The sequence below is a fragment of the Glandiceps talaboti genome, chromosome 17, assembly GCF_964340395.1.
Source record: "Glandiceps talaboti chromosome 17, keGlaTala1.1, whole genome shotgun sequence".
Classification (NCBI taxonomy): domain Eukaryota; kingdom Metazoa; phylum Hemichordata; class Enteropneusta; family Spengelidae; genus Glandiceps; species Glandiceps talaboti.
The window spans coordinates 20,219,173-20,344,708 of record NC_135565.1 but is presented as its reverse complement, the minus strand read 5'-3'; the positions used below and the strand labels follow the sequence as shown (position 1 = coordinate 20,344,708).

The 125,536-nt window shown below is 35.4% G+C and overlaps 5 protein-coding genes across 6 annotated transcripts; 3 read left to right on the top strand and 2 right to left on the bottom strand.

Annotated features, from left to right (window-relative positions):
• Positions 1–7,970: 7,970 nt before the first annotated feature.
• LOC144448369 (CD9 antigen-like) lies at positions 7,971–72,512 on the bottom strand. 2 transcript variants are annotated; one of them, XM_078138588.1, is made up of 6 exons: positions 72,184–72,512; positions 15,108–15,308; positions 14,464–14,643; positions 11,399–11,569; positions 10,709–10,792; positions 7,971–10,323 (listed from the first exon to the last, which is right to left on the bottom strand). In XM_078138588.1, the coding sequence occupies exons 1-6, from the start codon at positions 72,265–72,267 to the stop codon at positions 10,246–10,248; spliced, it is 798 nt and encodes a 265-aa protein (XP_077994714.1). In that variant the 5' UTR covers positions 72,268–72,512; the 3' UTR covers positions 7,971–10,245. The 2 variants fall into 2 exon arrangements, with proteins under 2 accessions (XP_077994714.1, XP_077994716.1); XM_078138590.1 differs by lacking the exon at positions 72,184–72,512 and adding an exon at positions 46,984–47,251.
• Positions 72,513–88,189: 15,677 nt separating this feature from the next.
• On the bottom strand, positions 88,190–103,874 carry LOC144448182 (VWFA and cache domain-containing protein 1-like). Its single transcript, XM_078138337.1, has 26 exons — positions 103,734–103,874; positions 103,247–103,309; positions 102,639–102,797; positions 101,918–102,129; positions 101,401–101,560; positions 100,679–100,823; positions 99,900–99,983; positions 99,336–99,485; positions 99,021–99,100; positions 97,477–97,612; positions 96,970–97,131; positions 96,483–96,609; positions 96,034–96,151; positions 95,504–95,585; positions 95,273–95,353; positions 94,828–94,970; positions 93,925–94,100; positions 93,117–93,218; positions 92,548–92,670; positions 92,111–92,306; positions 91,546–91,704; positions 91,009–91,109; positions 90,659–90,793; positions 90,331–90,437; positions 89,773–89,811; positions 88,190–88,860 (listed from the first exon to the last, which is right to left on the bottom strand). The coding sequence occupies exons 1-26, from the start codon at positions 103,872–103,874 to the stop codon at positions 88,190–88,192; spliced, it is 3,852 nt and encodes a 1,283-aa protein (XP_077994463.1).
• A 6,697-nt stretch (positions 103,875–110,571) lies between these two features.
• On the top strand, positions 110,572–112,439 carry LOC144448181 (thyroxine 5-deiodinase-like). Its single transcript, XM_078138334.1, has 4 exons — positions 110,572–110,835; positions 111,027–111,164; positions 111,715–111,821; positions 112,181–112,439. Exons 1-4 carry the CDS (start codon positions 110,572–110,574, stop codon positions 112,437–112,439), a joined length of 768 nt encoding a protein of 255 aa, XP_077994460.1.
• Positions 112,440–115,874: 3,435 nt separating this feature from the next.
• LOC144448180 (type I iodothyronine deiodinase-like) lies at positions 115,875–117,558 on the top strand. Its single transcript, XM_078138333.1, has 4 exons — positions 115,875–116,138; positions 116,325–116,462; positions 116,757–116,929; positions 117,300–117,558. The coding sequence occupies exons 1-4, from the start codon at positions 115,875–115,877 to the stop codon at positions 117,556–117,558; spliced, it is 834 nt and encodes a 277-aa protein (XP_077994459.1).
• A 1,357-nt stretch (positions 117,559–118,915) lies between these two features.
• LOC144448179 (type I iodothyronine deiodinase-like) lies at positions 118,916–122,556 on the top strand. Its single transcript, XM_078138332.1, has 5 exons — positions 118,916–118,962; positions 119,363–119,626; positions 120,751–120,909; positions 121,854–122,026; positions 122,379–122,556. The coding sequence occupies exons 2-5, from the start codon at positions 119,363–119,365 to the stop codon at positions 122,554–122,556; spliced, it is 774 nt and encodes a 257-aa protein (XP_077994458.1). The 5' UTR covers positions 118,916–118,962.
• The last annotated feature ends 2,980 nt before the right edge of the window (positions 122,557–125,536 follow it).

The following is a 125,536-nucleotide window of genomic DNA, read 5'->3' as shown; positions in this document are numbered from 1 at the left end:
CCTTGACGATAAAGCCACTCTACACTTTAATTGCTAGTAAATACTTGATCTCAGACGCTGTAATCCCTGACAACTGTAAGTAGTACTGGTACCGTGATTGAACTAAATCGGTCACTTGGCAAAATTCCAACTCATTGTTAAAACTGGTCTTTCATTAAATTAACTTTATTTTAGATATAACGTTTTGTTTAATTATCGAATTTATGGATGACATAATTATGATATAGATAATTCCGTACATTCAAAGTGTGTAAACATTCGTTAACGCTGCACTGACTGCAACTGGAACTTTTAAAAAATGTAGTTTGGTTACAATAATTTATACTACTGATATCGTACACCACGATATGTAGTTTGGTTACAATAATTTATACTACTGATATCGTACACCACGATATGTAGTTGGGTACAATAATTTATACTACTGATATCGTACACCACGATATGTAGTTTGGTACAATAATTTATACTACTGATATCGTACACCACGATATGTAGTTTGGTACAATAATTTATACTACTGATATCGTACACCACGATATGTATTTATATGTGTCCACACCTGTATCCATTTACTAAACAATAGATTAATTACATTTCCTTTGAAGCTTACCTACATCACATTTACTATGTTGTCTTTGGTTCTCATCAGTTCACTGTTTATATCTGGCTACTTATAAATTCCTTCAAATAATAGAATTACATTCCTCAAGTTCAATGTTTTCGTTTTCATTAGCTGAAGTTTGACCATGATTATACAAAGACCTAACCACTACTCTATGACAGGGACAATAATTTATACTCGTAATATCATATAGACCGTTAAAAATATTCTATCACCTGTGGGTTAACGTCACGGTATGTTTTGTAGGCCCGAGCCCAAAATCACTGCCCTCAACGGCGATAACAATTTCAACCTGTTTCTGTACTGCTTATGTATAATATCGATCACAGGTTAACATATTCAATCACTAATTGTTAGTATTTTAAATTTCAGTGAACAAATTAAAGCTGTTTGAACCAAAAAATGATACTCCAGTTACAACAGTACAATTTTAACATGGTCATTCAAACTTAATCGAACTTTTGCTCATGATCCCGAATATTAATTTTTCAATAATTGTGTTAATTAATAAGAGACGTCCTTTTTCATCATGTTCCACCACTTAAATTTTTCTAGACTTTTGATATGTTATTCAGCATAAAATTCTTAGCAAGATGCACCAAAAATATTTCCGTTGCAATTATGTCGAGGTTCGGCCTAAATTTCCTATAGACTGACCGGACTAATTCGCCAGCCTATTTCACAGCAAGAGATCCAGGTGTTATCTCGAACCAATGCCCATCTTAGTCAGTTTTTCACGATCTAGTTAGTCACTTTAAAGTTTGTTACCGTGAAGTCATGATGTCTTCGATGTGATTTAATCAAACACAGACTATTCATTATCATGATTATCTATGCAGCAAAAGTAAAAAGATGACGTCATCATTCTATGATATGTTTAATAATATAGTGACCTAAAAAGTGAACGTCGGATGAATTCTAATCTAATATTATGTGATACATGGGTTCAAATGCACAAATGATTAGTCATCATTTATCGTGCACACGATGACAATATTCCGTCATTGATAGCTACCGCGATGGGATTTTCTTTTCACTTATATATTCACTTGTTTCATAATCTTAAATAAAATAAAATACATGAAATGATGATGAAGCTCGTCTTCTATTTCGTAAGTGTTACGAATTTAACAAAGTTTAACTTCATTCCTTCCCCTATTGTTAGTCTACTTCCCAGCTAGGGTCGATACGATGAGCGTTCCATGAAAAAATGTCCGATGATTTTGAAAGTACATGCCATGTTTGGTGTGAAGTGATTAATTAAACGTTATATTACGTCTGTAATATATATTCCGTTTGGTAAATAAATATATACATTGTGAGTCTGTTTGGACTGATAGATAATTTATTCTATATTGGGGTGTAATCATTTTGAAGTATATAACTCCATCAGTAATTTAGTAACATATAGCAAATTTACTACTGTTAAAAATTACATTATATACATTATATTATAATATCTCATCTTCTAAAAACCCCAAGGACGTTTTGACGGCCTCTGAAAGTTCGAAGTTATACTGCTCAGAAACCAATTTAAAATTCACATTTCAATAATCATTTTCATAAAACTTTAAAGACTGTACTACATAGTACTGTACTTGTACTGTACAAATCACGATTGCAACAAGCGCCTGATACGCTAACTGAAAGTGTTATAGCGCCCTCTTGTGACTACATCAGACGTCAGCTCATTTGCAAAATGGAATCTGTTGAGTAATGAACGCACTCAGTGTTTCCTAGTTTTATCATCAAATAACAGCCGTCGGGTGACATCCAAATGAAACCAACTTTACACAACATAATCAACCAACATCAAAGAATGTACAGGTAGAATTGTATAATTATTCTGCACACACAAGTAGTTTTACGGCCAATATGAAATTCTCAGATGGAAATAGCACATGTTGAAGTCCGGACGTCATGACCGGTTTACATGTGTTACTTCAAAAATACTCAAATTATGTCACAAAATATTCTTGGATTTATCCAAAAATGTTTTAGTGTACATCAGTAAATGTAGCGACACCTGTGTAGTGTCATTTCGGGTCATATTTTTTATAAGAAAGTGTGACTTGATCAGTGTAATGCATAATGGTAATGGCTGTCATATCATAACGACGCGGTAAATACAAATTGTGACGTCACAACTTTCAACATATGAAAATCCAATATTCCTCAATTTCTGCACCAAAGCATTCTCCAAAATGTTTACAAATATTAATTGTATGACATTACAATAGTCTGGTATTGTTAGTACTCATGCATATTGGGCATTTCCTTTACATTTTTTTTAGTTATAATAAACATTGCATCACCAAATTGTTACTAGTACTGTACCAGGTTGAGTTCAGTCAATTGCAAGTGGTGGTTTAGACTATTGTGTCAGTCTGCCTTCACTGGCCTGCTCTGTGAAAAGGGTTGACTGATGTGTGAGGGCTCCCCATCATGGTGTACCTTACAAGTTAAAGGTCAGCTGTGTCTGTACAGTACTTTTGAGTGTATTTTTATCATTTTAGATATGCAGCAACGATAATTGCCAACATACATTAAAACTCCATTTATGGTCCTTTATGGAAGGTCGTTTTGTGCTAATCAATGAAATTGTGTACCAACCCTGTCATCCCGCAGTCAAACACATTCTGTACTCTCTCAATCTCACTGTGAGGGCGCCATACCACAGTAAAGCAAATGTCTCCTTTTATAGCACTCTGGTCTGGAAACTTAGATCCATGGCTATTGTGACAAATGTTATGCTACACTCACTGCACAGTCAGAACTCTGCATATAAGAATGGTCCAGGTAAACACATTGTCTAGCTTGGTTGGATGTTGCCCATCACTTTTTTCATTAAACTTTTACACCTTTTCCCGTCTTACACCCTCTTACTTTGTTTGAAAACGATTGGTTTTCAAAAGCTGACTACATTTTGAAGAATGTAGTATGATATCACTATGGCAACATTGCAAAAAGCATATTAACTTAAAACAGTGTGCACTGCGTGACCGTATGGGCAGTTGTGTTTTTTTATACCTATCTCTCAACCTTAACACCATATCATAAATTCACACATCAACACGACATGACAACTTGTTTTGATTTCATTCTTTATTAAGTATCAAAATAGTTTTATATAACCACAATCTAAAAGGGAATAAAAATACTACACTGATTCATAATTATAGTAAAATGTCTTACCATAAAAAATGTTGTATTTTTACTAATTAATGTCAGTTTAACAACAAATTGTGAAATGTCACCTACATCTGACGTGTATCCATGTCTACACTCCTAGGAAATCATGTGACCTATCTGAACCAATCAGGAACTTGCAAAGATATTGGTATATTGATTCCAAGGCTTCTTTTAAGAACTAGTTGTTTATTGGTTGTCTGTCATTTATATTGTGTTCAATTTTTTTGTGAAAGGGAACATTTTTATCACAAATTTTGATACTGAAATTTCCTCAAAAGGTATATCGCTTTGTTGGAATTATTCAAATCATTTAATAACTAAGTTATGGCTAGACTAACAATTAACAATTACATGTTGACAAGAGTTATCCCAGTCACTGTCACTGTCATGAGCCAGTGTACACTATCAACTCCAATTTGAACTTGTTATTAACATTTATTAGTCAAGCCAAATCTAGTCTGAGTGGATACAGTAAAACAGGCTATGTCATCAACCATATATTGACTATAAGATATGTTGCGTTACTGCGCCCTCAACGACCTACTCCTAAAAAGGAGAGAGAACAATGTGTGAGGGCGCCCTGTCATATCAGAACAATGCAAGATTTTGTTTCATACAACAATTCTCCTATCTTAGCTTTTTAGCTGTCTACTTCCTGTCCATAAAAATAACATCCTGCACAAAACACAATTACTGAGACATAGCACAGTCATCTACAACTACTTTTAACACACAACAGCTTTGTAAAATTCTTTTATAAAGTTTCAAGTCAAAATTTCCAAGCAAACAATAAACTAAAATCCACAAGTACTCACACTAGTAGTATAGAATATAAGGATCTGAAGTATAAATACAAGTCAGATAAAAACTAAGTTTTTAAAATTAAACATTACTTGTACTTTTGTTTGACGACGTTAACAAGTTACTTACATCCGACTTGTGTTTACGTTCTACTACCTCATATCCCGTACTACTAATATTAAACGTAATTACATTGGCTTGATTCTGTGTGCTGAGCACTGGTCACTTACTGAGCAATTGACAATTATTAGGTCTACTTCATTCTAAAACATCAAACTTCTAAAGGAATATCAACTGAACTTCAAACAGAAATGGCAACAAATACATATACTAAGCACTACATAACACATGCAACCTTTCTATGAAAGTGCCCCAATGGTTTAATTTACATGAACAGTGCCCTCTATCAGTGGTATTAACCACTTACAAAACTATCACATGACTACAAAGATGCTTTCTACCTTGTATACATTAGACATGAACAGCGCCCTCTACCATGTAAAGGAAATATCTATATAGTGGAGACACTGTCTATCTTGAAAACATTTGTATATGTCATATTAAACAATATTATCATTATGTTTATCATTTTGGTGAACTCATGTATCTAAAGTACATAAATATCTACTCATTGCAATGATTCTAGCCACCTATTAAAAATTACTTGGTAGAGGGCGCTCTTCCTTTGAAAAGGTCTGCTCAGCTTTACAACGTAATAAATTATACATGATATGAGTTCTGATATGGAAAATTGTGTCAATTCCACAATAGCACAAGGTGGAGTTTTCTCTAACTTTAACTTTGACTTCATTTGGCAGCATTAATGAAAGCACAGAAGATTTGAAATTACAAACTTGCATGATTCTGCCTTTTACTTTCTACATTAACATTACATCTACCAGCAGGCAAAAGTGATAGTCTGAAAGATACAGTCACAGCTCCACTCTAGTCTACCAACATCTGGATGGCATCTAAAACCAGTCCATTTTGTTGGCGTATATTACCAGGGGTGAACAAATCCACTGGTCCTGGGTCTGGGAGACCGGGACTAGTGATTTTTTTGGGCGGACCACACAAATTTTACCTTATCTGGTCCATCAGACCAGTACCTTACTGTTAATAAGTATGTTAAAAAGTCATCTGAAGATACAGATTCATAGGTAAGATTTAATGTTTCACATTAGTGGGACCTTGGACCACTAATTCTTTCAGCAGGACCACTGGATTTTTTAAGGCACTGGTCTGGGGACCACCAGTTCACAAAATGATTTGTTCACCCCTGATTACATACACATAAGTGGAAACAAAAACTGGATCATTCAGACTATCAAAAATAACTGCTTACCAAAATATGCAACAAAACATCAAATAAACTAATGTGATACTTCACAACTAAAAAATTGACAATTCAAACAATATAACTACCTTATAAAAAAAACAAAAGAATCTTCTATCAATATATTATAATAACAATATTATAACATTTCAAACTATTTAAATAATAGTTATAATAAAATAGACATTGTAGATCAGTATATATAATATTATCACTATGTGTAAACTGTCAATTTACTAGGTTTTACAGTAAAATTGAAATGAGGTGAGTTCGCAAACCTTAATTTTAAATTTGTACATTATTTGAAAATTTCCATAATTCAAGTTATGATATAATTATGATATATTTTACATGAATTTAAATCTAAGCTGTCGTTGAAATCAAACATGATCATAAAACATGATTAATAAAATTTTGAAGCTGCACTAGCTGTAACTGGAATAGTATTATTTTGATAACCAATTATTTACTGAAAAGTATTAATACCAATAATTAGACAGTGTATATGTTAGTTAGGGGTTGGTTGTATCCAGAAGTAGATTGAAATCATGATTGCATTGGGGGCGCTGATTTTTGGGTGCGAACACACTAACTTTGAGTAGGTTTATTGTACAATATTATCTGTACAGCTGTATTTACTGACACTCAGACAGGGTTCAAGATTAACAGTACTCCCATGCCCCCAGACTACCAATTCTTGTCATGGGGCTACCATAATTTGCAGCTGGTAGTCCCATGTCCACAGACTACCAATTCTTGTCATGGGGCTACCATAGTCCCATGCCCACAGACTACCAATTCTTGTCATGGGGCTACCATAGTTTGCAGCTGGTATACTGATACTACCACTGATTATGTGATTAGGATGGAAGATTTATGGACATGGAAGTATTTTAATAACACATATTTCCACTAGAGGAAATCTGTTCTCAGTTCAGGAATATGGGACCACAGGTCACAATACTTGGGCTACCAATTTCTCAAACTGCTAGCCCACTAGGACTTCCAAAGACAAAAGTTAATTTTAAGCCCTGGCCTGACAGGTGATGCAGTACTATAGACAAGAGTATATCATTATATCTCACAAAAACACTTTCAATAGTTTCAGTTACAGCTGGTGCAGCTTTTAGAATCAAAGATAAGATGTAATTAAAATTTGATACATATGATTTATTTCTTGATAATTTCTCATATTTCTTGATTAGTTTTGAGTGATATTATGATGTTATATTCAGATTTAGTATCATCTAAACAAGCTAACATTGCAGAACAATCTGATCCGCATATCAAATGAAATTATAGTAAGAACTCATTCATTACCAAATAATCTATAACTTGACTACATAATTTAAACTTGAACAAGGAACGTTGACTTTTTTAGTCTATCACCTGTGTTCAAGTTCTTCGTCAGTTATTACAATATACTTCATAATTTAATACTTTTAGAGTCAACTTTCTCAAAAGATATGTTGGCCAGCAAAAGTACTCCTGAGAGAAAGCCAAGGATTGATTAGCAATCATTTTTGTAACGTTTGGTAACCGAAGAAATAAAAAGAAACATAGAGTACTTGTTGTTTGTAAACAGACAAATTTTTCTTTAAATTTTCTTCCCTACCCTGCACCCCAATCACACTCCATGTACTAATAAACGATGTGAACTTGTAGAAATGTACATTTACACTGGACCAGTTTCGTGGCCGCTGAAAACTAAAAAACCATAACCCACTAACTAATTGTGTATTCTTTACAAGAAACTGATATGCAAATTACCTCATTTGCTATACATATATGTAAGAACTTGAGATGCAAATGACATGATTTGTAGGTATATGTATACATGAAACTGATATGCAAATTATTTATTTTGCATGTACATATATGTATGAAAGAAACTGATATAGTTTCATACATATATGTACATGCAAAATAAATAATTTGCATATCAGTTTCATGTATACATATACCTACAATCATATACCTACAAATCAGACAATTATTTGCATATACATTTATGTATGTCACTGATATGCAAATTACTTACTTTGCAAGTACATGTATGTATGAAACTAATAAGCAAATTGTTGAATTAGCATATGCAATACTAAACAAAATACAACCAACGAGAATAACAGATGTACTAATACTGATTTAAATAAAGAAATCGTTTCTTAAACAGGTCAGTAACAATGTTTGTCATGGATTCTTTTGTCTTTTTAATGAAAATCTTATGACATGAATACATTTTCCAGAAGGTGTTGTTGTAATTTGAAATATCTCATACATTGATATAATTTCTGATATCCACATGATTACTGGATATGTTATCAATTGTCATAATAAAAGTAATTGCCATGGTTACAAACATTTCCCACTGTGCAAAATAGCAAAATCCTATGTTTCAAGGGTTGTAAGCAGGTGACATTTATATGAAATCCCCAGTAACTTCACGATGGTTCAAAATTATGATTTACTGGAATTATACCAGTTTGACAAAATTGTCCACTTTCTCGTACCAAGGTTCCCAACCTTAGCAAAATCATAGAAATTTTTTTTTGTGTGAGAAATTCCCTCAAAAAATACTTAATTTTTTTTGGACAAATACTTTATCTTTGATGACTGAAAGTAAACGTTTTCCATTTCTTGCAAAAACACCAAATTCAGATTATATCAAGTGTAGAAAATCCCTATAAACAGTCTTACATACTATCTATTTGCCATGGAGATTAATGATGTCATAGCATGTTTAATCACATGATTCTTATGATACTTGTGATTGGATGTAAGTATCACATGACACTTGATATGTAAATTGCAAACAACAGGTTTTCTTTGAAATACTAGTATTGCTAATTTCTAGCAAGAAATGACATCTTAAAAATCTTAAATAAATTCTCAAAAATGTCATATTCAGACAGTGCTGACACAACAACCTAGCATTCTGAAATTTCAATCTTAAATCAGCATCATTTATTGGCTAGGAAATTGATCCTAGTGAATGTTCAGGTATGATTAACCAATGACAGTATCTGTCTCACAGTTTACTTTTCATTATACTGATTGGATATGTTCTAAATTCAATGGACTGTTTGTTTGTATAATGCTTTTCTCCATTGTTCACTAAACAACACAAGTCTCTTCAAAGTTCTGATAAAATGATTTTTAAAGTTACCAAAAACATTGACACAAATATTTAAAGACTTTGACTTCTAAGATGTTTGTTTACCTTTAACTTTGTTCATTTGTTTACTTGTTTGAAGGCATGTACATGCTTGTATATAGTACTAGTAATATAAAAAATATGATTGGCTGACTAATTCTACCAGATATCCTCATTGGCTGATTTGAATTTACTAGTTGTTATATGATTGGTTAAAATCTGATGACTCACCACATTTTAGCCAATCAAATCATGTGTCATGAAAGGGTCCAAGGTACATGTATACAGTTGGAATTGATATTGTAGCAAAACTTTCTGAATCTGTAGATAAGGTTTTGAAAAATGCAGTCAACGATTTTTCAGAAAGGTACCTTTTAGTAAACAAAGGCAAAAGTCTGCAAATATAGTTTTACATGATATATTGAAGCCGACTTTACTGTAAACAAATATAACTCAAAAGTGTAAGTTGTCTGAATCTATCAAAAAGAAGAAATTTCATAGCTGGTTGATTCTTGCTACCTGACACAGCATTTGTACTTAGTGTCACTGCTAGGGGGTCATATGACTTTGTTTACTATGATGAAACTTTTTGGAATTTTGGATTTTGCATGATTTAAATGTTTCTTGTAGTGCTGTATGGTTGGTATCCATCACCAAAGTTTTAGCACTCACCTTTCCTACTTTGAGGCGTCCGTAGGAGAAACTTCTTTTGAAAATGGCTACACGAATTAACAAGACAACACACTGCCAGACTCCCCCACCCTTAAAAGTTTATAAAAGTTGACTTCTTATTTACAAAGAAACTGCAACTTACATTGGTTCATCTCAGTTATCATTATTTTTTTTATAAATTGCAACGCAGGACAAACCCAAAATCTGTGTACTGAGTCATACATATCTGTCTTGCCTTATCAACCCTTCTGTCAGTATACATTGGTTTGTTCCTATTGGACTTGAACAGGTTGGGTTGTACCATAGTAGTGAAAAGGGGGTGATAGGCTGACAAGAAACGTTCATCTTCATATCTTGGAAAAGTCCTGGGGGGTTTTATTATCAATATTGCATCAGGTCATTTATTCAGTGTTGATATTCTTCAGATTGCATCATAGTTTAGTTGTTCTCGTTGCTGACAAGTTAGTAGACATATTCCTTACTGTTGCTACCTCGTCTAAGACTACAGCACATACACAGTGAGAACATCATACCCAGCAACTGAAAAATTAAAAAACAGAAAAAGAAAGAAAACAGTTTAGACACATTTCTTGATGAGATTTTTTTAATGACGTCATCACTATCTGGAATTCAGTCATTAATACTTGAAAGTACATATTGAGGTTTTCTAAACAGAAATGAACAAGCCATAATCCCTAACACTAGAGGGCAGTAGATCATAGCCATGAACCTGACACCAGAGGGTGCTATACTGGATTGTAGATGTCAACTTTTGTTACAATTACTTCTGGAAGTTCATATTATTTTATTCATATATTAGATTGACCTTTGACCTTATCAACACTGGAAAAAATGTTACTGACCAAAAAATTGATAAAATCTACTGGACAAACTTCTAAAATAATATAGTAAATTTATGCAGTACCTGTATGACACCAACACCGATGCCAATACCAGCCATCAGAACATAATTCCTCTCAACTGCCATAGCTATTGCAGAAGCACAACCCTGTACAGATAAAATATGTAAATTGTTGTGGTCAAAAAATACTGAGACAAATGACTCCATCACATTAGCTATATCACATATAGTGATATCATCAGATTGTGTGGGCAAGGTGAAGTGACATCATCAGTTTATGTGGTCAAATTGCTTACATCATCAGTTTTTGTGGTCAAAATATCACCAGATTGTAGTTTGTGTTGCTACAGCGTATCCACTTGGATTGAGGAAAATAGAGATCCTTTTCACTCAGCATATAGATGTTTTATAATATAACGATTTCATTCAAATTGTTTTTTTTTTAAAATTGTGTTGGGAATGCTCCCAGCAATTTCCTTTTTATGCAGACATATACACACATAAATATAATCACACATTGTTAAGAAATCCATTCAGGTTTGGGACTATGTGATAGGGCTATGTTGCACGCTCCATATTACGTTGCTGTGTAATTGTCAAGGCTTTCCTAGTCAGTCCACAGCTTATCCAGGAGTCACCCAGGCTCGGCAAACATAGCACCTGTTGGCTCCGTGTGAGTAATCGTCACCAACCTTTTGAGTGATTACTCCAGGAATCCCCCAAAATTGACCCTCGTCTTCAAATTGTACTTACATCTTTATAAATGCCTACATCAAAGGGTATGATACTTCCAATAATCTTGCCTTGCCCACAGTCTATTGACATGTCTTCACAACAACTGTCAGGTACTGCAAATATTTTGACCACTGTAGAAAATGATGAATTCATCCAGTCACCTGGCCCTGATACTCCACAACATTCAAACTGAAATCAAAATAATGAAAATAGTAATTTTTAATGTAGCATGTACCTCAGATATTACAAGTCCATTGAGGTGTAAAATTAGTTGATGATTCAAGTTATGTTTATACACAGAATTATACTTTTCCTGTTACTTTGTTTAAGAAAACTCAACCAATTCTCAGTCAAAGCTCAGTAGCAGCAACTGGAATATTTAAAAAATGTTTTCGTAAGGTACAATAACTGTAATATTGTACACTGTGAAAAGTATCACATCACTTGTGGATAAACATACTTTTGTAGCTGTATACGCAAAAAATCAAATCAAATTGAGTCTACTTCCATAAATTAGTGCCCTAAACTGTGATTATGATTTCACCATGGTAACAGACAAATTCAAAACCAAGCTTTAGCCCAAGATTTAAACTTGCCACTACACTACCTACAGATAATATTGACCACTAATTAACAAATAAAATGTCTTTTTATCAATAATTGATCAATTTTGTACTGAATATATTTTTGGTTATTTTATGAAAAATTATCCCAGTTGAACTTGCAGCGAGTGTAAGTTTAAAACAAAGAAGAAGATTTGAATCATGATCAGTATATTTAGAAAAAGCTCATCCACATACATAGTTTTATTATATTTTATAGGATGTAACTGTAATAAAATATTACCTCAGCTAAAAATGATTTTAAAAAATAGTACAAGTTTTTTTCACAGACATTGATGACAACATTACTGTATCCTAAATCTACCAATTGCATAAATTCAGTTTACATGTTTCTTGACAGAAAGAACTATAAATCAACTTTATTTATGAATAGCGCCACCAAGTGGCATGACTTTGACAGGATTTCGGGCCTTTTCAAAACTGATAAGCAAGGAAACAACATGCAACTATAATAGGATTTTACCAACTAATATTTTTTTAACAGCAAATGAGATCAAATATGGGACACAAATTTTAACAATAACAATTGTGAGTCACCACATAGTAAGAGATAGGGGAACAACAAATTTTGGTGTGTCACTAGAAATTGTGTGCATCAGTGGTGTGTCAAATTGGCTTAGAGGGCACACTGGTAGGGGTGCGAGATAGGGCGAGTCGAGCAAAACCCTTTAATCATTGTGACTGAAGTTTGTGTTTTGTGTTATTGGTTATGATATATGATGAGATATTAAGATATATTTTGAAAATGTATATCACATTGCAAATTGATTCAACATCAGGATGGAATTAGAAATATCCATACATACATGCCTCAGGTCACATAGTTACTCAAAATATATCAGTAGAATATTTATAAATATACATTTACATCACTCATCACATCATACAAATAAACAGTGAAGTGAATTAATAGTAAGGTTATGACTTGTGTTCTATGTTTAACGTTTTTATGTAACACAGACTATTAATATGATATATGACATGTACAATCACATTCTATTACTGCAGATTGGCAAGTAAACACAGCTCTGTATTTTGGCTTGTCAAACAACCATTGCAGAACTTATCTATTGTTTGTTTCATCAAAACAACAGATTACAACCATTGGAGAACTTATCTATTGTTTGTTTCATCAAAACAACAGATTACAACCATTGCAGAACTTATCTATTGTTTGTTTCATCAAAACAACAGATTACAACCATTGCAGAACTTATCTATTGTTTGTTTCATCAAAACAACAGATTACAACCATTGCAGAACTTATCTATTGTTTGTTTCATCAAAACAACAGATTACAACCATTGCAGAACTTATCTATTGTTTGTTTCATCAAAACAACAGATTACAACCATTGCAGAACTTATCTAGTGTTTGCTTTTATTACAACAGATTACAACCATTGTAGAACTTATCTAGTGTTTGCTTTTATTACAACAGATTACAACCATTGTAGAACTTATCTAGTGTTTGCTTTTATTACAACAGATTACAACCATTGTAGAACTTATCTAGTGTTTGCTAGTGCTTTTTATCAACACAACATATTACAACCATTGCAGAACTTATCTAGTGTTTGCATAACTTGACTTACAGCTGTACATGTATCTTGCATTTGCTTATACATGTAAGTTATATCTAAACATTGCAACCATTGCAGAATTATCTAGTGTTCACTTTCTTTTGAACAACAGTTTACAATGACTATTATATCAATGTTGGCTTCTATTTGGACAATATTTTACAACCATGACAGAACTTATCTAGTATTTGTTGCACTTATATCTAGCTTCAGCCTTGTTAGGGTAAGGAGTCATTGCAAAGTTCCTAACTTAGTTTATTTCTTGTAATGCCTCGCACCAGGGTGTGCAGCAGGTTTTTTCTTAGTAAGCTAGATTTATCAATTATCAATATATCATAGCACTATTTTCAAAAAGATACACAATGTATGGTTGGTAGAAATGACTTTTCTAAGCATAAGAACTACAGATAACATGAAATCAGCCTCACGCATATTATTACCTTTTAAACAGTCAGATTTACATGATAAAGATCATACATCATGATCTGTGCCACTTCTATCACATTCTACCATTGGCTGTTGTTAAAGGTCATAGGTCAAATGTCAGTTGTGATAAAGGTTACACATCTGTGCTGTACCAATAGGGAACTTACAAACCCGCCATGTTGAATGTTGCATCATGGGAAATGTGATAATAAATACTAATCAAATAGTATTATAAACGATAATGTAACATTGTTTTTAACCACAAATGATCAATTCATAGTCACCCTGACCACTGTGGGAGGTTTATTTTATCGGTAACTCCTGATTAGGTATTACGAAAACCACAGATAATCCCATAGTCCTTTGCGTCTGAGTATGCTCAGTTTGGATTGCAAGTTCCCTATTGTTGTTAAAGGTCATAAGTCAAAGGTCAATTGTAATAAAGGCCATACCTCTTGTTGAATAGAATCAATTGCTTCTGTAACTTTTTCATTGCCGTCCGTTCCATACAAAGTGGTTACTGCATGTGTTAGTCCATCATTTATAAGTTTGGCTACCTCTTGCTTGTTGAAATAGATCCAGACACCACCACCAACTTCCACAACAAACAAACATACCAGACATAGGAAATACTGTAAACAACAAAACAAACAAACTTGTCCTTTAGAATTGAACTCAGGGTCATGTACATTTTGTATGTCTTCAATACCTAGACTGAAAGTGGCCACAGGGATGAGGATTGAGTATTTATTTTGTATTTTTAATTTACAAAACAATTTTATCATGGCTTCCTCCTTGAACAATCAAAGTGAAACCTGGCAACACTGACCATGTCTGTGTTTGCGTAACTCAAGAGTCAATACATTGCAAAAAGCTAAAAAATAAATAAATAAATAAATAAAAAATTTAAAAAAAATTAAAAAATGGGTAAAAAGTTTGTTATTGTATGTACAATATAACAAACATTTTACACTTTTATTTATCTTTTGCAATTTATTGAGTTACAAACATAGACTTGGTCCTAAGCAAAATGAAGTTGTTTATTGAGCTTGTGTGACATATGCGATAGTCTCTAATGAAAGTAGGGTTAACTTACAAAACAAAGTAGGCACTGATTCTCACAGCAAGCTCCACAACATCCAATGAATCCAACTAGAATCATAAGCGCTCCACATCCAATCATAACATATGTACCAAGGTAGTACTGTTGTAAGTCTGCTGTACTGTCTACATATCTCTGTGAGTTGGGGTCCAATCTAAGCCATAGTCCTGCACCGATCAATCCACAGCCAAGTAACTGTTGACGAAGAGAGAGAGACAAAGAGAGTGTTAAGATTATCAATAATGATATAATTCTGATCAATCAATCAATCAATCAATCAATCAATCAATCAATCAATAACAACATCTTACTAACATAGCCATGGGAACAATGACTATTTTGGAATCAAAAACCTATCTGTAATCAAGACTGTAAATAACGAATGAGGTTGTGCTATCAATCCTGAGGAGGAGGAGGGAATGCAGACTGGGGGGGGGGGGGGGGGGGGAAGACGACTTATCAGAGATGTCAACCAAATGTGAGCGTACTGGTAATTACACAAATGTGATGTCCAACTAGAATCTTAAGAGCTCCACATCAAATCATAACATACTTGTATGTACCAAGGTAGTACTGCTATAAGAGTGATGTGGTGTCTAAGTACATGTATTTCTGTGAGCTGATTCATGTACATGTACATGTGTAACATGAAGTTTACATGTATATCAACATAAATGAATTATGCCTATCTTGGTTTGCTTGACTTAAAAAGTCAGTCAGTGCCATACATGGATACATTGTATGCTACAGACATGATCTAATCACCAAATCACAACATCAGTCACTTCCCAATATACAGTCCTGTCATTACAGCTACATATACACACTTTACACTTGCTACTACATTTGTCTTTACTGCATGACAGGGTTTTCCATTGCATTTAGCAAATTGCCTCTCTTTTCACCAATGAACCACATCAAATGCAGTCAACTAGAAACAGGTAACATGATACTTTGATAAGTTCATTCAAAATGTACAAGTGGCTGATATCACTGACTTAAACATTCCAACATACCAGAGTAATTTATCTACTTTCTGGGAAAAGGAATTTGTCCATTTATCAAGAGGCTGTGTGCAGGTTGAATCAAGCATCAGTCTATTATTTTTTTTTGGTACACATGCATGATGTATGTATATATATACATGTACCTTTGTAAAAATGGGAACATGAGTTTACCATGAATGAGAAGCTAAGCACAGGTTTACAAGGGTACAACAATATATTGTGACACTGTCTAAACTAATCGTTGCCAAATATTAAACTTACAAAAGATTTTAATAGCACCAAAAAAACCTAAACCCCCAAAAACTAAAGAAAGCAAATGTTTTTTAACATTGATATGTATATATATACACACACAATAATTGTGTAAACCTGTGCTCAGGCTTCTCAACTATGATATATACACAATGTATATAGACTTAATCCAAAAATAAGGATGTTACTAATATTGCATTGAGAATTGTTCTCTACAATGAGACACTTGTATGAATAGGAGTTTTTATGCAAGTATGTATGTATGTATGTATGTACATGTATGTATGTATGTATGTATGTATGTATGTACGTACATACGTACGTACGTACGTACGTACGTATGTATGTATGTATGTACATGTATGTATGTATGTATGTATGTATGTACATGTATGTATGTTTGTATGTATGTATGTATGTATGTATGTATGTATGTATGTATGTACATTGTATGTGTGTATGTACGTATGTATGTACGTACTTACGTATGTACGTACGTACGTACGTACGTACATACGTACAATGTATGTATGTATGTATGTATGTATGTATATATGTATGTATGTATGTAATTTATCATACACACACACTTTTTTGTAAATATTGGTGTATATACATACATGTATGGATAATGTCTGTTGAGTTAAAACATACAATACAATCTGAATTTTCCCTAAAATACAACAGATTTTTGCCTCTATGAATAAGGACCATGAAATTTCATTAACAGCACTGTTGATTTCCATCTATATACCAATCACAGTTTATACCCACTGAATATTGAATAGAATGAGATAAGACAAACATATTGAATTTGTACAATACATAACACAATATCACAGGATGTATTGCACGGCTATCACTCACAAACTGCCACCTCAAATTCAATTAACTCTGGGTACAAACTACATGTATGTAAGCCAATCCCTCATTGGTTCTTAAACCCTTAGCTTTCATTCCCAAGCCAATCATGTTCACCTTTATCAAACCACTAAAGGTCATGACCTTTTTTCTCATTCATATTTAATAATAGACAGATGGTTAATACATACTTTGGATCAAATAAATTGATTTTTACCAACAGGTGTTCAGTCTTTATATTTACGGATGTTGATTTGAAATTTGTCATTTCAGTTTTATATTAATTTTCATTGAACTTTATAAAATATTCAATATTTCCTTTACTGTAAATAGACATCACATGTTTCATTAGATAAAAGTTAATCAATTGTCTGAATAAAGCTAGGTTTTCAGGTTGTTTCGCCTGTTTTCTTTCCTTCTGTCTTAGTAACCAACTGTGTCTGCATAGAACGGGAACTGTGTGACCAAAACCCCAATACTACATGTATCTGTGTGTGTACAAGAAACACTTGTGATGATAAAAAAAGGTTATCAGTCTAATAAAGATAAAAGCAACTGTCATTTCAGGAATAACTCTTCCATGCGCTGAATCCCCAGCACTATTGAAAGTGTTGAAAAATATTATGAATTGTATGTACAATAATAGACCCTACCCTTTCGTGTAGGGTCTATGGTACAGTGTATATGCATGTCGGATGATGGTGCCAGTGAAGTCTGGCAAATGTACATGTACATGTACATTCCTTTTGATTGATCGATCGATCGATTTATGTGCTGGTAGGGCAATGCTACATGTACAAATGCATATCTTTGTCTATCATAAGATAGAGCACTAATCACTTTGCCTTTTTCATCTAATAATCACATATTATTTACATTTTACAACTTTACACCCGGATGTCTTTACACCTTAGCTGTACTTGGATGACTTGAAATTCACCATAGTTTTGTACCCGTGCCTTTAGCGCCCTCTAGAGATAATTGAATATGAAATTGTACAACTGTACATGTCAACAATTTAGGAAATCATACTGAGAAAACTTCTAATGTAATAATATTTGTGTTCTTTGTAAAAAATAACATTATATCTCTGGCATATACATGTATCACGGCATCAGAGCATATACCAATGAATGTACATAGTATTAAACATGCATAATGTACAGATGGCAATGTGCATGTGGGTGGGTAGGTTGGTTAGTGGGTGGGTGGGTGATAAAGATACAGGGCCAGGGCATTGAAGCAGAAAACTACAAATTCACATTACTAAAGCACTTTTTATGACATTTCAAAAGATATGTACATGTACCTGTGTGTTTGTATACTCTAAAGTCTCTAGAATGTTTATTCAGGAATTATTCTTAGATTAGAAACAAGAGAAATATATCTGTAGCAGGTCAATAAATCTGTAATATTATCTACATGAAAGACCAATGTCCATATATAGTTGATGAGTTTAACTGAGTGTCACAAGAGTTCTATGATAGGTGTATACATGTTGTACAATAATTACTATTTTAATGTATTAACTAAGGTACAATGTATGTACACCTTTTATAGATAATAATTATTGACACATTCACATTGTAAATCTTCAAATTCATATTTAATGTTTGAAAATATCACTGTAGACACACAATCAGAATTCACATCCCACTCTTGCTACTGAGTCCATTAACGGATAATGCATGATGTACATGTGTACATGTATCTTAATAAAATAAAAGTATTTTTAGATAGTATATATTCTACTCTACAGTTGTAGTCTGTTGCATACTAATGTATCAGTAGTTGAAGTTTGAAATCAAATGTCTCCTTCTCAAAGAACAAATTTATGCGAGTCTTTTTGTTCTCAACTTCTGGTATATGAATTATGACATAATTAATGTGCATGTATGTACAAGTGATTACTTGTATCAGGTCTAGTAGTATTGGTATTTTCACTGCATTGCAATACTGAAAATATAAATTGCATATTAATGAATGAATATGCAAATGAGCACCAGTGTTCCGTGATGTACATGTTCATGTACACAAAATGACATGACCATATCAGTAAATTTTCTTTGCAGTGCAATACTGAAAATATGAATTGCATATTAATGAACCAATATGCAAATGAGCACTAGTGTTCCGTGATGTACATGTACATAAAATGACATGACCATAGCAGTACATTTTTTTTGCAGTGCAATACTGAAAATATAAATTGCATATTAATGAACCAATATGCAAATGAGCACCAGTGTTCCATGGTGTACATGTACACAAAATGACATGAACATATCAGTACATTTTTCTTTGGCGAAATATGTTTTTGTACAATGTAGATGTAACCATTATTATGATTAACGAATCTGATAACACACACGTCATAGCAGGTATCTAGGGTATTTGCACTCCTACTTGTAGTGTTTTCTGCTACACTTTCACTCATTGAGTCATCTATGTAAATACCTCGAGTACATGTATGCCACACTGGTACTCTGTTGTCATTTGGTTCAGTTATCTATATTTAAATGTACATATACATGTCTATTAATTTTGTATTCTATAATTTCTGTTATATTTGTTCTAAAAGCATTTTATAGTCAAGCCTACCTACATGTATATTCTACATTGTAAACACTGTCTGTCTGTATACACTAATCAAATATCTCTGGAAGTAAATCAAATTGTTGTCTAAAAATAACAGACCATTCTGCTCCAGCAGACAGTAAATTGTATGTAACTTATATCCAAGCTACATAGTAACAAACAGGGTAATGTGTTGTACATCCCCAGAGATGAAGAGCTATCCATCCAGTAGACTACAGTAATGGACATCTAAATAGCCTGTCTTTACAGAGCTAAGAATAGACTACAGGTTCTTTTAAAGTGCCAGTATATTTTGTAGCTGGAAGTGGTTGCTGTTTTCATTTTACGTTCAGCCTGTTACAAAATATGCCAAGCCTTTTCAGTTTTACAACAGTCTGAGATGGTTCATTCATTGAGTGGCTGAATTATCTTCTGTTGGTCATTGGTAGTACTGTGTACATCAGCTTGATGTCCATGTGTAAACAATTGTGAAAGATGTACATTGTACTCTTCTATTAAAGGACAATTTATTCCATTTGTCAACAAGTTGCAAATTTGTGACGGATGTTGGTAGGGGTTGATCACTTGGCAATCATACATAGAACTAATAATTGGTACAGTACAATACGTCTGAATTCATGTACATGTATGTACAATATATATACCAATCATTAGTTCTCTAAGCGGTCACACAGCTACCATATAGCTATAGAAGTAATCATTCAAATCCAACACCTGTCTTTGCTTCTAAATGTCACAGAGCTACATGTAGCATTGGACTGGCATTCTTCACTGATTCAATTCCTACACCCCTCTAACTTCTAAAGGTCACAGTGCTAGAAATAGATTGTGAGCTTTTATGATCTAAATACCGGTCTATATACCAGTATATGTATCTAATGGTCACAGTGATCCATGAGCGACTAATCAGTAATTCAATTCTTTCACCTGTCTTAACTACTCAAGGTCATGGTTCCAGTCATAGCACAATGCTAACACCTCATTAGTACAATTTCAAGAGCTGCCTGCAAGCTACCAGCCAGTAGCCGGATGCTGAACACCATGATAGCACTAACACAGAACTATCAACATTGTGTTAGCAACTGGGAAGGTTCATGCCTATACCCATCCTACATTTGTATACATGTACTAGTAACATAAGGCTAGCTCAGTGCTAATACTGGGCTGACACCAGTAAATCGTAAGGGCTTTTTGTGAAATGTACATTGTATGGTGCATTCTTCATGCATGTTTTATATACATGTTTTTGGTATTAACATGTGTACATGTACATATAGGCTTACATTCTCTGACTATCATCTAAACCTGCATATACAGTTCCAATAATTGTGGGTTTGTGGTAAACACTAGAACATGGCAGGCACATTCAATCTGATTACAATATAATTCTCAAGTTGCTTTTCTCAGCATATGTACGTCAGCTGTTCTTGTCATTTGCTATCTGTCTTGTGACCACCAAGAAGGTTATCACCAAAGAGAAATGCAAAGGACTGCAAAGTGTAAAGCACAGAGTAGATGTGAAATATTGGTAAAGTGAGCAAATTAAGTCTTTTTTTGTGATCAGATTTAATCAGATTGCATACAAGTAGTATGTGAGTGAAGAGAGTAGACCCAGGGGATAAGATTAACGCTATCAAGGCTACAATACAACACTATAGGTGTCTTTAAGGCTGGATTTTATGTCTGTCTTGTATAAAAAGTTCACTGCATGCTGAAGGCGGCACTCTGATGATACAAAACAATGCACAAATCACACAAGAGGTTAGATTTTGCAGAGATGAAAGGTTTGATTACACAGAGATGAAAGTGTATAGTTTCTTTGTGCTCTGGAACATGCTGAGACTGATAATGATACACTGTATGTATGGTATGACTATCAATTGTACATACATGTATGGATATACATTTTTGTAGTGAGGCATACATGTACATGTACTTATTGTTTTGATCATTCACTAGTTTTCACCCAACTGTAACCTCACAGTCAGTTCCTACATGTGTATTGTCTATGTGTACATGTACAATGTATACATATGCCTGTCCTTTATGTCACCTATGCTGTACTCATGTGGTGATCTCCCTTCTCTTACATATACAGTTTGACATCCCTATGACAATAGAATTAGATGACACAATAATCACCTGGTCTCACTTCTCTTACATACATGATGTATACAGTTTGACAATAACCCTGGCATGACAATAGAATTTAGATGACAAAAGACTCACCTGATGATCGCCCTTCTCTTACAGTTTGACATTAACCCAAAGATAATAGAACTTGATTGACACAAGACTCACCTGGAGATCACCCTTATCTTGCATGTACAGATTGAGCGCATACCCAGTGACAATAGCACTTGGTGACATAAGACTCACCTAGGGATTGCCTTTCTCTTGCATATAGTACACTTAACAATAATTATCCAATGAATACAATACAATTTGCATAACACAAATGGTAGACGTGAAAGGCTTAGGTAATATAAAGCACATTGATCCCGTCTTTCTTACCAGACTTAATGTATACAGAACCCCACAATATACAACACATACAGAACACCACAATATACAACACATACAGAACACCACAATATACAACACATACAGAACACCACAATATACAACACATACAGAACACCACAATATACAACACATACAACACATACAGAACACCACAATATACAACACATACAGAACACCACAATATACAACACATACAGAACACCACAATATACAACACATACACAACCCCACAATATACAACACATACAGAACACCACAATATACAACACATACAGAACACCACAATATACAACACATACAGAACCCTACAATATACAACACATACAGAACACCACAATATACAACACATACAGAACACCACAATATACAACACATACACAACCCCACAATATACAACACATACAGAACACCACAATATACAACACATACAGAACCCCACAATATACAACACATACAGAACACCACAATATACAACACATACAGAACACCACAATATACAACACATACAGAACACCACAATATACAACACATACAGAACACCACAATATACAACACATACAGAACACCACAATATACAACACATACAGAACACCACAATATACAACACATACAGAACACCACAATATACATAACGCATACAGAACCCCACAATATACAACACATACAGAACACCACAATATACAACACATACAGAACACCACAATATACAACACATACAGAACACCACAATATACAACACATACAACACATACAGAACACCACAATATACAACACATACAGAACACCACAATATACAACACATACAGAACACCACAATATACAACACATACACAACCCCACAATATACAACACATACAGAACACCACAATATACAACACATACAGAACACCACAATATACAACACATACAGAACACAACAATATACAACACATACAGAACACCACAATATACAACACATGCAGAACACCACAATATACAACACATACAGAACACCACAATATACAACACATACAGAACACCACAATATACAACACATACAGAACACCACAATATACAACACATACAGAACACAACAATATACAACACATACAGAACACCACAATATACAACACATACAGAACACAACAATATACAACACATACAGAACACCACAATATACAACACATACAGAACACAACAATATACAACGCATACAGAACACCACAATATACAACACATACAGAACACCACAATATACAACACATACAGAACCCCACAATATACAACACATACAGAACACCACAATATACAATATTTGAAAAGAAGCAGTGTAAAATATCATTTGACCAATTTCTTGTTTTTTTTGTAACACATTATGGATTGTCTAATTTGCATTTGAATCATTTCAATAAACAAATGTCAAAATTTTATTTATAAATCAATTATATCATGACAGTTATGCCATGATTCTTTTTTTTATATTCCATTTTAAAATGTATAATAGGTTATTTTAGTTCTCGTTACATGGTACATGTACAATTCAGAATTAATATCGCTTGAATGACACAGGTAATTCTACAAGTTTATGCCTGAAACCATTTCTAACTTCATTTGTCACTGGCATTAAATGGTTTTTAGATTTATCAAAATAAATCTGTACATGTACCATCTTGTTGTGGTTTATTGTCGGAATGAAGAGTAGAGTAATTGGACTCGGTTGTCTGCCAGTAGCTAATAGCATTTCACTTTAGAGATTACCACTTAGTTATAACAGCAGGTTGGCAAATATCCAGATTCTAAGATTAGTGAATCTCTAGGATTGTACACTGTAATGGGGGTGTGTGTGATGTCTGTACACTGTAATGGGGGTGTGTGTGATGTCTTTTGCCTGGGTGCATACTTATTGATGTTACAATTTAAACTAAATTGGTTTTGAAATAATGAGAAAGAAACAATGGATATTTTGTTGCTAACCTTGTTAAATTCCAAAATGAGCAAATAACATTCTCAAATTGAGCAAAAACGGTTGGGTATGAGAATGCGTAACATAAAGTGCTTACATTTTAAACTTAATTGGTTTTGAAATAATGAGATAGAAACAATCGAGATTCTGTGTTTAATATCCGTCATCAAATCCCAATAATGAGTAAATCACATTGTAAAAGTGACCACAACTATGAAATTGTTGACAATAGAACCTTTATAACAAATTTATGAAATTGTTCAACTCTATTTACATGTATTTTGTCTGACTATGTGTGACATGTAATTTTCATTTTGTTATGACGACTGTTCTCTTAACACAAATTTATCTTTGATTCAATTATATGTACTATACTATCCAAGCTGATAAACACCAACTGATAATTCTGAGGACCAGACTAACATCATTACGAAGAATCATAAATATTTATATCTACATGTAGTCTAGTCCGTTTTGTATCCCACAGACTTCTAGCTATGTACATGTATATAGAGTCAGACAATACAACATGTATGTCTCACTTTGACAATCCTGCCATACATGTACATGTATGTTACATCTGTCTGAATTTAGTATTTAAAATAAGTAATCATCTTCTAAGAATTCTCATCAACAATGATGACATACATGTATGTGTATTCACATGACTGAAAACTCAACTACATTATACGATTTACCAAAATTAAGTTGTTAATGGTAATGCAATGTATGTGTACCCAATCTACAAACAAAATCAACACTTACATATCTTAATACAATCAAAGTATGTACATGTACATGTAGTGTACACCACCTTGAAGATTAAGTTGTGTGTATTACTAATGTGTATACAAAATGTACACAGCCAGCAATCTACACCAAAACCAACAACAAACCAATTGTATGTAAACTATACCATGATTAATTTGTATATGTGTACATGTATAAACTATACTTGTATAAAATTGTGTACACAGTCAGCAATCTACAGTAAAACCAACAATAACCAATTGTATGTAAACTATACCAAGAATAATTTATCTAAATATGTGTACACAGTCCTACAGTCTACAACTATTGAAATCTTTAATATATGTATACAGCAAGATTTATATATCAGTAGTTATTAAGTGTTATTTTATTGTTCTTACGTTGTATCTGTACATTTTTTTGTATATCATTGACCATAAATTATGTTCTTGTATGACGTAATTTCGTGTCATATAAAATATACTCTTCTCGTCTCTACTCTACTCTATTAGTATACAAACTATGTGTACACACACTGACACTGTTGTACATTGTACCATAAACAGTTGAGAAGTGTTCTCCACCGTCTATGATTGTACAAATGTGCATGATTGTATATCATGTATGTTTAAAACTAGTAACTGTACATGTACATGTTCACATGATGTACAGCAAGATCACATTAGCTCAGTTTGAGGTACTTCCCTTGGGTCTCAGCCATAAAACACTATCCTGAACATGTCTGCTCAACTCAATTCTATACCCTCTGCCATCAGAATACTTAACCAGAGAATGTAAGAAGTAAAGGAAATGTGAGTCTGTTTTTATGTACTCTTCCACTAGCACTCAGTCTTCAACATCTTCATATCTTTGTTTAACATTGTTTTTTTTTTCAGGTTGTTTTTTTCAGTTTACTACATGTACATATATCACGTATGTTTTTCTGTGTTGTTGCAAGACAAACTTCCTCCCTGATAGATAATAACATAATATTATTATGATAACAATAAATATTTGTACAAAATCCAACAATCTATAGTTGTTTTGAATTCATCACATTTGCAGAACCTATGTACATTTACATGTATGTTATGTGTACTATGCAAAATTACTTTGTGTAATATGTGTATACACAGACTGACTAATGTACAAGTAAAATCAATATTGATATGACTTGACCTTTAACCTTAACACACTGTGATGACATCACTCATTGCACTATCCATTCATAACTGTGTATGGTTTGTTAATATGTGTTTACATGTACATGTATGTGTGGAAATATTTACATTTACATTTTGTATTTACAGATTGTTCAACTTGAGCTGCATTTGTAAATGTGTTTATTTGAAAATATCTTCATATTTGAACATTATACATGTATCCAGACACATACCCCCAGATGGACACATGGAGGTGGGTGTAGGTGGGGGTGGTTGGTGTTGGGGGGGGGGACACATCAGTGTGCCCTCTAATGATAGCCAAATGTTGTTGTTGCGAGTCAAAATGAGAAAAACTGGGATTTCTTGTGAGTCACAACATAGTAAGAGATGGGGGAACACCAAATTTTGGTGCGTCACTAGAAATAGTGTGCGTCAGTGGTGCGTCATATTGGCTTAGAGGGCACACTGGAACACATAAACACTGGATTGGTATTGACAACTCACCAGTATACTAAATTGAAATGCAGACATTTCTGTATCTTAGCAAATGGTAGGATTAAAATGTGACTGTACTACCAGCCAAAAGTTGACACCAAGCTAAGCCCAGTTTTAACATTACACTGACACAGGGTTAGCATACTGGTGAGGGATCCTTGAGTTGAACTGTAGAGTGATATGAGATTGGAATGCCATGGGTATGACTTTTTATATTGTAATAGGAAGAGATAACTAACATTCCATGTGACCGATAGTCATGGCATGTACATACCAGTACAACCAGATATCAACAGTACACAGGATTTATTATTATAGTGGTATACACATACAGATCAGATAGCAGACATGGGAACAATATGGTCAAATATGACTGTGCTTTCCTACAAATGTACCATTGATAATTTAAATTCCAAGGCATTATAATTGTTTATGTTACAGTAGTTACGAAATTGAGGTCAAATTGTGGAGACACTGACGTGATTGTGTACTATATACATGTATGGTATCTATATAGTTTTCACACACTAAATTGATACATTCAACATTTTGACCTTATCATGGTACAACTCATTTGCATAAAAATAGAGTATTAATATGTAAATTAGATATTGAATTCCTAGAGACAAAATATGTATTTCATATCAGTGTGTTTCCTATAGTATGCATATAATGACATAGAGTCCACTGTTCTATACAGTATAGGCTGTGTACAACACTGATTGTGATTCTGACAACTCACATCTTCTCAGACAACAGCAATAACAGTCACAGACAGCACCGTCAACAGGCTGACTGTTTCAGAGCTGTAAACTAGTATGGGACTGGATGTAACTACATGTACATGTACCACGGGAGAGGGCAAGGGGGGACTGTGTGAGATAGTGGTGAAAGAATGGTGACCCTCCCCTTGGTAGTGGCCCCAAAAAAGTCTTGAAAACAAATGATGCTAACCATTGGAAGTACAATGTAAAGGTATATAATTTATAAAACAATACACCCACTTTCAACACATCAGATTTTAATCAGATTGACCAGGGTGATGATACCCATTATAATATATAGTGCGAGGTATGGAAATCAATGCAAGTTTTACCCACCCCACCCCCCCACCCCTTTCTGTTAGTGTTACTGGGGTTCCCAAATCTTAGCAAAAAGCAAAAAGTTTTAGTAACGTACTACATGTAGCATTAATAATGTACATGTATATAACTGCACCCCAGCAAGAATCCACTGAAACTACACAATACACAGAATATTTCATTGTCTACATGCATAAGAGGGCATAGCAGTTACTAGTTGTGTTTAGACTGCTAACTATGTGGATGTATTCTAAATTGTTATGACATTTACTATATCAGTATGATATCCATGTACACCTAGTGTGAACGGACAGTGAAGAATGTTATCTGTAGAAACTGTTTTAGAATTTCAACACATGAATTCCCTTCTCCTAATAAATCAAACCACTGACATATGGCTTGCCTACCTGACACAGGCATACAAATGCTTCTATACTCTATATTTCAACACGTCAGAAAAAAATACATGAATTATGCATAGTACAGGGATTCCCTCATACATCAATGTCTAACAAAATGAACTAAAAGTCATCCAAAGTAAAAGGTGAACTCAAAGATAGAAACTACATACACCTGTAAAATATAAATGATCAGGGGCGTAGATTAGGGCAGGTAGTTGGCAAAAACAACCACTTCATCTGAAATGTTTTGCAGGCTAATTTTCACAAATTAGTCTTTAAAATTTGTTTGTTTCAGTCAGTATATTTCCATCATTGGGCAAACTCATGAGTCTGGTTCCTATTTGATATCATCACTTACTTTTCACAATTTCAGTGTTCTCCAGAAGATTGTATTCATGCATGGTGGATAATTTGCATATTAATTTTGCATATCATTAGCATCAATTTACATATATTTTGCATATCACCAACAAGGTTTCCAGTATTATTTATAAGTTATTATCTGGTTCTCCATGACAATAGATTGAAGATATAGGGGCTGTAGGAGTAACATTCATGCCAATTAACATAAATTTACATATTCATATTTTATATATCCAATGTTTAGCAAATTAGCATGATTCATGTACCCATCATATAAATGTAAAACACATAAAAATGTCCAAAAACTCATTCCTTTTTATTACCTCTATTTCCTTCACATACATGTATTATCATTTGTTTCAATTTTGTTGTTCCGGAAGGAACAGTCTCCTTCCTACAATACATGTAGGAACACCTTCAAGAATTAAGGCAATCCTACAAAGATTGGAATATCTACATGTGCATGTGTATCTGTGAGTTGACTCCTTGATGTTGATACTTGAATCAGACCCTGGAGAATTAATAGTAGTGAGACATTCTTATTTAAACTAGGCCCTGGGGGATTAATAGCACAGGGATTAATAGCACTAAGTGTTGTAGATAATAGTATAGTAGTTTTGATCTACACATTAGGAATTTAATCATGTATACTTGTAATCTTACAGGGTCCTAATGATCAGAGTGACCCAATTATTACTGTAGGCTTCCAGTTTATTAAAGACTAGCTGTATTAATTGTGGTGTTCCTTTGGGCTATATTTCATGATTCATAATGCATTACTAGTCCATTATGATGTAGTGTACTCTTCTTTTCATTGTAAAGGCTAACAAATCAAGCTAAAACTGCTCTATCATGCAATATACGTACTTAAGGGATGCCTTTCAAAACAATTAAGGCTGTTATCGACTAAGTTTTAGCCGAAAAGTAATTCCAATTTATGGCACTCATAACAAAATAATCAGAGAGCAAGGAATCTGTCAGTTTTATCAGCAGTAAGGGGCAAATTGCTGTCAAATACGTGAAAAAAGTACAGAGCAGATCTGCTCTGCCAATATGAAGGGAACGTTAACTACTTGGAATTCTATCTTGTTTTTTGGTCATAAATTCAATGAAATAGACCAGACAAATGCTATAGTCATTATAGTGTTATATACGTACATGTACATGTAATAAAACCTACATGTGGGATCTATACTCGGAAGGTTCAACAAAAGCCGAGAATAACAGAACCTCTGGTTTGTACCGGGATGGGGCTGGGGATGGGGACGGTTGCAGCCCCAGGCAAGCCTTGGACACCGCCTTTGACAATATTCAAAGGTAGCAGAACTATCCACGGATCTAGCAGTTAGACTACAGTCATTGCATCTACATCATGTACATGTCATGTATGTGAACAAAATAATAGTTTGTCATCGTACTAAATACCTGACATTGTGACTTTTAATATCATATGATACATACTATAGAGAACCTATTATCTGTTTGTTTATTAAATATTTTATGATTATAACTTTCCTGTCAGGACCTCAGTCTTGTCTACTGTGTTGCAAAACCTATAAAACTACAAATCCAATGCATACTAAATGAACCCATGATGAAATAACTCGTCAAACTGAATCTAAGGTTATCTTCAGGTCATCAACAATAATAGACCTATGTGTAATCTAACCTGTGATTTATTGAAAACAATAGCAGTTAATTTACATAATAACTAGTGATTATCATGGCTATCTCATTATTGGGGGGGAGGGTTGACTCTACCATAGCTATCTCATTATTGGGGGGGGGGGGTGTTGACTCTACCATAGCTATCTCATTATTGGGGGGGGGTGTTGACACTACCATGGCTATCTCATTATTTGGAGGGGGTTGACTCTACTATGGCTATCTCATTATTGGAGGGGGGGGGGAGGTTGTTGACTCTACCTACTATCAGTATTAACATTGTCATTCTGATAACAGCTGTTTTCTCTTAGTATATGTGAAACATATTAATTAATCTCCTACTGTGTTATGGTTTCTCTGTCCAGCTTTATTTCTGTAAGTGATATCAACAAAGCTGTTGTTGCTGCAAAAAGTGTACAAAATAATATACATTACTAACTGTTTGTTCTAAGGTTTGGGGTGTGCCCTCTGATGATAATCAATTTTTGTTGTTGTGAGTCTTGTAGAAAAGCTGGTATTTCTTGTGAGTCAGAGATAGGGAACACCAAATTTTGGTGCGTCACTAGAAATTATGTGCGTAAGTGGCACATCAAATTGGCTTAGAGGGCACACTGATTATAATACTGTAGAATGGGGGGTGGGAGGGGCGATACATTTATTTCAGTGCATATATGTAAACTAAACATTAGACTACACATGAAATGATTAAACATGTGTTCTAGGTGATATTTCACTTTGATTAAAATTGATGTTACGTAATTTTATAATGACATAAACATTTATAATTACCAGCTGTATACTAATTACATGTACCTGTTGACGGATTAATCAATTAGTCATGCCATTAATTAATTAATTGATGAACAAGCCACTGCAACTTAATTCATAACTTCATCCAATATCAAAAGTCAAAGTACATAAATTCGTATAGAGATTCAATGCCATGGATAGTATATAGATGATATAGCAGACACTCGGTGTCTGGCACATACATTGTACAATATACATGTACTGGTGTACATGTATATTGCAGCCCAGTAAATGATTTGTAACATTGAATTTATGTTCAGTAGGGGAGGCATAAAACTTCACTGAGGGAGTCTTCAAATAATGTTTTATTTGTTTTGTTGATGGAGGTTTGGATTGATTTATTCTATAACCTGTAACTTTGTTTTCCCAACATGATATTTATATTGTTTTATGGCAATTGTTTTAATTGGCATTCACTGATAATATAGACTTTAACGATATGTAATCAGGGGGTGAACAAATCATTTTGTGAACTGGTGGTCTCCAGACCAGTGCCTTAAAAAATCCAGTGGTCCTGCCGAAAGAATTAGTGATCCCAAGTCCCGCTAATGTGAAACATTAAATCTTACCTATAAATCTGTATATTCAGATGACTTTTTAACATAGTTATTAACAGTAAGGTACTGGTCCGACGGACCAGACAAGGTAAAATTTGTGTGGTCTGCCCTAAAAAATTGCTAATCTTGAACCTAAGACCAATGGATTTGTTCACCCCTGGTTGTTTTGTTCAGTCCTATCAGTATTCTCAAATGGTACATAAATTTGTAAGGTTGGTATGACATGGTCTAGCTGACACAGACTATACAGGTCACATGATATTTGAAATATGATTTTTAAAAACAGGTACTTGTACATGTAAACAACATCTACAAACTATGGAGTAGGAAAGACTACATGATACATCATTCCATTTCAAATCGTTGTTTTCTTGTAATACACATGTACTATGGAGTAGAAACGACAACATGATAGTATTAATACATCATTCCATTTCAAATCATTGTTTTCCTGTAATACTATGGAATAGGAAAGACTACATGATACATCATTCCATTTCAAATCCTGGAATACTGTATTACAGTGTACACATACATGTAAGCCAGATTGAACTGACTACATAAGAACAAAAGTGGATTTTTTATACAGTACATGTTGTTGTACACGTACCTTGGCCATTCTACATCACAACGTGCGGCTATATCAATGATTCCATGGTGCGTGAAATATGAGTCAAAACATTTCTAGTCGCCATCAGTTTCTCAGATTTTTTATACATCATGCTTGAGGAGGTACATGTAGACTACATGTATAAACTATGATTATGTTATTCCCCAATACTCTTTTTCTATTTCATTCATCTGGAAAATACTCATGACCTAAGGGGCCTTGTCATTACTCATCTCTGACTCAAAGTAACAAGACCCCTTAGGTCATGAGTATTTTCCTCAGTTGAATGAAGACAAATATTGGGGAATAATATCTAAATGCAGTACCAGTTTAATGTTCAACTAGGAAGATTACCTGTACATGTACATATATTTATATGAATTTTAATGATTTAAGACAGTAGTTTTTTTACAACTCATGAAAAACACTGGTATGTTTGCTTGATGAAGTCAGCTAAAGGAAAGACTTCATGCAATGACAATATTAGGTAAAAACAATTATATAACTTAAAGAAAAACAACAGGAGGTGTCTCTGAGTCTGATGTACATATGTATTTTCAGGTAACAGGCAGTGGAGGGGATGTTTCTATGGTGGATTCACAGACCCTCCCCGAGGGTCTATGGTGGGAGTTATAATGGCACAAGTGTATTGCTATACCATGTAGCATTCTATCAGTAAACAGAGCTGTGGGATTCTGGATCCTGTGATTTTTATGCTTTGAGTTTGACAGGTTACCAAAACATACAAAATGTATTACATGGTATCTTTGCATGAAACTTGTCTCATTCCTGTTTACCAGGAGCAAGCAAACACACTGGCCTGTTTTTCTTGCATGGGTTGAGTAAATAGACTAATACTAATTCTAAGTATAGTTGTGTTGACACATGTTGGTACTGATGTAGATATAAGTTAGTGTGCATGACCACTTGCAAATTAATCTCATTATCCAGGTATGGAGTGTTGACATTAACTTACAATGTAAGTATTACACAATGTAAATTACATTTTATAAATGGTAATGTCAATACATTTAAAGTATGGGTAGGGATGCAATTACCATGGAACTGTTTACTGAAATGATACCTTGGTGACCAATATCTCCTTGGAAATGAGATGGGAAAGGACACTCACTGACATGATAACATGGTGACCAATCTCTCCTTGGAAATGAGATGGGATAGGACACTCACTGACATGATAACATGGTGACCAATACATGTATCTCCTTGGAAGGACACTCACTGATATGATAGCCACTGACATGATAACATGATGACCAATATCTCCTTGGAAATGAGATGGGATAGGACACTCACTGACATGAAAACATCTGTAGCCTCAATATTGCCCCTTCCCACTGGTACTGTACATGTATATGGTTTACCCCCACCCCAAAGGCATACAACAAATACAAGTCTCTAGGTTAAGAAATCATCTGTTGCCATCCACAAGTCTATAAAGGTCAAGGGAAAACTTACATACATGTATGTAGACATGTTAGTGTCTTTACTAATCATGCTAATGTACATGTATACCTTCCAAGTTACATTATGTTGATATACATGTACATTTGTACACGTAAGCCAACTAAGTGACCTGAACTCAGTTGCTGTACACCTGTACATGTGTATGTGTAGCTTATCTCTAAATGTCAGATATCTAATTGACAAATTGAACACGTATTCGGCCAACAAAATGGCACTGTTTCTGGTCAGGATATTTTATCTAAAGTGGTGTGATGACACAAATATTTTTACATTTTGTATTCTTAACAAACCTGTCACTAAATCTAGTATTTTTGACAGTTAGTATGTACTGTTCTTTTTATTTTGTACTTTAGAGCAAGTGTGTATGTTGTGGGGCAGATGTCATTTGCTTGTTTGTGGTTTGCTCTGCTGTGTGTCTTCACTGAAGTAGGGAGGGTTATTTTATTGTGTTTCCCCCGATTCTGCAGACTGCATGGGCTGGACAAACACGGAAAAAAAGACTGATGTGAGGTATTTAAGTGATGCGTGTGCTGACCAGAAACATTTTTTTTTTATTGGCTTACTTTAACATTTCTAACACAATGTGTACAAAGTGATACATGTGTACAAAGTGATATAACACACACACACACACTCACACACACAGACACACACACACACACTCACACAGACACACAGACACACACGCACACACAGACACACACACACACACTCACACAGACACACACGCACACACAGACACACACACACACACACACTCACACACACACACAGACACACACACTCACACAGACACACACACGCACACACACACACACACACACACACAGTGTCTTGTTCTATTTTATTCAAGTACATTTAGTAACTGTTCAATATTTGCGGTGAAAAATAAGGAAATTTGATTTGAGATATCTAAAGTGTATTCAAATGCAAATGTACATGTTAATATACAACAGGAAAGCATTTAGACAACTTCATTTCCTGACTTTGACAAGTAGCTTTTTACTTCAAGTGGAATTATTTATTAGTAAAATGTAATGATTTTTTATGTTTTCATAACGTGTGTGTGTGACCACATCAACATACCTGAAATGACACGGTCTAGACATAAAAAATGTACATGAACTTGTATGGATATTTAATAATAGTTTATTTCAAGTGGTACATATTTGTAGAATTTCAGTGCTGGGACAGTGCAATTAGATACAGTAGCATCTTTTAGTTTTACACATGATATGTACAGGGCGTGGGTGGGTGTGGGGATAGAGGTGTGATGGCATATCACATTGTCTAGGCCTACAGAAATGTACATGAACTTGTACATTGTATGGATATTTAATAATAGTTTGTTTCAAGTGGTACATATTTGTAGCATTTCAGTGCTGGGATGGTACAATTAGATACAGTAGCATCTTTTACACATGCTACATGTATGTACATTGTACAGTGGTGGGTGGGTGGGTGGGTTTGGAGGGAGGGGTAGAGGTGTGTGATGGCATATCACATCAGGCCTTCAGAAATGTACATGTACGTGTGTGGATATTAATGATAAAATGTTATATGTAGATTATGGTTCAAGAGGTACTACATACATGTATTATGGTACAATTTGAATTTCCAGTACTGGGATGGTATATTTGTACAGCCTCTCACTCCAGTCTTATAACATACATGTAGACTCTAGGGTGACAGTTTATGGTTATAACTTACATACATGTACATTTGTTTGAGTTATACAAAGTTGTACATGTACATGTATATTATAGTGGAAGGTATCCCTTGTGGTCATTAATTTACATGCAATGAAGCTACAAGTACAACTGTACAAATGATAGGACATCTGGTTTTTCATTGCTACATGTACCGTATGCTATATATATTTTTACAATCAATTTCTTTGTAATCTCAATTTCATACATTTCACTCAAGTCCAAAGTTTTCTGATCTAACCATCTTTCTTTATTTCATTTTTCAAAGAATATTTTGAAGGATCAAGGTTGCATTGTTTAAATTGAAACCTCATTAAAAAAAATTATGATATCTAGGCGTAGTTTGAAGAGTTGGATTTCCTTCACTAGGAAAAAAAGACCTACAGCTGACTGTTATCCTCTGAGACACAACATTTGTGAGTACTGCAAGTAATTATTATTTCTACACACATGTTGAATGACTCCATCATCAAGATTTAGTGATGGTACTGAAGGCATCTGAACAAACAACTCTGACTTTAATGTGTTTGCAGTGTTCTCATTACAACGTTTTCTCAAGAGAACTCGGGGATCAATAATACCTACTTTACTAGAAACCATGAAGGCAGAATTGTAAGTCTTTTGGCTATATGATATCATTTTTACATTAAATTAAGTGCTTTGGAAGTATTGATTTTCATTTTTACCAAGAGCATATTCTTAATCATAAGAGTGCTTTCCTGCCCCTGTTATACATTGTTCTATATGTTCATGTTTCTACAATGTTACTTTAAAGATAGAACTAGTCTAGAGGCTATCCATTGGGTTTAAATCTGAAGATCTCTTTACCCACTAGTCTAGAGACTATCCATTGGGTTTGAATCTGAAGATCTCTTACCCACTAGTCTAGAGGCTATCCATTGGGTTTGAATCTAAAGATCTCTTTTCCCACTAGTCTAGAGGCTATCCATTGGGTTTGAATCTGAAGACCTCTTTACCCACTAGTCTAGAGGCTATCCATTGGGTTTGAATCTGAAGATCTCTTACCCACTAGTCTAGAGGCTATCCATTGGGTTTGAATCTAAAGATCTCTTTACCTCTGTAATGTACACACGTATACTTTGGGTAAAGAGATCTTCAGATTCAAACCCAATGGATAGCCTCGAGACGAGGATACATGTAGAATGTATTACATTTTGTCCTAAACCAACTTGCCCAAACTAACTGGTCTCAGACCTGCTTGTTCCATGGCCATCCTGGCATATAGTCATCTTGTACATGTCCCACAGTCACCTCATCTTACTTTGTTCTGGGAGAATGTTTGTTTTTCTGTGATGTACAAAATTTACATGTGATACTGATACATTTTAGATGGCATGTTTTACTAGTAAATTTATTATCCATGTACTTGTATGTCTCACAAGATTTGATTCATTTGGGATGCAAGTAAAGTGTACATGTATGATGTAGGTTGTGAATGATTGCATATAGCCTTTTTACGGTGCTAATGGTACTTCATTTATCTCTCATACATGTACCAAGCCTGTGTTAGAATTTTAAAAGAGTAACCCTCCATAAACAGGCTACATGTAGATTGCATAGGCCAAAATAAAGGAATTGTTTCTGGACAGGACAGTTTGTCGAAAGTGATACGACGATGCAATTTCTCTTCTTCTAAAGATACAGTTTCACTGTTTGGAGTTACAAATATGCAGAACTACAGAAAAAGCAAAATGTCATAATACCAAAAACATTGTTTCTTGTCATAACTTTTATATTTTGACAGTCTGCTCTTGTGAATAATTTAAAATCTAGTAGAATATCATATCTCAAGATGTTTCACCTGTCACATCACCGACCATATTGTGAGTACAAAAAAATGTATGTGATGAGAGAGATTACAATCACAGAACTGGGAGAAACATGACAAAAACTAGATATGGCGTTATTTTCTGATAAAAGTACTGCAGGATTAATTATATCAACGCAATCAGGAAGTAAGCTCCAAAAGATAAAGTTTAAAGTAGGTATCAATTCTCATTGTTGACCTTATCTCAGTTCACAGTACATGTAACATAGTAGTTCCTGTTGCCAATTTAGGTATAAATAAACTGCTTTTCATAACATACTTTGAGGTGACAATGGATAGATCACGTGACCTCAATCAAATGTCAATCAACAATGTAGTTTGCGACACAAGAAAGATACATGTAGATTGTTGTGAAACATCAATACATTCATTTCTTTGATCAAAATCTTTTGACTTTCATAAATTAATTCATAAATAGTGTTAATAATCCATCATGTTTATAAATCTAATGTGTGAACATTAAACAAGCAAACAAACCACTGATTACCTATAAACCATTAAATACATGTAAAGACTGCTCAAATTAGGTGAAAATTTAATTACTTTTGAAATTTAACGAGCTAATCACTAGTAAATTAATTGGTTTTGTGTGATTGGAAGTACTTGGCAGTGTGCCAATAAATAACCTGTTACTCACACAAACACTTCCTTGTTCCAAATAAGGAAATATGTCTACTTTGTGAAGCTCACTAATTTTGGGAGTACTATTTGCTGCATATTACAGAAAACATACCTGTATTATTCAACAAATAACCTGATACTTGCAAGCAATTCTTTGTTCCAAATATGTATGTATGTATGTATGTATGTATGTATGTATGTATGTACGTATGTACGTACGTACGTACATACATACGTATGTATGTATGTATGTATGTATGTACAAATGTATATATGTATATGTCTACTCTTAGTCTAGCGCTATCCATGGCATCAAATCTCACAACGATTTCATACCGCAGGGTAGATCTAGACTGTGAGGTTGACATATTTTGGGGATAATTTTTGCTGTAAACATGTACATGTACTAATACATGTCAGGGCTCGAAATTCGCGGTAGTCCCGCGTCCACAGACTACCAATGTTTGTCTCTGGGCTACCAAATTATGTGAGTGGTAGCCCAGTTGGGCTACTAAGTTTTGAATGAAACTGTGACAGCCTGACTCCGACGCCTTCCCGGGGGCCTCCGAGGTCGCAGTCATGTGGGACCTGTTCTCCCAAAATTAGCGTCAAAATCAGTGCGTCTTTTCCAAATTTGCATCCACACTACATGTACACGAAATACATGTACACTGTACACGTCATTCTTCCGTACATCGTACACACAGCTTGTACTTCCAAAATGTCACAACAAAACATTTATATGTAACAATATTCTGTATAGCGATTTAATGTTATCTTTCTATACTTTCAATTTTCTATGGTAATCACTCTCTGGAAATATGATCTCTGGCCCGGGCCCTTTCGGCTCTTCTCAGAGTCTGAGTACAGTACACTCTCGGTACAGCATTGCAGTAACTAAATTCCATCACATGAATGACAGCTTTAACTTTCAACTTGACAGAGACACAGTTGTAATGGTGTTTGATAAAATCTTATGCTGCTGATGAGAATTAACTATACACCTGTCCTACAGATTCGTTTATTCTTGAACGATGCCTAAAACATTCCGTGTGTAAACCACGCTTATGCAACCACAGAGAGCTTGCAGTGGTGAATGGTAAAATTCACGTAATGCATTTGATCTAGTAGTAGTAGCAAAGCTCAAAAGAAAGTTGAAGTTTTAGTGAGAATGAAATGGTGACGTGATGGTTTGAATTTATCTGAGTGAAGTTTTCACCATGGACCGTCTGCCGATGTGGTCTTAGACTCTGATTATCTCTTCGCCCATGAATGGAAGGGCCTTTGCCATAATGGCCGTCGTGTATTGATACAAAACCTGTCTAACCCGTCTGTTAATAAGTAACCAATTACGTGGATAGATAATGATAACAGCACATAGTTTCTAAACTACCCAAGACGTAGTCTCCACATCAGGAAATGGCCATGGGGCTTATGAAACTGTTTATACGTTTTCCATACGTTGAATCATATTCAAATTTTACAGGTCTCACTGCACCAAGAGATTTAGCTAATAGTTACTAGTAAGAACTACGACTAGATGACTTATTCTTCATTGCAATAATAACCGTACGTTGTTTGCTAACAGTAAGCCTCACATGTCCCCTCTTTATAACACGTCCTCAGAGACGCATACATGCAAAAAATTGCGTCCCCAATGTCAAATATGGCGTGAAATACACACAAATAACGCGTTAACGTGACTTCTCAAGTTATTCAATCAATCACCGAATTCAATACATCATATAGTTACATATATACACAAACACCATTAATTTAGGAATGCATGCATATGGGCTACCAGTCACTGCTCTCGGGCTACCAAATTTAAATGATGGTAGCCCACCTGGGCTACCAAGAAAAAAACCGAATTTCGAGCCCTGCATGTATACCTCAGGTCCTGTAAGTATTCTGTTTAACAGCCTAGTGAGCTTCATAAACTCAGCCTATGATACTTTATTTCTGTCACTGACACTAGATCAGTAAATTGGTAAGAGAGTTGTTGGGTTATATTTTACCTTTAGGCTAAAATATCTATTAGAATACCAGTCGTAATAAATCTATGATATTGATATATGTGGTTACCATTCACAATCTATCTCTGACTTTTAGATTTAATTACTATTAGATTGAAATAGTAATTAATACACATTGTGTAAGTCATACATTATGTATTTGTGTCAACATTAGACTCTATATTCTTAGTGACTCCAGAATATGAGCAATGTATACAGTAACTTTGTAATTAACAGGATAAAGTTGAGATTTATGGATTTTCTTGGTAGTTTGAGTATTATTAAATTATTTCAGTCCTTGAAATGTTTTATCATCATCAGTACTCTTACATGTAGAGCTGAAAGTTCATTTCAATTATAATATTTAAATGACTCCATAAAATAATAACTGTAGATTTTCTTTGCCATTTTGAGCTTTATGATTATTATTACTAGTAGTACTAGTAGTAGTAGTATTTAACTTTATTTCAGACAAAAAATATCCATATACAGAATTAAATAAAAGTAGGGAAAAGAATAATGTATATAATAGAGGAACTCAAAAATCCTCTTACACCAAACATTCCACAACGTACTCTGAGACAAAATCATATTTAGCACAACAATTGAAACGATATGATTACATGATAAATACAGTCTGTCTAAAAAAACTGAAAAGTTTATGCATCATTTGACTCAAGGTTGAAATATGTTTCATCATCATCATCATACATGTACCTGTAAGTATTAGTGGTAGCAGAATGATAGTCTAACCACAGACAAGTATCATACTTTTCTGTGGTCTAACCTAGTATTCTATCACATGGTAATTTACAATGGATAATAATTGTAATTTGTTAGTACCATACTCATAGCAGGCTACATGAAATGGGATTGAATTGTTATCAACGTGACACACCTCAGACACGCAATCATGATTACTGTAGTTACGCATCACTGAATGACTCTATGAAAAAACACATGTCAGAAACTGTTCTAAAAATACACACATACAAATGAACAACTGTCGTACATGTACATATATGTACACTGTATGTACTGTATGAAACTTGAAAGATTATTTTTTGTCAGTGTTAATATCACACCATGTCCTAAAAAGTTGATGTGCATACTGTAAATCATTAAATTTAGATTTTGTTGATAAGAGGACAAGTACAAAGATCAGAGTACATTAATATTTATAGGCGATGATTATTTTGGTTTTATCATATCAATATAAAGTCCCTTTATGTCGACACACACCCACTTTATGACAAACTACAAAGTGTAACAATTTGAGAAATGTGAGTAGGCGTTAATTTTGAACTTAAAACAGTAGACAAACAATATGGTACAATGTACTGTCAGTGGTAGTCTGTTCCTATAGACTGATTACTACGATCATCTCCACTTTTGTACGGGGAACATCATTATTCTAGCACAAAAATCTGTGTTGACATTATCGCATCCTCACATGACTTTAGTTTCAGACTGGAGAGGCGGAGTTTGGTTAATGAGCAATTGTCTTAAAAGGAAGTAACTAATTACAATAGCCTGTCAATTAGTGATGGATTACTACTGACATGCATCATTTACCCTTCGCCCAGAGTGGTAGCACAGATTTCTGTGCTAGAATAACAATGTTCCCTATATATGTGAGTGGAGATGATCATAGTTAACATCTTTTAGGAACTAGACTATGCCAGTGGTACATGTAAATGTACAATGTAGTACATTTTGTACAAAGTGTTAGAATAGAGACTATCCTTGGCTCTGAATCTTTCACTACAAGGATTCAAAGCCACTAATAGCCGTCATCGCAAACCATGGCATGTTTTACGGCAACGTTCTTAATAAGAGCCCCCACTGGATTTTACTTTGAAATGTAGTGGTAGAAAAAATGACTGGTTTGCGAGAATACAGATAGCCTCTAGCTTACATGTCACAGTACAATCTCACTTTTTTTTAAATTTTGAGAAACCAAGTCCCCCTACCCCTTCCATCATCAAAATATTATACCTGTACATTTACTTAGGAAATTCAACTTGTTGGTCTAAAATGTACATGTATACATGTATATACAATGTATCCAGCTGTTTGCTGTTTCATCTCTATTTACATTTCATTCTTTTACACATTCAACAAAGGCTGACCACACCCTTTCTCCTTACAACCCACATGATGACAGTTTGGAAAGGAAATCTCCACCTTAAAAAAACATCACATGCTTTGTAACAGATTGGTTTTAAGTACATGTAGTCTGGATGCCAATGTGGTCTCTAATGAGTGGAGGTGTAAATGGTAACATACTGTACAGGAACTATACTGTACATCCAGCATCACACAAATATAAAATAACTTAGAAAAATTTTATTTTATTTTTCTGTAATCTTATCACATTGTCACTATTAAAAAAAAATTGTTTTGATTTTTCTGTCATCTTATCACATTGTCACTATTAAAAAAAATTGTTTTGATTTTTCTGTAATCATATCACGTCACTTTAAAACCAAAATTTGACATCAGAATTAGGGTACATTTCATTTAGATCTCTAAGATAAAGTTGCTCAGTTTAAAAAAATTTGAGAGAAAAACAAGTGGTACATGTAGCAGCTAGATAACTGACAATTTGTCATGTATATTGTATGTTATCAGTGTTAGTTTAACCATCTCTACAGCAGTAAGAATAAAGGGAAACATTTTTACAGCAAAATGATAGAATAGGAGGTAAACATTCCTGCACTCTACAGGCAGTCTTTACTGGTTTCCATCAATTAATTTTGTCTTGCGTCAGTGGCTGATAAACCGATCACAGTAGTAGAAATCTGCTTTTTATCTTCGGTTATCAGCTAAAGTTCAATCATAAATATTTAAATGTCCAATAAACTCCCACTTATGAAATACTACATTCCACTATAACATTTATTTATCAGATATCCTAAGAGATAAAACTGACTCCTATCACAATGGAGTCAACTTTGACAGAGGTGTTTACCAGCTACTTATTTTGACCTACATATTATAAATGATAATATGATTTATAACATTATTGTCTAGCTAAGGCTGTCTTTGTTAGAGTCAACAAACTTTGCTGGGTTGTGTGAAGGACGTTAAATGACTTTGTAACCAATGAACTCAAACTTTTCAGAGATTCTGTCTCTAACATCATGTACATGTACCATGTATATTTGTAACCCAAGTGTGACCCACTGAAGAGAAGTTCAGTCCCTTCAAAATATTTAGGTTAGAAATTAGAAATGTATGTTTTCGTGACAAGTCAATAATATACTTATACATGTAGATATGGCCTCATAATATTCAAGGCACAAGGCTAAACACATAGACATACACTACTTGAACTTGAATTTTACTTCAATATTTGCTCCAGGCAAATCTGGCCGACCTTGAGTATTCTCTAAGGACAATAATATATTCATTGATGGGGTGGGGGGGGGGGGGTTCTTGGTAAAATGACGGATGGATTTTAACTTTAAGAAGTGCTCTTAACAAACACCATTACATGTACTTGTGGTGAGGGGAGGGGGGTGAGGGGTTTGGTAAAAGGACAAGGATGGATTTTTAGCTATAAAAGTGGTACATTTGTATAACAACACCAAATGTTGTGTGTACTTCTAACATGTACATATACACTATCGGTGTTTTCTATTTCACTGTCAGTATCACTACTTGGAGAGAGACCATTCTTGCAAACCAGATGGGGTATCAGTGTGCTTTCTAAAAAAAACAATTTGACGTGCCACTGACGCACACAATTTCTAGTGACGCACAAAAATTTGGTGTTCCCCTATCTCTTTCTATGTGGTAACTCACAAGAAATGCCAGTATTTATCATTTTGACCCAGAATAACAAAATTTGGCTATCATTAGAGGGCACACTGAAGTACATGTACATTTTAGGTATAAAAAAAATATTTTGGAGAGTACAGTACATGTATTTGGGTCATACTGACAAATGCATGGCCACTTTAATACAGGGCCACATGTGTTTTTATTAGAGCTGTGGTTTCAACTTGAGACTCCAAAGAGTAGCCAATAAAAAATTACAAGAGATACATGTAGTTTAAGTACATATATACTGATATAGTTTTTAGCCATCTATTGGCCTTTATCTACATCACTGTCAAAGTACAGAAACCCTCCTATATATAGACAAAAAAAACACCCATGTACATGTAGCTCAAAGGTTGGATTGGCCTGCAATATTGGAGATTAGACAGATACAAGCTATGCACCTGCTCAGAGACTTTGCTATCCATGGCTCGACAATTATGTTGTTCATTTATGTTCTGCCAGATTGCCAAGTCTCTATGCTAAATCTACATGACTGAGTGATGTAAACTCATATTGTAATGCCACCCATCATACACTGTCATTAGTCTGTTTTACTAAGATTTAGGAATTCTAGTACTAAAGGGGCAAAACCTGGAAAAAAATTCACAGATATGGTGGGGAAAACCTGGAAAAATGTCCACCCCATCTAAATACCTGTGGGAAAACTCATGCAGATTTTACCCACTTGTGCAACTCTTATGCATTGCATATACTGTATTGTGTATTGTTTAAACTCTGACTGACCTCAAACAACCATACATGTAGCAAGAGAGAGACTGATGTGAGGTGAAAGGCTTAGTTAGGGCTCAGACCACTATGACTATGAGGTTAGGGTAGGGTCAATTCAGAAACAATACAATAGTTATGACTATAATGTATGTGTAGAGTAATCCTTAGCTGAGCTGCTTAGAAACTTAACACAGCTGATACAACAACTACATTTGTATGTATTAGTATAGTACAATGTACATGGTGTACATAGTACAATGACTGATACTTCTGTTTTCAGGTCAATCTAGCAAACCACAGAATTTGACCATTCTTGGACTTCCTACATGTCTAGCTTTGAACACTGATGGCCAGCCTACTGAGTGGTACATGTACATTTTGTATATTGTGTATATGCCCTATGATGTACGAGTGCACACACACACACACACACACACACATACATACTTACATACATACATACATACATACATACATACAAACAAACAAACACACACACATGTATACATGTATAGATATTAGGATGTCACAACTTCCTAACTTTGAATTTCATGCTTTTTTGATTTTCAGATGACTAATTCAGTTTATCAAGGTCTATATGTTCACATAATAATATCTAAACACTGAATGAAAACTGGATTGTCTCAAATACATATACATACTGCAATGACAGGTTTTAAATTAATGTATATATCTCCTTTCCATTGTGTTTCACATCATATGCACGTACATCACAGTATGACATATACATATGTATAGTGTAGTAACTGATAGGATGTTGAAAATGATATGTTTTGTATCACTTCTATTTCCATGTACATATTGCCTTTCACTGTCCATACACCATCACATGTACCAATACACATACTGTTCTATTAATACATGTAAACTATGTGTTGGTTAAACTCTAATAAACTAATGTTTATTTTACACAAATTGAATGTAGCACAGGCGTGCAGTCTACAAGAATAACAGTAAGTGAATAGACTTAACACAAACTTCAATTAAAATAAATATTTTCCTTGGGAAAATGTGACAATGATTCTTTTTCTGCCACATTTCAGTAAAAGAAGTTGGTTAAGTTTTCAATAATGCGTGAAGATATTAGGTAAAACTCTTGATAGAAAATTCAATTATACTGATTTACCATGCATGTAAAAAGGAAACTGCCAAAATATGTACACAGAATATGCTGAATGTATTACATTCTTGTATTACATTATAGACTATAGATGCAAGTTTTTTCAATTACCATGCCAAATAATTTGCATTGTGTCACAATAATTCTCAAATTTCAAAAAGAATATATATGCAACTTGAGATGGGGGGGGGGGGGTAACATATGAAACTTGTAAAATATCACAAATTTGAACAAATGTAATATTCTTTTCCAATTTTCCAAATTTATTATTATACAATTTTAGGCTATAGTTAAAACTAAGTCAATTGATCAGACTAATTGGGTAACACTTTCCAAAGTGTCTGGTTACTTCAACTTTAGGAAATAATTGGATTTTAACCATTAATTAGGTACATGTTAAAAACAAAGGCAACCCAGGGGTGCTTTTTACTGTAAACTGCGATTGCATATCTAATCAACAGACAACAACTTGTATACAAAAGCACCACACACAGGTTCAGGAACTCTGTGGTTTCCCACATCCTGTATATATCATTAGGAAATTTGATCAATTCCGCACATTGGGGGTTCAATTTTTTTTGCCTACTAGTCTAGGAGTTGATGGAGTGGATTTGCATCCAGTACGTATGTTTGGTACTTCGTGAAAGTATTTACCCAGCATGGCATAGATCTTGTAATCTTTTAAATCCAGGAAACTTGAGCCTAAGTGCTTGTCACTGCTTATATGTATGGTTCTGTTGATGCAACAAAGGCACTTTAAACATGGAATACGTTTTGTACACTGCAGCACTAACTTTATCCGCTAAACCAGCTTTTACTTTCGAAAGGAAAAGTGTACAACTACTAGAACGGCGGCGTTTTGAAAGTAAACGCGACCGGCGTGAAAATGTGTAAACACACACGGACAAAAGCAAATAGGGGACACATCGCATCGCATGGTAAAGGGGGGAAATGCAGTAGACATTGGACGGGTGTGTCCTGAAACGACCCATTTTTACATGAGCTAACACATTTCATCAATTTTTAACTAAATCAGTATGGGTATTTCAGTCATCATTGCAATCAAAGTCTGGTACACTACAGATCGATTGTGGCCGTTCAGCAACAAGAGAGATCGAATACTGACTTTGCCGTGCATAGCGGTACGCGTTCCGATCCCAGCCCATCGGCATCAACTGATGTATGTCCCCGACGCTTCCCGTATTTGCACACGTTTTCAGTTTCCCCATGTTTAGGGCATATGGAGGAAAAGGTGAGTCAATCTAGAAGTCACCCACCAAGGTCAAGCGATCAAAGCGAAAGAATTCAGAGACTCAACCGGCACTTGTTCCACGTTAGTTCACTCAGGCTATAACAAAATATGACCTCGATACCAGTAGCCACGCTTTCATCCCAATTTACTTACCAAAAGTATAAAGTTGAAAATCATCAACATGTACTTCGAACACCGGTAGCATGCCTCACCCATCTTGGAAAAAGTGCTATGGTTGTGTTAGTTGACAAAAATAGAAATTCGTGTCACGAATTTTGACGGATGTCAGAGAGCTGCGATCGTCTGTGTCACTGGCCAGCAAATAAATACACAGTGTGTGCGTTTGTTTGTGTAGTGGGTATTTCCATTACGGTGTAGGGGTGGCACACAAAGTTACGTACGTTGAAACGCGAGTCGAGCTACACACAAGGACGAGTACAATTTTCAAATCAAAGTTAATTTTTACGTGTTTATTTTCGACAATGTTGAAAACTTGGTCGAACCATGTCTACCAAATGTTGAGAAAAAGTGAAGTAAATTTAGAAAAAAAATATTCAGTTGTTAGATAGTAGAATGGACCACAGACAAATAAGAAATAATTACTTGTCTGTGAATGGGACCAATTTATTGAACGATTTTTATATAGAAACAAAAACAAACAAATACGAGAGAAAGAACGTTAGATGAAATCTAACCTAACCTATTTTTAATGATATCAATATTCTCCGCTCTTGTAAAAATTTCGATAATGCCTGTACCGGAGGCATACTGTGAAACGCCTACATTACACTACTGTACACCGCATTATGCCCTAGGCGACACGCATAACTTTTTATTGCATTCCTAGTGCATTTAGTCTAGTCCCCGCGGTAATCCGAGTAACTTCAAATATCAGACTGGAACTGGGACGAGTTTTGTCGCCATAAAAATTAACCGCGCTTTCAGAAAAAAGTATGTTTGGTTTATTGCTAGTAGTACATCGACCAACTTCACAAAGGTCGCAGTACATTTATTATTATTAATTGTCATTACGACAGATCTAATGAATCGCGCCCCCTGGCGACCAGATGACACATATTGAAGACAACCCAGGAACATAAAAGTAGTTACTGTACACCTGTTGTCACCATAGTGATGAGTCGTCAATGTTTTCTTCAAAAAAAGAAAGGAGAACAACTTTAACAAACTAAAAAGTATGTATGCTTCTAAAATCGCGGACGTTGCTGTAAAATATACCATTATATCGTTTTCAGAACACGATATAAATTTTAACTAGCCTATTAGTACTGGCGACCTCAATTCGATGAAAGAAAAGCTGTCAAACAAGCCTTTAAAACGTCACACTGTGTTTGTGGGGGGTGGGGAGGGGGACTGAGTTCGACTATTCCTTGAACCCTTTAATCTCAATCGCAAACATGCAGTGACCTTGTCTAGGTCATGAATCCAAGTGCATAGCTATTATCCGAAAATGAGAAGAACCAGGCCGTCGGAGCTAGCTGACTTATAACGGTCTTGAGTTTCAAACTTCCGATAGCGGAAGCCCAAGGCTGAAACCAACTTTATACAACATTATTAACGCCAGACTCTTATGATATTAAATCACACACACTTCATAATGATATATATTATCTGTCAACGTATCTATCGTGAAATCCAAGCTAAGCTAGCATCGGATCTCAATAGCAACCAACGTGGATAGTCCAGATTTTTTTCTTTAGGGCCATACTGATTGTTTTTATTGTCACACTTTAATACCGTTTTTAAAAAAATAATCATCAACACTGGGTATATTGTGTTCTACACTGGGTATATTGTGTTCAAAATTCCGACTTGATGGTTCACCATGTGTTTAGTGGGGCCATTAGATCAGTCTGCAAAATGAATTGGTCCATTGACTAACAGATTTCCATTAGGACCAACAGTATTGCAGAGTTACATTATAACCGACTGAAATTTGGCGTTAACGAGTAACAATTATTCTATGGTATAAATATATACAAATTTATGGCACCTGTTTATTTGTAAGTCAAATTGACCCAAAATAGAATCTAAATATATGTAATGTCATGTGACTGTGACCACTTTCTAATGGATATAAGGACTATACCCGTCGCTCGTTTATTCACGCCTATTCCCGTGTCCATTTGACCCCAGTATTCAGTCATTTTCTTACACATTCTGTATTGATGTCAATCGGAGAACTATTAGTTCATTCTTTCCATATTTTATGTACGTCAACACGATACGATATCAGCATTATGTGTGTATGTCCACGTTTTGGTTTAGTGACCACACAATACGATGTACGTACTCCTGTATACAATTTCAACTCAGTTATCGAAAAACGAGATAACCTTTCATCTTCAAGAAATAACAGTTCACTCTTTTGGTCTCAGTAACATGAAAATGTTTGGTATGAACTCGCTTTATCGCGATATGTCAACTTTACCCTACTTTAGTTAACCAGTTTGGGACTCGCAGTGAGGTTTAGTACTATACCCCACCTAGCTTTTCATGTTAGATTGGTTTCGATAATGTATTGACATTGAACTAAACCATTGACAGTGGAGACGATGTCTTTGCTTATAAACGTCCAACAAACCATACGGTCTATGAACGGCAAACTGACGCAGTGACGATTCCTATCTTGTACAGCGTCTCATCTTTATCTAAACGTTGAAGACGCTATTCAGATCGCATTATTACTTTCTGTCTTTTTTTCCAATGAATCACATTACCGTGATTGTTGCAAGCCGCCATCAAACTTTTAGTAGCCTAATGCCTTTTCACGGTACACCACTGCAACATTAGTTACTTGTATGTCAAAACTCACCACCCCAGTGGAAATATTTGGTCTGAGATCAAAATAACTAGTTTGGAAATTTACTGAAATTTCTTTTCCATTTGATAAATTAATTGGTATTATTTATGTATGTATGTATGTATGTATGTATGTATGTATGTATGTATGGATGGATGGATGGATGGATGGATGGATGGATGGATGGATGGATGGATGCATGCATGCATGCATGGATGGATGGATGTATGTATGTATGTATGTATGTATGCATGCATGCATGCATGCATGCATGTATGTATGTATGTATGTATGTATGTATGTATGTCTGTCAGCCAGCGTCTGTCTGTCTGTCTTGTCTTGTCTTGTCTTGTCTTGTCTTTCTTTTTCTCTCACAGTGGCAGAAATTCAAATAATTTTTGCATGTACCATCGACAAACTAACACCTCCAATATACTTTAATCTATACCAGAACACTTGCGACCATTTGTCATAACGGAACTATGAAGTACGGTCCTAAAACTCACATATGTATAGCGCCCCCACTGTCCATGTTCGACAAAATACCCATTCATCTGTCATTCACTGACGAAAAGACAAACGTCATACATGTATCATGATATTTGATATACTGATCTATCATTGACCTGACATTTTACCCCGACGATAAATCTCCTATTAATCATATCTGCACGTAAAGTCAGACACCCATGTTTGTTAAAACACAACTGTGAGGGCGTTATCATATTTTAACGCTTGCCCGAGTACCGACTCGGAGGAGTCACTGTATTTCTGCAGTGTAATGAGTGGGTTGTTTGTAGTTTGTAGCATAAGCGTGTTTTGCATGATCACTCATGGTTCATTCTAGACAGATTCAACTATGGTAGCTGTGATCCTGTAACTCATTATGCAAAATACAAGTGAAGCTTAATACTGCTCATTACAACTGTCTTGGCTAGGATGTCTGAAAATCTGACAAGTTAGAGACGTGACAGTCTGAAAAATGACAGAGTATTGAAATTTGAATGTCTCCTTCCATTCACACTTACGTTCCCATGCGATGTGTGCGATTAACACATTGATTAATTGATTGATTGATTACTCTATTTATCGATTGATTGGTTGACTGATCAATTCGTTTGTACTTTAACCGGTTTTTGTACCTACAGTAGATGAGTGATTACATGCATCAAATCTAAAGTTATACACCGCAAAATAGTTCAAATTTGTACACCTATCTTCACTCCAATTAACACTTGATAGTAATTTGGCAACAACCCTGGCAACTATAAGTTCACTTCCTCCCTCATCACTCATCTATTACCATGGCAACCAAACCATCCATCAACCTGTTAGTCATTTCTTAGATCGTTACTTACGACGTTTTGGATCAAAAGCGCCGGTGATAAATCATTATTTCAAGAGATTCTTATTCGGTTCATTTACTTCTTCGTTACCATGGCAATATATTTTCTCCGGCGTCTCGTCGACGGAGTGTCTTGATGAGACGTTGTAAGCAATAAGTAAAATGGAATGACCAAATCTAACGAAAAACTTTGAGATGATACATCCGTAGAATTATTAACCCAATGGTAATCTTTTAGGGTAAGATATTGACAATATCACTCATTCTTTTCCAAATATTTTAGTATCATCTCTTTTTAGATTTTGTTTATCACTTTTTGAATATCAATCATAATGACGTGTTTATGACATCTGGAGATCAAGTTTGTCGTAAAAGTGAAGAGAAATCTGTGTCGTAAAAATTGGATTTAAACATGTCGTAAAAAGGTGACTTGGTACAAACTGTCGTCAACGTATAAGGTCAATCTCCTAAATTTGAGTAAGGTCTACAAACAAACATACATGTGCTTCTTGGTCTGTGATGTATGGCACTTATCAAATAACTGAAATATTAAGAAATTCTATTCATTTTTTTAGTCATTCATTATTCTGTCACTTTTTTTGTTAAGGATGACAAATAAACACTATTCTTTCATTCTAAAAATATATTTCAGTTGAACTAGAAAATACAGAAAAAATATCTATTTCAACAAATTTGGCGGGACCTTCTGAGAGGTTAAAGGTCAACACAGGATAATCTGTTCTTCACTCTGGATTTGCCACCTTTAGAAAGGCGGGCGGTACAAAGTAGCACGTCCAGATGGAAACCCTGAATAGGTTTACTGGATCGATATGCTAACCTTGACTCGAGCTCTTTGGTGAAAATAGCCATGCATGGATCCAATTTGGAGACATTAACTTAACATCCAATGTAAGCCTCCACAAAAGAACTTCAATTTGACCGGGAGAAAGCTCCATAATATGGCGGCACAAGGCTTATTTAACAAACCTGTCACGTGTTAACGTGGCTAAGTGAGAAATCTATGCAGTGTATTCTCCATGAATGATCGTCAATGATCTCGGCTGACTAACTTGTATCAACCACAAATTACATCAAATTACTAACGACGACACGTTTTGAAACTTAAAGTTTCAAGCTGTAAAAAAACTCTGTTCATCTACATTGATGAAGCAACCGTCTACTAGTACTAGGAGAGTGCACTGACTGTGATTCACAGAAATAGAATTCGTACCTGGCTAAGTTGCATAAAACATATTCGAAATATAAGTATAGCTACTTGTAGGTTACTACTTTGGCGCCAATAAATGTTGCTATGGTAACAAAGGAGACATTCGGTTGAGAAAATTTGAACGAATTTTTTGGAGTGCAAAACGATTGCCTGTTGACATTTCCAGTTACATATTTCGTACGAAAAAGAATCGATGGTGCCTAGTTGCCAGCAATAGGGCAATTGAACTAAAATATACAACTACTACACACAAACTGTGGCCCTCGGCCTGTGATATTATAAGTTACGTCGAAGAAGTATTTTCGCAGGAGAGAGAGAGAGAGAGAGAGAGAGAGAGAGAGAGAGAGAGAGAGAGAGAGAGAGAGAGAGAGAGAGAGAGAGAGAGAGAGAGAGAGAGAGAGAGAGAGAGAGAGAGAGAGAGAGAGAGAGACCAGATTAAAACGGTTTCCTGTCTGATTTCATAATTATCATGTTAGTCATCAGTAATCCAGCGAACTTAAACATTTTGTAGTAATTAAATAGTTAGCGGTAGGCAAAGAATTAGTGTAATTTTTAAGATCTTTAAAAATTAATGAATCAATGGCTTAATTTTTAAGTGAACCTAGAAATAGTCACTGACATGAGGATCGGACAGAAGAGATACGATAGTCCGAAAGACAATATTTCAACACTATCGTAAGATATGTGATTATATATACATTTCAAACGAAAGGAACATAACACTTGAAGACTTTGAAGTCATGCGTGGAATTTAGGCTCCTTTTTCTCAAGATAAAACTTGTGTATTAAGTTATGTAACTTTAAGCGCTGACTACCACCCCATAGTTGATAATAGTCCATCGAAGCAAAAGACATCGACATATGTATCAATGCCAGCAATAACAATGTACACACGACAACCTTGAAGAAGCATTCCCCAATTTAAGACTCCCGGCAAGGTCGTCGGCAAACGTGATTTTTTTACAGACAAACGTGGCGATCTTGGGATAGTAGAAGTCCGTGTGGGTTTTATTTGATTATTTTTGAAAGACAGAATTCATCAAATAATGATGAACTTATGTTTTTGACATATGAAATGGAAAGATGATATGAAATATGGCATGATAAGACCTACTACAAAACGTGAGGAAAACACAAAATTCAGACCCCCCTGGCCTATCCAATTATTCATTATCACGTAGTATTTAAAGTGAAGGTCACAAAAACAACTGATATGATTCAAGTATTGTTTAAATCGGTTTAAATAGTCAGTTTGTGGTTTTCAAATGCAAACGCTACTAGCTTTCAGAATTAGTTTCTAAACTGTTATGAATGTTTTGCATGGAACAGGAAAAACAGTGTAGACAACCATAAAGATAATAATTGAGAATGGTTTGCACGAAGAACATGATAACGTGTGAATACTATAAATACTATGAGATGACAGAGAAATTGGATATACAGGGAAAGACTTAGACAATGACAGCGAGATATTCGTCTCGACTAAGTATCAAAGATTGATGTTGTACGGTCAGTGAACACGTGGTTGTCGAAATTACCCAATTACCAAATCAAACCAGGCTGATTTCGAGAATCTTTAAAATGAAAGTGTCTTTGTAACTCTGCCCTCACAGGTCTAAACAAGAATGAGATGAAAACATAGTTCATATTGATACTGGTTATGGTGAGACCAGCTGAACACGAATTCATTTTGGCAGGCTTTTTGAAATGTTTCCAATTTCTGGCAAAAGTAATTGTTTCCTTCCACATTTGTCTATCACATGGTAAAACTCAAAATACCTATAACGTGATTGCAAAAGACTACATTGATATACCCGATAATGCAGTGAATAAATAATCACAGCGGTATAGTTATTGACAATTTCTCTCATACATAACATGTTTACTGAATTCAGCTACTTTCAGTAATTATACCCAGCTGAGATAAACTAATTGATAATTCACGATAATTCAAAGATGTTTGTGTGTTATTCCCAGCCTGGCTGTTTGTTGTGTGGTCGTCCCTTCTTTGACCTTTTGTGATAACTGGTTATTGTTCACCTACTGTGACATTTACTTTCCTTCACAGTCGCTTGTAAACTGTTATTCCTTTCCTAAATGGTTTTATTCTTGTCTATGACGGTCCTAATACAGAACAATGACGTTATTATAGGGATTAGCGATATTCTTATAAAATCGGTAGCGATGGAATAACAGTTTACAAGCGACTGTGCTTTCATTTGTACATGTATTAACGAATTGTTACAGTTACTGAAAAAATATGCAAGCGTTGTTTGTTTGCTTCCTTCCTTCGTGTGTTTGTTCCTAAATTGAAAGCAAGAAACTGAATGTACTTGTATACATTAATATTGACCTTCAATATATACTAAAGTACTCAACACGTTTAAAATTAATTGTTAGCCGTCTGTGGTGATTATGTAAGTACGTTTAACAACGATGGAGCTGCTGAGTTGAGTATTAAAATCATAAGTCGATAGAAATGACGATCATTAGTAATACATTACGTAATAAAAATGATCATTAAACTGACTTGATTTATGAGAGCAATCCTCAAATCTATGAAATCAAGTCTTTCTGTTCATTTACAACTGGACAAAATTACGATAGTGGTACGGCAGATTAAATCTCGGGGGACGAACACTGGATTAGCATATCACTTAGTTGTAAAATTATACAGTCTAGCTTCATTGATTCTACTGCTATTTAAGTATGTAGAGTGTCCTCTTGGGTATAAACCAAGGCAGGTATTTGAATGCAGGCTTAAATCGCTGGGTTGTCAGACGTGAACTATGGATATAGGGTATAAAGTGACCCTTTGTGTTGTCAGTACTACATGTCTCAATGGGCGAATTCCGCATGGAGCCATGCCATATGAGAATGGAATGGTGACAGAAAGTGCATAGCAGTCAAGCACACAGAAAATATAATGGAGAGCTACAGTACAGTCTCACTTTGGGTCAACACGTCATTTCCGTTCTGTTCTAGCAATAGCTTGAGAACTGTTATTTTCGATCAGACAACCAACAATACATTCATTGGAAATTGTTAAAGTGGCAGTTGGATGAAGAATGGGTATTTATTTTGGATTTATCATGGATTCCTATTTGAAAAAAGCGATGTGAAACAACATTGACAAAGTCCGTGTTTGTACTCAATACATTGGCAAAAAATATATATACATGTGTAAAAAGTTTGTTATTGTACGTACGTGATACAATTGTTTTACAAATTAAAAAATAAATACCCAATCCTTATCCGCATGGCCACATATTCACTAATAGTAGGCCATTGTACATGTCAATTAGATATCGAATTTATCTATAAGTAGTATAGTAATAACTACAATTGGTATTAGAAATGCTGATATTTGGTTATGGCCCTAAAAATCAGTTGTTGCACCATACTGTGTGTACTACTACACAGATATGATTACCCACAGGTGATGCAATACTGTGCAGGGTGTACGATATTATGGTTAATTATTATATTCAACAAAAGTATTTTCAAAAACGGTCCAGCTGAAGCTAGTACATCTTTATATAAGCTTACAACACATAGTTTTGCATTGGCTATCTGGCTTGACAACGTCGTGTTCCAGTATGTCAAGTCAGACAATCAACAGTTGTGATGATAATTATATTTGAAAATATGTTTATTCCTGTCTCTGCCATGTCTAGATGAGAATGGTCGATGGAATGAGGGCCCATTTCAAGAAGTAGTCATTTCGATAAAAACAAACCGAATGCATTAAATCACTGTACAAGTAGATAATGTATTATATAAACAATGAGAATATATTCGACATAGTTGATGTTAATGACCACTAAACTAAACTGTATTAGTATAAATTGGCCAAATGTATTCATATTTACGTAAGTAAATCACCATGTTTGTGACTGTCCTATACCATACACAAAGGGTTTGATGCTGCCTGTGTTGCGTATCTTACTCGTAACTTAGCCTCGGACGTAGAGTGTACATTAGAAAGGAGACATTTGTAACAATCATATTCACAAATGTTCCAGTTTTATATTTTCTTTTCAATTTGCTATTCTATGAGGTGATGCAAATATGACAAGATATATTACTTAAAAACTTTAAGAATCACTGTATATAGTGATAAATTGATGTTACATAAGGGGACAAATAGACACACCAGAAACTAACAGGTAAATACATATATGGGCCATGTAGACATATCAATGTAAATCTATAATGACTATTGGATGACTCGCTTTCCTCCAGTCTACAACTACCAAATTTTTATTTCGTATAATTCTCCAAGGATAATCATTTCATATATCCAGGAAAACCATTCACATAATTATATAAGATACAAAAACAAGGGAGAGAACAAAATAGTTGCGTTTTCATTTTAAAACAGCATCGTGCAAACAGGGCCTAAAATATCCTAAACATATTGGATATAGCAACTATTAAAAGACACTTGTCTGACATTTCAAGGCCGCATGACAACCTGAGCACGAAGCATAAAGCCACTAGCTAGCTCCAATGACATGCCGGCATTAGAAGCAATTATTATATTACAATATCACGGTTTATTTATTTATGACTAAGTCGATCCAGCCTTAGTTTTTCTTTACGGTGGTTTGCCTTTTAAGATGGAAATCTTAGGACACAAGGCTTAACACTGAAAAATAGATATCCTTGTATCAAATTGCATGGGCATAAATTTACTGTCACGAGTCAGTATACTGGATGAGACAGTTTGAGGTACAGAACGAGCTGTTGATTAGTATATATACTGCATGTACATAGAACCACAGACCACTAACCAAGACCCTACACGGTCTATGATAGAACCGTGCTATTTCTTCGAATTCTTCGGTCACTGCGTTCAATCTGTTTATTTTCTTTACACTCTATCCAATAGTTACATAAGTATGTTTATATGTGGTTTAAACAATTCTTTTCTTGCATGTGACATGAAGCAGACGCTAACACTTTAATCTCGTAAACAGGAAAAGACAATAATGGCCACCATATCTTACTGACACAATATGCAACAAGTGTGGTACAGAAGTACATACAAGTTGCACAGAAGTACACGTACATAAAGGTGAATACTTTGTCTTACGCACGTCTGTTGGTAAATGATTCATGCAACAACTTGCCAAGCATATCTTGTATATGGTATTGTCTTTTATTGTAAAAGTAGTCGTTTGATATTCTTAGTTTTGTAGTTTAAAAATTCTGATCTATCTTGGAGTTAAATGCAACATTTCAAAAACCTTGGATAACAGTTTTGCAGTATTTTCACTTTGTAAATTGTAAGTTTGAAAGAGATGATCAGATCTTGAAGATTGTGATAGAAGGTATATGAATGAAGGAAGAAGTCTACATAGACTGCTCTTCTTTGAATGTACACAAAGTTCGTTCCACTCATGATTACAGCAGCCAAGTTAGGTACCTATTTTTATAAAGAAAATGTAAATCATCACGACCTAGTCATACTCATGGGATATTTAGTATTCGATGTCATGGAAACCCACTTTTGTGTATACTATAATATTGCCTATTGCTTATTTATGGTAAAGATTATCGTCGGTGTTTAGGCTGAACTTCATCTATGTTTAGACATACATTCCATGCTTTTGAAGCAATGGTGACCCCTGTCTCATTTTGTACCTTGTTTAAGTGTCAAACACCCAATGCATCATTTTACGACCATGACAACTTCAAAACGTGTTTGTTATTTTCTGTACAATGTTTACGTGGTTTAAGAGACACAAAACGGACGTATCTCAAAGAGCTGAACGGTAATTGTATAGCGTTTACTTCTGAATACGATTTATCAATAGTTACTTGACGTGAATGTCATCCGGGCCATCAGATATGAGACAACCGACATTCAGAGGTTATCGCCCTCTATATACGTCATCACGTCATTGGATGGTAAAATCACAAGTGTTGTGTCACAACGGTTAGAAATCAATGGTGAATCAGCATTGGTGGTCTATATAAACCAATAGAATAGTGTGTCACATTGATTTAGAGTAATTATTTCAAACTGCCCTGTTTGTCCGACAATTTGAAACCTTATGTCGATCTCAACTTGCAATCAGATTTACTTGAACATTAAACAGAATGACGTTTTTCATGACGAATAATCGTAATAATAATTTTTATTTATACTGGATAGTTCTTTAAATATATAAACATTTGTCTCCCAGAAAGTCTAGTGAGGGTTTAGTTTTAACGCAGGAGGAAACCAGAGTACCCGGGGAAAATCTGAGCCGTTCGGTAGAGTCAAACTGAACAACAATCTTCTTACTTACAGCGTGGAATTTAGTCAAACCCTGAATGGGTTCGAACTCCCAGCGCAGTGGTAAGAGGCAAGTGGTTCAACCACTCTGCCACCGGCAACGAACAGATTCTAACTTCTGTACATCAAAAGCGAGTTACCTGTTTGTATGTGTAATATATAGGGCCTGTCAATCAATGATTCATATAGCTGGAAGTAAACCCCATATATAGAATGTCACTCTCCATCTCGTCTCCAACCAAGGATCTTAAACGTTTTGCAAGTGGAAACATGCAGGGTCGGATGTTACAGTACCTGTGGCAGTCGACATCTTCACTCTGCCTTTTTTCACATACATTTACGAAATATCTAGGAATAATAACCAATGGGACGTGATAATGGACACACTTCATTTCGTCTCCTACCAAGGATCTTAAGTGTTGGAAGTGGAAACATGTAGAGTCTAATATATGTACCTGGGAGAGACGCAATCTTCGCTGTCAGCATTGTATCAGGCAACCACAACTTATAGCTTAATTTAAATGACGATATACATAATTCAAATCGCTTTATGAAGTGGCAATGACGTTTGCCGTTTCAAGAAGGTAATAATCTGCAACTGAATGCCTCTCTACGAACAAGGAGTTAAATACTCTACTATTTTTCTAAGAGAAAAGTCAAGAAGGCAGGAATAAATGATATGAATAATAATAAACCGATTCTTGTTTTCATTGTACACGTTTTACTATATAAATATTCGTAGCTATTTCAGGAGATATGGACTTTGCACATGCCAGGCATATTGGTATCATACTTCTAATATCATATGTCCATAACTGTTTCATATCTCAGATACGACGTCAAAGCTCGTATCCTGTCCACTTGGAAATCACCTAACACGTCATCTGTCGGTAAAAGTATATCCCTTACTCACAACAGCAGCTATATTTACAACGTCTGTCAGTAAAAGTATCGATATACGGTTTAGTTGTTTACGATCCTCATGGCCGATGGTGACGACACTAGTTGCGTCAGGGACATCAGCTGTGTAACATTATGAAAGCAAACAACGTTAGTCTCAGATTACGGCGTGTTTCTGTTCAGAGGATTGATGTCTAGTCGGGGTAAACACATGTGTAATGTAAGAACTGCCAGCTGGCGTTATAGTGAATTATGGGTAACTCCGATGCTTAATGAATAGCAGAATTTAATTGACGCAATTATACTAATTGATCAATTTATCCGCTTACTCAACCATCACAATATTCATTGATTAACTTATTCATTAAATTATTAGGTGTTGACTGCGGAGTAATCAACTTAGTGACGATTATTTTGATCGCATTATAAACACAGTCCTGAATCCCATAGACAGTAATCTACACCAAACTCGATGTGGCTATGATCGCAGAATGGTTTAATATGATTGCCATGGTAACATCCATCCATGACAATGAAGGGAGAAAAGCCTTAAAGGCCTATATTATCCCTGTAGTGTTCCAGTACTGGTCCAAGACAATTTTAAAGTCTTTAACAGTTTCTGCTCCAATGACATGTTCTGGTAAATTGTTCCAGTGGAGTACAACACGTTGAGAAAAGAAGTGTTTCCTGATATTCAGTCTGACAGTTGGTTTAAAAATCAATCAATCAATCAATCAATCAATCAAGCAATCAATCAATCAACCAACCAACCAACCAACCAACCAAAACCATCAATTAAACAAACAAATAGTCGACTGCTTAACTTATTGTCAGATCCGCGTGTCGTTAGATATTTTAGTGAGTGAGTGAGTGAGTGAGTGAGTGAGTAAATGTGCTATGTATGAACTGAGTATTTCTTGCCTCAAGCAACGGATAAGTATATCAGTATCCTACTGAGACGTTGTGACTAGGAACATAAGCTACATGACTTCATGACGGAAGATAAGGCAATAATTAACATTAATATTTTATACTATACCATAATCTAGTAAAAGGATGTTTCTAGAGTATTTCATAATTAATAATTGATAACCCTGTCAAATCAATTACAAATACATGATATTGTATGCAACATACACCAACTCTCAGTACACTGTACACTATAATATAGTATAATATAGTATAGTATAGTATAGTATAGTAAGGATTGAGATAAGACTACACCTCAATAATCAAGTGTTTTCTCATGAATTACTTTCAAATCATTTTTTTTAAACTTGGGTATAACAAGTTATACATCATTATCATCCCTTTGTATACTATGGCCATGTCTCTCTCCTCGCTCTGTCTTCATCCCTTTCCTCCCTCCTTCCCCATCTCATTAGTGCATCCGTCAGTGATATTTAGAAATAGCCATTACTTTAAATCAGACCATTAGTAATGTAGTACTGTATTTGCCTTTACATCACTATCTACGCACTCAACTTGAAAGTGTAAACATTACAGTGAAATAATGGAGTAAAATTGCCAACATTCTAGAAGATGTTGTTTGACTAAATATGGACTACCCTTTCACAAGTATTTGTCTGATATAGTCCGTGACATTTTGACCTGACCAGTAATTAAATTTGAAAAGGGGCCTTCCTGTCAATTAAATGAAATGATAAGGGCTTGTAGGAACTGACATAGCATTCATGTTGACTGATTTCTAATTTCCGAGGATGTCATGACGTCATCTTAAGATGACTCCCATTGTGTTGTCATTTAAACGACAATGTGTTCACCTATGAAACGGTTTGTGATGCTAAGCAACGAGGTACAGCATTGATGATTCTTGCATTCGTATCACTATGGTTGCTGTATAGTTGTATCTCTGGTAGAGTACTCACTTAGGCATGTGTAATATTACAAAAACACAATCCCTATTGGTCAGGTGCAGTGGGAATATGCACAGAAATAACAAAATGAACTCTGAAAATTGAATAACCTCACGCTTGAAGTAGAATTCTTAATGTATACCTTTCTACATAATAACATTGATAGGTAAGAAAAACTATGCCAATTCACCCCAGGATGTATGAATGGTAATACCAAACAGTGAAACCGTTGCTTTTTTCCCTGCCTGGTTGACCATACTTATCTTAATAACTTAGAACGGCCCTTCAATTTCAGGTAAATTGACCAAAAAGTAAAAGCAGCACAGCCAGCAGCATGCTTCGTTGATTCCTTTCAAGGATGGCACTAACAAGATTACGGTGAACCGATTCTCCTGTTAACGTTAGCATGAGTCATCAATGTAGTTGACGAGTCCATTGATATAGAATAATGGGTGTAACGTCTAGTACACTAACTTGTTTTATTAGCCGTTGAATACTAATGTGGAGTTAGATGATAGGGATTTCATGGATTTGGGGACACAAAGACAAGTTTAATACTTTAGACTGTGTAATCCATCCATCGTTAGGGTTTCTTGTCGACCGGATTTAGTTAAAACCAAATCAGATTAATGTACGCATTCAGCAAGTTTTATAAACGTCGTCGCTGTGTTCTTCAGATGTGAAGGTGCTGCGACGTTGCAACCAAGGTCACCATCAGGGTTACAATCAAATACAAAAAGTCGAAATCTTCTTTAGGTGTTTGTTACATTGTACTCAAAGACTGGAACTTACGTTTCATCGTACATACTGTTGATATTATGATGAGCACCTATTGAAATTTGAAATAAGAATAGATAGATGGAGGGATGGATGCAAGAATGGATATTAGTTGTAGGTAGATAGGTAGACTAATAGACAGAATGACAGACTGATACATACATACATACATACATACATACATACATACATACATAGACAGACCAGTTTGTTGGTTGGTTGGTTAAGTGAAACCATCTCAACTGATATATTCAGTGTAGAAATTAAATTTGACCACTTGTAATAGTTAATACTGAATAAATACAAACTAATAAGAACATAAGTGGCTATCGTTCACATATGTCTGTATGGCTATCTGTTCGGTTTATTGGGTTGTTAATCTGTCTATACATTTGTCTCAGTCTGTTTGCATGCCTGCCTGTCAACCATTGACTGTTGACTTTGACTTATCATTATTGAGTTCTGGAATCAGTTTGTTTGGAGATCCATCTTGTAATTGATTGGGGTATTATCTTTGTGGACCTAATAAAACTAATCCATTGACGGGATCAAAAGATCAGACATCACTGTGGAAATCACAGGTGATTGTGACACTATGATGATAATTTGTGAAATACGCTTGAGAATATCCGATAATTAACATCGTGTGTTTGACTTTGATAGACTAAGACAGTAAATGAATAATCAGTCATGTTGTGGAGCACCAAATCTGGTAGTGGTGACGTTTTAATAGGTTATGAATGAAGTGGCACAAGCTGAGTTTCTTATACATTTTGGGGATACGTTTACAGGCTATTTTGAAAGGTACTAGCATTCGACTTATTAAAACACTTACAATGACTGAACCTAAACTTAGTAAAAGATATAACTTATGAACGATCTGATGACATAAACTGTCGAGGAAATCCATACTATGCAATCAACTTTTCTACAATGATAAAAGACATCTGTAATGTCATGGATCGACATTAATATCATACTAGCATAGTTTAGGTTTCTGAGAGTATGTTCGTTTGAGAGAGAAGCTTGAAAACTCAGCTTGTGCCACTTTAAGCAGAAATGCTAATTTCACACCTAATGTCCAGTCACTTGATCATGATGAGGACTCGAGGCAGGTCACAAAGTTACAGCAAAGTGAACAACAAAAGTTTAATCATTTCAAGGTTACATTTGGTTTGTGTTGAAAACTGTCAGCATCCTACCCATTACAGGCTTTGATGAATAGTTGAATGCCAAACATAAACCATTAATAATTGAAACTGACAGTTTTTGGCATGTGAACCGGAGTCTCTTGGGGTTCAAGAAATCATACGGTAAATAACAAGGAATAACATTTGTTTTCCGTAATCATAGAGGGAATTCCAAAATAACTTACAATTGATTCATTTACGCTGTCTTGAAGCAAACGACGGCTGATGTTTAAGTTCAATTAAGGTTTTATCCTTAGATGACCGTTTGATTTTCAAATCGTTGCCAATTGAGTTGCATGTACACATCCATCTACTGTAAGTACCCAGATTGGACATGCCTTAACTTATTACGTCGAGCACAACTAAATCCACCGGTATTACCAAGAGATCCAATCAAATATACATAACCTATACAACGAGGTATTTTTCCTGTGGCTAGGGGAAATGGAATTGCAAATTTAGCAGACTTATATACATCGACAAAAACTCTTGGGACTGGGTACTATTAGCCTTATATTGCATTGGCTATGAATAAGCAAAGCAGGTCCCGTCCAGTAATTGCCATCAGCATCCCTTTAGTCCTAAAGACAGATGCGTTTAGTCATTCAATGTTAATGTTTCCGACACAGAATTGAAACATTTTCTCGACTCTGTTGTCCTTTTGAATCAACTCAGTAGTTTTACAGTTAGTATCACATTCAAAATACATTCATATCAAATTTAATTTCCAAAAGGAAGAGTGTAAATATTGCAATGGCATGCGATGAGGTGACGTAAATACAAATATTCAATCAAATTTACAGTCGACAAAGGTACAAAACACTATGAGTAATATTTCATGCATGTTCAACATATTTCAATTTAGTAACTACATCATTCCACTCTGTGGCGAAATGACAACATTATATATCGTACATCAATTAGCGTAGAAGGAAAAGAGTTTAAAAGGAGCCCCATGGTAGAACATCTTCTCTTCATGAAGTATGTCTGCTTGGAAGTATACCTTTCCCAGGTGCCCCAATTCGTAAGAAATATGACGAACACATGTTGATACTAAACTTGCAATTCTTCTCAATCTCCAATATATCATGTTTTATAGTACACATGTCTACTTTAATCAAATTGATCAGCGAATGGCGTAACTGTTAACTGTCTTGTTAATTTCTTTTACATTGACAAATGGCCACGATACTTTATGGATTTACGATTATGTATCGTCAGAATATTACGACTAGTCAACTAATTAACACTTAAATGTCAGATGGTACTCGTCAGGTTTCAGCCTTGGGTGTTAACCATCCGATGTACTACCTCGTATATCAAAGAATGTAGAGGTATAAGTGCAAGATTACAATGTAACATGTCGTTAAACACAACACATTGTATTGCAATTTCTGTTGAAACTAACGGCATTATAATGAATTAAGTAATTAATATGTGTGTTGTGTAACGACTGTTCTCCTTTCCTGTTTGAAAGTTTGCAAGTTAATTGTGGCTTGTGAATGTTGATACACGATTGTCAAACCTACGTGTGTCTGCCCCCCTGAGTCATCCTATATCGTAAAAACAAATCCATAGTAAGCATCCATAAAATTACTTTTCGAATACACGACTTAATCCAGCACTTAGGAGACCATCGTTGTATCATCTGTTCTACATGACTCAATATGAACCGTTTTCACTCACTCACTCAAGACATCCATTAATCTTATGTTGTTTACCGGCAGAACAATTTTGGCGGGAATGTGTGTCAGATGATATGTACAGACTATAGAGTAAGGGTACAAAAAGTCACCTCTGTGAAGTAAGATATTTGTAATCCAAAACTGAACTATAAATGGTTCTGACAAGTCATGGATACAGGGACGTTTTACCTCAACTAAAAGGAGACTCACAAGACATTCATTATTTAAAAGCGTATGATACATCTGTTTACCAGCCATGTTTGCCATGTATTCTTTTACTACTATAGTGTCAGGCACATTCCCGCTAAAAATAGTTGAGCAAAATTATCGTGTTTTTTTTTTTGAAATATTTAGCAAATACTAATTCCATTTTGGACTGAAAGTATGCCCATGACGCTTATTGATGAAAGTATATCAACACATTGCTTCAGAATTTATCAGATTTCTAGCAAAACTTCAAAATATCAGACGTGGTGTAAATATCATTTTTCATCTACCTCGTAGCGTAGGTGTTAAACTGCTTTGGATCCCAAGCGTTGCAAGTAGGCTTCTCGGTTTACAGTGGAAATAAATAAATAATACAATTCAATATCTTATACACGGTAGACGTCAGTATAAAAATATTCACTAGAAAATAAAGCGAGTCTCGAAGGTAGGAATGTACCAATGAACCAAGAGATAATAGCTTCAGGCACACACTTCGTTTCAAAAACTCAACTTGAGACACTTCAAAATTAATGTATACATACTATATTCAATCCTGCACGGGCAAAAAATCGAAAAAATTTATACCATTTTAGTTAGGAAACTGGTGTTTTGTTAGGTTATATATGTCAATATACAATATTCAAATTTGCATAATGATTACAAGGCTTTCAAGAATGTTATAAAGAATTATTTTAAATCCGAATTAAAATAAAACCCCTATTTCAGGAATTGAATGTGAATACGGAATAGGCACGCTTTATCAATAGCAATAATTCGTTAATTACTACCACTGGTTTTGAATATCATTTTCAGAGCAAATGAAATTATATTTGTCATATAAGCGTCGAAATAAGCATGAATGTAGATCATGTTTATTGAAGGCAAACAGAGTCAAAGAATGAGCTTCATAAACATTGAGACATTCTAGTGCAAATGATTAAAAATACACGACTGAAAACGTATCAGTGATTACAGAATTAACAATGTATGTAATTCAATATACATTGTATACATTAAGTAGAAAACAGTGTTAGAAGGAGTGTCGCTAACATATTTCATTGTCGTCTGCTAAACACAATTTACACTACAGGGGAGAGAGACTAAAAATAAAACGCCTTTGGTCATTTCTTGGAGAGGCTTTACTTATTATTTTTTTCAAAAGCCAACGTTAATGTATAATAAAACAAATCCATCCACATTCACTATGTTGCTGAACATGTCACTTAATTAAAGGGTAAGACCTTTATTTGAAGGAGGACTAGTTGTCTAAAGACAGCTTATCTAGAAAACTACACCCGGAATAGCCATCCTTTATAACTAATGCAATAGATGAATAAAGAGCTTTTCAGATCCGAATTCTGAAATAAGTACGCATCAAATGCTGACGTCATGTTCAATTACACTCATATGACCTTAATGTACATTTCAACAGCCATGATGTCACGTGGCATACATCTCAAAATTGAAAGTCTCTACAAAATTTAGTCTGCCTACAACTCACTCTTAGAACATTCCATTTATTGTGAGGTATGAGAGAGTACGCTTTCGGGATGATGCAACTATTTGAAGGTGGGTCTATTAAGCTGTGATAGATACCGTTCATGTTCATGGTAATAGGGTGGGGCATTATGTAAAGAAATTTATCGCCACTTAAAGTGTAGACTACAATTGGCATATGTTTGTAATGTGTTATTGAATAGGAAATACACTGCACTTTTGGCACAGTAACTGAGACACGTTTTGGACCGAAGTCAAAAAATTATTCCGAAGCAATCGGCATTGACAAAGAATTATAGAGATGATTATGTATGCACAGTGGCTTGGTAAACTCAACTGTTACATTTTGGTGTCAAAGAATTATATCAAAATTTTAGAACACTTTTTGAATAGCACTACCCCATGGACATTTTGTAAATGTTCAGTGTATACTCCCATAACAATATAGCATGATATAGCACTGGCAATGTAATGCTGAAATGACCCTCGTAACTTAAGTTACATTGTACATATGTTTGGGTACCTTGAGACATCTATCACTAGCAAGACATATACTTTGTTCTTTTTATGTTACAACCAATATACTATGAGAAAGCAAAGGTAACCATTGCCACCAAATAAATTACAGACTATCTCTTCGGTGATAAACTGCAATAAATGAGTTGTTGTCTTTGTAGTAGAAAATGTCAAAGCAGAAGATTTGTAGTCCAAAATACAACACATATATAAAGAAATTAAATACGTGATATCTTAGCATTGAATAATATATACCATTATTCAACCAAGAGTTTCTTTTGCTTTTATTATTATTACAATTATCATGATTGTACTTGCTGTTCTTGTTATTTTCTATCAGAGTACCTAGTTAATTCTGTGCCATAAACAGTGACCAGGATTTGAATTTCTACAGACATACATTCCTGAACTGGTCTTTAGACTGTTATTGTATACCTGTCCTGTTTATTGATATGATGCAAGGGAACTATTTCATTGAACCTGTTGTAAACAGAAATATAATAAGTATGTGTATAAAACGAAGAAAGGGATGAAGTCTGGATTTTACAACAAACAGACATAAGAATATACCAGAAGTGATAGAGTCATCTATTAATAGTATCTGAAGTAATATTTCTAACGACTTTATGCGAACTCAAACATTTTACACTAATTCGTTCCCAAACCAGATTCATGATAAAACTGGTTTGCTAAACGTCTACTGCCTGTCAAACTCACATTACAAACTATACACAAGTTTACAGTACACGGTTTGACAGTTCAATCGATACAAAAAATGTCAGGTTGGCAATGTTAACAGGGAGTCAAATATCTAAATTGTCTCCGTTCTCGTTAGATCGATTCAGTTTGTCAGGTTTTACAGGCTACTGCAATTATTTAACGCCCCTCAGGACTTGCACACTTTAATTTGCAGTGACCATCATGGTGAACATCTTCACTCTCTTATTAAAGCAAACATTGCAAATTGAAGAACCCTGTGGCTATAAATAGTATCCGAGTTTTGATTGTTGGCGTTGTAGCATGACGTATGTATGTATGTATGTATGTATGTATGTATGTATGTATGTATGTATGTATGTATGTATGTATGTATGTATGTGAGTATGTATGTATGTATGTATGTATGTATGTATGTATGTATGTGTGTGTGCGCGCTTGCATTCATGTATGTATGTATGTATGTATGTATGTATGTATGTATGTATGTATGGTTGCGTGTGTGTAAGTATGTCTGTCTGTATGTATGTATGTATGTATGTATGTATGTATGTATGTATGTATGCCTGCTTGTATGAATGTGTGTGAGTATGTACGTGTTTACGTACGTACGTTATGTGTGTGTGTGTGTGTGTGTGTGTGTGTGTGTGCGCGCGCGCGCACGCGTGTGTGTGTGTGTAGTGTAGTGTAAACCACCAATGAGAACTGAATAGTCTCAACAAAACTCAACTGAAAGGGTTTCCAAAAGTTCTGACTAGCTTTCGTCCTGTCAACAAAGCAGCACCAGGTCAGTAAAGTATACTATACTATGAACCACAGTCACGTGATAGAGGGACTGTGTATGAACATATCAAGCCACTGACATAGCGATATGCGTGTAACACGTTACCGTGTTTCATTGATTGAATATATTATCTTAAAGTTGTCACTTCACTGATGTGAAATGACCTTGACAGTCTAAAGTGAGAATTCTGATAATGGTGTGACAGTTTTTAGATACATTTACCACCATATCACGTGACCCATAATGTTCGTTGTATACACAGACCCTCACCTGTTCTATGTTTCTTACTGAAAGTACACACTATAACTAGTAAAGATGTACAACGAGGTGGTTTAGACCGTGGAGGGTGTAAGGTTAGACGAGGCATAATTACTGTATTCCAGTTGAGAGGCAATAATCGAAATCTTAGCCATGTACCCAGTCTAAAACTTGGACATAATTTATTATGGTTGATATCTTTGTTTAACAAACAATACAAGGATAACAATAATTACATTCATACAGGTTTGAAATATACGGGTATATAGCAGACCTTGGTCCTAGGAACGTTCCATTTTAGTACATGTTGCCCGATTGGTTGAAATGACATACTTGTTCATCTACAAGTCAATCAGATGTACCGTTGTATTTAAAGCAGAGGAAACTGGTGAAAGGGGAATGCCAGTGAGTATATATGCATGGTGCCATCGAACACTAAACACGATATAATTATTCTCAATTTAACGAATTCGTACCATGTGGGGTCTCTAAACAACTAGTAATTACTTAACGTGAAAGTATGGGAAATGAGATACCAGTTCTGTATATACAAGATACCCACTGTGAAATATACATTGAATCTCTTCGTTAGTGGTCTGGGATTGAAACTAACAATGTACCACTGCCAGAGAAATTATAACGTGTCTATTGTTATGCAAATTTAATTAATTCCATTTCACGCGTCCGTACATTTAGTGTATACAATTATGAATATATGCAATATGGTATCGTTTTGAAATTTAAAACTACAACATTCATGAAAAGTATTCTTCAAGCGTACACAACCATTGCGTAGACGTACGAATCCGTATTAGCTGTCACATCATTAACAACAGTGAAACCCACTATTGTGTATGGTTTTGATAGAGGTGACCTGACCCCTATTTGAATGCAAATAAAGTACAGTAAACGCAGTTTGATATTAATGTTATCATTTCTATATGAGTAATATTCCACCAGACTCTCTACGGTTTAGGGGTCATCTGACAAGAGTGAACCGAGGTTGGGGTGGGGTGGGGGTTATGGAGGGGGCGGCAGCTGCTGCTATCAAAGAACATATACCAGAATGTGCATTCGCTATTTCCGCAAGGAACGCCGACTGACCTAATTTTTGTGGAATTTCATAACCCCATCAGTGAGATAAATATACAATTAGATAACGTGGTATTTAAAGTCAATAATGACACCCATAGCCCGGGGCTACATCATCCAATAGGAGACATTGTCTCTAATCATCTACTCATACTGACTCACCATTGGTGGAGACGTAGACAGAATGATGTGCGGATATAAAGAAAGAAATTGGGGTATGCAAGAGGTCACTGCTGTTGATGTATGGCTGGTTGTAAAGTAAAATTAATCGTGATAATAAAAAGACATGAACAAATAACTGGTATTTCTTGCTGTTCTTTAGGAGAAGTTTGACGACAGGTTTTTACTGGAAGGACATAAGTACGTAGATACATACACACGCACGCACGCACACACACACACACATACATACATACATACATACATACATACATACATACATACATACATACATACATACATACATAAAACTGTAGTGTAGAACAATGGGCGTGCAAATGGGAAAGATCGTGCAAAATATTAACTATCTCTTCAGCAAAGATAACATTCTGCAGAAGTTTTGAAACACGAGAAGATGATTATCAGCTCTTTCGGTATATGAATGAACTGGTTCTGATAACATTCTTTACTTTGAGAGACAATCATTTCAGGCATTTCTGGCATCGTCCCCAATTATACATAAGCTTAGAATTTGATATTCGACCTAGTTGAAAGTGGTTTAATTTTTTAAGTTTTTTTCCACTTCGTGTGTCATGCAATTCACTCACAGATCGTTACTAGCACACGTCTTTTAGAAAAGCCTCAGAAGATAAGTGAAAAGGGCATTTACAGAGTCCTTGGATTTCTGTTCATTTCAACGTTGGTGTATTTATGTAGGAGATTTAAAGAGCGCCAAACAATGGCCGTCAAGTAAAATGGAATAGTTACTTTTAAAGCGTTACAAAAGAAATTAGGGCAAGAGTCGTCGAGTCTGAGATGAAACTCAGCGTACCATTTACTTGAGATTTGATCACTATATGGCATATATATACATAAGTGCTGTGCCGATTTCACCAAATTTGATATAATTGCCTTACGTTTTTGTTACTAGTGCATACAATTAATATTATAATACGAATTTACAAAGCATAGCGAAAATCAATACCTGTCGAAACGTTATTATGAATGGCAATGCAATTACAAAGACTTCGATCGAATACGGCGTCTAGCTCGTTATATGAGGTGCGTCAAGCGTGGCCGATATTATTTTTTATCATCACTCAAAAATCATCTTCGTTGTAATAAGAGACCCACTAGCTGTGCCATGCGCTATTTTATCTCTCAAGTGAAAAGCAGTTATAGTGCGACAGCCTGCGTAACAGTTTGCTAAATATACCGTCGTTTGTTTGCATTACTGTGGATTGGTGGAACTGATGGATGTCTCCGTTGCCAGTAAAATTGCAAGCGTTCCGGCTCACCATATAAATAACTGTCAACGCTGGACGTATTATCTACGCATAATGGAGCCATCTGCCCCGCTCGACCGACATGTCACCCAAAGCACAATATACAATAGCTGAGGCCGGTGAAAAAAAGGCAGCTTACTCTGTGCATACACAAATCATACTACTAAACTGCTTCAAATTTCAAATACTAGTACTTCATTCACGTAAACGACCAGAAAGCACAAAGGTCGGTGTGAAAGTAGGAGATGATGAAAACAGGATACGAATAAGAAATTCGTAGAGGGAGTCCTCACCGTGTATATGAATGGTCACAATGACACGTAAAGCTATTGTTTCTCCCGCATCCCAATATTGCCATCCACGAAGTGCGCTTCGGCGAAACCGCTTTCGTCAGATCCCAAATACCACACTAGCGAAGTGAAATGTGGATGTATAATACCTGATGGCACTGTATTATATAATATTTGTGGTATTCTGTACCTTGCTGCACATGTTGTGACCCTCCGTTTGCGCAACGCTTGTCTGATCGTCTCACCTGAAAAACCTCATCCATCTAACGTTGTCTGTAAGTAATATTACCGGGCTAATATTGAACTGATAGAGTAGAAAGAACGTGTACTCCAACTGTGCGATAGGCAAAAGTACGATGACACACATGTAAATCGCTATCAAACTGTAATATTGCATTCAATTACCTTGACGGAAAAGATATAAAAAGTCGTACTTACCACCATTAAAAAACTATACACACGTATGGTATAGCCACAGCACCACACGGTCTCTGATGGTTCACGTTTCTCTTGCTTTCCCATACTTTAAAGAATAGATATGTCTTTCCTGGAGATATCTTCCACCACCTTACACACGGGTGAAGAATTCAATCAGCTGAACGCCAAAGGTAGGAAAATACGTGAATGCCGTTTGTTATTGATGACGAAGACGAGGTGAATACCAGCGTGTAGGCTAGCTGTGTGTTTACTTGGCTTGTATTGAATGGACGTGTGTGTTCACAATAGATACTACCTCTCACTCTCACGCTGATGTGCAACGAATCGTATTATCTCATACCCGACAGGAAGCAAGTCAACAATAACCCGATATGAGTGATAATGTAACATTAAATACCGGTTACCTATCGCGCCCTCTACGGTAAAATAAAAACACTTTGAATATAAACATAAACCAGCTTCTCAAAGTCGTCGCATTTCGAGTCGGCTCTTATGATATGTTGGGTTGATATGTTGGACCCTTTTCATGAGCTGTTCTGTAGGGTTAACAGTAACGATAACAGTTTGTGGATTTAAGTTATGGTTTGTGTCAGACTGGTGACATACTCAACACTGACAATCAAAGGTAAATGAAAATACCTCAAAGAGCCAACACAAATGAGTAAAGTACATGAAATATGACTTCTTTTAGAAACAAATTAAGAAAGTAAGATGTATGTATGTATGTATGTATGTATGTATGTATGTATGTATGTATGTGTGTATGTGTGTATGTATGTATGTATGTATGTATGTATGGATGGATGGATGGATGGATGGATGGATGGATGTATGTATGTATGTATGTATGTATGTATGTATGTATGTATGTATGTATGTCTATCTATAGATCTATCTATAGATCTGTCTATCTATCTATCTCTATCTATACATACATCTGTCTGTCTGTCTATCTATCTATCTATCTATCTATCTATCTATCTATCTATCTATCTATCTATCTATCTATCTATCTATCTATCTATCTATCTATCTATCTATCTATCTATCTATCTATCTATCTATCTATCTATCTATCTATCTGTGTCTCTATCTATATATATAGCTATCTATCTATCTATCCCGACTGACTTTTCTTACTATGTTTTCTTACTCGGTATGTATGTGTAGCGACTGTAATTAATCATGTCCTATCGTCACTCACCAAAGCACACAGCATTGAAAGTAGTACAATTTCACACTAGCACTGGTAGTGGTACAAAGTATGAAGCGTGGCCCTATTGACCTTGACTGATGACCCCGTGACCTTGGCTGATGACCCCCATGTCAGTCTTAACTCATTCCCACGTTACAATGAACAGAAGCAGTCGAGGTTCGTAAGAAATGTGACATTACACCCTGAGGTCATAAATCTTTTATCGTCTTGGATCATCTTGCGAGTAGCTGCAGGTCATTTGAGGTCAACTGAAGGGAATAGTGTGGTCAGCCACTACTTGTCACTATACCATATTCAGCTTATGTTTAGTTTTCATGGTTTTAGCCAAATAGAAGTACTTTTATGTGTTTTGAAATTTCAAAGATGGGTATATTCATTGAAATATACAATTATATATACAATGACTTGACACCAATTTACAATATGTTACCAATTTCTAAATGAAGGAGTTGCACTCAATATTGCACATTGTACGGTGTATTCTTCCAGATTTTTAATACGGGGATAGGGGTGAGGGTTAGGGGTATTTAAATGGCTTGGTATGAATTGATACAGGTTCAAAGTATGAATTCAAAGTACAAGCATAAACTTTACAACAATTCAAAATCTAGGAGTTAATTAAATGTCTACATTTCAGTCAAATGAAATAAAGAACAGTTTATGCTTAACTTAAATGATGGATTGTGAAGTCTCTATTTTAGCAGATAAAGCTGTCTCCGAAAAATTGGCAAATTCGAAACTACCTTGTCAGAAATTTGGGGTCGTTTGGGCATTCTAAGGGGGTGGTGGTGGGGGCAAACCTTAAAAATCAAGAGTCGAAAAAATTTCGTTATCAAGTATTGTTATCGGTATTCGAAATCTGTTTTAAATTGTAAATTACCGTCACAATACACATTTAGCGGGAATAGCTGTCAATTCATGTACTCACGTAATTGTGAAAACCCCGTTACAATCAACTTCTTGTAGACTTCCCCCCAGAGACTACTGCAACAGGAAAACTATTGATGGCATTTTAATAACGACCATAATTCCCTTGGGTTTTTATTATCGCTTCTGATTTTCCTCTTCAACGGTATGGATGGTCCTAGCCTCGTTCCTTTTTCTTTGAATGTTTCGTCAGAGCTTCTCATATCTTATAATTTTGCCTAAGTTGACATTCAAGCACTGGATGCTTAGTTCACATGACGGTCTAATGATTTGAGTGACCGGGTTTGAATCTGCAGGTTGTGGGTTTACCGGTGCTGTTTGTTTCTGATTGGCTAAAGTCTTTGAGCAAGATTTGAACCACGATTGTGCCTCAGTGAATCCAATTGAATAATTGGGGACCTGGTAGGATAGAGGTTGCTGTGTGAATTTAATCATGTGTGCTCAGTTATAGAGGTCGTAATTGATTACTACCCGGGGAGCTGAGGAAGTATAAAGGGCCAGGGTAATTGTAAAGAACTTTGAGCAAAGTGTGGGAAAATGCTATGTCGAAAGTTAACATTACACGATTGATTATTGATTAATCGATTTATTGATAGGCGTTTTCAATAACATTCCATTGTCAGTCGACTTCCAGTGATCTATAAAAAATGTAGGATCTGTCAAAATATGTTTCCTGATAAAGGGGGTTGATATAAATTATACTCAGAAATACCACCGATAAAATCATGAGTCGTTAGATAAGACTAATTCAGAATGTGAGATTTATAGCCGTCGGTATATTGTGAAGACAGCTTGAATTGCGGTACTTTGAACACGCCTTAGAGATCAACTTGAAGCTACTTAGCAATTTTTACCCCCATGAACGATATTAACGAGAATCGCCTGTACTTATAGATAAGCAGATTCATCTGGTCATATGTGTATGAATTTTAAGTTTACGTTGATAGGTTTTGAATGCGTTGTAAGCCATTATACTTGATAATATGGATCGATAGCAGACATATGGGTAGGTCATATTTAAACTATCACCCAGTAAATAGGTCACCGGTTATTACTGAGAACCATGTGACATCGACATATTTTTTTATTTGACCTAGTTTTCACCAATAATTTACCACTCCAAAACCATAACAAATATTTTAGTATGTTGCACATGTGAAGAACATACCTAAGTTTTTCAAATAAATAATGCTGTGTTGTCGAAAGTCATATTTGAATGTGACACCCCGCAACTTTTCTAAGTATACATTTGTGATATTCTGGTGATACTTGACTGTCTCCAACTCTTTCTATCTAACTGTCTTAGTCTATGTGTGTTTGTTATTCCTCTCACAGTGTCCCGTCCCCCTTCATCTCCCTATATCATCTGTTTGAATGGTTTTCTGTCAGTCAGTCAGTCAGTCGGTCATTCATTCACGCTGTCTGTCTGTCTGTCTGTCTGTCTGTCTGTCTTTCTGTCTGTCTGTCTGTCTGTCTGTACAGTCAGTCTGTATATTTGTATGTATGTATGTATGTATGTATGTATGTATGTATGTATGTATGTATGTATGTATGTATGTATGTATGTATGTATGTATGTATTATCCGTCCATTTACCTATACCTCTGCTTGTTTAACCTAACTACAAGTGGGCAATTGGTCTAGCATAGAAGGTATAATGTGTATTTCATATAAATCTCTCGGCACATTTGTGATAAGTACGTACTTTGTTAGAACAGGAGCAGGACCTTGGTCAACGTGAAATAATACAACTGTGAATCTCATAAAGTTTAAATATGCGAAAATTAAACATTATTCTTCTAACTGTACACTGTGTCAAAAAAGTCAAGTATTTAAAATTTCACAGATGCACAGTAAGTCATGAAATATGGTTTGTATATTGACCAAATAGCTCATATACCGTACTAAGTGGTCTATTTCTATTAAAGTACATAAATTCATTCTTGTACTTGTCCCAGTGTTTTATCGTCCCATTTTAACTGATCACATGTAATCAACTGTGATGCAAAACCTAGCTGACTTCAAGACTTTGTAAATTTGAAATGGAATGGAACAACACATAGAGGAGAGGATTTATTTTGAATGGGTCGATGTATCGACAGACATGTAAAATAAATTAGATATATACTTTGTGAGATATGGTCATTGCAGACTATAGGAAGAAAAACGGCGTGTAAATGCACATTTAGTATATATGCCCATACACAGATACGGACATATGGATGGCTAGATCTAGATAGATAGGTCTATAGATAGATAGATCTATATATGTGTGTGCATATATAGTTAAATCGATAGATAGATAGATGGATAGATAGATAGATAGATAGATAGATGCTCGCAGACAAGCACGTACATCCCTGCCTCCATCCATCAATCCATCCATACATACATACATACATACATACATACATACATACATGTACATACATACACACACACATACATACATACATACATACATACATACATACATACATACATGATGATACATACATACATACATACATGCACATACATACATACATACATACATACATACATACATACATACATACATACATACATACATATTGATACATACATACATACATACATACATACATACATACATACATACATACATACATACATACATAAACTTATTTATAACTTATTAAGCAAAGTTTATACATGATAAGTGGGTGTTATGATCGTCGTAAGGACTAAAAACTCCTGATAACGAAATCCCTACCTACTGAGAATTTGTCTCACGGCGTAGGTCAACGCACTTTGATGACAGGCCGTCTAGAAACCAAATCGTACAGTTTACTACAAATGTACTTAACAGTGCTACTAAATATCTCATTTTGTAATCCTGCATACAGCCCCTGAAGCATGGATTCCAACCACCGGAGACAGAGAACATCTGTCTTTAGTGATTTGTGTTTTGGATAATAGTATTATTGTGTAGTGATTGCAAAACCAGGGAAGTCGATGGTTTACACTTAGCTCACAATATACTTACTGTATGTACGTAGAGTCACACAGTTTCTTTGAACACCGACAATAAACGATTTCATCTCGTGTCACTTTTTGGTAGAAGTGGCTAGTGGTTATTCTCCATGATTAACGCAAGACAACGCCTTCCCATTCGACACTGACGATATAGTGTGTCAGTCGGTTTGCAAGGGGCCATCATCGTCTATATGTTCTGATATAAGAAAGGAACATGTTAACTGGGCAATGTATAATTACCGTATGTTAACTTACATCCTTATTTAAAGAAACGGAGGGACGCTTTTAATTTTTAATTTGTATATTTTTGTTAATGTCATAATTTTAAACGAATTATTCGAATTATAAAGCCAATCAATATTTCTTTTATTTGAGTCTAAATGATATAATTGTGCTAAATGTTTGATATAAAATCACTTTGTTCAAAAAGTTCTCTGAGTCATAACACACTAGTAGAAGTGAAATATCATATTCATTTTGATGTTCAGTATGAAAACTTTGTAAAATAACGACAATCATTGCTTTTACTATTTAAGGTTGCAGTATTTACTTCACCGTGAGTACGCTAAGATGATCGTTTTTCAATTAAAGTTGGAAAATCAGAGTGTATTGAGCTATTTGACTCGAATGAAAATACTTACAATTGCATAAAACCATAATTGAAGCATATGCTATAGTATAATGTTAATGCCGATCGCGATGCATGCCTTCATTGGCGCTTGTTTTCTAGTGTTGTAAGCCCACTTGATAGCGCTTGGTTTCTAGCGTTGTAAGCCCACTTGATAGCGCTTGCAATGGTTTCTAGTGTTAGCCCACTTGATAGCATATTAGCGGTGTCCGTCATATTTTATTATACGTATGATAAATGACGTCATCGAATAATTTATATTTTATTCCTACATATCTGAGTTTCGCAAATAAGAAGTGATGGCTATGTATGCTTCAGTAATTAGCATATAGCAGGCATCTTTTAAACAAAAGCAATGAATTCACCCTCAAAGATGCATGTATAAACTCAGGTTGTATGCATTTAAAGAAGTTAAGTACTTCTTTTGCATTGCTATGAATATCTAATACCAATACTAAGAATCCTAGATTATCGAAATCTTCAGCACTATAAGATTTACTCAGAAATGCATGAAATATTCGCCCAAGGCAGAGTTCAATATTCGAGATAGAATTGACGAAATCATAGCTCTCCCAGTGAGAAAACACCCTATGAGAATGTTTACTTCACACACGAGGTTATCGCTGAATAAAAAAATAACATACATTATGGCCATAAAATTTGGCAGCTTTAGTGTGGAACATGTCGTAACCAGGGGGTAATCGTTAATATTCCGATGAATACATATTTGAATTTTGAACTTTATACAGACATATCGCAATTTATGTCAATGAGTTCATCCAGACACAAAGAATAACAAGTTTATTGGATGGTCGGGTGTGTCCTAAATATTCATTTTTGCTTCCTTCGAAAGAAACTAAGAAAAAGTCAAATATGAGTTTCCGTTCTGTTCGCTTGTGTTTTTCAGTCTTCTTGTTAAATCTACTGACCCGAGATACTTATAGTGGATGATGGCCGGTATGAGAATTTGAGAGAATTCGTTGCTATATATTAGCGGTTGATGTGACTTAATGGATAGTTTCAATGGCTTTCTAGTATACAAAAGTGAAGTACTGGGTCCGGATACTGCTTTTGATATTTACGAACGAAACCTACAGAACAGGAAATAGTTTGTTTTCCTTGTATTCTATGAGCGACTGTTTCTAAACAACAACAGTTTCAACAGGAAGTTAAACTTGCAAACATAAACCACGCATGGAATGGTAGATAGTGTTGTTTCAACACAGTCATTAATCTAGTTATTCAACAATCATAACAGTTTACGACTGATCATAAAATCGATGGGTAGGTAGGTAGTCCATACTTCGCCTCACGGTACGTATCACCCCCGCCCTTGAAAGCAAACTCACAAAGTTTTACATGGTGACAAAATTCATACCGTACTTAATGGGTGATTCTTTTGTTAAACCTATAATCAAGTTTCCAAACAAACGTTTTCATTACTGTGACTCTATATAGATCTCGAAGAGGAACAGTTAATTCCATGTACAGACAAACACAGATAGTGTAACTGTCATTACTTGTGGACAGGATCCTTAGGTATGGTCACATGGGAAACACATACATCTCCCTTTCTATGTATTACTAACTACAACGGCAGCAGCAGCAGCAACAACATTCCCCCACCCCTCATCACCACCAACAACACCTCCGCCACCGCCACCACCACCACCACCACCACCACCACCACCACCACTGATGAGAAGAAGAAGAAGAAGAAGAAGAAGAAGAAGAAGAAGAAGAAGAAGAAGAAGAAGAAGAAGAAGAAGAAGAAGAAGAAGAAGAAGAAGAAGAAGAAGAAGAAGAAGAAGAAGAAGAAGAAAAAGAAGAAAAAGAAAAAGAAAAAGAAAAAGAAAAAGAAAAAGAAAAAGAAGAAGAAGAAGAAGAAGGTGGTGGTGGTGGTGGTGGTGGTGGTACCGGTGGTACCGGTGGTGATGATGATGATGACGACGACGACGACAATGATTGGTTAAATAACGTGAAAGTAGCTACTATAATGGACGGCGACATCATGGCACTGTGCATTGTATTACTCCTGTTAGCTCATAGGATTCAATCCTTCATATGATATTCTCTGTTCTACCAGGTCCCTAGTCTCACAACTTGGTTGATTTTAAGACGAAGACAACAACACATGGTCATGTAATATAAGTGCATGAAAAACTTCTTATTCAACACTATGTTAAGCTTACACTACAGTTCAATTCTCCTAGTGGTCCGAAAGTTCACTGTCACACAGTGGCTAAATAAGTTCTAGTTACCTATTATTCATTTCTTACTGTACAACTGTAACGTACGAAATCTAGTCTAGTCTAGAAACCTGGTTTTATGCCTTCAACAGAAAATCACTCATTCCACTGAACTCTATTTGGTACAACTGTCCCCAATCATAACATTAACAATTATCAATTAAAGGACTAGAAGTTGACATTCCTGAAGCAGACGTTTCTGGACTTGATAAATATCCATTTGTTTCAAAATAAGACCATTTATCATGTTGTACAGTATCTGTAAACCACTTTTTAAAGTGGACAACATAACACAAACACAACACGTCATGCGAAACTGTTCTGTCCTTCGTAATTACTGTTACATCCATCACTAAGTTTCTCATTCCCATTTATAGTTTGCGTCAGCAAGATACAAATTGATGCTGGTCTTAAGATACAAATCTAAATATTCAAATGATGTCAAAGTTCAGAGCTGTATGCACTTTGTACTTTTTGGCTTGATTAATGTAATAGTTATGCAGTTCCTTGCTGTGTGCAATTTGGAGTTCTGAGTTTCAAGTGACGTAGTTTTTAGGATGTATGCAATATTAATGTAATTTGTGTTTGTTATATATATTTGAGATTCAGGACTGTTTGTTATGTTGTGGTCCAGTGCTGTATATTACGCTGTAGTTCAGGTCTGTATATATTACGTTGTAGTTCAGGGCTATATATTACGTTGTGGCACAGGGCTGTATATTACGTTATACTGTAGTTCACGGCTGTATATTATATTATATTATATTATATTGTAGTTGAGGACTGTATACTACGTTGTAGTTCATGTCTATATGTTATATTGTGAATCGGGCTGTATGTTATGTTGTAGTTCAGGGCTGTATGCTATGTAGTACTTCAGAACTGTACATTGTGTTGTGAGGCAGGACTGTCTAATTCTTACAGTCTGCCTCATAGTTTTTGGTATTTTGAGGTTTTGGGTCTTATACGATGTTGTTCATAGCAGTATACAAGCTACGACTTTATAACAGGTGCATTTCAGAGTTGTTTCGAATATCTAACCACAAGAAGAACGGTTTTAGAAAGGGGGCATTTAATGTAATTATAAGTCACAATTTTAAACGAAACGTTACCAATAACATTTACCAACGGAAGCTAGACATATGGACCCTTTGTTTTTTTCTGGTTATCGTCAGAAGATGACTGAGATGTCAATGACGGAGCTGTGACTATTTTTTTACTCTTCGCACTCCATATACGTCATACATCAAACGATTGCGATGAAAGTAGTTTATCGAACTTAAACTACCATATTTATTTATTTTTTTAAAATGTCAAGAAGAATTGCAGCATTATGCGTGATGAACTTTACAAAGTTTGATAGTGAGTTCATACTAGGAGTGCATTGACCACATAGACTAAACACGATGTGTAGTATTCCACGTTCAGTACATGTAGTAAATGGAATGATGATTTCCGTTCTAACGTGGATTCTGTGGCTGTGTAGCAATAAATCCAAATGTCGTAGAGTCACAGTTTATTACGAAGGCCACAAAATATACTTTATTTACACACTGTACGTGTTAAACCTTGGTGAATTGGATGAGCATGTATATCGTCTGAAGCACGAGAGATTTTAACAATCCTCATCCCCTGTTACAACTTCTGTGTCTTAAACATTTCATTGTAATTGAAGTCAACAGGGGAATAAATCTACTGGTGATGACATCAGCACGTTCTCAGTCTCTTTATTGAACTACACCATGCACTTTTTCATGAAGTTTTCATGTTAACTAGATCTACTGTCTTCATTGATCAATACAAAAAGGGAATCGAATGATGTGAGAAATTAAATGGAAAAATAAGTACGTTGTTATTGTATTGGTCGTTTTCTAAAGATTGAGTGCACGTGAATATCGTGTATCACATGGTCTAGAGAATAACTGGTGTATACTAATCAAAGACAGTATACGAAATTTCAACCTAAGTCACCATTATTTTACAGGACTTGCTATTACAATATTTGTAAGTTCAAGTTTAGCCAAGACGTCCATGATGTTCACGACGGTTAACCTTCCAACGATTAAGTATTACATAAATATATACGTTCATTTCTTAAAGCCTAAGATTGTGTCATCTGTCAAAAACGTGCTCAAAATTCAAACTAATTTCAAGAGCGTCAGTCCTAGAAGCTCTTTATTTAGAACATTGCAAGGTACATTTGACTTCGGTTTACTGATTAAGTTCCAGTTTTACAAAAGAATTGTGATTAAAGTAAGTGGTCTGCATTTTATAAAGTTAGACAATAGTAGTATCATCTTGTGTATGTAGGTAAACCTAGTGGTGACGTAGATACTTAAAGTTGAATTATATACGGTAGCTCTATCACAAGTAAGCTTTTGTTAAGGGATATATTTCTTGTTTTATTTCATTCGTCAAGTACACACATCTGAACAGACGTGTTCAAATGATAGTACCAGACGTTACGTCGACTGTGGTCGTATAAAGCCAACATATACTGCCTGTAGGGATATTTAAAAAGGAGGTTAGCATTCCGTGTGATGTGGTACTTTAGTGACCTTCATTTTGGGGTCATCTATCGTTCATTAGCACGTTCTCAACCACTGAGTCCTTTCCCCTATCTTAGACCTCTCCTCCCAGCATCTCCAGTGTGTGAAGCAACGTATGTACATGATAACTATTGCCCTGGTTGACTATAAACTGGGTATTGAAGAGGATATGATGGATGTTGAAGACACGCTCTTGGGCAAATAAGTGTATACTTTAATGAGGTGTCAACGACCGTTGTGTTCGAGTTGCTGTCATCAACATCCATCAAAGTCAGAGTAGCTAGTTGGTAATGACGTCAGTGTGTGTGATTTTGAACTAGTTCGACATCATTAATATCGATTTTTGGTACTTTAATATATGAGATTACTCCTGAGATGTGACAGGATGCTAATGTTTATAATTATCTTCATTTTTTTTTCATCACATAACCATTAATCTTGCCCATTGGCGAATGCAATGTTTGCGTCGTAAGATTAAAAACAGGAGGGGATAATGAAGGGTGCAAATGGAACAACACTAGCACACTATGTACAGGCAGTTACTCCAACACCATGTGTTCCAAGCACACAATTATATTCTGGATTTTTGTTTCGTGTTTTTTTTTTTTCGATTGTCCGAAAGCATTTGAAGAACTGTAGCAATTAGGCCAATACTATCAGCATCATAACCGTCACCTGAACGCCAACTTGGATGATGACGATTACCATGTGACCGCTAGTGCTGCCCATCAGAACCAATACCAGCACCAACAAACAAACGATCAACAAACAATAGTAACATCAATACCGTCACCCTTTCCATCAATACCACAATTACCACAATTGTCATATCCACCACTACCAAATTACAAATCTTAACAATCATATAACCACCACGAACACAATAAGAAGTGTGTTCAGCCTATCAATATGGCTACTAGCATCACTAAGACGATCAATATGGCTACCAACATCACCCAGCCAATCAATATGGCTACTAGCATCACTCAGCCAATCAATATGGCTACCAACATCACCCAGCCAATCAATATGGCTATCAGCATCACCCAAACACCACTGTCACTACAACCACCGTTACTGTAACTCTCCTAACACTGGACACCACCATCATTATCACCACTGATGTACCCAAGATCGATAGCATTCTTAAAGACAGCAAACACACAATTTTAAATTTGGGATGAATACCATCATTCACATGAATGCCATTAATACAACAATAACAATACTTGACAGTTCAGCTGCCTTCCAGATTGTCTGTGTTTGACATTTGTCTGACAAGGTGGAATGGCGACATTCCTGGTTTAAGAATCGCAAAAATGTTCCAGTCGCAATCTCTAAAACAAGCCAATTGTAAGAACGTTAATCTATCGAAAAATTATATAATGTACAAATATGACTTATGAAAATACATTATTAACAATATAGAATGTGTACAGATGAAAACATGTCCAAATGTAGTAACGTAAGACCCGTGTCAACGTGTATTATATTGCGATGACTACGTTTATTGCAGGAAACCACTTTAAGCTTGTCATCACATTATATACACTGGTCGTCAGTGACCAGCTTTTGTTTAATAAATGTCAAACAATCATCTCTAAAAACTGGTTTGTCCTTCAACAGCACCAACATTTATACTATCACTGGTATTTATTTAGTGATAACTCCAACAATTCCACTAAACGCTCACCTAAAGAATACACGATACTTCTCGTTTAAAAGTATACACGTATCCAACAATAACAAATACTCGTCAATATTGTCGATAATAAAGTTAATTAACTTTGTAGCACAAAAGAGCCGCTTCACTAATTCTACATCGTATTTTACAAGTTTTGTCTCACTAAACGAGATTACAGATGTGAATGTCGCCAAGAACGTGACTTCACGTTTTGATTACTAAAACTAAGTATCAAACATTTCGTGAAGTTTGTGTAAATGTTGGAATAAATTATTTGATAGTTTTGTAAATAGAAGTGTGCGGTCCGCCATGCGATATGTACAACTCATTGTCTATCATTTCCATGTAGTCATGTGTACCCCTGTACTTAGTTGTGACACGTCTGCTGAGCACAATCCATCGTTCCACCACTGTCACAGTCAACTCATAAATCTTACGGTGTAACTCGTACTTTAGTGTCTGTTGTCTGCATCCTAGCATAAATTCAAAGTCGTTTAGAATGATTTAATATATTTTCAAGTCTATAAGTGGTTCTTGTCCAGCTTGCGCCCTGGTACGAACAATCATGTGTCTATTAATTACACATACGGGTAATTTAAACCAGATTTGTTTTTGCTTGTAGTTTTGTATTCTATTTTTGACTTGTAACAACGACATTGTTTTTAACTTGAACGAGAAGAGCAATATATTTTTTGTCGACTGGTGAATCACCATTGATCATTCTGGGTGTTGTGATCTAGGGCAAATGAGTCATTGAAATACAACGCCTCGAACTACATGTCCTCCAGCGCTGCAGTAGAATGTGGGATTGAAACCCTGGTTTTTAATTCCCGGGGTTCAATCTCAGGTTCTTGCATTAGTGTCATATTATCAGTGGAGCCACAAGGATTACATACATCATTCTTTTGTCCTGGCCCAACTTTTTCTAAAGCTCTGCCAAGACAACTGTTTTTCACACTTGAATTGTAATCCATATCTGAACTGAGCCTATAAAGTCTTCAATTGATATTTTATTGGGTCCAGTAAAATAGCAACAAAGAACTAATACTTGCAAAGTTTGCTTACTACGATTGGGAAATGGGTCAGAAAACTGATCCGTCGTATCTATATAGTTTATGATATTAAACTTAGTATACAATTAACTGTGGAGGTACATCACATTCTTCATCAGTATATACAAACAGTAGATATATCTACTTATATTGTATTTCACCGTTTGATCTGTATAGCGTTCGAATGAAATTAATATACATGTTCTTATTAATAGCAGTGTTTCTACGTCATAAGTTTATGTGAAATACACATCAGAAGGTTTTCCTTTTCTTTCCTACATTTATAGATATATTGTTTACCTAAAATAATGTAATAGTTCAAAATGTTACATATTAATTTGGATTTCCTACGATTATGTTGTGGTTGTTCAGATTAATTGAGTCTGCTCCAATAAGTCTTAACTGAATTATAATTATAAAATAAATAAACCTGTCTTTCAGGTTCCTCCTGACATATAGAGTACAACGATTATAAAGAGTACAAAGAAAACGAGTTATTTGTTTAGTTATTTATTGAAAGGGTGGCTCTCCTCGTGTATACGGCCATTGCATACTTACCACGATTTTCAAACACTGCCATTAACGGTCGATTTCCCATGTCCTTTCGTTTTATGTTTCGCACATATTTGTACTACGAAGTCATTCCACACAAATCGTCAAGACATACATATCCAAAATAATCGACAAAAGACGCACGAAAATTTCCTAGTAAAGAAGTTTATTTAGAATATTTTTTGTTAAATCTCCAGAAAATGTTGATTGATAATATTGATAGCTTACACTTCTTTGTACAAGGTACAGGGCGGAAATGTCACCAAAATGACCCTTACCAAAACAAGAAGATGGTGACAATGGGTCACAATAAAAAAAATAGTAAAACAAGATTCCCCCAGAAGATACTGAAATTTACTATCTTGTAAGCTTAAACTAAACTTCAAATGATTTAACAACACGAGATGTTCTGTGGACATTATTGTTACATCATACACATAAATCTACCACTACAGTCACTACTTCTAGATCTATATATGGCAATCTACGTTTACAATAAGTTAAACTCTACATACAAAAACAAAAACAGTTTCAAATATTTCAGAACAAAGTGTATTCACAGAAGAATACTCACAATGTAGGATCAAAGTTAGCAATGTAGAGTGCCATTTCTTAGTAGGAGACCTTTGAATCACAATTCCCTTCCCTTGAAAACTTGAAGTGAAAAAAGAACACGTCTCTTTCATACCAATGTTGGCAACTCCTGATCCCCGCGCTGAGGGCGCTGTGTACAACAATATACATACATGCTAAGGAACTTGCATTTGACCTTTTCATTTGTTTAATTTTACTGCTGCAATGTCAGTAAGTTATATTGGTCTAATGGAAATGTAAGTATGACATATGTCTTTGGATTCTTTAGTGAAATATTTATTTAATTATACACAATCAAGTACTAGATGAACAATATATAAAATCTTAATTATGTCTCCACTTTCAACATAAAAGGGCACTACACAAGCTGAAATCGTACATCACTTTTCCCTTCGAAAATATAAAATCTATGTAAGAAAATTTGTTGGACTTTTTAGAATTTAACCTGCTGATAAGTTTTCATAAACATTGTGCTCCGATAGCAGTATTTTTACTATAACCGATTTGCAAAGTACATCCACAAATGATATGATAATCATAATTCTAGGTTTACCAATTGCAAACCATTTACCGCCAATCACAATTAGACAAGTACAACATTCTTGCTTTTACACCACATCATTTTCCTATAGCCTTTGCTGATTGGCTTAGGTCGTGTCTCGTGATATGAACTAGTTACCCATAGTGACCTCAATTTGCGTAGAGTGTGCACTTGGCGTAATCTATTTTCCCTTTTCGGTGTTTTGCTTTGACTATGGAAGAATATGTGCCTGCGATATAAAACACTTATTGTCTGGCCTTATCTGGACACTCACACTGTTATGTAATAGCTACTTTTAACCGGAAATTTTCGTCCTCAGAAATAGTTGTTGCATATCATTCCTTGGTTTTAATATATGTCTACATATGCCCTCATAGTCAGGCAATTAGTGTATGATAATATTTCAGCCCATCAAACAAGTATCTGAGATAATATAGTCAAAATAGATACAATGGGACTACCAATATGTTATTAACATATATACTCTAAGTTGATGAAATGCACGACCAACAGATTTTCAACTTTGTATGTAATTAGCCATAGTATAAACACCCGGGCATAGCATTGGTAACCAAACCCATGTTGACAAGTCTTTGACTATTCTTTCAAAATGTTATATCTTCTATATTAAGTCAGTTAGCATGTGTCACACAATGGGGCAATGACGTTGACAGTGGTGAAAGTCATGTGAGGACACAATAACACCATCCATTTATGTTTGAGCACCAATTGAATTTAGTAGTGTTGGCGGTAATTTCAAATTCAGCACACATGGTAAATTTTCTGCACTTCAACTGGGTCTTGAACAGCTGGCTATGAGTGTTTGTATGCATAATAACATTGACGATGGAAGCTTTATGCAAATTAGCTAATTGACAACGTCACTAACCCTATTATAAAGTGACATAGCGGACATACAATACCATTTACAAATGCAACATTTGTCTTCCTATTTACTGTACAAAACCTACAGTACTACATTTTTCATGATAAATAATGCCATGACTACAAATGTTCCTAGTCGGTGGAACCGCTTTGTAAAGGTTCAAGAACCGAATCGTCTGCCAGATCCCCACTCTCTTGACCATCTCCCCCATGACTGCTGTCGCTATCATCTGACGACGAACTTGACTCCCCTTCATTTTCACTTTGTCCGTGTACAGGTTCTTCCTGCGTATTTCCGGTTCCTGTTTGGTCATTATTGTCATGCGCATTAGTTGTTGTATTTTCATCCTCGTCCTGAGTATTTGCCCCGTTGTCGTCTGCTTCAGTATTTGTGTCGGTAGGGTCATCAGGGTGATCACTGTCTACATCTGTATCCGGAAAAGCCGTCGGTGCAGCCTGGGAAATCCCAGTATCGTATCTGATGTCGGAAGCGACATCATTCCTAGGAATGCTAAACATAACTACTGGATCTGGGGTCCTTGGCATGTTGATATATATAGGGTTAGATTGTAGTGGTGCAGAGGGAGGTGGAGGAGCTGATGGAGCAGCACTGTAGGATACATCTGTGTTAAGAGTACCAGTACCACGTTTCCTCTCAGCTCGTTTTTCTTTCAAAATAGGGAAAACTTTCTTCCCAACAATGACTAATATGGTGATAAATGCTATGGTAGCAAGTATTATTCCAATGATGGCTCCAGAAGAGAGACCTCCACCCGTTTGTTCATCATAACGTTTATCAGTAACTGAAAAATAAAATATCAAATAGATGGACTGTTAGTTTCAATAGTGTATGGTATAAACAGTCATCATACACGACACTTGATAAAAAAAGTCACCCGTCTGCAATACCGGTATTACAAATACACTGAAGATGCGTAATGGTTGTTTGTTTGTTATATGTTCACCCAGTGCAAATTGTATGCTCGCTTCACTAGCTGTAACTGGAACACTTGTTGAACTCTTTAGTATGATATACATGTGATAAATTATTGGTAATGAACGGTATTTGATTGTCTGTGGGTAAACATGTTTATGTACTTGTATGCATAATATGGTGTGATAAATCCAATTAAATTGATTTTTGGGTCTGCCTCCAAAGATCAGTGTCTCAATGCAATAATAATGTAACCCATTCCTGTACTACTTATGTATGGACGAACTCGACCTCTAACATGATTAGTGGCTGATTAATTAATTAATTAATTAAACAATTTTCAGTGAATATATTGTTGGTTGTCTGATGATAAAAAATAATAATATTCAAATTACACAGCTTTATGCAAGACTGAAGTATTTGTGATATCCGTATTATACTTACAATAACAACGCACCTTGGTCAAAGCCACAGCGTCTCTTGGTACGAATGAATTTGTAAACATACTTATTCATGTTGTTGTGCTTGTATGTTGATATATAAGTTATTATGGTCTAACTGCCAGAGCCTTAGCATTTGTCATTACAAATATATAGTTTCATGAATGAATTATACAGTTTTTTTAAAGGACACACAGTACCAAATCTACTATATCCATTCCGTTACAAACTGGCCACTTATTTCATAACGAGAAATGTTAGTGGTTGAACAGCATACATTTTAGGTAAAGAAATAGATGGTCATCCAATATATATATGGGAAATTGAGAGGTGTGACTTACCCGGCTGTGGCGCTATTGTAACTTCTTCAGGGATATACACTAGAAATAAAAAGACCAAATAATAAATGTTGTTTTACGAATATTTCAACTGTGTAAACAGCGTTGTTGTTAATTGTGTGTCAAGTGCAAATGGATTTACATGTGACATCATGACATGTATCATTTATATCAAATTCTTGATTGTGTTTAAATGTATATGGTGAAGCAATTTATAATTGGCCATCTTTCTTCATTATAAATTATACATTTCTAAATTTACCCCCTTTCATGCCAAGGGTTAAATGTTGGGTAAATTATATGTTAATTGAAACAGTCTATGACAGGTTAATGTTAAGTAGATATTCATGTTCCCATTCCAATTCGTATTCGTATTCGTATTCGTATTCGTATTCGTATTCGTATTCGTATTCGTATTCATATTCATATTCACATTTATATTCGCTTTCATATTCATGTTCATATATTTATATTTATATTTATATTCATATTCATATTCGCAGTCATATTCATATATTCACATTCATATTCATATTCACATTGATATTCATATATACTTACTGCAGGAATCTTGCCTAAATTCATTGATGTGTATACAATATGGATTCTCTATCTCACCATTCTTATCTGCATTACACCATGCACAGCTTACCACACCAAAGCAATCACTGAAAGACAGGTCAAAGAATTATATTTCAACGTTATTATTTCAGAATTTGGATATAGCACTGTTGTGAAATGGGAACATTCGAAATTCTGGCAATGTGCTCCAGTATAAAATATAAGCTTGTTGTTTGAGGTGGATATTTGTACTAATGTATTCGTTGAAAATCGAGTGAAAAGACAAGTGAGGGCACTATGTCTCGTCAAAAACGTCAGAAAATCTCACCTATAACTGTCTCTCTGTCGACATTCGGGATCAAAACAAGGTAACAAGACATTGGTCCGTTTCACTTTAGTCCTGACTTCAGAAACCATCGTTGTCATTGTCTGTACACTTGGGGGACACGGTGGAGGGTCAGCACTGAATTTAAAAAACAAACATTCACTGATGTATGTAGAAATGTTGTGTTTATGTCATGAAATATTTGCACGTTCTGAGTTCTGAGTAACACGGTAATTTCTGAACAATAAATGAAATACTACATGTTATTACGTATATATGCAGGTTAATCGTTATAAACGCTAACAACGCCAATCCTTAGTATATTATTTATATTCACTATAACAATTCCATACCTTGTCAATTTAAATTCTCCTCTACAGTAATCGTATTTCACATTCTTGGTGGATACACAGGGACATTCACAGTCCATTGCTGATGTTGTGATGCAAGAATCCTTAGAAACCAAACATATGAGTTCAAATTATTAATATTGTCTGTCTGTCTGTCTGTCTGTCTGTCTGTCTGTCTGTCTGTCTGTCTGTCTGTATGTATGTATGTATGTATGTATGTATGTCTTTCTGCCTTCCTGTCTGTCTATGTGTCTGTCTGTCTGTCTGTCTGTCTCCGTATGTATGTATGTATGTATGTATGTATGTATGTATGTATGTATGTATGTATGTATGTATGTATGTATGTATGTATGTGTATGTATGTATGTCTCTCTCTCTCTCTCTCTCTCTCTCTCTCTCTCTCTCTCTTTCTTTCTCTCGTGTCCATATACACAACAGTAACACATACAGTTGATTGGATATTGTTAATACGTACACTAATTGTGATACATGACACTCAGTCAATTCATTGTAGTTTATATCCTATGTCTGACACATTACCTTATTACACGGACATGGTGCTCTTGATTTACAATCTCCAGACTTTTCAATGATACCAAGAAATGCATTGGTGTTCGGTATAGTCATTAGTTGATATCGTCTACAGGGGTCCTTAGACTTGATATTGTTCACTACACCATTGGTATTATTGATATCAACCTGTGAGTGAATAACAAGATGATAGGCCAAACAAAGACAATTGTTTCTGGTCAGGACATTTTGTCTAAATTGGTGCGATTTTTTTAATTGTCAAACTTGTCACACTCAATCTACTATTTATGGCAGTTACTGTTCTTTTTATTTAGTACTTTACAGCAAGTTTGTATATGGAGCCAGGCAGATGTCATTTGCTTGTTCATGATTGGCTTTGCAGTTGTCTTCACTGAAGTAGGGGGGGGGGGGGTATTTTTGTGTTTCCCCTGGACAAACAAAAAATATACCCACGCTAGGGTACTTAAGTGATGCGCTGTGTAATTATCATCACTAATAAGCACAGTACATTAAGCAAGGTAAATTTGTGACCACAGCCAAGGAATATTGGTAGACCAAATTTAAAGAATTATACCTGGTAGAAATACGTGATCTGTATTTCTTGTAGATTTAGGCAGTTCTTCTTCACTAGAAACCCTTTATCTATCAAATCCTGGGCGATATCTGGTTCACGTCTGGTGATGTGAGATTCGTAGATGTCTGTTTTGTTGGTCTTTGGGAAGAAATCTCTGTGAACCACGAAGTAGCCACTGTTGTCTATTACAAAACATCTGAGAAGAAAATGAACACTGTTAATACTTTGGCTAAATTAATATAGTGTGCTATTTTTGATGACGTTGGTATACCTTTTTCTAGCCAATATGTATAAAATCATATATAAACGATGTAAAAAATGTCAGTTACACCTAATAGTATGCAAATAATAATAATAATATCGTCACCAAGAATTGTGATTTTACAATTTACGAACATTAAAATAAACACGTGATGAACACGTGACTACTTTCCTACCTGTATCTCTCATCAAAACATTCTGGGTAGGACAATGTTAAAAGTCGATAGAAATAACTAAGTGTGAAATCTAAGCCTGTCACTGCCACGACCTCGTCTGACGACGCGTGCATGGATAAGTTACTGGAAATTTAAAAAAGAAAATGAAACGTGTTGAAAATTAGGATCACACATGAAACCATAAAACATAATGTACATTGCGATACACGTCACATTGCTTCTTTATTTATTTATTTATTTATTTATTTATTTATTTATTTATTTTGTTAATGTATCTGTAGATAAAGTAGAGTTAGCGTAATAAAGTTAGATTCATATTATTTAGATTAATTGATTTATAGAATGGGACTGCTATCAATGTTGCAAGACAATGTAGACAGTGCTGAGTAGTTTTCAGTAACCATAGGGTCTATGTAGTAACCACCAAGTACATATATTTACATGAAAGAAAGTGGAAAATCCACGAAATGGCTGAAGCCCGCCCTCTTCCTTGTTGGCTGATGACTAACAGTAAACTATTTTGTATGATATGTGACATCGTCACGATAAATTTATTAAATTACACCTACCCTATAATTAATGTATGACTTAATGTTATAATATATTCTGATCCCATTGGATAGGGTGCTGATAGAGTAATTAAATCCTTGTTACTCTTGGCTCGGCTGTACCTAGGAGAATAAACAAAAAACAATTTCACAAATCATTACAACGTATAGCAATCCGAATCAATATTGCTCTTGATGTAAATTGTGATTTGGCAAGTTGAATAAATAATTAACCGATTACTGAGTTTCCTTTCATAACAATTGTTTACGCAAGGTTGTTTTCAATGATTAATATACAGAAATATAGAATTAACAAAATATTGAAGTAAGAACAATTAACGCAGACTTATCTCTTTAAAATCACAAAAAAACAACTTCATTGTATTCTCTGGAAACGAGTAATAGATTTCTCTAAGATGAGCTCATACACTAATTAATTAACAATAACAACGACGACGACGACGGTAACAATATGTTGACAATGACAACAACGACCCAAAATGACATGACATGATATGATTCACTGTCATATATACAGATCTGGAGATTAGCTCCCCACAATGAAAACAACAACGACGTCGCCAACAGCAAAGCCACAGCAGCAGCAGCAGCAGCAACAGCAACAACAACAACAACAACAACAACAACAACAACAACAACAACATATGTATACCTATATTTGTAACAAAGAGAATCCGCTTTTATAGTCTATCTGGTAAGCGAATAAATTCAGTAACAATTTGTTCTTAGGCTAAGAAACATGTATATGTATAAACAGAGTTGACCAATAGAGACAAGTGTACCATAATATATGGTTATAATAACTCACCAGGGTCTACGTGCTGGATCATAATGTTTGTTTAATACGAGTCCCGGATACTGTCTGAAGACGCCAGATTCAGTACCAATATACCTCAGAACGGTGTACGCCCCCACACCACTTTCATCGTTCAACCAAAGATCATCTACCTTTGCGGTTGCCACGACAATGTCACGTATACCATCCTGTAGAAAAAATAAGCACATACGATGCGGAGGATATATTGTTTATGTTTCCATGAATCAACGAGACAATAAAATATATAGTTACTTAAGAAAAGTTGAAACTGAAAATATAACTTTCTTGCCCTCATAGATTTTGACTGCCCAATTTGACATAGCAGAAATTTGACCTGATAGGAATTTGAATGCATTAGTTAACGACAGTAAAGAATCGTTTTACAAATTACATCACGTGATGTACTTTTTGTTGATAACGTAGCTATATGACACGAAATGTGTTACTCCATGCATTTTGACATTTTCACTTACTTTCCCATTTAGAATTCTTATCCAATACACATAACAAATGGTGTACTGACAGCAGTAAACAATCCAATTAGGAATGAAAATTTGCAAATATTTACTTCGAAATACTAAAGGAAGAATGACGATCCCATGGTAGACTAAAATACATCACCTGCAGCGTCGTTATCATCCAAACCACGTGACCAGGGATGAGAAGAGCGCCCACAACGGCTTATTTTTCAGTCTAATACCATGCCATGCCTGTCATATAACTTCTGCTCGATAGTTGTGTCAAACACTAAATTAAATGCAGTCAGTAATTTCGACAAATAACAAACACAGATTAGTGATATCTACAGCTAGTCTGTATAGTTGTCATATCCTATTTGACCTTGGCCATGAATTGTTAGAAATACAGCTTTTATATAGTTCATAAAAAACGTACCAAAAAATACTGGTTGACCTGTAAGCCCGTGACGTCATTCATGTAACTAGTGTAAGCATGGACAGCAAACTCATGTTCCTCCATCTCTAAATACTGTACTGGATCTAGGAACGCTTCCGGTCCAAACTTGACCACGGACTGCTCTAAAAATAGACATAATGCACACAAATTATAGAATCGTGAGTTTTTGTATCGCATATACATGTGTTGAAACTCTGCACTGCACTACACTACACTACAATGTGCCTCTTTGTCTGTCTGTCTCTGTCTGTCAGTCTCACCCCCCTCTCTCTCTCTCTCTCTCTCTCTCTCTCTCTCTCTCTCTCTCTCTCTCTCTCTCTCTCTCTCTCTCCCTCTCTCTCCCTTTTTTCTGTACGTGCGACACCAACGATCGTCAGATATAAAAGTATGTAGTAACAAAGTAACAACAAGGATAGCAGTTTACCTGTTGTTGCTTGTCTCTGGAAATGTTGGCAAAGTGACCCTGGAGGTACCAGATCAATACGATGATACAAGAAATCATTCCCTAAAGAGTAAAAGACAAATGTATAAATAAATTAACAGTAATATAATTTTATATTATAAGCATAAATGAAACGAACGGAAATGGTATAATTATGTTAGTAAGAAGTCTTGGAATGCTATAAGACACCTCTAGAAATTACAAGTTAGTTACCTGATGGGGCTTGGTACTTCAAATCAATATGGTCGTCTCCTTCTGCTATTGCTATGGCAACAACAAACGGTGAATCGGTTATCTACAAATGAAAGTACATGTACAGTGTAATAATGTACTTGCGAGTCAGTGGGTGGTATGTGGGCTATTTAATGAGTGAGTGAGTGAGTGAGTGAGTGTGTGTGTGTGTGTGTGTGAGTGAGTGATAGGGAGTTAGTGAGTGTGAGTGAGTGAGTGAGTGAGTGAGTGATAGGGAGTTAGTGAGTGAGTGTGAGTGAGTGAGTGAGTGTGTGTGTGTGTGTGTGTGTGTGTGTGTGTGTGTGTGTGTGTGTGTTGTACTTCTCCTGTAGACGAGAAAGAATAAAATAAAATTCTTGGGAAAAGAACACCATGACCAACATGGAAATGCTTGTTGTCTCCAAGGCAACTGTATGCGTTGTACATGGTTGAAGGTCAACTAATTCATTCGATTTAGGAAGATAATAAAATCTAAATTTCAAAGTCAAGTTAGAGCTACTATCGTTGCTTACTTTTGTCCAGTACACTGTAGTTGGTACTTCTATAACTTTCACGCCTTCATGTTCTGAGTCTCCACGTGGTAGATATCGTTTAGATGGGTACGATACACTGCCTTCCTTTGCACTCGACCTGAAGTATGAAATTGGACGAAGTGGCTACATATAATTGCGATTTTGCTATAATTAACGGAAATGTATGTTTTGCAATACTGTATATCTTGCCATCTCCGATCCGATAAACTTCTTCTAAGTTTGGTCCGCAACTACTTCCAGTAGGCAAGTCTAAGTGCATTAACCGTCACGTAAAATGGTTCGTGACGAAAGACGTACAAACCTATTATTTTCGATTCTTTATTTTTCTTTTGCTTTGAGGTCTGTTTTACTGGTAAGATGTAGAGTACATTCTGTGATCAGCTTTCCATTGACAAATTTCATATTTAAAGTGATATAGACCTACTTACATGGCTGCTCTGTTGAATACATATTGTTCAAATTCATTTTCCCTTTCTAATGACGTAATGTGTATGAACACATTGTTGGTATCGGTGACAGTTGGTATTGGTAGCAATGGATGCATTAAAGTTCGTCCTGAGAAATAAAAACCAACACAGTATAACTTTTAAGTTGAGACTCCACTAATGAAATTGTATTTCTAGTTTCTGTTATTGGTAACTGTTGTAGTAAGGTTATACTTATTTGTCAAGCCCGCTCTTCCACATCCCTCCCCCCCCCCTCCGTAAGAAAGTTATGTGAACAAAATATTCATCTGGCAACCACAGGGAAATTCAAGTCAATTTCAACAGATGTCATTTTAACAAATGCGATTGATTAACCCTGATAATTAAAATTTTGGAAATTAAACATCTTGATCAATCAACATTGTATGACAAATACACTCATCTTGGTGTAGTTTAAAGTCCTGTCACGCATCTTTAAACATGTACTTACCTACTGCTTTCGTCTGACTGTCAAAAACAAATGGATAACTCAGCTGACTATCGCCATAATACGTCACATCTGACGTCAGATCCGTTAATGTTAAGTCAACCCCTACCACACCTTTTAGTTCACCGTTATGTCTGACAGGCAAAGCAACGGTGGTCACCAAACCTAGTCATATGAAATAGTTAGAATTCGGGTGAATTTGTTATTCTACTACAGGTTTGTCTGTGTGTGTGTGTGTGTGTGTGTGTGTGTCTGTCTGTCTGTCTGTCTGTCTGTCTGTTTGTTTGTCTGTCTGTCTGTTTGTCTGTTTGTTTGTCTGTCTGTCCTGTACAACTCAGTATGTTAGTATTCGATTATCAGCCAAGTGTAACTTTCAGTTGTGGAATTACGTAATAGAAAACTTTGTATTCAAGTTACAATGACAATATCTTTAAAAACCATAACGTTCATAAAACATTACAGAATTGGTTATGGCGCCACCAACGGCCACAACTACTAATAAACACTCACCGATACCGGACGCCGCTTGATACGGTACAGAGAAGATAGGTTGTCCAGAATGACTTTCATCAGAAAAATAGTCGTAGTAGGACGCCATCAACGATCTCAAATTGTTAGGATCGGATACATGCACGTATTGACCAGGCTAAAATGGAATTAATGAGTTTGTAGAGTGAAATTCGGCGCTTTTTGTATATTAAGCTATAAATATATAGAAAGGGCGCTGTAGAAATAATATTAAATGTTAAACTGTACATGTGTACTGCCGTGCAGAAATCTGTAATATAAGAAACGTTAACAAATCAAAATGACTTTATCTACCTTCATAGATTTTCATTATATCAACGGATTTTTATGTTTGCATATCTAATAAACAAAAAAAATACACGCAGCAATATTTGTTACCATTCAAGGCAAATACCACTGTTTAGATGCTTCTCGAATGATATGAATATTGCGTTCTCTACGGTACTTGGTTTGTAATTGTTCTACCAATGGTCTCGTCTATAGTTACTTTCGTGTATCTTTACTGGGAAAAATCGCCACACTGTCTTATTTAGTCTATGGTTTATAAAATTTACAATTTGGGTTATAACATTTGTGTGATTAACGTATTTATACAAGTTTAATAGACTGTTTAGTTATGTCAATTATCTAACATTCTACACTGAAATTACTATTAAATAATCTTAATGGTGTATTTGATAACTGGGGCCTTGCATTGGAATCAATGATTGACTGATAGACAATGACAAGGTATATGGTGACCTAGCTGATAACGAGTAAAGGTTAACAAAAGGTCAATATGAGGTCATACGCAGTCATATTAGCATACATCATCACGTCATTATTATCTTCCTTGTCTGATCACGTGTTTCTTTGGCATGACCTACAAGGTATATCTAAGGGCAGTTCTTTTTATATTTTATGTTTCTCAGTGTGGCACCTGAATAATGTTCGGTCGGTTAGACTTAAAAAGAAAAAAAAGTGAAAGAAAAAGAAAAGAAAAAGTAAGAGTGTGTGTATGTATGTTGATGCTTTCCTCAAATTCATAATTATGCTTTTAGTAGTCTCGATATATACCTTAATAATAACATTAAAGTCAGAAGCAAACTATGAATCATTTGTCTCAATAAAAGTTCCATATTTAAGGGATAAATGGAAACTGGTTGCGTCGCTATATTATCAGTAGTAACATGTTTGCAGATCTGATCGTAGAGGGCTTCAATCCCCCCTCCCCCCGCCAGTTTGAGGGATAAAAGAAATATAGGGTCGTCGGGTCATAAGAAACATTTTAAATATAAGGCCACCTAAACAGCGTACGTGACACTAGACTAGCATGCGGTATTGTGGTCGATTCACGAAGTGGTCATCGTGGTGTGTACACACGGTCACACACTTATCTCACATCTAATCTCCCTACTTAACGAGAATTCACTCTAAATGTCAGGGACTAATTTACAGAGGTTATATACGCTTCAACTTTTACACACTTATTGGTGTTATATGTTTGTTAAGTGTCACAACACCAGGATGTACTATCTTTAACACACCTTTACATTATCGTCAGGTGGGACGCCATATTTACTTCCATCTTGGTTGGCAATATCTTGTAGAAAATCAAGACCAACATCTGAAGAAAGAAATTATAAATAACTTGTATCGATCTGTAATTAGACAAGGGTTAGGATGAAGTGAAAGATTGTAACATGTTGATACATTGTAACATTTTGATTCATTTTGATAAATTGTTACCATATTTTAAACAGGATTAGTTTTTGCGTCGATGTATCAAATACAGCCAGCTCAGTGAACGGTAATACGAAACAAGCTATACTCATTATGACGTAATAAATCCGATATCTTACCATCACCTAGTCCGTACGTCATTATAATAACTTCATTTTCCATTTCTCTATTTCGGTCTTGTATAGTTTCCATTATCATCTTTTTACGATCGTAGTCAGACGCCGCAGCGTCAGTCGGTTCACCATCGGTCAAAAATAGTATTACCTGATCTGGTAATTTTAGAAAGAAAGAAATATCACCCGTAAAGAAATTAAAGTTATGTTACTTTCAATTTTGGCAATCTTGTCGGTGTTGTTAAAAGTTTTACTAGACTTGGTTTATCTTTGTTTATTATTGCTGAAACATGAATCACACGATACTTCAAGCATACAATATGTTATACTCATTGTAAGTTTATATCAAGGTCTGGTCTGAAGTTTCTTTAAAATCTGAGAATAAAACTATTGTTGATCCAGAATTTGGAGTTGCATGCAGATATCTTTCAAGCTCTTTGAAATATTCCGTATTTATAACATCGTCGTGTGTTGATCAACAATCTGCAGGCACGCTTCAATTAGTCAGGTAATTTGGCGGCAAACCAAACAATCTGCAAGTATAGACCATACAAACAGATAAATACTAACCTATGTCGGGTTCAGTACTTAAAGGTCGGGAGTGCATCAAAAGGTCAAAGGCCGCATTGAACGCCTTGTCATAATGGGTACTACCTGTAACATTAATAAATATATGTATCAACATATTTTTAATGATGATAAAATTAAGATTTCGACAGTCATCTTCAAAACTACACCGTATACTTTGTTGATTTTAACACTTTTTCAGAGATTGTCTACAAATTTTGCCAGCATATATTGTACTTGGAGCCTTCTTTACTGACTTGATATCGTGATTGTGCACTAGTACTATTAGTGACCAATGGGTCAATGCGTCTCAAAATACTACACAATGATATACCCTGTTACATAGCTGTCAATTACAAATTGCAGTATATCGACTTGAAGTCTATCGTCATAAAACCCATGTGACGTGATCATAAACAGCGCCCTCTGTCGTGAGTGAACAAGATTGACGTTTGCAGTTGAAAGCTCTTAACTTATCAAAAGTATGCTGTCTAGATCTGTATTGGTCAAAATTATAGAACTCGTCAGGAAAAAAAAACACTTCACGGAAACTATACGGAATGTCCCACGCGCATGTCCTATCGTTGTAAGGGAGCCTTCAGTAATTAAAGGAACGAACGATCTTCATCTCTTTTAGCACGACCTCAGACCACTATAGAGAATCTATATAGTGGTCAGAGGCACGATGTAACTTGAATTGAGGGTCACATTTTACACATCAGACCCGGCCTGATTTCCTCCACCCCTTGTAATTAATGAAGGGTTCCTAGTACCATTCTTACCGTATTCCTGGATAGAGTTGATAAAACTAGACAAGTATTTGATATTAACTGAATTAGCTGCAGCTAGCTCCTTGGCATAACAATTACTGGTTGTTGACGTACCAGGGGGAACGACTATCGCATCGGAAAACATAACTATACCGACCTTGTAGAAACGAAAATAGTAAACACCAATGTAAATTAACTAACTATTCATATTTGCGTGTTACTAGCTGGTCCATCGTTAGAGATTTTCTGCTAAATCATCCGGTCAATAACATTTATTCTGATGGTGTGAAAGTATTTTCTAAAGTATGAAGTTTCCGTGAATCGAACCTATCCCATACAAAAAGGACAACAAACAACATTAACCGTCCCCACTTTTACTCGAAAAAATTACAAAAGGATGCAGACGTTGGCCGAAGAGTCAGTGCAAAGGTACCGTTAGTGACTTTGATAATGATAACTCGTTGCATCCTTAAATTGCTCATAACGACATCTTGCTTGAGATGATGGAGTATTGTGCGACAGAGTTTATACAATCATCGTCGTTGGAGTTGATTTCCGCTGATAACAGATAACGATACTTTCTGAATTACTTTTCCTACGTCAACTAGGGACGTTTTGGACCATTAAAACTTGAGTTTATTGAATAGAATGTCAACAAGCGCATAAATAAATAAATAAATAAATAAGTAAATAAATAAATAAATAAATAAAATATAAATAAATTGCGGCCTTACTTTGTCACTTGGATTCATTGTTCCAAGTACTGATGTTGCAGCATCTTTTGCAATATGCATCAATGTTCTACCCTCATAGTCTTCATCCATTGACCCACTTCTATCTATCACTATGACAACGTTCTTAGGGTCAGGAGTAGCAGTCTCCACGTACCAGGGTCTGTGAGATATGACATATTTAGACAAATCAATTAATAATGTATATGGGGATCAAGTGTGATAGCACTGTGTATATTTGGTAGACGCAGCGAAGAGATCAGCTGTGAATTATAACGAGCGACACCTTTTAAAGTGTGTTTATTACTGGCAGTGTGTCTTTCTAAACTATCTAGTTGAACACTATTATCAGAAAAGAGAAATTGACTTTTAACTGGAATCATTTTCGCGGGAAAAATATAAAGGAGATACATGGGCAAAAAGTATTTCATTAACAAAAATGTTTTATAAAACATCACTGAATTGGGATAAATATCCAAATGAAAATATAAGATTTCAGATTGTGATGGAAGGCATATACCTGAATCTGTTGTCATAGGAATCACATGAATGCATAGCGTGAGCTGGATACACGGTAAATACACCCTCTTCGCTACCGAAATATTGCCATTTTAAACTTGGATTCTGTTGAAAATTCGTCTTCATGACGTCCAATACTGGCTCAGATAGCTTTTTCACCTCTTTCTCTCCGACTGAGGGCGATATTCTCTCACATGCATCGTCTACGTCAATCTGATATTGTGTTAAGGAAAAGACAAAATAATCAATCAATCAATCAACCAGTCAGTCGGTCAGTCAGTCAGTCAGTCAGTCAGTCAGTCAATCAATCAATCAATCAATCAATCAATCAACCAGTCAGTCGGTCGGTCGGTCAATCAATCAGTCAGTCAGTCACTCAACCAGTCACTCACTCACTCACTCACTCAATCAATCAATCAATCAATCAATCAATCAATCAATCAATCAATCAATCAATCAATCAATCAATCAATCAATCAATCAATCAATCAATCAATCAATCAATCAATCTATGAATGAATTGATAATGCTGTTAGTCATATTTATCTTTAAACAGCCGTCAGTTAATTTGAAAATAAATCAATGATTCCATATTTACCCCTCTACATTTAATTGAGGAGTTCCTTTCCCGTGATTTTACACGGTATTCTTTTGAGCCTATTTTTATCATATTGGATACACGAGACGAAAATTGTCCACCCAGGTTCCATGCATTGACTTACCTCGATACCAAATCTGGAGTCATATTCCAAACCGGTCACCGAACAGCATTCTGGGAACGTTCCCTCAATGTCCGATGCATAGGAGTCTTGTACACTAGTTTGTAGATTTTTCAATGCATCTAATCTTGCCTTGAATTTAGCACTTAATTCTGTAGACAACTGAACAAAGACAACCACCATACTATATAATTAATTACAAAACGAAAATATTAACAAAATTGCTATTGAAAATGAAAAAAATCGCGGATAGGTATGTGATGTTGTTCACGGATTCACTTGCCAATGCTCTCTGTCTTGATAACGTCGTTCACCAGAACATAGTCTTGGCTCTCTGGTAGTCATGACAATGTCTTTTACCAAAACAGAAACGTGGTTATATCGGGCAGACTAAAAGATGTCAATCGGGGCAGTATGTCGAGTTTGATAGCCAAGGGTGCATATGATATTGACCATCAATTGCATTAAATTAGTGTGTGTGACATTATACATATTCCTGACATACATATTTAAAAAAAAACAAACTATGTTACTAGTTTCAAATGATATTCGCTCAATCCGTAATATTTGTGCTGTGTATTTGAACAGAAAACAAAACAGAACAGACTTACCCTGTTAATCATTGTAGTCCCATCGATAGGTCTTGATGCAAAATCCAATCTGTCAAAGTGTTTCTATAAAGTTGAAAATCAGAGACTTATAAGATTTCACTTAAAATATGTATAAACTTAACGACATTCGAATAAGTCGAACAAAGTTTCAGTTGCTGAAATTGTCCAAGACTTTGACCAAGTAGGAAGGAGCAAAATAAAAGAATCCAAACAATACCATTTTTACCCAAAAACAGCCACAAAAATTTAAACGAACAGAACTAACAACAAACATACAAAACGAGAGAAAAGACACATTAAAGCTTGCTTGGAAATCAAAACAAATCATCGTTACGATACATTCGTCACAATATGTCACTAAAACTCAATTGTTTATGATAAACATCCACTCAAACTAAACACAATAATATCTTAGTATTCAAAAAACTTGTTATAACTTGTCTTTGAGTACGCATGCTCAGTAAAATAATATAACATATATACAAACCTGCATTTCACTGACACCAAGGCCCTCATTGGCTAGATTGTCAAGTTTGTCTGCAAAAATATTTACATCCAAGATGGCGGACTCAGAGAGAATGAATAATGACAGCCATGTTGTTGTAATAATGATATTTTGAACCACCATCTTTGCTGACGACAGACTGATTGAATTCCTGAGGATTTCAAGCAAAATGAGAATATAATTGAGTCAGATGAGTGTATAAATTTGATTTTATAAACACTTTTCTCAGACAGTTTAACGTTCATCGCAGCTGACCACTGTTCTATCTAGCACCATGGTGTGAATATGAAAATATAAAACATAACAAATAAAACACAGAAACTCTTAGATGTAATGACGTCAGCGGTCCGGACCCACAATGGCTGATCTGCCAGTCTAAGAAATTCTTTTAATTTGGAGAAATACAAAAAAAATTTATAAATATTTGTGTAATCATCATTCCACATAATAGTAGGATGTAAATTTAATAATGTTTGTCGGGACATTAATTTTCGTCTTTGTACTATCTGATCTCTGAGTCCCTCAATTTATCCCTTTATTCATCTACTTAATCAATTTATTCATTTATTCATTTATTCATTCATTCAACTATTTTCTATCTTTCCCCTTTGGCATTGCAGAAACGCAAAGTGTGCTGTCGTCAAGGTAACTGATGGTGTGGTCATGTGATATCGTAAACACTTAACAATCGCGTTATTTATTAGCTATATACTAGTAATTTGTTGAAGCTTTCATTCATACTAATCACAAAAGTCGTTAGAGATTGAGAATAACACATCCCGAAATCCACAATGGTCATAATTACAAAGACATTTTATATTCACTCTATGCTGTGATCTACACTAAGTAACTCGTTGATGAACTGACTCTTAGCGACAAAGGTGTATGCACACATAATGACCCTCCACCAACGTTGGTTGATGGTCTATGATGCACATCATCACCAATAATAACAAATTAATTACAATCTATCCTACTGGACTTGCTGTTGTTTTGAATGTTTTGAACAGTTTCAACATCAAGTCCAGAAAGATAGTTTGTAGTTACTTCGTTATTAACTTCATACCTTTATGATTGAGAACATTCCTAGACATGTCATCACCAATTGTCAATACGACGTTTATACAGGGGTATACATACATATAATTTAAATGCGAAAGGTAACACCTAACATCTACATTTCACACCTAACCAAATCATAAGGTATCAGTAATCTATATGTCTCTTATTGGCTTGCCAGCCTTACCATACATTCTTTCCGTCTTTGATTATTCAACGGGTTGACCAACTTGACCCCATATTTTGAATTGAATCCCAACAATGTCTTTCTCTGTTGTATGTACACGATTCAATCAACATAGCTAAAAAAATAGTTTACATGTCTGTCTGTCTGTCTGTCTGTCTGTCTGTCTGTCTGTCTGTCTGTCTGTCTGTACGTACGTACGTACGTATGTATGTATGTATGTATGTATGTATGTATGTATGTATGTATGTATGTATGTATATCTGTTAGTTTGTTTGGTTGTCTGTTTATTTGTGTGTGTGTGTGTGTGTCTGTTTTTTGTTTATATGTATGTATGTATGTATGTATGTATGTATGTATGTATGTATGTATGTATGTATATCTGTCTCTTTGTTTGTTTGACTGTCTGTTGGTTTGTCTATATGTTTATCTGTCTGTCTGTCTGTCTGTCTGTCTGTCTGTCTGTCTGTCTGTCTGTCTGTCTGTCTGTCTGTCTGTCTGTCTGTCTGTCTGTCTGTCAATCTGTCTGTGGTACTTGGACGTATTAACTGATTGCAATAGTGTAAAACACAGCATGGCGTATTAGGATGCCATATATAGTTTACCTTGGTTTATTATGTGATTGACTACATTTGGCACTATTTTCGAAAAACATCATATAGAAACGTTATATGCACATCGAAGCTACTAAGTACGAGTTTCGTTACCATTACGATGTAGTTGATGAAGCATGCGTAGTTCACATTCCTAGGATTCCATTTACATAGAGATAGGCCGATGACACCTTAATAACACGGGTTCGACAGATTTTGTCATTCACGAATAAACTGATAAAACTACTCTAGCGATACGCTGCCGTAAATCATATGGAGATGAACAGATCTAGAGTTTCTGTAGTCATTATCTAGAACGATCGTTAGTGTTGACAGTTCGCTACTAAGTTTAATATTCGAATATTCATTGAAAAGTATGCATGGATGACGAAATATGACGTCATACAAACCTTTGATTTGGCACAATTTGTAAAATGTAATAATATAAGTTGCCCAAATATACAACATTTGGGATATCAACATTACTATTGAGAATATCATTCTCACAAGAAAGAGTACATATTTCTGTGAATGCAACCAAATAAGTACCTCTTGGCGGGTACGTTTTGGATGGTGCCGTAAAAGGGGTATGCATGGTTTACGACGTTGGGAGAATATAAGTATAGCAAGTCATGGTTATTTTTAGACCATCTTTATTGTCAATGATTTTACAATATCATAGAATCATATCGATCATGTCACGTGACAAATAAGTCAGGAAAACTGAAGACAACAGTTATCGATGTTGTTGACTTATGTTAGAATAATTGAGACCCCTCTCTGTTGACTGGATGTCAACGTATATCCACAAAGTAGTTAAACATAAACTGTTTGCATTTTAATAGTAGTTTATGGTAATTATTTGGTTTTGCCACGGACAAGGAACATATTCCTTGGTTTGCTATAGACCCTACATGGTTTTACTCACCTATTGCACTGTACTACACAATATTAATAGCCAAGGTCAATATTAACATAGGTCGACAAATCTATCCAGGTGACAATAGCGTCGATTACGTGAACTTAGTCACGGAAACCTAACAACCTGTCAGACGTTCTGAACTTTTTACCTCAATACTGTACACACGTGTAACAAGTTCAATATCACATGACCTGCTCGTATTTGGTCAGTAATTTCACAGTAAAATCTGTGTACTTAAGAGTTTACATTCAGTCGTGTTTTCAGCCAAGGAACGATATTAAAATGTGCATTACTGACATTTTGAGTAAGGTCATAAGGACGAAATTTTAGATTGAATGGTCCACGTATATACATCTCTCAATTTCAAAACTAAGGATACATTTTAAGGGCTACACCGTTGGTAAGAAAATATCTATAATAATTATTTTAGTATTTACAGTACAAAGTTCGTGAATATTGACCGCGAATAAATGTTCTATTTATTAGTTGCTGATTGGGTTGTGTCACAAACACAGCATTATCGTCCAAGATAGCCGGACCTTGGTTGGAATTCTACAAACGACAAACATATAAAAATATTTCCTTACCTGTATGAATCTTTGAATAGTCGAACAAGAAGAATTACTTCGTCCCTGTAAACATTATTACAAGGTGTTACTCAGTTTGACAAAATGGCGCGCATATACAGTTGAGTACGGCTTTATCTTGTCACGTGATAGGTTAAATCAATCATTAACTCGTTAACTTTAATATGTTTCTACCTCACAACACGTACATGTATTTATCACATCAATATCGGTATGAAATCTAAAAAACAATATCTGGAAAGTTTGTGGTGGTGCGATAATGTTAGAAAAATAAAATAGGGGATATCAAAGTTTCAATGACGATCACGTCAAAAGTGAAAAAGATTGTTGCAAAGTTTTTTTGGGATGATTTTGAAAATATTTCTGTAGCAGTTATAGAGTTGACTAGTTTTATAATTGTACTTGTTATTACTATTTTGTCATGTTTTGTTTTTCGTTGTATGCCTTTTGTATTCCACTTCTCAACCTTGGATCATTCTTTCCCGGGCATTGACCTTTACGTGTTTGACATGTAGTTGTATCAGTTATTATGTACTATTATATAGAACTATGGTGATAAGGGACAAACCATGTATGGTCATTAGTTGATTTGTAGGAAGGTAAAATATATGCAACATATACAACCGTAGTAGACTGTCGACAGTCGTTTATGCCCTTTTTGCTACGTTTTATCTAAAACTAAATGTGTCGCCTCGCTCCGATCCGGAGCAATACTATAACGGCGTACTGACTGATCAGCGAGTTCACAGTTCCTATCAGTACGCATTAGTATCCACTGCTACGGAGCGAGGCGACGACTTTGTTTTAATGAAACTTAGCAAAAGAGACACGAACGACTGTCGACAGTCTGTACATACAGTACATTGTTTGGAACTTGAGATCATTACAGAGAAGTGAATGTCTGAACAGCAAGTCACTCACTATTGGTAGTTTCATATTTCTGAGTCTAGGCTATCTGAATATATTGGCTTCAGTTGAGTCTAGATCTGGCGAACGTCAATTCAAGCTAAATAACCAACTCTCTAATGTTGTGTATATGGTTAAGGCGGCCTTACTTAAGTCTATCTTCCTCACTGTCTTCACACTTTAAGAATGATGGATCAGTTGGTTAAACAATTTTTTTTAAAGTATATAAAAGTACTCAGTAATATAATTTCTAGTCATAGAGGTAAAATAGTTTCTTGGAAGCGAATCCCAAATTTTCGCCGACGTCTTGGCAGCAGTCGTCAGGGGTGTTACCGAGAATTTCGTGGCAGTCACCCACCCTAGAAAGGTTGCAAATGACTCGGTAAACGATCGCTCCTGAAGCTGCGAAGTCTTCTTTCGCAGTGAGTGAACCTGCGCGATCACAGAAACAAGTGTAATTTTACCCCTTTCATATATAGTTGGCTAAATACGTCAATATTAACGATATTATCGACATTTTATTGTATTCTGATAGAAATATTCTGAAACATAACTCGGGAAACAAATGCCTGTGTTTGTGCCCCCCCCCCTCCCGTAATCTTTTCTCATTCCCCAAGTTCACTATCTCTCTAAGTGTGAGCGCCCTCAAGTTCAACAATGAAATAATTTGCAAATTAGCTCAGAGTAGTCTTACCCAGTCACTGCACTACCACCCACCCCGGTCGTTACCTTGCCGCTTATCTGCGATGCCGCATGTGTAAATCAGATGCAGACAAGTCGTTCTGTGGACAAAATACGTTAAAAACGTCGTCGATACGGTGTTGTTGGTTTAGACGGTGAGTACAAGTTGTATCAGTATTTCTATAGTTCAGTTTTTATCCCGTCGCACCAGCTTGCCTGTGACGCCATCGTATATATTGAACCATGGCCAATGGCCATATTTGATGGATAGTAGGTGCTAGATAGCAATGTTTATATTTCATTGAATTGTATTATATCGTGGTAAGCATAGTGTCAGGGCTCATGTTGGATTAATCCAAGATTTTCATGGCAGTCACCCACCTCGAGAACGTTTGCAAACGACCGCTCCTGAGGTTTATTTTGGTTCAAACCATGAGTAAAATATCATGTTTTCCTTAAGGGTACACCATTTGATTTCGGGGGGGGGGGGATCTGGAGGATTTTCGATAAAAAGGTATTAGCTACATTTCTGTTGTTGTGCTGCAAGTGCAGATACTAACTACACATGTCAAGTATATATCTAAAAAGAAAACTGTACCTCTACTTGGCAAAAAAAATTGATGTCATGGTGGTTGAGAAAAAAATGTTGTTGGGTCCAAATCCTCCAGCCCCCCCCCCCCGAAATCAAATGCGTTATCCCTTAGTGTTTTCATTGCCTTTATGGGTCGTCACTATATCCTTAGCATAGAATCTATTTAGCATCTTTCACATTCTACTAATCTGTCACAGGGGTCTGAAAATTCATGACAGAAGAGCTTGCATTTGCGATTCAGCTCTCCCACCGCCGTGGTCTTCTTCTTGTGCTTTTGAATGCCCTACTGTAGGCCCCGCCATCTTTGATTGCTTACCACTATGATGTTGACCTTGGCCCATTATTAGCCTCCGTTTTCATAAACTCTTTCAAGAACAGGTTAGATATCGTCGCAAACCACGGCCTGCTTTACGGCCTTTAATTTCGAAATGTAGTGGTAGAAATAATAACTATGGTTTGCGAGAATGAGGTTAGACAGTACACACATTGGACTACTCTGCAACTGTTGACTTCACACTTTACTTGTTATCATAAGTTAAATTACATGGAATGAACTGAGATGAATTTGATTGACCTTTGAACCGCGTTTTATACCTACAGAACAGAATAGAATAGAATCTTTATTGCATCCGTTACGCAAACTACATTTCGTCATTGGATTGTCTGCTATAAGTGTTTGGTGTTAAAACAAACTAGTAAATATATCAACTAGAGAGTTATATAATAATAGTTAACAAAACTAACAAAATAATATTTATACGAAAGTTTACTTTAGGTTAGATGAATTTAATGTAATGTATAATATCTTTTATTATTATATTATTATATACTTTATTGTCATGCTAAATTTACATGAAATTCGATGTACATTGGCAGGGGGAAAGGGAAGAACACACAGAGACTAATTCATCTTACTTTACCTACATACATATACATAAACACACGTCAGGCTGCTACTGATTCAATAGATGGATTGACCTTGATACAAAACTGTGCTTAAATCTATTTGTGCGAGAACGTGAACGTGAGATGTATAACATCCAAATAATTCATAGCCTCCATTAGGATTTTCACGCCCCCACTCCCTCAGTTTCTCTTTAGGTCCGTCGTTTGGTAAATTTGCTCATTTTACCTAAGGAATGTCCATTTATGTCAAATCATACTACATGTCGACTAGCCTTTATGTGTTTCTTGTGACTTGAATATTTTCCAGTAAATGCTGGTATTTAGAGTATATATATATATATATATATATATATATCAGCTTCATCAATTCCTCGTCTCGTTGACCCGTAGATGGCGTCCTTTATGGAAGACAGAGAACTCGTTATTAAAATACTCAAAAGGTATGAAGAGTTGATGTTCGACGAAGAAACAGTCCGAATATACAATCAAAAACTCCATCCTTTCAAAACTGACGCGTCCAAGTTGATTGTTAAACTCACAGAAGTTTGGCAGGATTTAGCAAAGCAAGTTTTGAAGGAAAATGGTATTGACCCAAACCTATTAACCGAGAGATTGACGTCACTTGTACGCCGTTACTATAGCAACGACAATGAGGTAAGTCATCACAGACACACTACTATGGGTACACATCTACAATAGCAAAGATGACAAGTTATATCTTGAATCACCTTGCTTATTTCAGATGTTTTAGCTAAACCAAAGTATTTCATAATGTGGCTTTATTACATGCAAAACAACTTGAACTTGAGATTGAGATCTATGTAATTTTCGTGTTCTCGATTCAGGTGCTTGGATTGCTAGCATACATGGCATCTCATGGTTCAAAATGCTGGATTGGTGACTTGAAAATTGGTGATACAAGACCTAATGTCAACTTAGTCTCGATGGAAACAAAGGAGGAAATTCTACTCTCTCGTCTGCACGTACATAAAGAGCGCCCTCTGGTGATAATATCCGGGTCAATATCCTGACCACCGTTGAGGGTAAGACTAGAGCATACTGACCAACAGTGAAGTTGAGCAAGTTACAACCCACAAACTGAGAATGTGAATTGGTGTAATCTACCTATATGGATACTAATTTGCCTCTGATTGTGCATTAGATCATACAGTGCACAATCTTGAGAAGTAAGAATCCCTTACACCAGTACAATTTAACATGGTGACAGATTCAAAATCAAGCTTGCCAGTATACTACTACAGATAATATTGACCACTAATTACCAGATAATTTTTTAAACCAATTTTTAGAAAATATATCTTTGGTTATTTGCTGCTAGTGCTGGTTACTGTATAAATATCACGCACGCACACACACACACACACACACACACACACACACACACACACACACACACACACACACACATATATATATTTATATATGTAAGCTTATATATATATATTAATTTATGTAATATACTAATTTAATTCTACCAATGCTTTTCCTTCCAATTTTTCTTCTTGACTTCAGGCCATTGTTCACAGTGGCTCTCTGCATAAGCTGCACCAGGAATATAAAGACAGAGTCGATTTCTTGTACATCTATGTGCTGGAGTCTCATCCTAAAGATGGTTGGGCGTTGGGGGCGCACTACAGTACTCATGACCAACACAGAAATATGGATGAATGAATAGCAGCTGCCAGGTTTGTAAACTGACGATTTGATTCGTTTACTGTGGTGTTTTATGTACAATAAAAAAGATTAAATCTTGTGCATAGTGAAATATTAATGTAGTTCTAGCCTAGATTTAATTACCTAGACTTCAGGGAATCGGATTTGCATTAATTCCTGAATTTTAATGAACTATTTCTCTTACGACCGATCAGTCAAGAATTCTAGTAAAGTGATGTTATGTTGTTTGTAAAAATTGTACATGAATGCAAACAATTTTTGTACCATTTTAATTTAACAACAACATTCCACGTTTTACTTTCAGACGATTGATTGAAGCTGACTCTCAATACCAGACTTTTACATCCAATGTAGAAGACGAGGTCAAAGTTCGTATGGTCGTGGATACAATGGAGAATGTGTTTGCACAGACGTATGCTGGACAACCAGATAGAGCCTTCATCATTGAAGATGATAAAATGGCATTTATTGGTGACTTCATCAAGTTACAAGCCGAGAGTCCCGAAATACTGATGACGGATGCTTTGTGGGAATGGTTAGAAAATCGTTTTGCCAGAAAATAGCATATAAATGATTGACACAGTGTGATCGGAATAAGGGAATACTAAATTAAACTATAGATTTTCAATGTGATTTATATAATTTCAAATGATGTAAACATACTATAATGAACAGGTATTAATGACGAAATGGTCGGCCGGGGTGGGCCGGCAAATTCTTATTTCGTTCACTGTAGATACACCTGGGCCCTTTGAGCTCTTTTGAAAACAGTCTGACCCCTCTCTCGTAAAGAAAAAGTTATGACCCCCCCCCCAACCCAATCCATCCATCTAAGGGGGATTTCCATAAAATTCAGACATTTAACCATTCATAAGTACAATGGGGTTTATTTTATGTCACATTTGATAGCAAATACTTTTGATTTTTTAATTAGTTTATATTTCATATAGATCTTTTCCTAATAAGTATTTATAAATGCATTATATGTTTTTAAGTAATCTAACAATGAACATAATATTTACATTACTAAAACAAGGTGACCCACCCACCTTTTTACCACATTGACTGATCACTCATGCAAGATGTGATCAATCGATTGATTACACCGCCACCTAGAGGTCAGTTTTCACAAGTTGGCAAACAGCGATGGTTCATTGCTACTCGTCTGTAGATATGGTAAGTTACGTCTGTAACGTAAACACAGACAAGGAAGGTCTGTGCTGTAAAGGTACGCCATGAAGGGGCGCCCTCACACATCGATCAACAGGTCTGAAAGGCCGGTGACGTTATCACACAGTTTGAATTACTATATTGATTAACTTGCATTAATTATTTTGCAACTAAGTTACTTTAAATTTGTAAAAATTGAAGTGTTAAAATGCCAATGGAAAATTATTATACTATCATTACTAGCCTCAAGTGTAAGTTGACAATACGTAAGAGCTAGTTACCATGACGACATATTTATAAACTGACTTAATATGTCTGATAAAACACTCGACTAGATTACTAGAATTGACTTACACTCTATAACACATTCGAATCGGTGTCACTCTACGCCAAATAATGGCTGCAGTGTGACACTGTACAACAAATAAAATTGTTAACGAAATTCTGAGTTACATCGGAAACCAAAAACATATGACTTTACCAACATCATAATAAACAATATTTTCTACAGAAAAAATTTGCTCAAATTTTCATATTTTGAGAAAAAATTGTGAATAAAGTATTATTTTCTGTGATATTTATTATCATACGATATTTTGGAACATTTTGGAGAATGTTTTAGTGCAAGAATTTGGGGAATATTTGGATTTTCTGATGTTGCCTCGATATCATTATTTGCATTACCGGGTTTTATGATAGTAATTTAGTTGAACTATGGACATTGTAAATGTTTCTAAATATTTTGTGGATTAGTTGACATTTCATTGATTTCTAGTTTATTCTACAACTCAATAAAATAATAAAATAACGACTTTATCTCCCAGATCTAAGTTTCGCATCTAGGTAGATATTCTGTTAATAAAATAAACATAAAACGAATGAATGAAAGAATTATAACCTGTAAGTTTTTCTGTTTTGTACACAATATTTTATCTGAACTATAATATAACACATCCCCATCACTCGCGAGTGTACGTGTGACGTACTCAGGGTATATTTACGAGACTCGCAGTGCTCTCTGTGGTCGGACTTTCACGATCCAGCGAAACGAGAAAACTGTCATCATCTTCATTTCTACTAAACAAACTGGACGTTCAACAATGAAACCAATTCAATTGGCTCATGTCATAACCGTTACCCCCAGACTTTACCTTACGTACGATACTGCACGTTTACATTAGATGCAGACAAGTCGTTCTGTGGACAAATCCAGGTAAAAGCGGCATCGTCGATGCGGTATTGTTGATTTATTTTTATCAATAGTGAGTACATGTTGTATCATTATTTCTAGACGTCGTTGTTTTATCCTATAGCACTAGATTACACGTAAGTGGTTTGGCTGTGAGTTCATCGCAGTGACCCATATATTCAGTCATTAGACAGCTGCAGTTTATATAACCGTCACTCTACCACGTACGTCCGTTGGAGCAGATTACATAAGTGGAAAAATGGGTTATACTTCCATGGTGGAATCAACGATGAATCGTTCACCTATATAATTAGGCTATATCTCAAGAATACACGCTTCAAATTCATTATAACCTGGTACATACATTTGTGATACCAAAATTGCACCTGTCCTGTAGCTTTTAGTTTTAATAAGTTATTGGCATATTTTCGGTAGGCCATAAAAAAGAAAAAAATAGTTTCTGGTCAGGAAATGTTGTCTAAATTTGGGCGACTTTATCACCATTTTGTAATACACGACTGCCTCAATTCAAACGAAATTTATTGCATGTGTTCTGTAGGGTAGTGACAAGAACTGGTTAGGTTTCGGTAAACATTCCATGAATATATTAACGAGCAATTTACATAATTAATGGTTTTCGGTAATTAGGCTATATCTCAAGAATGGAATGCACGCTTCAAATTCAATATAATTTGATACATACATTTGTGATACAAAAGCGCACTTGTCATGAAAATATTGAATTGAATTGAATTGAATTGAATTGAAATTGATGTAGCTTTTAGTTTTCATAAGTTATTGGCATATTTTTGTAGGCCACTAAAAAGGAAAAATAGTTTCTCGTCAGGAAATGTTGTCTAAAGTGGTGCGACGATGCGATTATTTCTTTTTACATTCTCAACAAATGTTAATCAATCTACTTATCAATGCAGTTACTGTTTTTATTTAGTACTTTACAGCAAGTGTGTATGTGGGGCAGATGTCATGGGCTAGTTCATGGTTAGTTTTGCAGTTGTCTTCACTGGTGGCAATTAATGTAGGGAGAGTTTCTTTTGTGTTTTCCCTTTCATCTGCAGACCGTGCTGAATTGGCTGGACAAACATGAAAAAAATTGACACGGGAAGGGGGTGGGTGGTACTTATGTGATGGACGCTGACCAGAAACATTTTTTTTTGGCCTTTAAAACTCTTTCTACGGTGAGTGCTATGCTACAACGTTCTATAGCGCTTCACATTACATGTTGTTGTTGTTGGCCAGGAGATCACTAACAGCAATGAACAAATAGCAATCAATGAGAAAAAATAACTTATTGCGTATGTTCTGTTGTATTCCAACAATTGTCTGTAGGAACGGCAGTCTCAAAACTTTGCCCTTACGGAAGCTTGGTATTCAGTTTAAATCTGGTTGGGTTTGTTCCTACTTGAACGTCTAGTTTGGAACTTTGATCGGCGATTATAGACTGTTCATTATTTATGACAGGGAGGGGGGGGGGTGAGAAATTGCAACTTTTTAAAATATTTTTTCAGGTACCCCTTTGCAAAGCTGTTTTTGAAGGTTCCTCCATAATCTAAGTATTTATCACTAAAAAGTCTAGATACCATTGGCAGCTTCATCAATTCCTCGTCTCGTTGGCCCGTAGATGGCGTCATTTTTGGAAGACAGAGAACTCGTTATTAAAATACTCAAAAGGTATGAAGAGTTGATGTTCGACGAAGAAACAGTCCGGGTATATAATGAAAGATTACATCCTTTCAAAACTGACCCGTCAAAGTTGCTTGGCAGTTTGGAAGGAGTTTGGGAAGATTTATCAAAGCAAGTTTTGAAGGAAAATGGTATTGACCCAAACCTATTAACCGAGAGATTGCCGTCACTTGTACGACGTTACTATAGCAACGATAAAGAGGTAATTAATTACAGACACGTTATATAGATACAAAGAAGACAAGTGACTATTTTGAGTCACCTATTTTATTTTCAGATGTTTCAGCTAATATATAAACCAAAGTATTTTACTGATTCAAGCATTGTGTGGCTTTAACATGAAAACACCTTGAACTTGAATTGTGTAATTTTCATTCTCTCTATTCAGGTGCTTGGATTACTAAAGTACATGTCATCTCATGGTTCAAAATGCTGGATTGGTGACTTGAAAATTGGTGATACAAGACCTGATGTCAACTTAGTCGCCATGGAAACAAAGGAGGACATTTTGCTGTCTCGTCTGCACGTACATAAAGAGCGCCCTCTGGTGATTATATCCGGGTCGCTATCCTGACCACCGTTGAGGGTAAGACGAGAGCATCACTGACAGTGAAGCTAAACAACTTAAAATCCTCAAACAGAGAACTCTAATTTGTGTAATTTACATATATGAATGCTGATATACCCCTAATTCTGCATTAGATCAAGCAGTCACGTGTACGAACTTGAATGAGGTTTACTTAATATAAGAATGCCACATCATGATGTACAAGTTAATTCTACCAATTCTTTACCTAACTAATTTTCTTCTTGACTTCAGGCCATTGTTCACAGTGGCTCTCTGCATAAGCTGCATCAGGAATATAAAGACAGAGTCGATTTCTTGTACATCTACGTTTTGGAGGCTCATCCTAGAGATGGTTGGGCGTTGGGGGCGCACTATAGTACTCACGACCAACACAGAAATATGGATGAGAGAATAGCAGCTGCCAGGTTTGTAAACTGACTTTATTTTGATATGATTTGATTCATTGACTGTGGTGCGTTATGTACAAATAAAATATTTGATTGTGCATGATGAAATAGTAATATTGTTCTAGTCTCGATTACCCAGACTCCAACGGGCCTCTGACTTCCGGAATTTAGACGTTTCATCATTGCAGTGGCGTCAGGGTTATCGAGACTGATGTTGTCAGGCAACCGGGTTTGCATTAATATAAAATATAAATATAAAATTTCACTCATGATCAGTCAAGAATTCTAGTATAAAAGTGGTTTGATGGTGTTTGTAAGAACTCTACATGAATGCAATCAGTTTTTATCATTATTAATTCTACAACAACCTTATACTTGTCTCTTTCAGACGATTGATTGAAGCTGACTCTCAGTACCAGACTTTTACATCCAATGTAGAAGACGAGGTCAAAGTTCGTATGGTCGTGGATACGATGGAGAATGTGTTTGCACAGACGTACGCTGGACAACCAGATAGAGCCTTCATCATTGAAGATGATAAAATGGCATTTATTGGTAACATCATTAGTATTCAATGTGTGAATCCCGAAATACTGATGACGGATGCTTTGCGGGAATGGTTAGAAACCCGTTTTGCGGGAAAATAGAATAAATGATAAAGACAGAGTGATCAGAACTTTGAAATACTAATTAATTAATCACATAAAACGATGTTATGCAATCACGTGAGATTTCGCAATCACGCGAGATTTTCAGTCTTTATTTTTGCAAATCGATATATATAACAAACACCATAAGTCAGTCTATTAGAACACAAGTCTACAAGTTACCATAAACCGATGGGTGGAGATAACATTTCAGTGTATATTGCTAAATGAAATGATTTTTATAAAATGACTGCATCAATAAACATACAAAGTGTGCAACTGTTTATAAAAATATTTCTTGAGTTTAAAGAATAGTGCAAGTCCAAACCTGGCAAAAATAATCTCTTTATTAAAAAGTACTGCTAGATTATAAGTTGACGGAAATGTGAGTCCTAGTTGCCATGACGACGTATTTATAAACTGACATAATATGTCTGATAAAACACTCGACTAGGTCACTACTGGTTAATTTACACTCTAACAAAGTCCAATCTACTTAAATTTGTTAAATAGAATTTTCTTCAGATTATGACATTTAGTTTACATTCACAAGGCAGCTATCTCGGAAAATAATAAAACAATATATCTGATAAATCTCCTTGTGAATCATAAGACATTTTTCTGTTGAAATAAACTTAGATGGATGAAAAGCTAACGACCTGTGATTCATTTTTATATTTTATTATTTATTTTGTTAGTTATCCACTTGATTGATAAATTTACTTACACGATACTTACGCCCATGACGTACAATTTGTAAAATAGACCATTCCACCATATAGTTTAATAGCGGCAATCGATGTTTCGACCTACTAAGATTTGCATCATGTTATAAGCTATTGATGGATGTTAGTTTAATTGTATCCTCACGGCAGGGTGAAGGATCTAATAACTGCAAGTGTACATTTTGGAAAGTTCCAGTGTTTATACTATCTTGCATGCAAAGTGGAACCATAGTCACCCAATAGTGGAATCACTGTCACCCAATAGTGGAACTACTGTCACCTACGCCCAATAGTGGAACCACTGTCACCCAATAGTGGAACCATAGTCACCCAATAGTGGAATCACTGTCACCCAATAGTGGAACCATAGTCACCCAATAGTGGAATCACTGTCACCAACTAGTGGAACCATAGTCACCCAATAGTGGAATCACTGTCACCCAATAGTGGAACTACTGTCACCCACACCCAATAGTGGAATCACTGTCACCCAATAGTGGAACCACTATCACCACTTAGTTTGTGCCTATCTTCAAATTAACTGCCAAATATTCCGGAATATCACCCTATGGTTGGCAGTGAAACAAAGAACATTAATAAAATGGCCGAAATGAACTCTGACCTGCCCCTTCCTTGTTGACTATCATACATGCACAGAGTCAGCGAATGAATTTATGAAGTAAGTGTGATCATGGAGGTATAAGGTCTTCCCTTATGTCTCGATGTACAAATGTATTTTTATACGCTGTCTACTATAGAAGATCATTCTTTCCATAAAGGTAGGGGAAATCAGGAAATATATTCAAATCAAAACGTTAAATTTAGCCTGTAGACAGTAAACAACAATTAAGACTATGTGTAGACTTATGTACAGCGCTGAAGAGGAGATTAACCCAGATGCATTATTAATTTCATGCTGTTTTCTGCAAATGTAGTAGATGTTGAACTTTGTATATTCAATCGAATACTGCAAATAATGATGTGACCTACTTCTCAATCAATATGTGTCACATGATCAAAGATAAGGCGGTTTACAAAGTAGGTCAGCATATAAATATATGTATACTTTATGACTCTAGATGGCGTCCTTCATCACGGACAGGGCATTGGTGATCAAGATTCTCAGACGGTACAAAGAGTTGATGTTTGCTGAGGAAACGATGAGAGTGTATGATCAAAAACTCCATCCGTACAAAACTGATCCATCACGATTGGCGGTTGCTTTTGTTGAAGTTTTGTACGAAGTAGAAGCAACTGTCTTAAAAGAAAACGGTGTTGAACCTGATGAGCTGTCCGCCTCGCTGTCGACGCTTATAACACGTCACTATAGCAACGACAAAGAGGTAAATATCATCAAAGCCTTTTGGTATGATGTAAGTAATTTTACCGAGAATCATCATTTCAATATGCCAAGACCACAACTATTGTTTGGCACCTTTGCAATCAAAATACATGCTGTGTTGGATAAGGCTTAATAGCGTAATAACTTAGACCCGAATATTGTTATATTACTAGTGATGTTCTGATGTAGTGGGTGAAATACTATTTAATTTGTTATGTGTGTTTGTGTGTGTGTGTGTGTGTGTGTGTGTGCCTGTTTGCTTGTTTGTTTGTTTGATTGTCTGTCTGTCTGTCTGTCTGTCTGTGTTTGTTTGTCTGTTTGTTTGTTTTGTTTATGTATGTGTGTACACGTGTGTGCGTGTGAGGGCGGGGGGGGGGTTAAATTTGTGCCCAAGGAAATGACTAAGGGTTTATTAACGAGGTAGTATTAACGATGGACATTGTCATTAATGATCTATATGGTATACTAGTATCAATTAAATTAAACTATCATTCAAACTTCTATGTTCTTTGCAATGGATACTTTGCTTGTAATTACTTTACAAATTATGTTCCAGAACTGATTTAAATTGGCACGCCAGCTGGTGGCTTTATTAAGCTATTTGACTTGAATTCAGTGAATATACATACATTAAACTATACTCTATTAATGTGAGTCTGGATGCAAACGTGGTCTATAACTGAAATACAGTGGAGGTGTAAATCTGATACTGTATAGGAACTATATCAATGTCAAGTATGCCTTCAATAGCAAAGAAATCGTATTTTGGCATTGTCAGCACACTCCTCGTGTATTTCCTCGACATTTTGGTATAGGTATAATACATTATGTCATCGAATCATTTAATAATGTATTATTCTGGTTTGATTTCTGACAGTAGCAAGTGTTGGTTAGATATACTTCACTATCTTTTTTTCTTTTAATCTCTTTTCTATATTCAAAGCAGTTTTTATACCCCCAAAATGCCGGTATAAATTCAATTAGTGCCCCAGCAGCATGAATGTCAGTATCATTGTTGTTTGTTATATCAAGTTATCAAAGTATACCATCGTCGGTTGTCGTTATTTAGAAAGAAGGAAATCAAGGTAAATAACGTTAACATTGTTAATGTTTTCTTTCCTTGAGGTCATTGACATGATAGCCTTTAGGTCATCTCATGGTGCAAAAGACTGGATTGGTGATCTAAAAGTTGGTGATGCAAGACCAGATGTGAACTTAGTTTCTATGGAAACTAAAGAGGCGATACCTTTATCTCGACTGCATCTGGATAAAGATCGCCCTCTCGTGATTATATCCGGGTCACTATCCTGACCACCGTTGAGGGTAAGAAACAGAGACTGGCATTTATTACATGTGATTTAATTCATGATTTGATATGTTTAGCACATACTAGACACCATGATTAGTGTACTGCTGTTTGCAAAATCGTATTCAGAACATGTTTGATAAGAGCCTCATTCAAACAAGTAACCTCTTCAAAAACTGGGATAAGTACACGTACACTGTGTTCAATTAGGGTGACACAATGGGTAGTAGCAACCAGACTAGATACATGTACTATAAACAGTGAGCACCAAATTCAAAATACCCGGGTTGTTGTAATTTTAATCAGTTCAAACTTTAAATTACGTTGAGTATTCTACACAGTGCATGGTCAAGTACAATGCAAATGTTAGAGATGTTGAAGTGAAGCTTTCTAACCAAACACTGGCATTTCATCACCTTCATCTTGTAAGTCAAGCCACAAAGCACATTTACCATTCATTGGTTGTTTGTGGTCGACGTGATAGTTCGTCACGTGCACGGTGTGCCTCTTACCATTGTAGTCGAACCCACGCGGAGTTGGGTGGATTTGATGAAGGTTTTTCAATCTGTATGTCAGAAGGATGATGCTCAGTTTGACACAACCTCAGACCACTAACTCTTTTTAGTGGTCTGAGACCCAACCATAGACCCTCCACGTGGGTGGAGGGTCTATGACCCAACCGAACAACGCAGATTTTCTCCAGGTACTTTGAGGTTCCTCTGCTTTAACACTAGGGCATGTGCAGTAGGGCACTGCAGTAGTTGCAACTGTATTTGAATTTCCGAATTTAATTAGAAGTATACATTGCTATTATCACTAATATTCTCTTTGGTAAGTTTGTAAATACAGGCATCAGTCAAATTCCACACAGAAACAGTTATTAGGTCAATAAACGCTTCTCTTTTCTTTACCAATAATTTAGGCCATTATTCATAGTGGCTCTCTCTACAAACTACACCAAGATTACAAAGTCAACGTCGATTTCTTATACATCTATATTCTGGAGGCTCATCCTAAAGATGGTTGGCCACTGGGGGCGCACTATAGTTCTCACTATCAACATGTAAATGTGGATGAAAGAATAGCAGCAGCAAGGTAGGAAGAAATAGTTAATCTTGTGTGTATATTTATTTTGATATTATCCCATCTGCCACATTGAAGGAGAAAATGACTTTCAAATCTAAACATATTTGAAAAGAATATTTGAGGGTAATGTTTTGCCTTTCTATTTTTCTGACCCAAATATATACACAATTTCCTTCTAGGTCAAAGGGGTTACCATCTTCAATGTCGCTATTTTGTCACCAGATTCCCTAATTTGATATTCAGTGCTGCACATGCGCTTTAGACGTCGACATTGCGTGCTCTTTGGACGTCAAGCCCCTTTCACATACATGTAGATGTAACATAACACTTCGTACATATTTCTCAAAACAATTACTTTCAGACGATTGATTGAAGCTGACTCTCAATACCAGACTTTTACATCCAATGTACAAAACGAGGTCAAAGTTCGTATGGTAGTGGATACAATGGAGAATATGTTTGCACAGACGTATGCAAGTCAACCGAATAGGGCTTTCGTCATCAAAAATGACAAAATGGCATTCATAGGAAATACATGATTTCAGGCTAAAAACCCTGAAATATTGATGACAGATATATTGAGGAGATGGCTAGAAGATTATTTTGTTAAAAAATAGATTTACTTTAAGTAGGGTAATGCCTAAAAAATTGTTTGGTTCCGATTACTCTCAAATTTAGAGTGGGTGGGGTAGATAGATTTTTTATTTTACTTTTATATTATATGTATTTCCTTCATCTATGAGTGTATAGTTCAGATAGTTATGTTTTCCAAATGGTCTCTGTAATTGGTTTCTTCTCATCAGATTACACTGAGATTGGAAAAAACAGTCTTTTAAAGTTGATGTCAGTTTCCGCATACACCATTTCTTGCGTGACTTTCGCGATTTCATTATTTTTTCTGGAGTACGTAAACAAACTTTAGGGTCGGCAGTGAAAAACTAGGTGGGGTCGGGTTACCGGAACCAAACATTTGTATAGGCCTATTAGTTGTAGATTTATCGATAAGGCAAGCAAAAAACTCATGGTGTGGTTCCGATTGCATACTTTTCAAAGATTTGTAGGATATGTATATTTTGATAACATTTATGAAATTGTGATCGACAAAATTGCGATCACATCAACCTTGTTTTATTATGATTATTAAATTTGCTAATGTTGATTTTCATATCTTTTAGAGATATTTTGTCAACCACACTAACAAATTTAGATTTGGCAGGGAAAAATAGACCAGGTCGTATAATCGGAGCTACACAATTTGTTCTTGGCCTGAATGAAATTAATCAATGTATATTTTCAGTTAAACATATTTTCTAGAAACACTTGACAAATAATTCCTCTTTGATTGACTGTGTGGCAGTGGACCCTGGGTGTAGAGTGAAGACTAGTCGTCATGACGACATGTTTGCAAACAAAAGTAATATGTCTGATCCAAACGTTTCCTGACTAGTACACTGTACATGATGTTCTACTTTCATCTGACAATGCTGTTCCTATTCAGGAACTGTCCAAGCTACCGAAATCATACAAAAATAGCACCATAGAACTAATAATTCACTTAATATCAAGGTGTTTACTCCGAACAAGATCTCAATTAATTTGACATTACGAAAGTATACGAAAACAACTTTGTGATGCCTGTGTCACCCTTGTCATATTTACAGGGGTTACGGATATTCACAAAGGCAGACTTTCTTTAAATTGTAAATATTTATAGACAGGACAAGTCAAAGTCTCTTTTATATACACGTCAACAGGTCGACAAAAAGTTGTCACGTTCTGTCACCTATTGCCTATCAATAGACCGAAAGATCAGCCGTTGATGGCGCTCTTCAGTTCCGTCCGCCCTTTTATTAAGTATTCAAATTGAGATTTTACATGTATATATGTTGATTATTCATTTGTTCAATTTAATGTGACTTAACCACATGTATCGCTGAAACCATTGACGGTCTTACGTATACAGAGATTTCGGACACTATCACACCTGCACTAATGCGCAGATGATCTAAAGCGTACTCACTGACAATTGATATCAGGAATCACAGTCATGTCACGTGACAAAGACATGAACATTTGATAACCAATTAGTAAAATGACAACTACAACTACATTTGTACTACGTGGATGAATTTGGGGCTGACGTGTCCTCACAATGGTGTACTACGTTGATGAATTTGGGGCTGACGTGTCCTCACAATGGTGTATTACGTTGATAAATTGGGGCTGACGTGTCGTCACAATGGTGTACTACGTGGATGAATTTGGGCCTGACGTGTCCTCACAATGGTGTACTGCGTTGATGAATTTGGGGCTGACGTGTCCTCACAATGGTGTATTACGTTGATAAATTGGGGCTGACGTGTCGTCACAATGGTGTACTACGTGGATGAATTTGGGGCTGACATGACAATGCATTCAAATTTGTGTGACTAGCCATTCTTTCTGATATATATTTTAATGACGTAACATGGAATGTTGTTTATTTCCAAATGTTTTATTTTTAATTTTTTGCCAGAAGATACAAAGCCTAACAAAACAAAAATGCAAATAATTAACACAAATTATACAACAGTAATTATGTACAACACATCTATTGGTAATAATAAATACGTAAACACAAAAGAAAATCAGTGTTTAGCTATACATTGACAGCATTACATCACATAAATCGATATTGTAGAGGCATATTACAGAAAATTTCATCATAGCTTATATATGTTAATGAAACGATATACCAAGATCAGTGAGACTGATCACAAGGTTTCATGTTGAGTTGGACACAATAAAGATAACACACAAAAATCACATACACAGTGTCTACTCATTATTTCCTAATGCTAACAGCAACAAAATCATGCATGGGCAAAATACAGAGCGGACGATATGTAAGTTATCTTTGTTGTGTATATTGCAACATAAAACCTTGTGATCAGTCTCACTGATCTTGATACATAGTTTAATAACATTTGCAAGCTAAGATGAAATCTCCTGTACTGTTCACTATACTAGTGTTCTCCACTTCTCACACCATCAGTGAAATGGTAGTCGATCACAATGTCAATTTACTAGTAAAGTAGCCAGTGTTATATGGCTTAACGTTATTGTAGGCAATGGTTTATATGGTATCGTTCCACATTTCGAAGTGTCACATTACACAACTCCTAGTTCATAACAAATAAGTCACACCATGATGTTGTGTGAAACCACAGACTTTCCGCGTGGGTGGAGGGTCTATGGTGAAACCGAGTCTGTTGTGTGAAACCGAGTGGGTGATTGCGAAACTGTCAGGTGAATGTCTGGGCCCAGAAATGACTAGTAACTTGGAAAAAAAGTGACACGCCCTCACACATCGGTCAACCCCTTTCACGTGGGACTGTAGCCAGTCTACATGTTCCAAATTCCCATAGCAACCGGAAACACGTGATTTTCCCTAACGATACAATACACTTGTAAGAAATATTACCCTTTGGATGGTTGGTGTAGTTTTAAATGCTTTTTAAGATCTCCTGAGCCATTAAA

Bases quoted from the DNA above. Each gene is read 5' to 3' on its own strand.
- LOC144448369 (XM_078138588.1), bottom strand. From the start codon at position 72,267: ATGGGAAAGCAAGAGAAACGTGAACCATCAGAGACCGTGTGGTGCTGT. The intron at 10,793-11,398 runs GTAAGTACAATT...TTATCTGTACAG, and splicing joins ATGTAGGCATTTATAAAGAT to GGTTGTGCTTCTGCAATAGC. The intron at 10,324-10,708 runs GTACTGCATAAA...TTAATTTTTCAG, and splicing joins TCGGTGTTGGTGTCATACAG to TTGCTGGGTATGATGTTCTC.
- LOC144448182 (XM_078138337.1), bottom strand. From the start codon at position 103,874: ATGGTGGTTCAAAATATCATTATTACAACAACATGGCTGTCATTATTC. The intron at 95,586-96,033 runs GTAAGCAACGAT...TTTCATTTGTAG, and splicing joins CTACAGTGTACTGGACAAAA to ATAACCGATTCACCGTTTGT. The intron at 94,971-95,272 runs GTAAACTGCTAT...GTCTATTTTTAG, and splicing joins CCAGAGACAAGCAACAACAG to AGCAGTCCGTGGTCAAGTTT.
- LOC144448181 (XM_078138334.1), top strand. From the start codon at position 110,572: ATGGCGTCCTTTATGGAAGACAGAGAACTCGTTATTAAAATACTCAAA. The intron at 111,165-111,714 runs GTACATAAAGAG...TCTTGACTTCAG, and splicing joins TTCTACTCTCTCGTCTGCAC to GCCATTGTTCACAGTGGCTC. The intron at 111,822-112,180 runs GTTGGGGGCGCA...TTTTACTTTCAG, and splicing joins CATCCTAAAGATGGTTGGGC to ACGATTGATTGAAGCTGACT.
- LOC144448180 (XM_078138333.1), top strand. From the start codon at position 115,875: ATGGCGTCATTTTTGGAAGACAGAGAACTCGTTATTAAAATACTCAAA. The intron at 116,139-116,324 runs GTAATTAATTAC...CTCTCTATTCAG, and splicing joins ACTATAGCAACGATAAAGAG to GTGCTTGGATTACTAAAGTA. The intron at 116,463-116,756 runs GTACATAAAGAG...TCTTGACTTCAG, and splicing joins TTTTGCTGTCTCGTCTGCAC to GCCATTGTTCACAGTGGCTC.
- LOC144448179 (XM_078138332.1), top strand. From the start codon at position 119,363: ATGGCGTCCTTCATCACGGACAGGGCATTGGTGATCAAGATTCTCAGA. The intron at 119,627-120,750 runs GTAAATATCATC...TCTTTCCTTGAG, and splicing joins ACTATAGCAACGACAAAGAG to GTCATTGACATGATAGCCTT. The intron at 120,910-121,853 runs GTGATTATATCC...CCAATAATTTAG, and splicing joins TGGATAAAGATCGCCCTCTC to GCCATTATTCATAGTGGCTC.